This window comes from Quercus robur, chromosome 4, assembly GCF_932294415.1.
Source record: "Quercus robur chromosome 4, dhQueRobu3.1, whole genome shotgun sequence".
Lineage (NCBI taxonomy): Eukaryota > Viridiplantae > Streptophyta > Magnoliopsida > Fagales > Fagaceae > Quercus > Quercus robur.
Genome location: NC_065537.1, coordinates 69,914,089 through 70,034,760, shown reverse-complemented (window position 1 = coordinate 70,034,760; position 120,672 = coordinate 69,914,089). Strand labels below are relative to the sequence as shown.

The following is a 120,672-nucleotide window of genomic DNA, read 5'->3' as shown; positions in this document are numbered from 1 at the left end:
GCCAACCCTCAGTACTTGACACTGACAGATTTCAATGCCCTCCTGGAGCAAGAAAGGGAAAAACTCTCAGGGATCCCTAAGCAATTCTCTCGGGATCCCCCGTTCCCACCAGAACTTCTTGGCAAACCATACCCTAAGGGGTACGAACCCCCAAAGTTCCATCCTTTCGATGGGAAGAACGGAAGTGCCGTGGAACATGTGAGTAGGTTTGTCCACACTATGGGCCCCTATGCAGGAGACAGAGAATTATGTCTGAGGGAATTCGCCAAATCCTTAGTGGATAGGGCATACACTTGGTACACCACGCTGAGACCCGGGTCCATCAAAACCTGGGATGAGATGATGGAAAAATTCTGCGCCAAATATTACCCTGGTGAAGACAAAATCACTTTCCAGAATCTGCAAATGGTAAGGCAGAGACCGGGAGAAGATCCTGTTCAATTCATTAAAAGATTTGAAGATGTGTCCCTAGATTGCTATGGGGACCATGAAGAAAAGGAGCTCGTGGAAACCTGTATAGCCAACATGCTTTTTGATTATAGGCTCAACCTTGAAAATCTATGTATCACGTAGTTTGCTGACCTGTTACAGAGAACCAGAAGGACGGCGCAAACCATGAGGACAAAAAGGCTGCCCGCATCCCAAGCTATGACAGCATCAGTAGGAAAGAAAAGGAAGAGACCAGATGGGAAGGTGTTCGAGGAACCACCAGTGATCCCATGTACAGCTGAGGAGTTAAGCCATGTCCTAGACAAATGGATTGGAGATGGGGTTGTTAGGCCATTCATTGTGTCCAGGCCACCAACTGAAGAAGAAAGGAAGAACCCTTTATTTTGCAGAATCCATAATTATGTTAAGCACTCCACCAAGGATTGCTGGACCCTTCGCAGACTCTTCCACAAAAAGTTGAGAGAAGGAACCCTGGAGCTCACTCAGAAGGAGCCGGAAGTGCAGAGGAACCCCTTGCCTAACCACAAAGGAAAAGGGGTGGTAGCAGTAGTAATACATGGGAACCCGGCAGAAGCAGGAGAATCTGAAGGATCCTTCCACCCGAGCACAGTCAGGACCCTTCAGAAGAATCCTAAGTTCAGGTCACTATTCAATCAATTAGGATTCGGACCAGAAGCAAGAAGGGTGGCCACAGAGTCTCTCATGAGCATAACAGCAGATTCAGGGATGGAATGCTTTACAGCTGAGTCACATGCTAGTCGAGTTTTCCTGGAGACAACCAATGCAATAACCTTCACTGATGAAGACATGGAGATTGAGCACCCAGACCACCGTAGACCTCTTTATCTAATGGCCACCATAAACGGCGTTCAAGTCAGAAGAGCACTGGTGGATACGGGGGCATCACTCAATCTCATAGCCTTGAGTACCCTGGAAGCTGTTGGCTTAGTTGACAGAAGGATCCTGGGGGCTCCCATGGAAATAACAGGATTTGGAGGATTGATGGAAACAACAGAAGGATACGTGCAGCTAGCCTTAAGGGTGGGGCCAATAGTAGCTCTGACAAGGTTTCATGTGATTAATGCAGAAGTTTCTTATCACGTGTTGCTGGGACGCCTGTGGCTTCATAAACATCGCCTTATTCCATCCACGTTCCATCAATGCATTAAAGGGAGACTGAATGGAGGCCCATAAGGATACCTGCCAACCATAATCCTTTCAGCCAGGGAGAAGTGAACTTTGTAGAAACAATGTTTTATGATGAGTTGGAGCCAGATGATGAGAACCCCGCCCCGGGGACCCCAGGGGCACCTATCCTAGAAGAAGAAGAAGGAGGGAGGGGCACCCGTGACCTGAGGAACCTTCTAGAAAGAAAAAGACAAAAGAGGGAGCCCAGCTCTTCAGGATCCCGAGAATGTGTGGTGGTGCGGGAACCTGGGGGAAGGCTGATCTATCGTTTGTGAAGGTACGCGGGACCCGAATGCATTGTGCAGGAAGGTCCCGGACCACCAAGCTGCATGATGGCCCAAGAAGAAATCCCAGAAGAACCAGTTAAGGAGGCCCAGATTCAGCCTGAGGAAGAATTAAAGGAAATAGATTTGGGGACAGAACCAGGATCCCGAAAACCTGTCTTCATTAGCAGTCAATTGGTGGCTCAAGAAAGAGAACAACTGGTAACTTTGCTTCAAAAATACAGAGATATGTTTGCATGGACCTATGATGAGATGCCTGGTCTAGACCCAGGGTTGGTAGTCCATTCTCTTAATGTGGACCCAGGGATGAGACCAGTAGTCCAACCAGCTAGGGTCTTCCACACTGAGGTAGAAGCTCAAATAGTTCAAGAGGTCAAGAAATTGCTAACAGCTGATTTTATCAAACCCATCCAACACCCAAAATGGCTTTCCAACATTGTACCTGTGAAGAAGAAAAATGGTCAGATCCGTTGCTGTGTAGACTTTCGCAACTTGAACAAGGCATGTCGTAAAGATGAATTCCCCTTGCCCAATATCGACCTCCTTGTAGATTCAGATGCAGGAAACTCAATGTTCTCATTTATGGATGGGTACAGTGGATACAACCAAATCCGCATGGCAGCCAAAGATGCAGAGAAGACGACATTCAGAATTCCGATTGGGAACTTTTACTACACTGTAATGCCCTTTGGCCTCAAAAATGCGGGGGCTACATATCAGCGGACCATGACAGCCATTTTCCATGACATGATGCATGAGGAGATGGAAGATTATGTAGATGATATTGTGGTCAAGTCAAAAACCAGAACAGGACATTTCCAAGTACTTGAGCAAGTCTTTGAAAGATGCAGGAAGTACAAGTTACGTATGAACCCCATGAAGTGCGCCTTTGGAATGTCTGCTGGAAAGTTCCTTGAGTTCCTAGTATATCACAAAGGCATAAGTGTGGACCCAGCCAAGGCCACAGCTATCGCCACGATGAGAAGACCAACTATTGTTAGGGAACTCAAAAGCTTCCTGGGAAGGGTCTCCTATATTAGGAGATTTGTGCCTGGTTTAGCCTCAGCTACCGCAGGCCTATCCAAACTGTTGAAAAAGGGGAATGAATTTACCTGGGGGACAGAGCAGCATGAAGTTTTTCAAAGAATTCAGGGCATCATGAATCATCTGCCCACCCTCCAGGCACCAGTATGTGGGCGACCTCTGTTGCTATACTTAGCATCAAACTCTCAGGCAATAGGAGCTTTGCTGGCACAAGAAGATGACCAAGGAAATGAGCAGCCTGTATATTATGTAAGTAGAACACTCAAGGATACCGAGACCAAGTACCCCAGAATAGAGAAAGCCTGCCTAGTGATCATTTATGCATCCCAAAGGTTGAAGAGGTACTTCTCAGCTCACCAAATCCTCTTGGTAACCAAGTCCCACCCCATAAAAGCGCTCCTGCACCAGCCCCTTCTCACAGGAAGGATAGCACAATGGCTAGTGTTGCTCTCACAATATGATATAGGTATAAAAAACTCCCAAGGCTGTCAAGAGCCAGGCCATAGCAGATTTGCTAGCTCAATTCCCAGGAAAGGAGGAAGGCCCGCTAAGCGAAGAAATCCCTGGTGAGGTAGCAGTGATGGAGATCCCAGGGAAGAAATGGACCATGAGGTTTGACGGGTCGGCTACAGCAACTTCAAATGGGGTAGGAATTGTACTAAGCTGTGAAAATGGGGATATCATGCCCCTGTCTTTCAAGCTTGGTTTCTCATGCTCTAATAATGCAGCTGAATATGAGGCATACTTAACTGGGTTGAATATAGCACTCAGCATAGGAGTGAAACATATGAGAGTGTTGAGAGATTCCAATCTTGTAGTCTCCCAAGTGAAAGGTGACTTTGCATTACGGGAACAAAGCTTAGCAGTCTACAGGACTTGGGCACAAAGGCTGGAGATGGAATTTCAGACCTTCAACATAGAATACACTCAAAGAAGTGAAAACAGGTTTGCTGATGCGCTCGCCACCCTGGGATCCCAAATACCATTTAATGGGAGGGATACGCTGATAAAAATAGGAAGGTAGGAACATTCTATTGTAAGGATCCTCCAAGGGATGTACCCCGGAGAGTCTAAATAGTGGGACTGGAGGAACGAAGTCAAAGAAAAGATGAAAGAGGTAGGTCCTAGAGGGAACATCAAAGAACTAATGGATTACACTCAGATAGAAGGAGAATTGTATAGAAGGCTGCCAGGAGGAATACTGTCCAGATGTATCACCGAGAAGGAAGGAAAGTCGAAACTAGAAGAATTACACGCCCAAGCATGTGGAGTTGCAGAAAAGGTCAGCCTATACAGAAGGATGCAACGCATGGGGTATTACTGGCCAGATATGGACAAGGAAGCAGCAATCATACAGGGGAAATGCCAGGAATGTCGTTTGGCAATTGATAAAGAAGAAAACTACGCGGTGTTTATTGCAGAAGATTGGCGGGTTCCTTTTATAGGATACCTGGCTCAGGGGATTCTGCCAACCGACAGGAAACTGGCCCACAAGCTCAAAAAGCTAGCGTGCAGGTATTTCCTGCAGAATGACATTTTATTCAAAAAGGGATACCATGGGGATCCCCTCAGGTGCCTGGGACCAAAGGAAGCTAGAGAAGTAGTCAGAGAGGTACACTCTGGAGATTGTGGAAGTCACCCAGGGAAGAGAAGGCTGTACAAGCAGTTACTGTTGTTGGGATATTACTGGCCAACGATGAAAAGGGACTCTGAGGAGCTGGTCAAAACATGTCATGCTTGCCAAGTCCTGGGAGATGCAATTCACACTCATCCAAATGTCCTACAGGATATGACGACGCCTTAGCCTTTTCATACTTGGGGGCTTGATCTCATAAGGCCTATAAACCCTCAATCCAACGGTTATATATGGATCCTGGCAGCCACGGAGTACTTTACAAAATGGGTAGAGGTCATCCCTTTGAAAAAAGCTACTGGAGCAGCTGTAGCAAATTTCATTCGAGACCACATCATTACAAGGTTCGGGATCCCCAGAAGATTGATCAGTGACAATGGAACCCCATTCATAGACAAAGATATGAAGGGGTTAACTGAAGCATACCACATTAAGCATGAAAGATCTACTCCATACTACCCGCAAGGAAACGGCCAAGCTGAAGCTATTAATAGGTAATGTTGAAGATCCTTAAGAAAATGAAGCATGGGTATGGAGGGAAATGGAGTGACCATCTGGCAGATGTGCTTTGGGCATGTAGAAGCTCTGTAAAGACAGCCACAGGATTCTCCCCATTCTCCCTGGTCTATGGAACAGAAGCCATCAGCCCCGTGGAGTTAGTCATTCCTACACCAAGGGTAGTTCTGGAGGAAAATCAAGGAGAAAGTGAGGACGCAAACAATGAAAAGAGGCTAGCAGATCTGGAAGGGGTAGAAGAAGAAAGAGAGCTGGCCAAGAAAAGGAGCCAGAGATACCAGCAAAGAATGACCAGAGCATATGCATAAGCAGTACGCCCAAGAGTGTTCACTGAAGGGCAATTAGTACTAAGGATGGCGGAGCACGTGAGGAGGAACCTGCCAGGACCTTCCAAGTTCACCCCAAAATGGGAAGGACCCTACATCATCAATGCAGCTCATGAGAGTGGGTATTATTACCTTGCCAAAGAAGATGGGACAGTCCTGACAGAACCCATAAACGGGAAATGGCTGAAGCAATACTATGCATAAGGACAAGGGGATCCCGGTACCTCAGGGTCCTTTTACCAGCTTCACTATCTGCTAAGTTCTTTTTTATTTTTATCTTTTTTATTTTTCAGCCTTTATCATGAATTCTGATCTAAGATAATTTTGTTCAAGAACATGTGATAGATTGACACTTTGTGGTCAATACTGCACCAAATGATTTTTTCTTTGTTCCTTAAAAATGACCATGTTTTAATGAAGTTCCTGTTTCTTCAACATTTAAATCTTTCTTTAAATACTGCAAAGACCAAATTTGGATAGATTTAAGGAAGGATACCTGAGTAAAAAAAAAAAGAGAGTATGTAATACCCTTTTACATATGGCCCAGAATCCACCTCACAAATAATTTCAGATATCCCACAAACAGTTCCAAGTGCATAGGTCTAGGATCACAGAATAAAAGTAAAGTATCTAGGATACCTAGCCTAGCACTTAGCAAAAAGGGGAACCTGTCAAAGTTCATGAACTGGGACCGTATCTAAAAAAAAAATATACATAGGAAAGGATACCAGTGTACCCAGTTCAATACTTGCATAATAGATTACCGGGTACCTAGACCAGAACTTACAGTGAAGCCTGTGGAAACCATGGTCCAGGACTCAGGAAAGAAAAGAGTCATAGGAAAGAAAAGGCAATATATCAAAGAAAAAGGCAGATTCACATACTAAGAAATGAGAAGTAGTTTTGAAACACAAAAAAAAAAAAGAGAAAGCAAAGAGTAGAGCAATGTTAAAAAAAAAAAAAACTTATACAACCCCAAATTGTTTATGTAAATCTAAAATAAGCTAAGGAATGAGGCCGACCAACAGGGAGGTATCTGGAGAAATAACAGGCACAGTCAAAGTAGAAAGGATCCTCTGCCGCTTGACCTTCAAGTCTTGTAAAACCTTGTGAGCATGAGCCAAAACTTCCTCGGCAGCAGCTATCTCAGTGTCTATACTCTTGAATGATTGCCTCTGAAACAGCATATGAGCCAGCAGGCGCAAGTGATCCAGCAAAAAAGACAAATTGAACTTGGCCTCCAGAAGGTCTTGCACCACCCCTCTCCACTCCAGAAGCTTTTTTTCAGACAAAGAATCTACAGAGAAATTCCTCAGGGAAACCAGCACGGCACACAGCAACTCCATCAAAATATTGCCTAGAAAAACGCCTCCCCTGAAGCCACTGGTGAAATCCCCGTGACTCTTGAGCAGACTCTCTAGCAGCGACAGGCCTTCCACAGGAACAGAGAAGCGCAGGAAGCTGCCATAAGAAGACCCAAAAACATGGAAGTGGTTGGCAGGAAGACTGTTAAATTCCAAGAGATCAAAGCGAGCCAGGAAGGAGGAAAGCCTTGAATCAAGATTTGAGGTAGCCACTTTCGAGGCATCCCCCATCACTGTGTCACCACTTGCAGAGACAGGAGGACTTGCAGCCTTTCGTTCTGGATGAAGGTCAGCAACTTGAACAGGCCTCACAATTCCTTCAGGGATAACAGGCTCAGAACCTGCAAAGCCTGTATCAATATTCAAAAAAGAAAAGAAAAGGAAGAACAGATTTATTCTTAAAAAAAAAAGAAAAGGGGAAAAAGAAGGACAAACCAGTTCTGGCTTCTTGGGGCAGAGCCTCTTCTTCCTGATCCCCTGACTTCCCCGAGGATTCTGGGAAAGAACATAAGGCAAGTTGAAGAAAAGGTGAAGGACCAACGGCAAAATGGCTAAAGGAAGGAATAGATGCAGGGGGCTTCGCCATAAAAGAAAAGGAAAGAGAAGGGCGAAGGGAAGGAAAGAAAAGAAAAGGAAACACAATGGAAGCAGCTCGCACTCACCTTTTGAGCTTTCTGATTCTAAAGAAGAGGCAACACTGGGAGCGGATTTCTCACTGGTTTGACCTAAAAGGAAAAAGAAAAGGAGGAACTAAAAAAAAAAAAAAACTGGAAAAGAAAATAAAAATATAACGCTATTTCAAGGAAACAAGGCTTACCTGTTTGTTTGGATAAAGGTGTGTCTCCCAAAGCACCTTTATTTGACAAGGATTGAGGAAACACAGTCCTGATAGGACTAGGAGTGCGTTCAAGATGGGGACTTTGAGATGAAGGGATCCTAGAAGCTTTGGGATCCTGAGAATCCTGGGAACCTTGCATCGGTTGCCCGGTTTCCTCAGCTGGACCACCAGTAGGGGGCTCTTCCCCCATAGTAGGAAAAACAACAGAAAGAGCTGTAACAGTTTCCTCTCCCAGAGCCTTGCCAGTTATAGGAGGGGATACCTCCACCTAAAGGAAGAAGAAGAGGAAAAGGCAGTGCCAAGTAAAAAAAAAAAAAAACACAACAGCGGGAAATGCTAACAACACAATGTCAGAGCAAAAGGAAGAGAACCAAAAAAAGGGGGGGGGGGGGAACACACATACCACGTCGTCACCAGAAGATTGGCTTTTACCCTTCTTGTGATCAGACTTGCGCTTGGACTGCAAAGGAAATCACCACTTGTCAGCGAAATAGAAATAAGTGCAACAAGGTGAACAGGTAAAAAAAAAAAAAAGAGAGAAGAAGGAAAGAAGTCTTGCCCTTCTCTCTCTCTCTCTACAGATTCTCTAGAAGTCTTTTGCTTACTACAAGTACGCCCAGAGGGTCCTAAAGGAGGCTGGGATACCAAACCAGAGGATCTTAAAGAACCGTGGACTGAAGCAGTCATAGGAACCTGGGAAAAAGAAGACTCTACTTTGGTCTTTGTTGAGGTCTAAAAAATCACAGTAAAAATAAGCCCAAGAAAGAATAAGCTAAGCCCAAGAAAGAGTGAGTTAAGCCCAGAAAAAAGAAAACTCAGACCAAGTCCAAAGGGATTATACGAAAGGCCCTGAGGATCCCGAAGCCCAGAAAAGGAAAAGCAACCAAAGAAAAAAGAGAGAGAACATCACAGCAAAGTATAAGACGCAAGGATCCTCAGGCACCATCAATAAGCGCAAAGAAAAAGAAGACCAGGACAGATCGATAGAAAGAAGACAGAAAAAGAAAACAAGAAAAACAAAAGAACGCAAGCGACCCTTCATGGCACAGACAGAAAAGGCGTCGGGGAACCAAGACAAGGAAGAAGAATGATAACAAAACAATTTCAAAAGAACAGAACAGGATTCCGCCCAAATAGGAAAGAAACAGAAAGGTAAAAGACGCCAGAAGTGAGGATGCCGAGAAGGGCATACCTCAGCACATCCCAAAGAGGATGGCCAACCAGAAGCTTTCGAAGGAATCAGAACCAAGAGAAGGAAAGAATGAGAGAAAACGGAAAAGGGGACTTACCGAGATGATGAGGACAGAACATACTCTGTTTGCAAAAGACCAAAACAGGGGAGCCAACGGTTCCCCAAGACGCCCAGAAAAACTCCACTATAAAAGGAGAGGATGGGTTGTGAAGAAGGCAGCGAGAAAAAAAGAAAGGAACAATAGAAAGAAGAGATTCCCTAGAAAAAATTATCAGAAAGTCCAGACAGAAAGAGAATACTAAGGGAAAACAAATACTGCTTCCCGATATCCTGTAAAAGCAACTATGGCACATACTCGGATCCAACGAGAATCAAACTTCGCAAGTTTTGAAGGCTGAAATAGCCATTCAAGGCTGCAATTTTTGAGCTCGATTGGACCTTGTATCACGTCCTAGTAAGCTTGCTGTAATCAAACAGATAATGCTTTAATGAAATATTGTTCCCAGGATCCCCACAGTACTTTTTTTTTTATCGTCTTGCTAATCCTGCTTTTCTTTTCTTCCTGAGCTTACGTTGTTAATTTCTGGCACTCCTCGATATCCTTGTTTGTCATTTTTTGTATGTTGTCAGGAGTATTCTCTGCATTCACTTGATTCTTAAACAACCATTTAGCTGCGGTGAGTCAAGGCCCAGTCCACCAAATCCTTTCTTTTTCACTCAGGCTCGGGATCCTTGGGCCTGAGTATCTCGAAAAAAAAAGCACTCTCACATTTTGGCGACTCCGCTGGGGACTGGGCAAAGAAGAAGGAAGAAACAATCCCTTCACAGAGAATGCCTCCAAGACAAAGAAACAGCAAAGGAACCAATGTGCCACCTACGGCCTCTGAGCCTGTAGGAGAAAATGAGGAAGTCTCCAAGCAAGGAGGTGGGATACCCTTGGTGGAACAGGAGGTTGTGTCGGAACAAAGACACGCAAGACAGGAACCAGACCTAATGGCCAGGATGACAGCAATGTTAAAGGATTTGGAGCAAGAAGTTCGTCTTCTCAAAGAGGGCAGGACACAGGAAGTCAGAGACAACATTCCCCCTACTGGCCACCAAGATGGGACCCAGCCAGAAGGAGGGTCAGCAGTAGGAGGAAGAGCCAACCCTCAGTATTTGACACTAGCAGACGTCAATGCCCTCCTGGAGCAAGAAAGGGAAAAACTCTCAGGGATCCCCAAGCAATTCTCTCGGGATCCCCCGTTCCCTCCAGAACTCCTTGGCAAACCATATCCTAAGGGATACGAACCCCCAAAGTTCCATCCTTTCGATGGGAGGAATGGAAGTGCCGTGGAACATGTGAGCAGGTTTGTCCACACTATGGGCCCCTATGCAGGAGACAAAGAATTATGTCTAAGGGAATTTGCCAAATCTTTGGTAGATAGGGCATACACCTGGTACACCACGCTGAGACCCGGGTCCATCAAGACCTGGGATGAGATGATGGAGAAATTCTGCGCCAAATATTACCCTGGTGAAGACAAAATCACTTTCCAGAACCTGCAGATGGTGAGGCAGAGACCTGGAGAAGATCCTGTTCAGTTTATTAAAAGATTCGAAGATGTGTCTCTAGACTGCTATGGAGACCATGAAGAAAAGGAGCTCGTGGAAACCTGTATAGCCAACATGCTTTTTGATTACAGGCTCAACCTTGAAAATTTATGTATCACACAGTTTGCTGACCTGCTACAGAGAACCAGAAGGACAGCGCAAACTATGAGAACAAAAAGGCTGCCCGCGTCCCAAGCTATGACAGCATCAGCATGAGAGAAAAGGAAGAGACCAGATGGGAAGGTGTTTGAGGAACCACCAGTGATCCCATGCACAGCTGAGGAGCTAAGCCATGTCCTAGACAAATGGATTGGAGATGCGGTTGTCAGGCCATTCACTGTGTCCAGGCCACCAACCGAGGAAGAAAGGAAGAATCCTTTATTTTGCAGAATCCATAATTATGTGAAGCACTCCACTAAGGACTGCTGGACCCTTCGCAGGCTCTTCCACAAAAAGTTGAGGGAAGGAACCTTGGAACTCACTCAGAAGGAACCGGAAGTGCAGAGGAACCCCTTACCTAACCACAAAGGAAAAGGGGTGGTAGCAGTAGTAATACATGGGAACCCAGCAGAGGCAGGAGAATCTGAAGGATCCTTCCACCCGAGTATAGTTAAGACCCTCCAGAAGAATCCTAAGTTCAGGTCACTATTCAATCAACTAGGATTCGGACCAGAAGCAAGAAGAGTAGCCACAGAGTCTCTCATGAGTATAGCAGCAGATTCAGGGATGGAATGTTTTACAGCTGAGTCACATGCTAGTCGAGCTTTCCTGGAGACAACCAATGCAATAACTTTCACTGATGAGGACATGGAGATTGAGCACCCAGACCACCGTAGACCCCTTTATCTAATGGCCACCATAAACGGCGTTCAAGTCAGAAGAGCACTGGTGGATACAGGGGCATCACTCAACCTCATAGCCTTGAGTACCTTGGAAGCTGTTGGCTTAGCTGACAGAAGGATCCTGGGGACCCCCACGGAGATAACAGGATTTGGAGGATCGGTGGAAGCAACAGAAGGATACGTGCAGCTAGCCTTAAGGGTAGGGCCAATAGTAGTTTTGACAAGGTTTCATGTGATTAATGCAGAAGTTTCTTATCACGTGCTGCTGGGACGCCCGTGGCTTCATAAACATCGCCTTATTCCATCCACGTTCCATCAATGCATTAAAGGGAGACTGAATGGGAGGCCCATAAGGATCCCTGCCAATCATAATCCTTTCAGCCAGGGAGAAGTGAACTTTGCAGAAACGATGTTTTATGATGAGTTGGAGCCAGATGATGAGAACCCCACCCCGGGGACCCCGGGGGCACCTATCCTAGAAGAAGAAGAAGGAGGAAGGGGCACCCGTGACCTGAGAAACCTTTTAGAAAGAAAAAGACAAAAGAGGGAGCCCAGCTCTTCAGGATCCCGAGAATGTGTGGTGGTGCGGGAACTTAGGGGAAGGCTAATTTATCGTTTGTGAAGGTGCGCGGGACCCGAATGCATTGTGCAGGAAGGTCCCGGACCACCAAGCTGCATGATGGCCCAAGAAGAAATCCCAGAAGAACCAGTTAAGGAGGCCCAGATTCAGCCCGAGGAAGAACTGAAGGAAGTAGACCTGGGAACAGAACCAGGATCCCGGAAACCTGTTTTCATTAGCAGTCAATTGGTGGCTCAAGAAAGAGAACAACTGGTAACCTTACTTCAAAAATACAGAGATGTGTTTGCATGGACTTATGATGAGATGCCTGGTCTAGACCCGGAGTTGGTAGTCCATTCTCTTAATGTGGAACCAGGGTTGAGGCCAGTAGTCCAACCAGCCAGGGTCTTCCACACTGAGTTAGAAGCTCAAATAGTCCAAGAAGTCAAGAAATTACTAACAGCTGGTTTTATCAAACCCATCCAACACCCAAAATGGCTTTCCAACATTGTACCTGTGAAGAAGAAGAATGGTCAAATCCGCTGCTGTGTAGACTTTCGCAACTTGAACAAGGCATGTCCTAAAGATGAGTTCCCCTTGCCCAATATCGATCTCCTTGTAGATTCAGCTGCAGGAAACTCAATGTTCTCGTTTATGGATGGGTACAGTGGGTACAATCAAATTCGCATGGCAGCCAAAGATGCAGAGAAGACGACATTCATAACTCCGATTGGGAACTTTTACTATACTGTAATGCCCTTTGGCCTCAAAAATGCGGGGGCTACGTATCAACGGACCATGACAGCCATTTTCCATGACATGATGCATGAGGAGATGGAAGATTATCTAGACGATATTGTGGTCAAGTCAAAAACCAGAACAGGACATTTCCAAGTACTTGAGCAGGTCTTTGAAAGATGCAGGAAATACAAGTTACGTATGAACCCCATGAAGTGCGCCTTTGGAGTGTCTGCTGGAAAGTTCCTTGGGTTCCTGGTACATCACAAAGGCATAAGCGTGGATCCAGCCAAGGCCACAGCTATTGCCACGATGAGAAGACCAACTACTGTTAGAGAACTCAAAAGCTTCCTGGGAAGAGTCTCCTATATCAGGAGGTTTGTGCCTGGTTTAGCCTCAGCTACGGCAGGCTTATCAAAATTACTGAAAAAGGGAAATGAATTCACCTGGGGAACAGAGCAGCAGGAAGCTTTTCAAAGAATTCAAAGCATTATGAACCATCTGCCCACCCTCCAGGCACCAGTACGTGGGCGACCTCTGTTGCTATACTTAGCATCAAACTCTCAGGCAATAGGAGCTTTGCTGGCACAAGAAGATGACCAAGGAAATGAGCAGCCCATATATTATGTAAGCAGAACACTCAAGGATACCGAGACCAGGTACCCCAGAATAGAGAAAGCCTGCCTAGTAATCGTTTATGCCTCCCAAAGGTTGAAGAGGTACTTCTCAGCTCACCAAATCCTCTTGGTAACCAAGTCCCACCCCATAAAAGCACTCCTGCACCAGCCCCTCCTCACGGGAAGGATGGCACAATGGCTAGTATTGCTCTCACAATATGATATAGGCACAAGAACTCCCAAGGCTGTAAAGAGCCAGGCCATAGCAGATTTGCTAGCTCAATTCCCAGGGAAGGAAGAAGGCCCGCTGAGCGAAGAAATCCCTGGTGAGGTAGCAGTGATGGAGATCCCAGGGAAGAAATGGACTATGAGGTTTGACGGGTCAGCTACAGCAACTTCAAATGGGGTAGGAATTGTGCTAAGCTGCGAAAATGGGGATGTCATGCCCCTGTCTTTCAAGCTTGGTTTCTCATGCTCTAATAATGCAGCTGAGTATGAGGCATACTTGACTGGGTTGACTATAGCACTCAGCATAGGAGTGAAACACATGAGAGTGCTGGGAGATTCTAATCTTGTAGTTTCCCAAGTAAAAGGTGACTTTGCATTACGGGAACAAAACTTAGCAGCCTACAGGACTTGGGCTCAAAGACTGGAAATGGAGTTTCAAACCTTCAGCATAGAATACACTCAAAGAAGTGAAAACAGGTTCGCAGATGCTCTCGCCACCCTGGGATCCCAAATACCATTTGATGGGAGAGATACACTGATAAAAATAGGAAGGCAGGAACATTCTATTGTGAGGATCCTCCAAGGGATGTACCCAGGGGGATCCAAACAGTGGGATTGGAGGGACGAAGTCAAAGAAAGGATGAAAGAGGTAAACCCTAGAGGGAACATCAAAGAGCTAATGGATTACACTCAGATAGAAGGAGAATTGTACAGAAGACTGCCAGGAGGAATACTGTCCAGATGTATCGCCGAGAAGGAAGGAAAGTTGAAATTAGAAGAATTACACGCCCAAACATGTGGAGTTGCAGAAAAAGTCAGCCTATATAGGAGGATGCAACGCATGGGGTATTACTGGCCAGATATGGACAAGGAAGCAGCAGTCATACAGGGGAAATGTAAGGAATGTCGTTTGGCAATCGATAAAGAAGAAAGCTACGCTGTGTTTGTTACGGAAGATTGGCGGGTTCCTTTCATAGGATACCTGGCTCAGGGTATCCTGCCAACCGACAAGGAACTGGCCCATAAGCTCAAGAAACTACCGTGCAGGTATTTCTTGCAGAACGACATTTTGTTCAAAAAAGGATACCACGGGGATCCCCTCAGATGCCTGGGACCGAAGGAAGCTAGAGAAGTAGTCAGAGAGGTGCACTCTGGAGATTGCGGAAGTCACCCAGGGAAGAGAAGGCTGCACAAGCAGTTACTGTTGTTGGGGTATTACTGGCCAACGATGAAAAGAGACTCTGAGGAGCTGGTCAAAACATGTCATGCTTGCCAAGTCCTAGGAGATGCAATTCACACTCACCCAAATGTCCTATAGGATATGACGACGCCATGGCCTTTTCATACTTGGGGGCTCGATCTCATAGGGCCCATAAATCCTCCATCCAATGGTTATATATGGATCCTGGCAGCCACGGAGTACTTTACAAAATGGGTAGAGGCCATCCCTTTGAAAAAAGCTATTGGAGCAGCTGTAGCAAATTTCATTCGAGACCACATCATTACAAGATTCGGGATCCCCAGAAGATTGATCAGCGACAATGGAACCCCATTCATAAACAAAGATGTGAAGGGATTAATTGAAGCATACCACATCAAGCAGGGAAGATCTACCCCATACTACCCACAAGGAAACGGCCAAGCTGAAGCTACTAACAGGGTAATATTAAAAATCCTTAAGAAAATGAAGCATGAGTATGGAGGAAAATGGAGTGACCATCTGGCAGATGTGCTTTGGGCTTGTAGGAGCTCTGTAAAGACAGCCACAGGATTCTCCCCATTCTCCCTGGTTTATGGAACAGAGGCCATCAGCCATGTGGAGTTAATCATTCCTACACCAAGGGTAGTTCTTGAGGAAAATCAGGGAGAAAGTGAAGACGCAAGCAATGAAAAGAGATTAATAGATCTGGAAGGAGTAGAAGAAGAAAGGGAATTGGCCAAGAAAAGGAGCCAAAGATACCAGCAAAGAATGACCAGAGCATATGCACAAGCAGTACGCCCAAGAGTGTTCACCAAAGGGCAATTAGTGCTAAGGATGGCGGAGCACGTGAGGAGGAACCTGCCAGGGCCTTCCAAGTTCACCCCAAAATGGGAAGGACCCTACATCATCAATGCAGCTCATGAAAGTGGATATTATTACCTTGCCAAAGAAGATGGAACAGTCCTGACAGAACCCATAAACGGGAAATGACTGAAGCAATATTATGCATAAGGACAAGGGGACCCCCAGTACCTCAGGGTCCTTTCACCAGCTTCACTATCTGCTAAGTTCCTTTTTTATTTTTGTCTTTTTATTTTCAGCCTTTATCAAGAATTCTGGTCTAAGATAATTTTGTTCAGGAACATGTGATAGATTGACACTTTGTGGTCAATGCTGCACCAAAAGACTTTTTATTTGTTCCTAAAAAAAAAAATGATCATGTTTTAATGGAATTCCTGTTTCTGCAACATTTAAGTTTTTCTTTACTACAAAGACCAAATATGGATAAATTCAAGGAAGGATACCTGAGTCAAAAAAAAAAGGGGGAGAATGTGTAATACCCTTTTACATATGGCCCAGGATCCACCTCACAAATAATTTCAGATATCCCACAAACAGTCCCAAGTGCATAGGTCTAGGATCACAGAATAAAAGAAAATATCTAGGATACCTAGCCTAGCACTTGGCAAAGGGGGAACCTGTCAAAGTTCATGAACTGGGACCGTATCTCAAAAAAAAAAAAAAACATACATAGAGAAGGATACTAGTGTACCCAGTTCAGTACTTGCACAATAAATCACCAGGTACGTGGACCAGAACTTACAGTGAAGCCTATGGGAACCATGGTCCAGGACTCAAAAGAGAAAAGAGTCACGAGAAAGTAAAGACAATATATATATCCAAGGAAAAAGGCAGATTCACATACTAAGAAATAAGAAGCAGTTTTGAGAAAGCAAAGAGCAGAGCAATGTTAAAAAAAAAAACTTATACAACCCCAAATTGTTCATGTAAATGAAAAAAAAAAAAGCTAAGGAATGAGGCCGGCCAACAAAGAAGCATCTGGAGAAATAGCAGGAACAGCCAAAGTAGAAAGGATCCTCTGCCGCTTGACTTTCAAATCTTGTAAAACTTTGTGAGCATGAGCCAAAGCTTCCTCAGCAACAACTATCTCAGTGTCTATACTCTTAAATGATTGCCTTTGAAACAGCATACGAGCCAGCAGACGCAAGTGATCCAGCAGAAAAGACAAATTAAACTTGGCCTCCAGAAGGTCCTGCACCACCCCTCTCCATTCCAGAAGCTTTTCTTCAGACAACGAATCAACAGAGGAATTCCTTAGAGAAATCAACACAGCACACAGCAACTCCATCAAAATATTGCCTAGAAAAACGCCTCCCCTGAAGCCACTGGTAAAATCCCCGTGACTCTTGAGCAGGCTCTCTAGCAGCGGCAAGCCCTCCACAGGAACAGAGAAGCGCAGGAAGCTGCCATAAGAAGACCCAAAAAACATGAAAGTGGCTGGCAGGAAGACTGTTGAATTCCAAAAGATCGAAGCGAGCCAGGAAAGAGGAAAGCTTTGAATCAAGATCTGAGGCAGCCACCTTCGAGGCATCCCCCATCACCGCGTCACCACTTTCAGAAACCTGAGGACTTGCAGCCTTTTGCTCTGGATGAAGGTCAGCAACTTCAACAGGTCTCACAATTCCTTCAGGGATAACAGGCTTAGAACCTGCAAAGCCTGTATCAATATTCAAAAAGAAAAAAAAAAGAAGAAAAAGAAAAGGAAGAACAGATTTAGAAGAACAAACCGGTTCCAGTTTCTTGAGGCAGAACCTCTTCTTCCTGATCTCCTGACTTCCCCGAAGATTCTGGGAAGGAACATAAGGCAAGTTGAAGAAAAGGTGAAGGACCAATGGCAAATTGGCTAAAGGAAGGGATAGATGCAGGGAAATAATTTCTCTTCTACCACGAGATCCTCACCAGAAAGATCAATATCAAAGGGATTTTCTTCACCAAACACCGGGAGGAGGAAGTTATTAACCACATCCTCCAAGGTGATTGTCAATTCACCAGTAGAAAAGAAAAAAGTATGAAGGGAAGGACACCAACGACGTACCAGATGCCTGAGCCCTTTGGCGTCTCTGAAACCCTCAAGGTTTCTGGAAATAGCCACTGCCTTTAGGATGCCAGCGCGCTCCAAACGACCCACAAACTCAGCATCAGACAGTTCCTTGTCTACCCATATAGGCCAACCCTGAATCTTTCCCGGAACAAAATCAAAGAAAATAGGAACCGCCTCTCGGATTCCTTGTCTGATCTGGAGATCAAAAATCTCTCTAGGGTCAGGAACCTGGGCGGAACCAGCGAAACCCGCTTGGCCAGAAAATAGCCAAACGTGAGGGGATGGAGGAGCCTCACCATGAGATATATGAGGAAAAAATAAACTGAGAGAATACCAAGGATCCCGTAAAGGGAAGGCCGGACGTTCAGCAACCTCGCGAGAATCGCTCGGAGCAGAACCATAAGAACCTTCCCCCTCAGAAGGACTGGGAGTACGCTCTCTCCTCTTTCGAGAAGAAGAAGAAGCCATGGAAACAGCACACACTATGAGAAGAAAAGAGATTGAAAGTGCGAAAAAGGGAAGACCAGAGTAACAGAGAAGAAGAAAAACTCAGGGAATGAAAAAGGTTCAGAGAAGCAAAATGATAAGATGAAACGGCTACAATAAAGGCGCAAGTAGCAGTTGGGAAAAACAGTTTATGAAAAGACGCGCCAGTTGCAAAAAAAATTTAATTTGAAGAGGGGGTTAATTAGCAGTTATTAATGAGAAGCAATGGGAAACGAGATAAGTGGGTAGGAGAGTTTTATCTCAAATACTCAACTGCCACGTCCCGTGTAAAGAGGAAGCTGCGAAAAGTAATAATTATAAAAGAACACAACACGCAAAAAAGGAGGCGACCAAAAGAAGCAGAAGAGAGCTGGGATCCCACAAAAACCTAAGGAAACCTAAATCACTCACGCGTGGGTTTCAGGTAACCCACGAGCTCGGGGGGCTAAATGTTGAGGTCTAAAAAATCACAGTAAAAATAAGCCCAAGAAAGAATAAGCTAAGCCCAAGAAAGAGTGAGTTAAGCCCAGAAAAAAGAAAACTCAGACCAAGTCCAAAGGGATTATACGAAAGGCCCTGAGGACCCCGAAGCCCAGAAAAGGAAAAGCAACCAAAGAAAAAGAGAGAGAACATCACAGCAAAGTATAAGACGCAAGGATCCTCAGGCACCATCAATAAGCGCAAAGAAAAAGAAGACCAGGACAGATCGATAGAAAGAAGACAGAAAAAGAAAACAAGAAAAACAAAAGAACGCAAGCGACCCTTCATGGCACAGACAGAAAAGGCGTCGGGGAACCAAGACAAGGAAGAAGAATGATAACAAAACAATTTCAAAAGAGCAGAACAGGATTCCGCCCAAATAGGAAAGAAACAGAAAGGTAAAAGACGCCAGAAGTGAGGATGCCGAGAAGGGCATACCTCAGCACATCCCAAAGAGGATGGCCAACCAGAAGCTTTCGAAGGAATCAGAACCAAGAGAAGGAAAGAATGAGAGAAAACGGAAAAGGGGACTTACCGAGATGATGAGGACAGAACATACTCTGTTTGCAAAAGACCAAAACAGGGGAGCCAACGGTTCCCCAAGACGCCCAGAAAAACTCCACTATAAAAGGAGAGGATGGGTTGTGAAGAAGGCAGCGAGAAAAAAAGAAAGGAACAATAGAAAGAAGAGATTCCCTAGAAAAAATTATCAGAAAGTCCAGGCAGAAAGAGAATACTAAGGGAAAACAAATACTGCTTCCCGATATCCTGTAAAAGCAACTATGGCACATACTCGGATCCAACGAGAATCAAACTTCGCAAGTTTTGAAGGCTGAAATAGCCATTCAAGGCTGCAATTTTTGAGCTCGATTGGACCTTGTATCACGTCCTAGTAAGCTTGCTGTAATCAAACAGATAATGCTTTAATGAAATATTGTTCCCAGGATCCCCACAGTACTTTTTTTTTTATCGTCTTGCTAATCCTGCTTTTCTTTTCTTCCTGAGCTTACGTTGTTAATTTCTGGCACTCCTCGATATCCTTGTTTGTCATTTTTTGTATGTTATCAGGAGTATTCTCTGCATTCACTTGATTCTTAAACAGCCATTTAGCTGCGGTGAGTCAAGGCCCAGTCCACCAAATCCTTTCTTTTTCACTCAGGCTCGGGATCCTTGGGCCTGAGTATCCCGAAAAAAAAAGCACTCTCACAGTCTTCTTTCGGGTCCTTGAAACCAAAGGTTCCCTGACATCCTTGCTTTCCTGAGATGCCAAGTGTGCTTGAGATTTCCCCGTTTTTCTTCTTTTCGCCTCAGAACCTATCTCTACACCCCCTGTACTTTCATCAACATCAACAGCTTTCATTTTCTTCGGCCTGACATCCTTACCTTTACTCGGAGCAGTGGCAGCATTTATTGTCTCCATTGCACCTTTCTTGATGGGCACTCCAGAGGAAGCACCAATGATGAGACTATCACCCAGCCAAGTCTCAGGAAATTCCTGTCCATAAGTCACCCAACCTCCCCTGGAGGCATGCCACTCTATGAACCCAGTCTTGCTGCTTGCAGCAGCAGAAAAAATCCCAGCAGTAGGAAGGGATAAACGTCTATTGGATGTCGGAGCAGAAACAATGCTAGGATTCGGGGCTTCCCGAACTGTACCAGAGCCAACATAGTCAACGAAAGACTTTGTACTCTTCTCCAATAACTGGTATAGCCACTAGAAGCAAAGACTCCTCTCTGGGAGCTACGCACTGCAAATTGGGGGCTCCTCCGTGACCAATAAGAAAAGGTTTGCAGCCTCAGGAAAGGATCCAAAGAAGGAAGAGACAGCACCACGTCCTTAAAAACTAGAGGAATGTCCTGATCAAAACCAAACTGTCGGAGCACCCGGTGTGCTGAATAATGAGTATATTTTGGGCCACTTGAAGAAGGCACAAGAAGCCAAGAGGGGCTAATGCAGGCAAGATAAGCCAGACTGCCCTCATCACCATGGCGCAAATCAAAGGTATTACCCGTAGAAGATAAAAAAGAAGACAACACAGAATCACACGCAAAGCCAGGGCCAAACTCACGAGGGGATCTCTAATGTAAGCTCCCTGCTTGGTCAAATAACTCCACAAGATTAAGGCCACCACCTTTCAAGCTAATCCGACGAAAGATGATGGGAAAGGCATCGATAGAATTGCCACAAAGACCCTTCACTATGTCGGGGGATCCTTGGAACTTGTCCTTTACAAATTTCAAATTCCTGCACTTGGCCAAAGTAGTTGCAGAACGGTCCCACATGAAAATCTGAAGAATAGCACAGTGAAGAGATGAAGTGATCACATAACAAGAATCGCCCTCAGTCTCATCTCCATGAAGTTGGTCCAATTGAGAGTAAACATGACCTAAAAACAGAGGGGCCAAAGGATACTGGGTACCTCGAGCCAACTTGATTGCCAACGGAAAAAAGGAAGACTTAACTCCGTACCCAGGGAACTCACTAAACAAGAACTTACTAAGCCAGAAAGCCAGAAAACCGGCCCACTTCACTTCCTTATCTTTCTCACGAGAGAGGGTCATCACCCATCTCCCCATCCTAGTCGGCTTACCACCAGAAGAGGCAGCGCGACCACCAAAATGACCAAACAATTTATCTTCTACCACGAGATCCTCACCAGAAAGGTTAATATCAAAGGGGCTCTCTTCACCAAAAACCGGGAGGAGGAAATTATTAACCACATCTTCCAAGGTGATCGTCAATTCACCAGCAGAAAAGGAAAAAGTATGAAGGGAAGGGCACCAATGACGTACCAGATGCCTGAGCCCTTTGGCGTCTCTGAAACCCTCAAGGTTTCTGGAAATAGCCACTGCCTTTAGGATACCGGCGTGCTCCAAGCGACCCACAAACTCAGCATCGGACAGTTCCTTGTCTACCCATATAGGCCAGCACTGAATCTTTCCCGGAACAAAATCAAAGAAAATAGGAACCGCCTCTCGAATTCCTTGTCTAATCTGAAGATCGAAAATCTCTCTAGGGTCAGGAACCTGGGTGGAACCAGCGAAACCCGCTTGGCCAGAGAACATCCAAGCATGTGGGGATGGAGGAGCCTCACCATGAGATATATGAGGGAAAAATAAACTGGGAGAATACCAAGGATCCCATAAAGGGAAGGCCGGACGTTCGGTAACCTCGTGAGAATCACTCGGAGCAGAACCAGAAGAACCTTCACCCTCAGAAGGACTGGGAGTACGCTCTCTCCTCTTTCGAGAAGAAGAAGAAGCCATCGGAACAACACGTACTATGAGAAGAAAGGAGATTGAAAGTGCGAAAAGGGGGAAAACTAGAGTAACAGAGAAGAAGAGAAAAAGAAAGGGAAACTCAAAGAGTGAAAGACTCAGAGAAGCAAAGTGATAAGATGAAACGGCTACAATAAAGGCGCAAATAGCAGTTGGGGAAAACAGTTTATGGAAAGACGCGCCAGTTGCCAAAAAATTTAATTTGAAGAAGGGATTAATCAGCGGTTATTAATGAGAAGTAACGGAAAACGAGAAAAGTGGGTAGAGGAGTTTTACCTCAAATACTCAACTGCCACGTCCCGTGTAAAGAGGAAGCTGCAAAAAGTAATAATTATAAGGGAATGCGACACGCAAAAAGGAGGTGACCAAAAGCAGCAGAAAAGGGCCGGGATCCCAAGTAAAAAGGAAGGGGACCTAGTAGAAGTTGAGAAAAAGGGGATCCCACGAAAATCTTAGGAAACCTAAATCACTCACGCGTGGGATTCAGGCAGCCCACGAGCTTGGGGGGCTAAATGTTGAGGTCTAAAAAAGGGTCATAGTGAAATAAGCCCAAAAAAAAAGAACAAGTCAAGTCCAAAAGAAAAATTCAAGCTAAGCCCAAAGTAATAGATACGGGAGACCCATGAGGGAATAAAAGAAAGGCCCAGAGGATCCTGAAGCCCAGAAAAAAAAGAAGCATCCAAAAAAAAAGAGGACCACAGCAAAGTATAAGAAGCAAGGATCCTCAGGAACCATCAATAAGCACGGATCCCTTCAGGCACAAAGAAAAAGGAAGAATGAGACAGATCGATAGAAAGAAGACAGAAGAAGAAAACAAGAAATAAAAGCAAAACGCGAGCGACCTCTCATGGCACAGACAGAAAAGGCCTTGGGGAACCAGGACAGGAAAGAAGAATGATAACAAACGACTTTCAAAAATGGCAGAACAGGATTCCGCCCAAATAGGAAAAAAGGGGAAAAGTGGAAGACGCCAGAAATGGGGATGCCGAGAAGGGCATACCTCAGCACGTCCCAAAGAAGATGGCCAACCAGGAACTTTCAAAAGAATCAGAGCTGAAAGAAGGAAAGAATGAGAAAAAACGGAAAAGGGACTTACCGAGACGATGGGAACAGAACATGCTCTATTTGCAAAAGAGCAAAACAGGGGAACCAACGGTTCCCCGGGAAGACCAAAAAACTCCATTATAAAAGGAGGGGATGGTTTGTGAAGAAGGGGGCAGCGAAAAAAAGAAAAGAAAGAAACACAAGAAAGAAGAAATTCTCCAGGAAAAACTATCAGAAAATCTGTGCAGAAAGGAAAATATTAAGGGAAAAACAAGTATTGCTTCCCGGTATCCTGTAAAAGCCACTATTGCACATACTCGGATTCAACGAGAATCAAACTTTGCAAGTTTTGAAGGCTGAAATAGTCATTCAAGACTGCAATTTTTGAGCTTGATTGAACCTTGTATCACGTCCTAGTGAGCTTTCTGTAATCAAACAGATAATGTATTAATGAAACATTGCTTCATATTTCCCAGGATCCCCACAGCACTAATTTTTATCGCTTTGCTAATCCTGTTTCTTTCCTTCTGAATTTACCTTGTTAATTTTTGGCACTCTTCGATATCCTTGTTTGTCATTTTCTTTATATTGTCAGGAGTATTCTCTGCATCCACTTGATTCTTAAACAGCTCGTTAGCTGCGGTGAGTCAAGGCCCGGTCTACCAAATCCTCATTTTCATTTAGGCCCGGGATCCTTGGGCCTGAGTGTCACGAAAAAGGCACTCTCACAGTCTAATATCATATTATGAGAGAGTGAGATAATTAATTGGATCTCAAATAAGATCTCTTAATAAATTTATTCACTTAATAAAAATAGATAAAAAATAATCACATAGTACACCAAAATGATAATAATAAAAATAATCATAATAAAGTTGCAATACTTATTATAACAATTCTTTTTTTTTTTTTTTTTTAAAACAAACACACACCTAAGGGAGAGAGAAAGTGGTTATTATAACAATTCTTTTGGTTATATAAAAAGACCAAATTCTTTTCAAAAAATATGAATGCCTTAGAAAATTTTACTGGTGTTAATTATTATTAAAAGAGTCCTTTTTATTTTTATTTTTATTTTTTATGGGGTCAACTGCAAATGGGCGTAAAACCACAAGCCCTATACGGAGGAGACGAAGTCCATCATGGGCTGATAAATGGCTTAGGACGAAATGGGGGCCTTGCTAGATGGACAAAGTGAACTAACAGAAAAGGAAAACCAATTTCTCAAGCCCAGACTATATTCAAATAAATAAAAAAAAACACACACACACATATTACTTTGTAGAGTTTTTTGCGAGAAAGATCTTTAATTGATTTTTTTAATTAATTTTTTTAATAATATTTGACAAAAAACAGTGATATTATTTTTTTTTTGGAGGGAGAAAACATAGACCAATAGATTAAGATAAACTAGCTAAATTAGCCTGAAGTATAGAAATAAATTGTGGTGGAACATATTTTCCATGAATCCAAGTAATTTAAATAATGAAACTCTTCAAATAGAGGCAGATCTAAATTTCTTAGGCATCTAAAGCCTAAGCATTTTTATTGAAGCCACAGAGAGAAAATACATCAGTTCTTTGAGCCAAGCCAGAAATATGATTGCTGAATTAACGAAAATAGTACATTAAAGACATGATTGTTGAATTACACAAATTATTTGCTCCAATATAATATATCATAAACTTGACAAACTATACTGGCTACCTTCATAATAAGTCATCAGCCTTGTGCACCTGTGGTAAAGGAAGATAAATTTCAATGAATTAGAATAATAAAAAGCTTTGAATTTCTAAAAATGATGTTGTAGTGACTTGTGATTGAGCTGTTCCCCTACAATTTAAAAGATATTCATTAAGCCATTACCAACAAGGCTACAATTTAATTGGTAAATTAAGTATCAAATTTTTTGGTTTTTGTTTTACACCTTTAAGAAAATTTAAAATGCAAGAAATTTAATTTGTAGAATTATGAGATCCAAACTCATTTAATATTTACTAAATTACAGTCACCTTCCTTAAATTTGAAAAAGAATATATCTTTAAAATGAAATATTCTATTAGTGAAATCATAGTTTGGGAGGCATGAACTTAGTTGTTGCATTTATATAAATCTCAAGTGAGGAGTGTCGTTACGACAAATGTCAATGGAGAGTGGTGTAATTTACCCTTTAATATTTATGGAATTAGCAATCCATTTACTTATAAGATATCATACATATCTATCATAATAAATACCTAATGCTAAAATATATAGTTCTATATACAAACACAGTCTAGATTTTCTTACAAAAACTTAATATTAGTTCAAATGTAAATTTCAATGAATTTTTTTTTTTATACCACGTTCTTAAGAATTGTTTGTTAATATCTTTAGTCAAAAAATGTAAATGTGAAATAAATTTATTGTATCACAATAACAAAAATTGATTTAATGAATCAATCAAGAATGAACTATTTCCATACTCTTACCAAGTAACATCCTTGCAAGACATTTTGGAGAAATTAAACTTTACCCCCTAAATTATATCTCCTTTTACACATACACCTCTAAACTTTGAGAATAAACATTTACCCCCTTAAACTATATGAATGTATACTTTACCCCATAAACTATACCCTTTTTTTAGACTTAGTTTTTTTTTTTTTTTTTTTTTTTTTGAGAAAGTTTTTTAGACTTAGTTAAAAATGTTATATGCATCTAATTATGTTTAGTTTAAAATATTATACACACACACACATGAGATTACATACTAATTTGAAATTTTAAACAAGCAAGATTTCTCTAACAAATTAATTAGCTAAAATTTGTAGCATTTACATGTCTATCACAGCAATTTAGTACATGTGCCGATAATTTAAGCTTATGTCTTTTATAGGGATCTCTGTCTAGATTAATAGGGGGCGTAAGCCAATTTCTTGTGATGTCTCTTTAATAATGGAAATCACCCAAATCTCTCTCTTACACACACAAAAGAGAAGAAGAGGAAGAGTAATTGGACTCATTCCCAATCCTATGTATAGTAGAATGAACTAATAAAAGGAGATCACCCAAATCTCTATCTTTTTAGTTTTGCAAGATGGACAGTGGCTTTCTAATTGCTATATGATTCCCTTAAACATTTGGAATGGATTTATTAAGTTAATTAGATCTAATGGTGTGGGTGGATACATTACCAAATTCTATATATATATATATATATATATATATCAATGAAAAAACAAAATTTACCTGTAGCACGAACTCGTTGTCTTCGTATACTTGTTTTAAGAATGCTTTCTTGAATTTTATGAAGCTCAACTACAACAGTACTGATGTTCATCCTTTCTCTTGGAAATTCTGTGGAACAAGCAACTCCAATTCCAAGTATCGAAATCAAGCATTCTTGAATTTTGGAACTTCTATTTTGATCCTCATTTCGTGTGTTGTTTATCCTCCTCGTCTCTTCCTCTTGCCTTTCCCAAAGAAGATTAGGATCTATAATGTCAATTTTTCGTTCTGGCAAAGCTGCTTTGACAAAGTCATGAAGGTTTAAATTATCTTGAAAAATGCTATCAGTAGGTCTCTTTCCTGTGAACATCTCTAACAATAGTATGCCATAACTATAGATGTCACCATATAATGATACTTCATTTCCCATACCATACTCTGCAATTGCATGTAACATATGTTGTAAGATAGGCAAATATTTGTACTAGAAAAAGAAGGGAAAGAATAAAAATCTCACAAGTAATAAAGGTTGATTTTCAATGACATGTAATAAGAAAGAAAAAAAGAGAAGTGAAAATTTGTTATGACTTATGACACATTTTATATAGATTTTATATAGGGTCAGCTTTAAGCCTAGGCCTAAGGTTCTATATTCATAAAATTTCATAAAAGAGTCCGAAGGACCACATCCAAAAAAAAAAAAAAAAAAAAGCTCCAAAAGATTATTTTAAAAAAGAGGAAAAAGGTGGGTTTTGTATTTTTTTTTTCTCACACCTCCAAGAAGGCTGCAAAAATATAGGTAATAGAAATTCAATTCAATTGAAATCCTAAACTGTTTCGTAAAAATAAAATTTATATGAGAGTGTTGATTAAGTTAATTAATTATTATTAATTGTACAAGAGGCGTCACTATAACTAAATACAATAGTTGAATTAGTAATTTGCATCTCAAAAAAGCAAAAACTTTGATTTAAAAAAAAGTTAAAGAGATATTATTTGATTGATATTTAACTATTTTAAAAATATCACTTAAAATTATTGCCTCAGGTATTAAATTGTATTTCGTTGGTCCTAATTTTATCTTCTAGATACAATACATCTATATTGAATCTATTATTTCATGCTTGAATTAATTAATAGTAAAAAAAACTATGGGAAAAAGAAAGAAAATTAAATTTAAGAAATGTAAAATATATTTACCTGGAGGAGTATAACCAACTGTTCCTCTAACCCCAATGGAGCTTGATTGATTAGGAGAACAATCCTGGGTAGCATCATGAAGGAATTTTGCCAAGCCAAAGTCGCCTACATGTCCAACCATTTCATCATCGAGAAGAATATTGCTTGGCTTGAGGTCACAATGAACAATTGGCGATTGGCAATGATGATGAAGATAATCCAATGCACTAGCAACATCAATGGCGATATTCAATCTTTGGATAAGACTCAACTTCCTTGGTTCCTCAATAGCCTCATTTGTTCTTGGAGTTGGATGTAACCACTCATCTAGGTTGCCATTTCCTAAGAACTCATATACCAAAGCTTTAAAATCACGACCTTGATAATCAATACTGGAACATATTGTGAGCACCTTTACAAGATTTCGATGTCTGATGTTTCTTAGAGTTTCACACTCGGCCACGAAACTTTTGGAAGCTCCATGACGCGAAAGGTTAAGCACCTTGATGGCAACCGTATGTCTACCTTGATCAAGAATTCCTTTATAAACAGACCCAAAGCTACCCACACCAATTAAATTAGTAGAAGAGAATCCATTGGTTGCATTTAGGAGACTTTGGTAAGATACATTCAAATTTGAATCACTTGAGGTACTTCCATTCCTTTTCTTTAGTAAAGAATAAAGAAATAGAAGCAACAAAATCAAAGTTACTCCAAAAAGCCCAGAAGCTGTAGAGATTATTATCTTCAAGTTAAGGGCCATCTTCCTATTCTTGGAATTTAAGTATTTGCATTTAGGAAGTTGAAACTCAGGTATGCCTCCACAGAGTTTATCATTTGCCTTAAGCAAAGTTGCACTCATGTTTTTGAAAACTCCCTCTGTTGGTACCTCACCCTCAAATTGGTTGTAAGAGAGATTCAATATTTGCAAATCCCAAAACTCCAAAAATTTTGGAATATTCCCAGACAAATTATTGTTCGATAGATCTAGAACTTTAATACCTTTCAATGATTCCAAAGATGAAGGAATGACTCATTGGAAGAAGTTTCTTCTCATGGCTAGAAATTCTAGTGTCACACAACTTCCAAGAGTTGTTGGGATTGTACCAAACATCATGTTTTCAGAAATGTCTAATTGTTCTAAATTTTTTAAATTTCCTACTTCTATGGGAAGGACACCTGTCAATTGGTTGGCTTTCAAGTCTAGAATAATTAGGGAGACTGAGTGAGCAATAACTTCTGAGCCTATGGTACCACTAAGATTGTTATTATTAAGATACAATCTTAGCAAATTTTGGCACTGACCTAGACTTAAAGGGATGCTGCCTTGAAGGTTATTATTTCCTAAATTCAAAATTGTCAAAGCTGTTAAATTTCCAAGGGAGGATGGAATGTTTCCAGAAAATTTGTTTTGGGATAAATCTAAATATACTAACTTATGAAGAATTCCAATTTCAAAGGGAATATTACTTGATAATTTATTGTTCCCAGTCCGCAAGTCCTCCAAGTTGATCAGATTTCCTATCTCAGCAGGAATGTTTTCTGATATTTTATTATTATCTAGATAAAAATAAAAAAGAGTAGCTGAGAAGTTGCCAATGCATTTAGGCAACTTCCCCCCAAAGTTGTTGCCATTTATATGCAAAAAGGTGAGATAGGTGGTATTTGTTAAAGAACAGAGAAAACTCAAGTCATCTGGTTCCCCACTTCCAAGATGGTTGGAGGTAAGGATTAAAGATGCCAATCTATTTAGCTTCTCCAAAGAAGGAACTTTTCCACTTAGTTTATTATCTCCCATTTCAAATGTGTTTAGATTTGTGGCATTAGATATTGAAACAGGGATAGATCCAGTAAATTGGTTGGCAGCAAAGATAAATACTTCGATATTTGGTAGAGTGATACCAATGTCGAATGGAAGAGACCCCTGGATTTGATTTCCAGATACAGCAAAAGTCAATAAAGAAGAGAGATTGTACATTGAGCGAGGAATGGTTCCAGAAAACCTATTAGCCTGCACACTAATAGCTGAAAGTTTCATCAATTGACCAAAAGAATCAGGGATACTCCCACCCAAATTATTATAATATGCAGAAAATTTTTCTAAAAATGATAAGTTCCCGAAAAAAGGTGAGACAGTTCCTGTAAGATTATTCCTATTAATAGAAAAGAGTTGGAGTTTTGTCAAGGAGGTAAGCGTAGTAGGAATTTCTCCTACCAATTGGTTATAACCAACATAAAGGGCGACAAGGTTGTTGCAACCAGATAAATTGCTTGGAATTTCCCCCTGTATTGTGTTATTTTGCAGTTCTAAGACTTGCAATCTAGTCAAACGACCAATTTCTGGAGGGATTTCTTTATGAAGCGTGTTGTTTTTTAGGCTTAGATTCCTTAAAAAACTTAAATTCCCAACATATGGAGATATAGAGCCTACCAGTTCCAGAGATTGCAAGTTCAACACGGTGACCCTTTGGTGTCGACGGCTACATGTAACCCCTTGCCATTGACAAAATTGGATGCTATCATTCCAAGAGCTCATAACCCTAAGAGGATCATGGATTATCTTGGCTTTGAACTCAAGCAATGCCAAACGGTCCGTCTCATTATGCCCGCTGACCACTGAGGTGACAAATATGCCCAGGCACCAAAGAAGAATAAAAGCGTGCATGGAAAAAGATGAAGATGGAGCTGCACTCAGTTGCAAAAGCCCCATGCACTATGGTTGAAGGAACTTTGTTTAGCTAAACGTTCTGGTGATTATATTTTGAAGGAAAAAGATTAGTTTACAAACTAGCTAGCAACTGCGTATGTTGTCCAGAGAGAGGGCTGATTTGGCTGTGTAGCACCTTAAGAACAAGCAAATATATAGCACGGGAAAGGAGAAAATTGGTGCAAGAATTTCAGTGTTCGGACCCACTCCAAAATTGCAAGAATGACTTGAGGGTAATATTCAGGAAGCATATTGAAAAAAGTGTAAAGGACACTTTCCCCGGTTTTTTTTTTTGGGATGGTGGGAGAGTATGATTTCTTAGTTAGAAATATCACCAAATGCCATTTAAGTTATAAGGTTTTTGACTTTGCACAATTGTAAAATTTGCATTTAGATTCAAACGTAGCAATTTTTGTCTAACTTTTAGGGGTATACATTGGTAAAACCTAGCTTTTTATAATGAGAACTTTGTAGCCGATTCTTATTTTTATCAATTTAATGAAAATTTTGTTTTATTTTGTTTTTGTTTTATTTTTTTTTTTTTTTGAATTTGTATCTAGACTCACACTCACCATTTTGTTATATATATATATATATATATATGGAAGTGTTGTCCTGGCTTTAAATTAAACTATTTCAATCCATATTTATGAGACACCTTGAAAATTTCATGAACCTATGGTGTGGTGAAATAAATATGAGACTTTTAAGTTTACGTCACATCCCAACACAATAAGTCCATCAGTACTTTCTTTGTGTCATTTGTATTGGTTAAGGGCGGATATTGTAATTATTAATACTTAATAGTGACAAATTACAATACATCATTTTATTTTTTTGTTATTATTTTTTAGCTCTTATAATTGTGGTAAATTACAATAGACCATTATTATTATTATTTAAATTGTATATTTTACCATAAAACAGTATTCCAAAAAAAAAAAAAAATTGTTTGCCACAACACATTTCTACTAATTGCATTTTTTTTTTTTTTTTTTTACATAAATCAATATAAATAAGCTGCCAATATTATTTGCAATTTTTTTTAAAAAAAAAATTATAACATATCAGTCCAAAATATAATCTATGTCATCATTCCCCCAAACCTCAAGATAGGGGAATGTAAATATCCTAAATTGGAATCAAGTCGCTACTATTTGTTACAATAGTTATTACTATCATTTTCTAATGGAACCCAGTATGAAAGAATTAACGGTGTAAATGTTCTCATTTTATTAATTCAATTATATATATATTCTCATTTTTGCTGCAAACTGTTGGTCAAAGATAAATTAAATAATAAATATTATTTTTATACATCTTAACATATACTATATAATATAAAAAATAATAATAATAAGAAAAAATTATTCTTTTTTTTAATAGAAAACAAAGAACATGTTCCAAACTTTTAACCATAAAACTCATAACATCTTCTCTTTCTATATAGTGGAAAGAAAAAATATTATTGTATTCCTACACCCCAAAACTCTCTAAATTAATGCAAATGAAAATGAGATTGTTTTTGGAAGCCTTTATTAAGGAGATCTACTTATATTTGTAATCTATAATATATATATATATATATATATATATTCATGTCAACTTTGAACAGACTATTTTACTCATTACTCATGAAATATCATGAAAATCCCATAATCTCATAATATGGTGAATTGAATGTGGTAACACTGGGTATACATCAACTTATGACTTATGTGACAACGTCAATTGCTAATGCAAGTAATTTTCTTTATGAGAAGAGCTAATGCAGTAATTTGAAAGTAGTGCTGAAGTGTGTCAACTTTCAATGTTAGAAATTAGAATAATTGAAGCCTGGGCTCAAACGGGGGGAATCTAGCTAGTAGTGGAGGTTTTGGAAAATTGGTAAATATTAGTATTATTATGGAGCACTCACTTTGGTTGAAGTCCATTATAGTTATTGATTTGAGTAAATACTTTTTTGGGAAACAATTTTAAGTCAAGACTGATTATCGAAAAAATCAACTTTCACGGTTAATGATTGAAGCCTGGGCTCAGATGGGAAATCTAGTGGTGGAGGTTTAGAAAATTTGGTAAATATTAGTAGTATGGAGCACTAGCTTTGGAAAAAGTCCATTATGGTTATTGATTTGAGTAGACTTTTTTGGGCAACAATTTTAAGTCAAGTCTTACAACTTACGTTTATATATAAACGTAAGTTGTAAGTCTTATAGTTAGAATAATTGAAGCCTGGGCTCAGATGGGAATAATTGAAGCCTAGACTCAGTGTGTCAACTTTCAACTTTCAAATAATTGAAGCCTGGGCTCAGATGGGAAAGTTAGTGGTGGAGGTTTTGAAAAATTGGTAAATATTAGTAGTATGGAGCACTAACTTTGGTCAAAGTCTGTCATAGTTATTGATTTGGGTAAAGACTTTTTTGGGCAACAATTTTAAGTCAAGACTTAACGGCTTACGTTTATATTCCTATAATGAGTCTTATGAAGGGTATTTTTAAGGAATTTGTTAATGAACTATGTGATTTAGAAAATATTTTAGAAATTTTTGATGGGAAAGAAAAAAAAAATTATTTTGATAGTTTTTTATATATTTTTTTATGAAAATGATATCAAAATTTTTCTATTGACTATTAAAAAATTCACTAAATGCACATATTAACGAGACTCTAATAATAATTTTAAGGAGTCTAATGCTAAGAATCTTAAAGTTTAGTTGGTTAATGTTAAAAGGCTTATTTCATTATGTATATTAAGTGTTCTAATTCGTTAACCCTCGACTAACGAATTGTCATAAAAAAATTTGCTTAAAAATAACAACCTTGTTTTATTTATGTTTTTTTTTTGTTAAAATTATATTATGAGTATCGTTTCAGATCTTATTTTGGTTTATCCATTGGAATGAAACTATATTATGAATACCATTTCAGATCCTATTTCAATTTATCCTAAAAGGGTCATGAGTTAACTTGGCTTTGAACTGATCAAGCAATGCCAACTGGTTTGTCACATAATTCCCGCTAGTTACAGAGGTGAGAAACAGGCAAAAGCACCAAAGAAAAATAAAAGCATGCACGTAAAAAGATGAGGGTGGTGAAAGTCCCACGGAATATGGTTCAAGGAACTTTGTTTAGCTAAAATGTTGGTAATTGGCTATGTGTTGAAACGGTACATCTGTGTGTTGTCCAGAGAGGAAGAGGGCTAATATGGCTATTTAGCACTTCAAGAAGCAAATTTATGGCAAGAGAAAGGAAGAAAATCAGTGCAATGTGATGTACGGACTCACTCCAAAATTGCAAGAATTATCTGGGGGTAAAATTCAAGAGCAACTAACGTTCACATTGATGCCACAATTTTGGTTCACACAAAAGACATTTTGTGGGACCTAACTGGGTTCTATGGAGATCTTGACACGGCACAACCACCATTCTCTTGGAAATAGCAGATTTTAGATCATGGTTCTAGAGATTGATTCTTGCCTTATCATGAGGCTGTTTGTTTAAGCTGTTGTACGTGAAAACCTTCAAAATGGGCATTTGTAAAAAAAGTTAGACTCTTCTGTGTGTTTGAAATGACATTTTAAACGTCTTTAAAAATGTAAATTGATTTTAAAACGTGGGTTTAGGTTGCACAGATGCCTAAACAAACAAACCCATATAGTTGATTGAGATTAAAATCATGGACACCTTGAGGGATGGAGCCAGTACTTAGGGGGCAGCTTTGCTATTGGTTGTGTGCCATAGCTCTAGACTTCGGCTCTGTTGCTTAACAGCTAGTAGTTATTTATTTATTTATTTGTGTTTTTTATGTGTGCATCTAGGTATGGATAAAATTCTTTTGTTTAAATTTTTTTAAAATGCCGAGTTGTTTGTTTGGGTAAATTGTTTTTAACTTTACTATTGGTAATTTTTGTTGTTGGATAATTTTTTTGGGCTTGTTTATTTTGTTTTAAATTTTAAATTTGACTTTAAAAGGAGGTAAATGCTAAAATTACAAACTTTTCTTAACAAATTGCTAATGTGGCGAGTGATTATTACTAAGTAAAAATATAATGTAAGTGATGGATCCATATGCAAATTAATAAAAATTTACTACCTTAACAGTTTATAAAAATATTGTAGAAAAGTTTGTGGTTATTGTAGTAATCTTAAAAGAATCAATGATATTGTTAAGATGGACAAAATGTAATTTTATAGAACAAAATTGCTAAAATTGATACCTATCTATATATTAATATATATTTTTTAAAATAAATTAAGGGGGCCATTGCCCCCCTTGTCCAAGTCTCCCACCGTCCCTGGACACGTTGTCCCCCTTAGGTGAAACATGGTCTCTCATGCATACATAAGTCCTCTGGCTTCTTCCTCTAAATTTAAAGACTTTGGTGTAACAAGGACAGGTCTTCTTGGTCATATGCAATAAGTCCTTTGGACTCATATTTCCATGGGGAATCTTAACCATTCCGTGATTAAATTTAAAGACTTTGGTGTAACAAGGACAAGTCTTCTTGGTCATACGCAATAAGTCCTCTGGACTCATATTTCCGTGGGGAATCTTAACCATTCCGTGATTAAATTTAAAGACTTTGGTGTAACAAGGACAGGTCTTCTTGGTCATACGCAATAAGTCCTCTGGACTCATATTTCCGTGGGGAATCTTAACCATTCCGTGATTAAATTTAAAGACTTTGGTGTAACAAGGACAAGTCTTCTTGGTCATACGCAATAAGTCCTCTGGACTCATATTTCCATGGGGAATCTTAACCATTCCATGATTCCAACCCTGATAATACTCTAACATCAAGACACCATTTATATTTTGGTTGTGAATGAAAATTCCATAGGTAAAATTTTCCTGAGTGGTTAATTTGGTACTTCAATTTATTCTCTCATGTTTACAAATGTGATATGTTGGTGAGATAAACACTTTAGGGAAATTCCTTGAATGATTAACATAACATATAGAGACACACTTTAATCCAAAAAGCCTAAACTCAATGGGTACATAATCAATTATGTTATATTAACAACTCATTTTACTCATCTTTATTCAATATGGGACTTCACTCATACGTGTATACTCAACATGATCAATACAACCCTTCTGTTAACTACTGCCACTATTAAGTACATATTAGAGAGGTTCTATCTCTCTCCCATGCCTTTGATTCATATTGACGTTGGATATAATTTTATTATTTTAAATACTTTGATACACCTTAAGTAGGGATGGGGGGAGGGAGATTCAAATGTTACCAGTCACGATTATGATGGACTATATAAATTGGATATTTTTGCATTTTGGTAAGAAAATGTGCCTTTTGGATTTTGAAGATCATTATTATGTTAGGCTATTTTCAAGTTTTATTTTGAATCATAATTATAAAGTTGTTTGAATTTAATTAAAATTGGATTTAAGAGTGTTATTATAAACTAATACTTTGTTAATGTTAGTTGAGAAATATTAAACACAAGCTTTATCCTAGAACTGGAAAAATTGGGCTCGAACCCATTATCTTGCCTAACTCGAACCCATTATCTATTTCGGCCTTTTTAACATCACCCTTTCTCTCACTAGAAAACAGATTCTTTTCTTTACTTCTCAATGTTTCTCTTTCAATAATCCATTCTCACACAACCGGAGTTTGGTAAGGGTCCTCATATTTTCATCTTTCCTATGCAACCCATCTTCTCTTCTCAAAACTTTGTTCTAGCTTAGTAGTTGAAGGAAACAACGTATACTCTAGTCTTGCTTGGCAAAGAGCACCACTTACGATTTCTTGTTGCATTTAACTATTAATGGTGGTAGTTTTCTCACCGAAACCCTGAAATTATTAAGGCAAAATTGGTTACTACATTTTCAGGATTTAGGTTGACGGGAATGACGACTCTACATCCCACTGACGAAGATAACGTTACTGACGGGAGAATCATCCATGACGAAGTGATCAGAAACAACGAAGGAAGCCATCATCACCGACGAGGCAGAGAGTTATTCAATGCGATCAATCAATGATCCGAGCAGTTACCAAATCAACCAAGAAGACCGTTGGAAGGCCTATTAAAAGTCTCATTACTGGCCAGGTGCGTTACAGAGGAAAGCATTAACAGCCTCAACGGCTAGCCCTTATGGGCTCAGGTATAAAACTCTCACACAACCAACAGAGGAGGATATATGCAAAAATACTCTGAGACTATCTATTATTTCTTTATTGTGTTAAACTGTGATCCTAACTTTGGCATCGGAGACTTTGTGGCAGGCGCCACACCGGTGTCTCTCGACGAGCAAACCTTCACGCCTCACGGGTGATTCCATCTGCACATTCACTGACGGATTTGTGTTCCATCAGTTTGGCGCCGTCTGTGGGAATCGAGTTTTCAGATTTACATTCGAAAACGTAGTTTCCATCAATTCACCATATCCAGATGGAATCCAACCCAGATTCAACGGCCTTGGCTCAGCAAGTTCAAGCCCTGGCAGCCACCATTGAGGAACTCACTAGGCAGAACCAGGAAATGAAGCTGCGGCTCCAGCAGGTTCAACAAGCTCAACAGGAAGAAAACCGGTCCAAGGGTAACACGGAGGGAGAGGGGGATAGCCAACAGAGGGAAACCCCCCGGAGACCAACTACCCCGGACGAACAGAACTCAGATCTTCTTCGGGAAATGAGGAAAGAGATGGACGAGTTAAGGAGCGCTATCAAGGAAAAGACAGACCGGAGTGTAGACAAGATGGTAAGGGCTACAGATTCGCCCTTCACTGCAGCGGTACTTGATTGCCCTGTGCCGTCAAAATTTCGCCTGCCTCAATTAGAACCATTCGACGGACTCAAGGACCCTCAGGATCATCTTAATACCTTTAAGACGACTCTGGGCCTTCAGCAACCACCTGACGAGATATTATGCCGCTCCTTCCCTACGACTCTCAAAGGAGCTGCAAGAGAGTGGTTTACTAAGTTGCCAAACTCGTCCATAGACAACTTCGATCAGCTAAGTAGTGCTTTCCTGCGTCACTTCATAGGGGGACAACGCCCAAGGAGACCAGTAGATTACTTACTCACCATAAGACAGGGAGAGAAGGAGACTTTGAGGTCATATGTCAAGCGATTCACCCGGGAAACTCTGGAGGTGGACGAGGCTGATGACAAGGTGCAACTGACGACCTTCAAGGCAGGGTTGAAATCCAGAGACCTTGTAGCCTCTCTTGCCAAAAACCCCCCGAAGACAATGGCTGAGATGCTCCTGAAGGCCCAAAAATACATGAACGCGGAAGACGCTCTAGCTGCCATAAAAGATACCGAGAGGCTAGGAGACAAGTCCAAGAGGGAAGACGACCGCAGAGGGCAAAAGAGAGACAGACCAGAACGTTGGAACAGTGACGGGAATAGAAGGAGAGATGACAAAAATCCTCGTCAGGTAAAATTTACTCCTTTGGTTATGCCTGTTGACAAGATTTTCACGCAGATCAAGGACGAGCATTATCTCAAATGGCCCAGGCCATTACACTCGTCCCCCAACGTACGTGACAAGAACAAGTATTGCCGGTTCCACAGAGACCACGGCCACAACACCGAAGATTGCAGAGACCTGAAGGAACAAATAGAGGAGTTAATACGGAAAGGAAAGTTGCAGAAATTTGTAAAGAAAGGAGAATATAGCAAGTTCAGAGACGACAACAGGACTCAAAAGGAATCCTTCAATCGGGATGACGACCATACATCCCAACCTCCACGCAAAGTGATCGGGGAGATAAACACGATCACGGGAGGACCATTCTCAGGAGGGTCATTCAGATCGCTTAGAAAAGCATGCTACAGACAGGTAAACAGCGTTCACGCCATTCCTCCGTCCAAGTACCAACGAACATACCAAGATGTGTCCTTTAATGAAGGAGACGCCAGGGGAGTGAAGCAGCCTCACAACGATCCCCTGGTCATAGTGCTGAATATAGAAGGGTTCAATACCAGAAGGATCCTTGTTGATAACGGAAGCTCAGCGGATATCATCTATCTCCCGGCCTTCCAGCAGTTGAAGTTAGATCCAAAAAGGCTCCGTCCCTTTGACTCTCCGCTGGTCAGTTTCAGTGGAGACAGGGTCTACCCTAGGGGTATAGTGACTCTGACGGTGACAGCAGGGACCTACCCGTTGCAGTTGACCAAACAAGTAGATTTCCTGGTTGTAGATTGCCCCTCGTCCTACAATGTCATCATTGGGAGGCCTACCCTAAACAAGTGGAAGGCAGCAACGTCCACATACTGTTTGAAGGTGAAATTCCCAACAGACGATGGTATAGGCGAAGTGAAGGGTGATCAGGTCCTGGCAAGGGAGTGCTACCAGGCCGTACTGGCAAGAAAGGAGAACCACACGTGGACGATAGAAGAAAAAGAGGAAGACGGAGTGGAGACCCTGGAAGCAGTGGAGTTGGTAGAAGGAAATGCGGATAGGACAACCAGGATAGGGACGACGCTAAGCCCTGAGATGAGAACAAGACTCATAAAGTTCCTTAAAGGGAACCTTGATGTCTTTGCATGGAGTCACGAGGACATGCCAGGCATATCTCCAGAGATCATCCAGCATAGACTGAATGTGGACGCCAACAGGAAGCCCGTTCAGCAACGACGAAGAACTTTCGCTCCAGAGCGGGATCAGGCAGTAGCAGAAGAGGTAACCAAACTCTTGACGGCTGGATTCATCCGGGAGGTATACTACCCAGAATGGCTCGCCAACGTCGTCCTGGTGAAGAAACCCAATGGAAAGTGGAGAATGTGTGTAGACTTCACTGACTTGAATAAAGCATGCCCAAAGGACAGCTTCCCTCTACCAAGGATAGACCAACTCGTGGACTCTACCGCTGGACACAAGTTGTTGACGTTCATGGACGCCTTCTCAGGGTACAACCAGATAAAGATGGCAGAAGAAGACCAAGAGAAGACCGCCTTCATCACCAGCCAGGGACTCTATTGTTATAAGGTGATGCCTTTTGGGTTGAAAAATGCTGGAGCTACATATCAGAGGTTGGTAAACAAAATGTTCAACCAACAAATTGGCAGAAACATGGAGGTATATGTAGATGATATGCTCGTCAAAAGTAAGGAAGAGCTCGCTCATCTGGACGATCTGGAGGAGACTTTTGCAACCCTGAGAAAACACCGGATGAAGCTGAATCCTAGCAAATGTGTTTTTGGGGTAGCCTCGGGAAAATTCCTGGGATTCATGGTGTCCCAGAGAGGAATAGAAGCCAATCCAGAAAAAGTACAAGCTATCATTGACATGGCTCCACCCAAGACCGTCAAGGATGTACAAAAACTTACGGGAAGGATAGCAGCTCTAAACAGGTTCGTCTCTAGGGCCACAGACAAATGCTTGCCCTTTTTCAAGACTCTCAAGCAGGCCTTTGCTTGGACCGACGAGTGCGAAGCAGCGTTCCAAGAGTTGAAGCGATATCTGAGCAGTCCACCTCTCCTGAGCCCGTCCAAAGGAGGGGAGAACCTATATTTGTACCTGGCAGTATCAGCTTCGGCAGTCAGCGCAGCCTTGATTAGAGAAGAAGGCAAGAAGCAACTCCCGGTGTACTACGTCAGCCAGGCCTTTCAAGGAGCTGAGTTCAGGTACCCAAGAATTGAAAAGATTGCGTTCGCGCTTATAGTAGCCTCGCGCAAGCTCAGACCGTATTTCCAGTCAAATCCTATCCTTGTAATGACGGACCAGCCAATCAAGAAATCAATGAACAAACCGGAAGCAGCAGGGAGAATGGTCCAATGGGCAATCGAACTCAGCCAATTTGACATCGAGTACCATCCAAGAGTAGCCATCAAGGCACAAGCTCTGGCTGACTTCATCGCCGAATTCACCCTTCCAGACGAAGAAGGAACTACTGACGAAGTTGATAAATGGAAATTACAGACAGATGGTTCGTCGGCCCAAAAGAGGGGGGGAGTAGGGGTCGTCATAACTACCCCCGACGGAGAAGTGATGAAGTATGGAGTTCAACTGGAATTCCCAGCCACCAATAATGAAGCCGAATATGAAGGAATATTGACGGCCTTGAGGCTTGGAAAAGCTCTTGGTGCCAAAAATTTGCTGGTCCAGAGTGATTCAAAGCTGGTGATCGGGCAGATCAGTGGAGAGTACGAGGCAAAGGAGGAAAGGATGCAGAAATACCTTAAACTGACGAGGATTTTAACTCAGGAGTTCGACACAGTGGATTTCATCCAGATACCAAGAAACCAGAATGTTGAAGCTGACGAAGTGTCGAAACTAGCGTCGTCAGAAGCAGGAATGACAAGCGCAGACGTGGCAATAGAAATTCAGAAATGCCCAAGTATTGAGGAGGTGGCAGTGCTCACCACCCAGAGCACAAACACCTGGATGACGCCCTTGATATCCTTCCTCCGAGACGGACACTTACCTCAGAATACTGACGAAGCCAGAAAGGTCAGAAAGAGAGCGGCTAGGTTCACGATCCTAAATGACGTCTTGTACAAGAGGGGCTTCTCTATGCCCTACCTGAAGTGCGTCAACGAGGACGAGGCCAAATACATCCTAGAAGAGGTACACGGAGGAGTCTGTGGCGACCATGCCGGCCCCAGATCCCTAGTAAACAAGGTGACAAGAGTGGGGTACTTTTGGCCAACCATGTAGGGGGATGCTGCTAACCTCGTCAGAAGATGCAACAGATGTCAGCGGTACGGGAATGTACAACGGCTTCCAGCAGAGAAGATGACGACCATATCCTCCCCATGGCCATTCGCGCAATGGGGAATCGACATCGTCGGTCCTCTGCCCCAAGGTAAAGGTCAGGTAAAGTTCCTTCTAGTTGCTATTGACTATTTCACAAAATGGGTTGAAGCAGAGGCTCTAGCAACCATCACTGAGGCTCGGATCCGGAGCTTCGTGTGGAAAAACATTATCTGCAGGTTCGGGATCCCTTTGACGATCATATCCGATAATGGGAAGCAGTTCGATAGCCAAGGCTTCAGAGAGTTCTGCTCGAACCTTGGGATCAAGAATCAATTCTCATCCCCGGGACACCCCCAGGCAAATGGACAGACGGAAGTAACAAACAGGACGTTGCTCAAGATAATCAAAACCAAGCTGGACGAAGCAAAAGGTGCCTGGCCCGAAGAACTGCCTAATGTCTTGTGGGCATACAGGACTACAGCCAGAACCCCGACAGGAGAGACACCCTTCAGGCTTACTTACGGCTCAGAAGCAGTGATCCCAGTAGAAGTTGGAGTAACAAGCATCAGGCGAGGAGCTTTCAGAGAGGGACTCAATGACGAGGGGCTGCGGTTCAACCTGGATTGCTTGGATGAAATAAGAGACAACGCGTCCAGTCGAATGACAAAGTATCAAAAGAAAATGGCCGAGTATTACAATAAGAGGGTCAAACTCAGGCGTCTGGCCATAGGGGACCTCGTCCTTCGCAAAGTCACTATAGCTACTAAAGACCAGACTCAAGGGAAGCTAGGCCCCACATGGGAAGGGCCATATCGCGTCGTTCATTACTCTAGGCAAGGGAGTTACCATCTGGAAACTATGGATGGACGAAAACTCCCTCGTCCTTGGAACATTGAGCATTTAAAGAAATACCATGAGTAAATGTAAAACACGAATGCACTCGTTATTGAAGTTAATAAAAGTATTATTCATTCAATGTTTTTGCGCAGGCAGTACAGGTCAACCATGAGGCCTATAAATCATTAAGTAACAAGATTCCGCCTTGACGGATGTAAGTTACCGACGACCATAATACTATGGTTAAAAGACAGTAATAAGATTCCGCCTTGACGGATGTAAATTACTGACGACCATAATACTATGGTTAAAAGTCTAAGTAATAAGATTCCGCCTTGACGGATGTAAATTACTGACGACCATAATACTATGGTTAAAAGACAGTAATAAGATTCCGCCTTGACGGATGTGAATTACTGACGACCATAATACTATGGTTAAAAGTCTAAGTAATAAGATTCCGCCTTGACGGATGTAAATTACTGACGACCATAATACTATGGTTAAAAGTCTAAGTAATAAGATTCCGCCTTGACGGATGTAAATTACTGACGACCATAATACTATGGTTAAAAGACAGTAATAAGATTCCGCCTTGACGGATGTAAATTACTGACGACCATAATACTATGGTTAAAAGTCTAAGTAATAAGATTCCGCCTTGACGGATGTAAATTACTGACGTCCATAATACTATGGTTAAAAGACTAAGTAATAAGATTCCGCCTTGACGGATGTAAATTACTGACGACCATAATACTATGGTTAAGATACTAAGTAATAAAATTCCGCCTTGACGGATGTAAATTACTGACGTTAAAGGAACAAGGGACAAGAGTCCGCCTAGACGGACGTAAGTCGAATGGCAGGAGTCAGTTCACAGAAGAACACAGTGCATTAAATCAACAACTAATTAACAAAGCACAAAAAGTATGGACGGATGTAAACCAACCAGAAGAAAAGTAAGTATGCTTCATTCCAGCCCATAAACACTGGGTCGATATCATTGTTTTCAAAATAAAATTAATTGTTTCGAAATTAGATTTACAAAAAAGAAAAGCCCAAAACAAGACGGGCACCCACAATAAGATTTTTTCTAAGTAAGTAGAGTCAAGCATCAGCTGTGCCTTCACTAGCCGGCACGTCAGCAACGGGTTCAGGAACATCATCACCGGGGGCAGAAGATGAAGCCGCCTCCTCCAGGGCCATTTCCTTGTCCACCTCCTCCAAATCCAGGCTCTCCAAGTTGACTCCGGAAGGATGCTTGATCATGTACCTTCGGAGAAGCTCAAATCCCTTAAAATACCAGCTGAAGAGCACGGTATTGTACTCATCAGTGGTCTGGAAAGCCTCCACGGATCGAGCGGCGATGTTCACTAATTTCTCCTTGGCTGCCATAAGTTGCTCGTCCTTCTCCTGAGTCAACCCGCGCTCAACTCTGAGGTCGTCCTCCAGCACCTTGACCTTCTCCTTCAGTGTCGTGGCCTCGTCCATAGAAGTAATCAGGTTCGTCCTCAGGTCAGAGTTCTCCTTCTCCTGAGCCTCCATCCGGGTCGCCAGAGACGCCACCTTGGCCCCTTGAGTGAGGTACTCAGCGGTGATATGGATACTCTCTCCCAACACCTGGAGGAAATTATGAAGTCGTCTATAAAAATAAAAATTAAAAAAAAAAAAAAAAAAAAAGATGAAATGATGAAGAGGGAAGAACCCGCACCTGGACCAGCTTGTGGACGTGACGAGAAGCCACATCGTTTAAGGACAAGTCAGATAGAGCCTTCAAGTCCGCTGAAGTAACGACCTCGTGAGCTCTTTCCACAGCCAATGACTCGTCATCCCATATGGTGGACGAACGAGTATCAGTCTTCTCCTTTCCTTTGCCAACCACGCGCGGCCTTTTAGAGCCAGGAGTAGGAATCTCTTCTATTGAAACGGTCGGGGAGGCAGTCCTCGTCGTTTCAGAGGCTATGGAAGGAACAATGCCGAGCGGGATGGAGGCAGAACCCTTCCCGGTAACTCGCACGGCCTTCTTCCCCAAATTGGACAGGGGTTCGTCCTTCTTTGACCTCATCTTTGCATACATGTCCTTGTTAAACTTGGTCGTCATCTCTGCAAGAAGAAAGTGTGTCAAAGAAATGCTTAAGGGTACATAAGAGGAATCAGCATTGACGAAGTTAAAACTTACTCTTTTTTCCTTCAATGCCAAGCTGACGAAGAACGAAAGGAGATGGGTCAGGACCAAGGTTGTAAAACGCAAGAGATCGAGGGTCAACCAGCTCGTCCCAGCTCTCAATCGTCTCAGCGTACCCGATGGCGGTCTCTATACGTTCCTTATATCGTCTCTTCAGCCCAGGCCGTCTCTTAACTATACCAAACAAAGAAACAAAGAAGTCAGCAAGATCAGAACTTGAAAATTGGCAAGATTGAAACAACGGGGAGAAATACTGACGCACCTAAGGTCGGGGTTCCCCACCGACGGAGCAACCTCGGGATATCACCCCAATCACTGCTAGATTGGGTCTCGAAGTCGTCCCCAGACACAAAGAAAAAGCGCGACTTCCAATACCTGAATGACGAAGGCAATCCTTTGACGATCCTAATCTTTCTCTCCCAAGGGACTAATTCGTAATATCCCCACTCTTTAGACTCTTTCAAACGATATAGGTAGGTGAGCTCACCTATCCTGATCATATCCCCGTTGGAGGCCAACCATATTTGCATACAGTTAATGACGATCCTCCACGAGTTTGGCATGAGCTGTCCAGGGGCTATACCAAAATGATCTAAAAGTTCCATCAGGAACGGGTGGACGGGGAACCTAAGCCCACAGGTGAAGGCTGACTCATAAAAACATATTTCGCCTGGAAAGAAGTGACAAGCCCTATCTTCTTCCCTGGGACGACGAACACGAACCCTAGACGGAAATTGAAACCTATCCTTAAATCTATTCACGGTCTCGTCATCCAGACCACAAATCTCCCTAAGGGCATAAAAAGCCCTAACCTCTCGAGAACCAGAGACGGCGGTATCTCCTTCAGCCGGGCCACCACTGGACGATAGCCCAGTCTCGAGGTCACTAGACCTAACCTCAGACATTAATCTTCTCCCTCCTAAACCCTCAAACCAATTTAGTGATTGACGGAGCAACGGCAACAACTCACTCAAAACGACGCTCAGACTATTGCCTTCGTACACAAAATTTTCTAAAAAAGGGTAAGTACCCAAAGACCCCCCTAGACGCGCAAAAAGGAAGGAGATCGACGGGCAAGCTATCCTAACCTCTAAGCTATCAACCATGGAAAATACAGAAATCAAAAGGAAAACAAGGTACGAAACTGAAACCCCAAAAACAAAAGCCAACACCAGAATAGAAGCGAAAAGGGAATAGCAAATCAGAAATTATACAGTAAAAGAAGAAAAAAGAAGAAAGAAAAAGGAAAGAAGAACATACCTCCAATGGCGGAACGGCAGAAGCAGCGCAAGGCAAATCGGAGAAGAAGGAAGCCACGAAATATTCAGAATATCTCTAAAAAACTGATTTGCTTTTGCTCTCTGAGAAGTAAACGAAAAGTTGAAAAGGAGAAGTTTTAAATGTGGGCCAAAAACGATTGAAAAACCAGCGGGAAACCCAAGGGTCATGCCATTAATTCCACAGACCATCAAGCGCCACGTGGCCATGATTGCGTGTAACGCCGCCACCAAGCATTAAAGGCGGAACAGAACCCCAAGAGTCACAAGAAAAACTTTTCAGCTTCCGTGATCGTCATGACAAGTCACCAACGACCCCAGAACCTGGGGGGCAACTGACGGGAATGACGACTCTACATCCCACTGACGAAGATAACGTTACTGACGGGAGAATCATCCATGACGAAGTGATCAGAAACAACGAAGGAAGCCATCATCACTGACGAGGCAGAGAGTTATTCAATGCGATCAATCAATGATCCGAGCAGTTACCAAATCAACCAAGAAGACCGTTGGAAGGCCTATTAAAAGTCTCATTACTGGCCAGGTGCGTTACAGAGGAAAGCATTAACAGCCTCAACGGCTAGCCCTTATGGGCTCAGGTATAAAACTCTCACACAACCAACAGAGGAGGATATATGCAAAAATACTCTGAGACTATCTATTATTTCTTTATTGTGTTAAACTGTGATCCTAACTTTGGCATCGGAGACTTTGTGGCAGGCGCCACACCGGTGTCTCTCGACGAGCAAACCTTCACGCCTCACGGGTGATTCCATCTGCACATTCACTGACGGATTTGTGTTCCATCATAGGTTAAGAACAATCTGGTGATAATATTTTTGGTGTGAAAGATTTAAAAGTATATGCAATGTGTGATGCTTCTTTTAATCGGCATCTCCAACGAATTTGGCAAGTACTTCCAATAGTGTTTATATATATATATATATATATATAATTTCATAACAAACTAATTATTGAAGCTATGTTATAATATGTTTGGATTTTAACTCCTTTAATAATAATTTATGGGTGTTCTACACACGTTAAATCTTATAAACATACCATTTTTTTTTTCCTGGTGTAGTATGTAAAGGAGATAACTTAATGAGAGTATGAGACTCATAAATCATAATATTTGCTTGGTGCCCTAATCTTTTTATTATTTTTATTTTTATTTTTGATGAAATTGTTTGTAAGTATGTAGGTGAACAGGCTAAAATCGTTTCCTATTGGATTTTACTTTACTTGATTATCACATATATAATTCTTTAGGATTTGACAAATAGCATCATTATGCTCTGCCGAGGTGGATCCACTTTTGACAAAAAAATCAAGCTCCGGAGCAAGGCCGACATTGACTCTAGAGGTTTAATTTAATTGCAATTCAAAGATCAGAATAGTTTTTTTTTTTTTTTGGACCTTCAGTTTCAATGGACCGGTGGGTGTGTTAGCTAAGATTAATTAATCAATCAACTTAAAACCTATCCATTTTGAAAAAAAAAAAAAAAATCAAAGATAAAGAATCTTCCAGATCGTGAATGCAATTATATAATATTGACTATATTAGTTGGCATACTGGACACGATGGAATTGCTGAATGTGACTTTTTATTTTTATTTTTTTGATAACCGCCTTGCTGAATGTGACTTGAGTGACACGTCCATGTCTAAGAGGTTTTGACATCACGGTGGTCGGGGAGACAAAACCACGACCAGGGGCTGAGCCAGGGGGGGTGGGGGCATATGCCCCCTGACTCCTCTCAAAATATCCCTTAGGTACTTCTGTTCTTAAGTAATTTGCCTACCTAAGAGCATTCACATCAGTTCGTGTAAATTTATCATCTATTTTACACCAAAAAAGCTACCTTTTCTATTTTACACATCTATTTTTACAAAACACCCACATCAGTTCATCTATTATACACTATATTTTATATAAATAATATTTTTATATTCTTTTTTTAATATTATTTTACCTACCGTTTCTTTTTCCAATACAGCCTTTTCTTTCTTCTTTCTTTCTTTTTCTTTTATCTCTGCCGTTTCCTCTTTCTTTTCTTCCTCATCTTTCTTCTTCTTTCTCTCACGGTCAAAACCTAGAGGCACCAGAGCTTTTCTTTCTTCTTTCTTTCTTTTTCTTTTATCTCTGCCGTTTCCACTTTCTTTTCTTCCTCTTCTTTCTTCTTCTTTCTTTCACGGTCAAAACCCAGAGGCAGCAGAGCAAGGACTCCATCAACACCACAGCCATCACAAGCACCACAACACCTCTCCAATCCATCGATCTCCGTCAACCCAGAAGCACCATCACAAGCACTCCATCAACACCGATCTCCAATAAAACCGATCTCCATCAACACCGATCTCACCGATCTCCGTCAACCCATCACCGATCTCCATCAACACCGATCTCTGTCAACCCATCACCGATCTCCATCAACACCGATTCACATCACCAATTCAAATCGCCTCTCCAATCCACGATCCACAATCACCGATCACCGATCAAACGATTTTGTTCTAGTGGTTGATTTTGTTGTTGATTTTGTGGTTGATTTTTGATGTTTGTAGTTGATTTTTGATTTTGTGTCTGTGGGAGTGTGTATCAGAGGAAGAAAGAACATGATGAAGGATGGTTAGTTGTGCAGATGGAGAAGAGAGAGAAAAAAACGAGCAAACCAGAAATTATTAAAATATTGTATACACGAGCTATAGTAACCGTGTATATATTCATGGTTACTGTAGCTCGTGGATAAATATACATGATTATACAAGACTTTGGAAGCACTGATGTAGAGCAATTTTGCTTCAAAATGTGTAAAAATAGTAGTTTTTTCTATTATACAAGAGTTTCCACACACTGATGTGGATGCTCTAATATGGTGAAAACAAAAATACTCTCTCTAGGGAAATAGACCCTGACAGCAACCTGACAAAGGAAAAACAATCTCCCTCACGTATCAAAGGATTCAAAGCATGTGGCTTTTCACCTACTTCACTATTTTTTTAAAGTAGCGTATATCTTGTGACAAGATTCTTGTCTCATGTTTTCACCCATTTTACTGGTGTATTTTTTTTTTTTTTTCATTTTTAAATTCACCGTACATATAACTTTTCTTGTTAAGTAATGCTATAAATATTAACAAATTTTACTACATTAATCATAAAAGATGATGTATTACCATCACAAAAATCAATTATATTTATTTATTATTTTGTTGAGTGGTACTAATCACCTTCTTACCAAATCAATTTGTTAGCTTTTTGTAATAAAACTTGTAGCAACTTTTGTATTTTTTTTTTGTCTCAATTTTTTAAAATTTCTATTCTATATCTTGACTTTTTCAATGTTTTAAACTCTGTTTTTATTATAAATCCAAATTTGTTCACAATTGTTTAGTTATTTTTTATTATAATCAATTAATATTTTTTAAATTAATTTTATTTTTGCTATCAATTTTTAATTTTGCCCTCCTAGATTGAAGTCCTGGCTCCACCATTGTTCACGGCCGATAATTGGTCCTATCACCAAGCCACCATGGCCAATGATGGTTTAGGCTTTAAATATAACAAAACACAGTGACACAGAGTTAAAAGCAAACGACAAAGCCTACTTGTTAAGAACCAAAAAAATCTTAAGTAATTGGAATCTAATATCATTACTGCCAATTAGCAACAAAACAAATCCTGAAATTTAATAATAAGTAAGAAAGTTCTTCTATAAACCAACTAGGTATTGGTACTGAAAAATAAAAATGAAGAAAAACAATTAAAGCCATCACCCACTATTCTTCTAATCTCTTATTTACATTTCTCTTTCAAAGTAGTGGTAAATTTCAAATCTATCTTCTGAAACTTAGACTGCATATTAGAACTTTAGTAGTAGTATTTTTGTGTTGTAGAGCTTAACTGAAAATGACTTTAGAGTTTTAAGTATTTGGCGAATTGTATTAAGTGGTGCTATAAAAAAACAGAAAATGAAAACAGAATATACCATGTTCTGTAACCTATAGGTCTTTATTGTAGAAGAGACCTTGGCTACAAATGTTAATCAATAGTACGTTAAACACATAAGTTAATTTATGAAGAAAAATTACTCACTTGATACAAGAGGGGAAAAAAAAAAAACTTAGTGCTGCAGCTGAATTAACCAACTAGGGAGCTACAAATTATTTGCACCAATGTTGCATAACATAAACCTTGCAAACTATGATGGCAACCTTCATGATAAGTCATCAGCCTACCTGCGGTGAAAGAAGATAAATTTCAATATAATAAGCATTGGATGAGGTCATTGAGGTGAGTGAGGTCTTTCCAACAATAACAAAAATTTAAAAGATAAATATTAACTCTTTACGTACAACTTAATTTGAAAATTAAGTATCATTTTTTTATTTTACCTTTAAGAAGATTCATGGTGCAAGAAAGCAAATTGGTGGAATCATCATATCTCTACTCATTTAATATTTATGGAATTGGCAATTCAATTACTTAGAAGATTTAGTATTATAGACAAGCAAGATGTCCAACAAATTAGTTTATTTATCTATTTATTTTTGTTATTTTTAAGAAAAAGATGATTGTCCAACAAATTAGTTAACTCTGTATCCTTTACAAGTTTACATCTCTATGTCACAAATTCAGTACATTTGGCAATAATTTAAGCTTAAGTCATTGATAGAGATTTCTGTCTAGACTAATAGGATATTAGCCAATTTCTTGTGATCTCAGTCGTTCCAATAGTGGAAATCACCCAAATGAAAAACTTTTTAGGCCTCTTTATTTATATATATATATAAATTTTCTTAAAAAAAAAAAATTGAACAAGCTATATATTTAACGGATAAAAGACACATTTAGGTATTAATTAATTAATTGGGGCCAATCTAATCCTATGTTGCATAACAGCAAAATGAGCATATATATCAATTTTTAATCGACTCCATTCTTCTCAGTTTTGCTAGGGAACACAATGTTTATGTTGTATGATTTTCATGTTAAATGGTGGGTGAAACTCCGTTTTTTTTTTTTTTTTTTTTTTTTTTACCAAGTTAGGTGAATAGTGGGAGAGGGGTTGATGGAGGAGGTAAGTGAATGGATATTCTATTTTACACCACTTTTTGGGGGTTTGTTTAGAAATTGTGTGATGTTACTTCAAGCTATGATTTACGTAACTTGGGAATAAAATGTCATGTTCAAGCTTAATTGGGTATTGTCATTAGGATTGCTCCTGTAAATTAATAGCTTCGAAGCTCACAAATTCCACCCCTTAGCTTTGATTGACTGTTTTTCTTAAATGACCACCTGCAAGTCATATGACTATTAAAAATTGAATTCTTTATTTTGCCCTTACAAATTTCTTAATATACTGAATATTTATGATCATGTGACCTACACGTGATCAGTAATTTTAACCATCAACTAGGCTATATGTATAGACATGAAAAGAGTTTCTTGGAGTGGCACAGGATTCTAGCTCATAACTATTACATATCTAAGTTTCCTCCGAATTTGGTCAAGATATATGATCAATGGGCTCACATTTTATTTCACGCTCTAACTAACACTAATGGTCCTTTTGGATTGAAAAGATGAGAGGGAAAGTAGAGTAGAGTTGGCTTGAAACTAATCTAATTTATGACCAACTCTGCTCTACTTCAATTCCCTTTGCTCCCCTTCTCTCCCTCAATCCAAACAGGCATTTAATTGTCTTGGGAGTTCAAAATTCATCCTATTCCTGACTTTTAAATTTGCTCAATCCTCCTCCACTTCACACACTGATGCCAGAATCTCATCATCTTTAAGGATATACATTAAGCACGCCATTCTTGCAGGAGAGCTCCAACTTTGGGTAGGCGTGGAGTTGTGAAAAATATTCTCCTAACATTAGTCATCGACTCATCAATATTGCTTCCACTTTGGTTAATAATAATAATAATAATAATAAAAATAATCTATGCCTTACAAAGATTAAGATTTTCTTAAGCAAAAAATCTAGGACCCACACACTTTGACATAATTTTGATACATGACAATTGAAAAATAGATTTTTTTTTTCTATACTAAATTTTAATTGTGGGTTTGTGTATAAGTGATATGATCCAATCACACATTTACAAATATGTAAATCCTTAAAGTGTGAACAAATGCGTGTCAATAGAAGAGGCGTTTTCTTAAGATATTCTGAGAAAAAAGGAGAAATACTTTTACTTTGGATTCAATATTTTTTGTTTAAACCTCAAATTTCAAGGCCACGCCTAACTATGTTGAATTTATGGTGGGAGTTGGGAGGAATTTTGCTTTCATTAGAAAGAATTATTTATAGAGGCGAGATAAAAGTCACAGATTGAGATATGTATTGAAGCTAGTGCAATTGTTTACTTACCCTTCACAAAATCTTTTACATTTTAACTTTGTCTAACTTTATTTTATTCAATAGTGAAGATTGAAAGTTTCTTTTTTCAACTCTTAATCTTAGCCACTAAGAGCTATTGCACCAGGTGCAATACTTATCTCAATTCAAAAATCACAAGCATATATATATGTTTCAAATAGTGGTGATAATTATAGGAATAAAGTCATTTCCAAAATCTTTGGAACTATAATTAACGGGGACCTTTTTTTTTTTTGGTTGATAATTCAACAGTTATAAGGGGTAGGTGGAATTTGAAGATCTTTAGAGTCGATTAATTTATGCTTTTAAAATTATTTTTTTCTTATCATATTTCAATTTTATATTGCAGATAGTGTCTTTTAATTTGTAAATATTTATTTTTAATAATATCTACTAGAAAATATCTATCTATCTATCTTGAGAGAGAGAGAGAGAGAGAGTCTTAAGTTGGATCTAATAAATTTTTTATTACAATAATTGTTTTTATAATGGCAAATTTTGATGAAAATATCACAAATATACAAAACATTAATTAAAAAATAGTTAGAAGATTGTAATATAATACAACAAAAAGATAATAATGAAAATAATCATAATAATGTAGAAATAGCTAATACATTAATTTTTTTTGAGGAAATAATACATTAATTATCTTGATTTTGTAAAAATACTAGATTCTTTTTAAAAACCATAAGAATTTTGCCGATAATAATTGTTGATCAATACTTTTTTTTTATATTTTTTTCCCCATCTGCAAATGGGCTTGAAACCTCAAGTCCAAAATGGACTTAGGCAAATTGTTAAATTATGTAAATATTGTCTTGTGTAATTGTTTTTTTTATTGCATATTTTTTCTCCATTTTTTCATCTCACAAATCTAGAAATTCGTGTATATTTCCTTTACGTACGTCCATTAGACACTTGTAGTTAGTGTCTATTTACAAAATGAACCATGGAGCAATGGAGTACTCTCTAGGAGTGCATTTCTGCGAAAGGTCCCGCATATAATTACAAGAAACAAAAGATGGACATTGTGTATATATTCTAAGTTGGCTGCTTTACTCCTTTAATCCCTTTCACTTGTAGTTATCATGATTGCCTCGCGGTAGGTATGATGTTGACGGACAGGTCGTCTTTGTCATGCCATAACTACTATGCCTACTTCCTTGCGATTCCTCGCTATGACATTTTCCAACCCTAATAATACGCTAACACTAGAACACCATCTTTTGTGTGTAGTGTGAAAGAACCGACAGCACTGTGATTAAGCAATAATTGGACGGTCTAATAATTATACGTCATGGTGCCAAGTAGTGGATAGACGTGATAAATATCATAAATTAATAAAAAAAAAAGGCAAGATATAAACAGGGATAAGGTAAAAAATAAATAGTGAAAAAAAAAATGGCCAAATAAAAAAACCAATGAAGAAAATTATGTGGAGTTGATTATTTTATTTTGGGCTGATGTGGAAACTGGGAGCTTCAACATTATATGAGGCTTTACCAATTTGCTGTAGAATGAACCCAATTCGAAGTAAACAATTTTCTATTGTTTGGTACTAATGTTATTGATGTGATGTTTACTCAAGATCTGCAATTGAGAAGGAGGGAGGGTCTCCTTTTGGGATATTCTATTTTACACCAATTTTGGGGTTTGTTTAGAAACTGTGTGATGTTTAAGCTTTGGCTTACTCTACTTTGGAATAAAATGTCACGTTTTAGCTTAATTGGGTGTTGTCATTAGGATTGCTCATGTAAATTAATAGCTTCAAAGGTCACAAATTCAACCCCTGGTTTGATTGACTGACTGTTTTTATTGATCACCTCATATGACCATAAAAACTGAATTCTATTTTGTCCTTATAATCAGTTAATGTTCTAAATGTTTATGACCAAGTGACTTGCATGTGACCGTTAATTTTAACCATCAATTAGGCTACGAGGTACATACACGGAAAAAAATTTCTAGGACTGGCATTGGAAGTCAAGCTTGCAACTGTTGCTTATCAAATTTTTTTACTTTGTACAGTGAATTTGTTCAAGAAATATCAAGGGGCTTGCCATCCATTACACGACTCTGACTAATAGTACTTGAATATCAAGGGGTTAGAAACATCACTATTCTTGCACTAATTCTCTTCTTTCCCTAGCTATAAATATGCTTCTTCTTGAGCTGCAAAGCAACCAAACACACAGTTGTATGATTTCGAAGTCCTAGTTAACCAACATTTTAGTTAAGCTAAAGCCTTTTCAACCACAATATTGCATGGGGCCTTGTTCACATCTGATTTTAGCTCCACCATCATCATCTTTTTCCATGCACACGTTAATCCTTCTCTGCTGCTTTGGCTTTTTTTTCACCTCTGTGCTTGGTAAGAATAATGAGACAGACCGGTTGGCATTGCTCGACTTCAAAGCCAAGATTAGTAAAGATCCTCTCGGGGTGATGAGCTCTTGGAATGATAGCATCCACTTCTGCCAATGGAAAGGTGTTTCTTGTGGTCGCCGACATCAAAGGGTCACTGCGTTGGACCTGCACTCTCAAAAACTGGTAGGCTCTATATCCCCGAATGTTGGAAATTTAAGTTTTTTGTGGAAGCTAAACCTTGAAAACAATAGCTTTTATAATGAAATTCCTCTAGAAATTGGCCGTTTGCACAGACTAGAAGTCTTGCAATTGAACAATAACATAATAGGTGGAACAATTCCTAGCAATTTATCCAGTTGTGCCAAACTCAGAGTGTTTCATGCGGCTGTTAATAATCTGGTTGGAGAAATCCCCACAGAGCTTGGTACCTTGTCAAAGCTCCAAATCTTTGCTATTCATAAAAATGTTTTGATGGGAATTATCCCACCTTCTTTTGGAAACTTATCATCTCTAGAAGGTTTTTCTGTAGCTTATAATAACCTGGGTGGGAGTATCCCTGGTTCTTTTGGCCTATTGACCAAACTTAAAATCTTCGCTGTGGGTTCAAATAGGTTGTCTGGTACAATTCCTCCCTTATTCTTCAATATCTCTTCAATAACAAAGATTGATGTAGCAGTTAACCAAATCCAAGGGCATCTTCCCTCGGACATAGGTATCACTCTACCAAATTTAGAAACATTTACCATCAGTAACAACCAGTTTTTTGGATCTATCCCTCTTTCAATATCTAGTGCCTCGAATTTGCATATACTAAATTTGGCTGAGAATAAACTAACTGGAAAAGTTCCTTCTTTAGAGAAGCTAAATAGAGTGAGGTTGATTTCCATTGCTGAAAACCAGCTTGGAAATGGAGGAGCAAATGACTTGAGTTTTCTCTGTTCTTTGTCAAATGCTACCAACCTAAGAGATTTGGAGATAAATACCAACAACTTTGGGGGGGAGTTGCCTACATGTATTGGCAACATCTCAACTAGTCTTACATTTTTCTATTTGAATAATAATAAAATATCTGGAAATATTCCTAGTGTTATAGGGAATCTGATCAACCTGGAGGATATAGAAATGTGGAACAATAAATTTTCAGGTAACATCCCCTCTATACTTGGAAACCTTCAGAAATTACAATTTTTGGATTTATCTCAAAACAATTTCATTGGGAGCATTCCATCCTCTCTTGGAAATTTAACAAATTTGTTGGAGTTGTATTTAGGAGACAATAATCTTCAGGGAGGCATCCCTTCAAGTTTCTCATTTTCACTAAATAACCTTGACTTGTCTGGCAACCAATTCACTGGTGTCCTTCCCATGGAAATAGGAAATTTGAAAAATTTAGAACATTTGGATATTTCTGAAAATATGTTGTTTGGTAAAATACCGACAAGTCTTGCAAGTTGTGTAAAGCTAGAATCTCTAGCCATGGGAAGAAACTTTTTCCAAGGGGTTGTTCCTTCATCTTGGGAATCATTAAGAGGTCTTGAACATTTAGACCTTTCTAACAATAATTTTTCTGGCATGATTCCAAAATTTTTGGAGAGTTTTGATTTCTTAAAATTGTTGAATCTCTCGTACAACCATTTTGAGGGTGAGGTACCAACAAATGGAGTTTTCAAGAATGCAAGTGCAACTTCGATTAAGGGAAATGGTAAGCTTTGTGGGGGCACACCAAAGTTTCAACTTCCTAATTGCAACAACAAAAAATCCATGAAGAGAATGTTGACTCTTACATTGATGTTAATACTTTTCGGGCTTATTGGAGCAAATTTGGTCCTATCATTTCGATTTCTTTGTTCTTTAAGAAAAAAAAGGAAAGAAAATACCTCAAGTGATTCTATAAATTTGCTTATGAATGTGTCTTACCAAAGTCTCTTTAATGCTACTGATGGGTTCTCTTCTGCTAATTTAATTGGTGTGGGTAGTTTCGGGTCAGTTTACAAAGGTATACTTGATCAGTATAAACATACTGTTGCTATCAAGGTGCTGAACTTAGGGTGCCATGGAGCTTCCAAAAGTTTCAAAGCTGAGTGTGAGGCTCTAAGAAACATTAGACACCGAAATCTTGTAAAGGTGCTCACAGTATGTTCAGGTTTTGACTATCAAGGTCATGATTTTAAGGCATTGGCATACAAGTTCATGGGAAATGGCAATCTTGATGAGTGGTTACATCCAACTCCAAGAAAAATTAATGAGGTACTTGAGAAACAAAGGAAGTTAAGTCTTCTTCAAAGATTGAATATTGCCATTGATGTTGCTAGTGCATTGGATTATCTTCATCATCATTGTGAAACACCAATTGTTCATTGTGACCTCAAGCCTAGCAATGTTCTTCTTGATGATGAAATGATTGGACATGTAAGTGACTTTGGGTTGGCAAGAATCCTTCATGATATCGTCCACGATTCTTCTACTAATCAATCAAGCTCCATTGGGGTTAAAGGAACGATTGGTTATACTCCTCCAGGTAAATATATTTTACATTTCGTAAATTTAACTCCTTTTCCTTTTCCCATATTTCCTACTATTGAAGATAGAATGCTTATAACAAAATTTTCTAAATATCTTTTTCCCCTTTAATTTTTATTTTATCCCATTGAAAAACATGCTTTGAAACTCTTGATTATTTTTTTATTTCCCTTCTTTTTATGCTATGAAAGTATGTTTACTACAATATATGTTACATGCAATTGCAGAGTATGGTATGGGAAACAAGGTGTCAATATACGGTGATGTTTATAGTTATGGCATATTATTATTAGAGATGTTTACAGGAAAAAAGCCTATCGATAACAGTTTCCACGATAGCTTAAATCTTCATGACTTTGTCAAAGCAAATTTGCCAGAACGAATATTTGATATTATAGATCCTATTCTTCTCCCAAAAAGACAAGAGGGAGGGAGAAGGATGAATGACACTTGCAATGAGTATCAAAATGGGTGTCTAAAAATTCAAGAATGCTTGATTTTGATACTTGGAATTGGAATTGCTTGCTCCAAAGAATATCCAAGAGAAAGGATGAACATCAGTGCTGTTGTAGTCGACTTGCATTCAATTCGGCAAAACCTTCTTAGAACCTGTATACGACAGGTAATTTTTTATTTATAAAATCTTTGGAAGATATAATTTGCTAATGTCTTTACCACAGCACGTGATCAAACTTAAAAAGGCCACTCCAAATGTTTTAGGGAAGAGGGAATCATATTGTGATTTGAAATATGTCTTCATGCTAATATTTCTTTTTATTGTATTAAATTGATTTCCACTACCGGAGTGATCAAGATCACAAGGACTTGGCTTAGATCCTATTTCTCTAGACAGAGAGGTCTCTCAAATAAGCTTAAATTATAGCCACATGTATTGAATTTCTGACATATAGACATTTAAAGACTACAAAGTTAAATAATTTGTTGTAGAAATCTTGAATTTCAAATTTGTTGTAAAAACATTGCTTTTTAAATATTCTAGTTTATCTTTCAAGTAAATGGATTGCCAATTCCATACTAATTGAATGAGATGGCAAAAAAAATTAACTTTCCTGCATTGTGAATTTTCTCAAAGGTATAAAAAAATTTGATACTTAAATAATTAGGTTGTAGGTAATGAGTTAAAGAACGTCTTTTAAATTCTTTTTACAGTAGAAAAAACCTCACTCCTTGCATAGTTTAAAAAGAATTTTGAAGCTTATTATTCTAATTAAAAATTTATCTTTCCTCACCATAGGTGCACAATACCGATGATTAATTATGAGGGCCAACACCTGCCGTTTATTCTTAAAAAAAGATTATGGAGGCCAACGCTGCCTGAGAATTCAGGCACATTTGGTGCCTATTGGCGCATTTGGAGGTAACTTGGGAAAATATACACTTTGTTCGTTCGTTTGGGTAAGCTAACTTGAGTTTGGCACCATCTTCAATTGTATTTGTCGCTTTTTGGTATATTTGGAGGTAGATTGGGCTAATATGCATTTGGCTTTTTGTTTTTTACTTTTTTGGTTGTGCTGTAATTTTTATCTAACACTTGAGGCTTGAGAGAAGTCTCGTCAAGGAATCTCTATATATATATATATATAATTTGTGAGTTATTGTGTCTCTTATTCGTTCAACTTTTATTCATTCCATATTCATTCCTGTTATTTATTTATTTTTTTAAACTTTTATTTGTTCCTATTATTTTTTCGTGAGTTCCTACTCATAGTTGTAATAATTTTCAGAACAAATTTTATGTGGGAGAACTTCTAGATGTCCTTTTGCACAACAAACTAATGTCAAAATTTTTGCTACCACAACACTTTATCTCTATGCTATTTAAAAATTAAGAAGATGATGCATGTTGGGGAGAGGACACCTTGGAAAGACTCCTTTGTTGAGAGATTAATACAATATATAAAGATTCCACTTAACCCTAGTGTTAAAACTTATGAATTTGGGTCCAACTATGTTATTTTAACCATTACCTCTTTATATATGGGCCATGAATAAGTCCCACTAGCTTCTTCTCCTTATGAGCTTTCTTCCACTAGTTCATCATCCGTGGGAACCATGTGTCAACCCCAAACGCTCATCCATGGACCTTGCCCACATGTTTATATCCATCAAAACCTTACGCCACACTTGTGCGATGCTCACTTGTGTGTGTTCCAGGTATATGCACCTTTGTCCCCAACTATAAAAGGGGCCTTGTCCCCAACTATAAAAGGGGCCCTTGTTAACCTTGTCACCTTGCTGTGCATTGCCCTCAGCTCTAACACCACTTGCTAAAGAGAGAACATCACGGGGAGACTCCCTTGTTGAGAGGTTAATGATATATAGGAACATCACTTAACTTAAAAGCTTAAATTTAAGAATTTGGATTCAAATATATTATTTTAACCATTCATTCTTATCATCATTGTTTCCTTCTTAGATCTATAATAATTATCTTATGTGAGAGAACTTCTAGACGTCCTTTTGCACAACAAACTAATAGCAAAACTTCTACTACCACAACACTATCTTTGTGCTATCTAAAAATTAAGATAATGATGCATGTTGGGGAGAAAACATCTTGAGAAGACTCTTTTGTTGAGAGATTAATATAATATATAAGGATTCCACCTAACTTTAGAGCTAAAACTTATGAATTTGGGCTTAATTATTTTATTTTAACCATTGTCTCTTTAGGTATGGGTCATGAACAAGTCTTACTAACTCCTCCTTTTTATGAGATTTTCTTTCACTAGCTCATTATCCATGGAAATTAACCACATGTCAATCCCGAACGCTCATCCATGGAATTGGCCCACATGTCTATTTCCATTGAAACCTTATGCCACGCTTGTGTGATGCTCACTTGTGTGTATTCCTAGTATGCGCACCTTGTCCCCAACTATGAAAGGGGCCCCTATTAACTTGTCACCTTGCTGCACACTACCCTCAGGCCTCAGATCTAACACCACTTGCTAGAGACAAAGCATCTTGAGAAGACTCTTTTGTTGAGAGATTAATATAATATATAAGGATTCCACCTAACTTTAGAGCTAAAACTTATGAATTTGGGCTTAATTATTTTATTTTAACCATTGTCTCTTTTGGTATGGGTCATGAACAAGTCTTACTAGCTCCTCCTTTTTATGAGATTTTCTTTCACTAGCTCATTATCCATGGAAATTAACCACATGTCAATCCCGAACGCTCATCCATGGAATTGGCCCACATGTCTATTTCCATTGAAACCTTATGCCACACTTGTGTGATGCTCACTTGTGTGTATTCCTAGTATGCGCACCTTGTCCCCAGCTATGAAAGGGGCCCCTATTAACCTTGTCACCTTGCTGCGCACTATCCTCAGGCCTCAGATCTAACACCACTTGCTAGAGACAAAGCATCTTGGGGAGACTCCTTTGTTGAGTGGTTCCCAAAAATGATTCTTAGGCATAAAATTAAGGTTTCTCTGGAAGCATCGTCATGTTTGAGTTGTCTTTGTTAAGGAATTTTCCTGCCACAAAGGACTGGTTTTCCATAATGATCGAAGACTAGAAATTCTAAACCTTCTTGACCCTTAATGGCTCAATTATGCAGCTTGCATGAACCAATCCTATGATGATGGGGAGTCAGGATTGGTTGACTTGGACCTCTAAGTTGTAAGCGTGCATGATTAATAGCTCCTAGAAAGCTAGAGTTGGTGAAAGTCACTGGTGTGGTGTGTCATGCAAATGCAATCAAGACATTTCTTGTAAATCTGTGACGAACAAAGAAAGACTTGGTGTAACAGGGACAGGTCTTCTTGGTCAAGCAATAAGTGCTCTGGCTTCTTCCTCTAGGTTCACTATCACACCCTTGTGAAGCATTAGAGATATTTCCACGGAAAATCTTAGCCATTCCATCATTCCAACCCTGATGATATGCTAACTACAAGAAATTTGACCATTTTCAACGGTTGAAACCGTTGAAAAAAGTATTTTCGACAATTGGAGTGACCGTAGAAAACCGTTATTAAAAACCGTGACGAGAATATTTTTCTACAGCCTATGGAACCGTTGAAAAAAGTTTTACACCTTTAACAACATGCACTCAACAGTTGATAAAGGGTATCTTAAGATAAGTTTCAATGGTTTGTAACCGTTGAAATAAGTATTTTTCATTCAAATAAAAAAAAAAAAAAAATTGGATATTCTCCTTCACATTGATCAAAATTTTATATCCACATTCAAAATATAAACATTAATAATAACCAATTTCAAATACTACTATAATAAAATTTACAAAATAAAAAATATCCTGAACATATTGCCTCAAATTTACACAATTTGCATGTGTTTTAGCCAAAGCAAATGTAGCAGTATGATCAAAAACAACTTAAGTTTGTCCCACATTTTCCAGCTGCTCCTCACCACCTCCAGGTACCTATAATAGAAAATTGCATACAAGAATAACTTTGATTTTGTATACAAAACCACTATAATTATAGAAAAAAGAAAAGAAAAAAGAAACAGAATAATAACTAATTAATAAGACCTTTATTTTAGAGAAACTTTAATGACTTATTATGAAGCAAGAGCATGTGATTTAACATATGGGTAAGCCTAATCTGTGGACCTATTAACTAAACTATGGACCATTTATTTTAACAAGCCCGTCACCTAAATAACTAGCCCAAAGAAAGTACAACCCAACAATGAGCCCATAGACTAGAGCGTTAGTGCTTAAATCTCTTATGGCAATGTTTACTATGTTCACTCCACAACCTCAACGTAACACGTCTCTCTTAGGGGTGTCAATGTTTGATTCAACCTGCGAACACGACATGAACCCGACACAGGTTTTTGTGGGTTAGGGTTGGGTCTTAATGGGTTTGGGTTATAAACAGGTCGACCCGAAAGCGACATGATAAGAAACGTGTCATAGACGGGTCAATCCGCGTAACCCACAATAGACACATTTGACACGCTAATTTATTTGTGTCAACTCGAAATGACCTACTTAACACAACCCGTTTAGCTCGTATAACAAATAAATATTTATTTTATTTTAGATTTGTCAAATACCTTTTATATCCAACATATTTTTTAAATTTAAAAAAAAAAGTGAGTAATTACAAAAACATACAAGGGATATAATTGAAAATTGAAACTTTAAAAATCCTAGATCTCTAAACCCTTCAAACCCTAAATCTATAAACCATCTTATAATATCATTATTTTTATTTATTTTTTTTTTTCAGTCGTAATACTCGCTCTACTATTTTATAGTCTCATGCCCAATTCTCTAAACCATTTTATAGCCATAAACCATCTCTCTCTCACATGTGTTTAGTGAGTTTTAGAATTAAAGAAAACCATTTTCTTGGTGTTTCAAAATTCCGCAGTAATTTTTTCTACATAATGTTTTTGTTCTATAAACTTTAGTCTACTGTTTGCTCCAATTCTTTTAATATTGACACTTAGCATTTGGTGAGTTCCAAGGATATTATATTTTTGTTAAACTATGTTATTTTATTTTTGTTAAATTATGTTATTTTGAATTTAGGTTGAAGTGTAAAAAACTTATTTCTAGATGAATGTTATATTTTTGTTGAATGTGAGTTGAAGACTTGAAGTGTATGCATTGCTTTTGGGATGCAAAAAAAATTATTTTTAGATAGATATTATATTTATAATTATGCAAGTTGAAATGGGTTATGTTACATTCGTGTCAACCCAACACGACTCGTTTATTAAGCGTATCAAATGGGTTGGGTCAGGTCAACCTGTCTTATTAATAGGTCGGGTTAGGGTTGAAGGATCATGACACGATTATTAAATGGACTGGGTTAGGGTTGAGCCATTTTGTCGAATACCCCTACCTCGACATAACACGAACTCGACATGCTAACCCGAATTGACACCCCTAGTCTCTCTTTTCTTTCTTTTTATTTTACTGAAATCAGTTCCTTTAATTATTTCCTTTTATCAATATTCAATATCTGTCCTAGCTTACAAGCATTCAGAAGCCAAAATTCATACAAAAAAAGCAAGCATAGTTAATAAATTATTTAAAATGTAAGTTACCAAAAAATAATTATACATTTAAAATACAACATGACCAAAAAGAACAATACACCATGGCTATTGATCATACCTTGCTAGTGGCTATAAGCATTTCAAATGCTTCTGTTCCATGTTCTTCAATATAATTTTCTATTGCGGCTAGAACATCAGCTAGCTTTCTAAAGAGCCTTTGCTTCTCTTTGTTCCATGTTCTTCAATATAATTTTCTGCAGCTGCTAGAACGTCACCTGGCTTTCTAAAGAGCCTTTGCTTCTCTTTGTTTACCACTGCTCTATGTACAATACTCTTTAGCCTCCCATTAGTCCACGCCTACAAAGTAGGTAGTAACTATAAGTGTGTGTTAATGGAAATAAATACACCAAAAAAGTTATTATTTGTTAACCTTAGTAAGATTATTAGTCTTAACAAACAATTCAATTTTTCTAACATTCAAATCTTATTTGTTGCCAATACGAACAAGTGGTAGAACTTAAATCCTAGATCAAATAGAATTAAGCAGAACATCCAACATACAAGTGAGAGTGAGTTTCTGTCATTCTCTGCAGTTTCTGAATGGGTTGGGGGTAAATGGGGATGGAGTTGTCAAATTTTAGGTGAAGTAGAGATGGGGAAGAAGGTTTGTCCAAACACAAGTACAGAACAGTATTGGAAGGGATCTGACATGGGTGGCACAGGAATGGGAGAGGAGAAATTGGCCCCACCCCATTGTATTCCCTTTTAACCATGGTACTTAACCTAATCTTAATAAAATAATATAGAAATTTCTTAAATTTCAAAACTATTTCCTAGAGTACCATTTGTTTACCTCAAATTTCATGTGTGTGTAAACAAGCACGCATGTATATTTGGGATTTTCTTTAAGTAAAAAAACATGTCCCTATAATATTTGGAGCAATTACAAATTAGTCAAGAAACAGTGTACAAAGACAACAAGTCTGTCCTACATTAATGTGCTATGTACAAGAATTAAGAAATTACCAAAATTCAATGCATTTCTTATTACCTCATGGGAAAGGTTGCCAACATAGATAGTAGCGTATGCTGGATTGTTTTCAGGAGCCTCGTCATTGATCTACAAAACAAATAAAACATAAGAAACGAACTGTCAAAATCTAGATATTCCAAACCAATTCTAGTCTAGCATACTTTAAATTAGAGCACATGCTTTGGGATACAACAGGAAATAATTCAAATTTAATTAAGCCACAAAATATATGAGCTTAGCTCTTCTAACACAACCTGATATCAGTTATGATAATCCTAAAGTTCTCGTGATCGAGCCTATTGAGCTAAGAAATTTCCTAAGACATATCATGGGCATGAAGAAAAGGCAACTTCTTACTCCAAAGCCCTTTATTTTACATTAGAAAACCATTCTATATATAAAGTTTGGCGAAAAGGATTTTATGTGGGAAGTGAACATCAGGAGCCCAAAGTTTATAGAAATCCATAACTTGGTGACCTCTGCAATGATTGTCGATAAATATGATGGCTTCTACAATTTGGAAATTATAGAAAGCCATGTAGTGGCTAATCTTAAATACAGCTATACTCTTCACAATGAAATATTTAATGCACTATACATATGATTTTTGCACTTTAAAAAATAAGTTATAGCTATTAGAGGTTTCAACTAGCAGTAAGTTTTAGGCGAGTAACAGAATTTCAATATGGCAGTAAGTTTTAGTCCTTTGCATAACCCCCTGTAATTGAAACCTATCCAGACTACTATTCTCAAGACCCTTCTTTTAAGGTACTAGCACTAGATCTGGATGAATTTTCATAAGTCAACTTCTCTGTGTTTATCAACTCAATCAAATCCCATGGACACTGTAAATTGGAAGATACATTAATGCTGACACTTGACAGCCAAATAGATAAAAAAAAAAAAAAAAAAAAAAATCAAATTAAGATCCACACAAAGTTGAGACCCCTTTTTGCAAGTGCCTTTGGCAATAAAGATCCACCCTCCAAGAAATGCAGTACACTATTAGAAGAAACAATTGAGTATCAAGCATCTTATCAAGCCTATAAAATTAAAACGGCAATGATGAACAAAAATTGAACACATCATAGCATAATAACAAAGACAAGCAGCAATTTTATTGGCACGGTTTCTAGTCCACCCTTATTGGTGATAGAAGCTATTATCAAAATATCTATGAATCTATCTAATACAAAGTTGAAACCCACCTTTTAGAAAAACTCATCTCTCTCTCTCTCTCTCTCTCAGGCTTTGCCATTTTTCTATCTTGTATTGCTCTTTGTGCTCATGGAAGTCAACAAAGCGGTTGCACCAGCAAGCTCACCTGGGCTTAGTACTGCAAACAACCACACGCAAAAGCACCATCACTTACATTCCCAAATCCATAGCCACAACCACCGCCATGGCATTTTCCCCACCACTTCCATTTTTATACTCATCAAATCCATCATCTTTAGTATCCTCCTTTTCGCCATAATTCTAATCATTGTTCTACCCATAAGACTCAAATCTGCTAAAACAATGGCGTACTTTTGCCTATTATATTACCAGTATAAAAAAACGTTAAAATAGTGATTTCACCAAGTTTATCTTAGTCTCAACAAGTCTAATTACCTCATCACCATAACCATGGATCAATTATGTGTAAACCCTAATTTTCAAAACCCTCCAAATACAGGGATTCTAAAATTGAAATAAAAAAATCAATAGCACCAAGATCCAATAATCAATCAAATAGATGAGAAAGCAAGATTACAAGTCCAAGAATCAATCAAATAGATGAGAAAGCAAGAAAATCGCATGGAATTCAGAGATCTAACTAGAAATAGAATTGCAAAACTAAAACAGATATAGAAAATCACTTATCGAAGCCTTGAAATTGAAATTTTCCAATTCGAGCAGACAAAACCAAAAGAAATCGATCTACAAAGAAAATAGGCTTAGGTTTTTCTGAGAGAGAGATGAGAGCGTTAGAGAGAGAGAGAGGGAGAACAAATGCTACTGAGAAAAAAAAAAGGGGAATTCAAAGACGGAGAACAAGTTTGTGAGAATCAGAGTAAAAACATAATTTCATAGAGGGAAGCGCGTTCCTGATTTTCTACGTTTACAATTAGCAATATCTTTTTTGGTAATAGGCGATTTCATTAAAACAAAACTAAGGAAGTACAAGAGAAACAGGACATAGCCTGGACAGGTAAAAACCCTTACAATCATCCTCATAAGCCTTAAGAGTGCTCACAGGCGGGCTCTCATAGAAAGCAATTTCAGCTTCTTGACTAATACTCAACCTAGCTAAACTGTCTGCACACCGGTTCGATTCCCGGTAGCAGTGCTTGAAAAGAATCCGGTGGAAACGAGAGATCAAGCACCTGCAGTCGTCCAAAACAGGGGAAATTACATTGTTTACATATTGATCATTACTAATAGCATCCACAATAGCCCTTGCATCCAGTTCAACGATGACAGCGTCTATGTTGAGATTACAGCATAATATAAGGCCCTCCCTTAGACCCCAAAGCTCAGCTATAAAGCTGTTTGTGACTCCTATACGTCTGGAGAAGCCCCTAATCCAAAGCCCACGATCATTCCTTATCACTCCCCCACATCCAGCCACACTCGGATTGCCACACACCGAGCCGTCCGTATTAAGCTTCATCCACCCAACCGGAGGCTTTTCCCATCGAATTCTCTGAACAGCTCTTTGGACCGGTACTCTAGGAGAGGCAATGCAGTGCAAGAACTCAATGACTTGGTTAATAATGAGCGAATCCAATTGAGGGTTCAGCCTCTTCCTTTGAAACACAAAATTATTTCTGGTTTTCCAGATTTTCCAAACAGCAAAAGGGAATCTAATTTTCCACGGCCACTTCATGGATACACTTGTAGCAACCCCCGTGTCCATCTGATTACCATTCCAATGCAGCCAGTCCAGCAGCCCACTATCCCAAAAAACCCGATTAGCTTCAGTAATACCCAGCTTTGCCCACACCAGCTTAACCCAAGCACAGTCACGAAGGGCATGCAGAACTGATTTCGGAGCTTCTTGACAAATGGGGCACAACTCTTCTACACAAACCCCTCTCTTCATAAGACAACTCCTAACCCCAATACTATTATGGGCACACATCCACAAAAAAGTTTTAATTATAGGAAGGGTATTTACTTTCCAAACCCAACCAGCACTAAAATCTTCACACTCCCCCTGCCCCATTGCAATACTATAGGCACTTTTCAAGCTAAAATTACCTTGAGGAGACTCAGCCCACGCAAGTTTATCCCTTCCCCTGCTTGTCATCGCATAAGGAGTGGCTTGAATCAACATCTTAACATCTGTTGGCAGCTCAAAAGATAGCCTATTCCAATCCCAACCCGTATCTCGTAAGAAATCTTTAACTACCAGCTGGTTTACTTCCCGAGGAAGTGGCCCCTGAATATAACTTTGGAGAGTACCCTTGCTCAACCAATTGCTATGCCACACATTCAAATTACTATCTCTACCTACCAACCATCTACTCCCCTTATTGAAAATATCCATCCCCTTTTTCATTGCTGCCCAAATAGAAGAACAAGGAAGCTTAAGGGGATTAGCAGCACGCAATCTTCTACCAGAACAGTATTTCCTTCGTAACACTTGAGCCCGCAAAGCTTCACCTTCAGTATGAAATCTCCAATTAAGTTTTGCAAGGAGAGCAAGATTTCTTCCTTTAGCAGCTTGCAACCCAAGACCCCCTTCCTCCTTTGGTTTGGTAACCTTATGCCAACCAATCCAATGCATTTTCTTTTTCTCCTCCGAAGACCCCCAACGAAAGTTTCGGTTGACCCTATCTATCCCCTCCAAAATTTTTCCAGGCAAGGAAGAACACTGCATAACATACGAAGGGATAGCAGCTGATGAGGCTTGGATGAGGACTGTTCGACCAGCCAAAGACAACATGCTCGCTTTCCAACCAGCCAGCTTTTGCTTAACTCTGTCAAGAATAAAATTATAATCCTGAGTTGACCTACCAGCATGCTTCAAAGGAAACCCCAAATATTTACCAAGAGAAGGAGTGGAAGTGAATCCAAGAATATCACTCAACGACTCCCTAGTGTCTCTGTCAACATTTGGAGAGAAATAAACTCTTGACTTAACTTCACTAAGAGATTGCCCGGAGAGATTACAAAATTCATCAAGCACGTCCCTAATCGCAGAGCAATTAATGTGATCTGCTTTGGCAAACAATAAGATATCATCAGCAAAGAGAAGATGGGAGAAGGAAGGGCCACTTTGGGATGCCTTAACTGGCTGCCAGAGGTTTGCATGACATTTTTCTTCAATCAACTGCCCAAGATAGTCCATGCACAGAATAAATAAATACGGGGACAAAGGATCCCCTTGCCTTATCCCTCTAGAAGGGTAAATCGGATCAAGAGCCTCTCCATTAAATAAGATTGAAGTTGAGACCGAGGAGACACAACTCATGATAATGTCCCGAAGATCCATTGGGAGATTGACTCTCATGAGCATGTCCCTAATGAAACTCCATTCGATCTTATCATACGCCTTCTCCAGATCTATTTTTAGAACCATATACCCAACTCCCCCTTTCTTTTTACTGACGGAATGAATAATCTCTTGAGCTGTGATCACATTATCAGAACCTCTCCTGCCTGGAACAAACGCCGCTTGAAAAGGGGAAATTAATTTCCCCAAGTGAGGTCTTAGCCGAGCCACAATGATCTTGGTCAACACCTTATACACCGAATTGCACAAACTGATGGGCCTATAATTTCCCAACGTCTCCGGGCCTAGGACTTTAGGAATTAAGGCAATGTGGGTCTTGTTTAAATACTCCGGAACTCTTTTTTCCACAAACACCCTCTTAACTTCCTCCATCACTGATTTCCCCACCACAAGCCAAAATCTTTGGAAAAACCCTGCATGCAGCCCATCCGGGCCAGGGGCTTTAAAAGGTTTTAAAGACCACATAGCTGTCTTAATCTCCTCTTCTGATACCATCCCACTCACACTTTGTTTTTCTTCCTCCGAAAGCCTTGGTTGCCACTGAAAATTTGAGCTGGATGAGGCCGAGGCAGAAACAAGGGATGTCGTATAAATGTCAGCATAGCCTCTCCAAAAGAACTCTTTCACAGCACTCTCCTCAGACAACCACTCCCCACTGTTATTTTTGATAGCCAGGATTTTGTTCCTTTTCCTTCTAACCAAGGTCGACACATGATAGAAAGTGGTGTTCCTATCTCCCTGGATCATCCAATTCACTCGGGATTTTAAAGCCCATAACTCCTCTTCTTGAGCCAGCACACTATCCAACTCCTTTAATAACTCATTTTCAAGATTTAATAGGAAAGAGGAAGGCTTCACAGAGATAGACCGCTGAATCCCATTAAGTCTGGCCATAATATTCTTTTTCCGGACAAAAATATTTCCAAATTGAGTTCTATTCCAGATCTTGGCTTCCTTTGTAAACTTTTCAATTGCCTCACCAAGCCTGGGAACATGACTCCAAGCCTGAGAGACAACCTTAGGAAAGGTGACATTCGACAACCAACCCGTTTGGAACATAAACGGCCTTTCCCTTCTACGAGCTTCCCTCGGAATCATCTCCAATAACACGGGACAGTGATCCGAGTGGCATCTTGTGAGATGAACCACTTTGGCATCAGGATACATAACACACCAGCTAGGATTAACAAAAAATCTGTCAATCCTTTCCTGTATCAGAGCCTGGACTTCCCTTCTATTTGACCAAGTGAACCGAGGACCCGAGAACCCAATATCAATCATATTACAATAATCAAGACATTCTTTAAACAACAAGGACCGACTAACATTCACGGCTCTCCCCCCAAACTTATCATCCCCTATAAGAGGTTCATTAAAATCCCCTGCTATCACCCAAGGCATGTTATGGAGGTCTGCGACTTTAATGAGGTTATTCCATAATATGTGCCTTTCAGCACTCCTAGGGCTGGCATATACAGCAGTAAATAACCAAGTAAAATTTGAGGGACGTACCTTCACCGTTATGTGAATCTCCTGCTCTGTGCTAGCTAAGGAAGAGACCTCTACCTTCTCTGACTTCCAAAGAACCCACAATCCACCAGAGTATCCGATAGTGTCTGAGTGAACCGCTCCATCAAAAGGGAGATTTTCAGTAATCGCCCTTGCTCTCTCCCCTCCAACCCGAGTCTCCATCACCACTAGAATTGCAGGGTCATGATTTTGCTCCAATTCTCTAACATGATTTTGAAAGGAGGGCTTCAAAGCACCCCTACAGTTCCAAACTATAATATTCATAAAAACAAGGATTTGGAGAGGAGCATACATCATCCGGAGACATCAGCTTCGCCTCCATCCTCCGAGTCCATCCGATCCCCAGACTCATCTCCTTTATCTGCTCTTTCCCAATTACAACTACCAGTTTGAGCTGAAAAACCCCCATTTTCATTCCCTGTGGAGCCATTAACAGCTTGAAGATCATGACCAGATGAAAATCTCAAATCATCAACACCTCCACCTCCATCACAATCGGCACCTCTACTAAGAGAATTCACCTCCGCACCTTTCCTTCCCTCCAAACTTCCCTTACCCTCACTTTCAATTTGGGGATGGGACACCCCATGGTGTTTTTCAGATTTGCTCACGTCTCGGCTTGCGCTCAACCCAGGCAGACCGCCCCTACAATCACCCAAATTGTAACCCACCTCTGACCCAAACTGAAAATCATACATACTATTCGAATCTGGAACACCACTGCACGGACTTGCCTGTTAATTTGGACGAGATGAAGAACTTACTATTTGAAGATTAGTGGAATTCTTGGCTTGATATTTGTCAACAGCGTTCTTTATCAGCGCCTTAGGCTCTCTAGCACGGGCAATAGCTTTTTTGCCCTTCACTGAAGTGCTTCGGATCTTCCCTTGGCCTTTATTCAGATTGGGCCACTTTTCCACCTGGCCCGTGTTCTGCAGGCTTATGCTTTGGCTTAAAGGGGGCTGGGCCCGTCCCACGGGCTCTTTGGAAATATTCTGGATAACATTTATCACCTGAGCCTTATCAATAGACCTTAAAGGAGATAACTTTCTCTTTGTCTCTCTAGACGGCCCACCACTATCTTTAAAAGCCCACTCATTCTTAACGTTCCCACAAACTACTTGTGCATTGAACAGATTCACATGGTTCCCTCCACTCCTGCGAGCTCTTGTCTCATTCTTTCTGCGGCCAACCACTACCCAAGGGCCATACGTGTCACCATGCACTTCCTGCGGACAGTCCTTTTGCACAATCTCCTGAGGCACAGTGTCTGGCCCCACCTCTGCACTAGTCTGTTCCTGCTCATGCATATTGCATTCTTGGTCATTCCTTTTGTCTTCTACCTCTACCTCCGTTCCTCTCGTCGGCGAGTTTTGCCGGACAACATACGGGCAAGCTTCACGCCTATGCCCCAGTCTCCCACACTCAAAACAAAGATTTTGTATTCCCTCATAGGACACTGGTTGTTCACGTTTACCAATAAGAATGGCAGTGACCAGCGGCTTATGTACATCAATTTGAATACACAGTCTAGCAAATCTGCCCCTGCTTTCCGACGCTGTGAATGAGTCCACCCTTAACACATTTCCAATAGCATTACCTATCTGCTTAAGTGCCTCTGCATTGTAGTACTCAATCGGCAATTCATTGAGCCTAACCCAGACTGCAACTGAAGAAATGTTTGCCGACAACAATCTAAAATCCGACTCCCATGGTCTAAGAGACAAGAAGTGCCCTCCAATGAACCATGGACCCTTTTTTAGAACATTTTCAAAATCTTCCTTCAAGGAGAGCCTCGTGAGAGCAAAGCCATTACCTAAGTTAACACAATCCAATCTGCCCGCTGGTTTCCACAGAGCCAGAAGCTTGCTTTGAAGGAAGTTAAAACCCACAGATTTCCCGTACACCTTAACGATGAGAGCTCGAGCCCAAGGACCTCGTATATGCTGCTTGAAATTACTGGAAAACTTCACAGCTACTAATCCCTGTCTAAGATTTTCTACTTCCTCATCCGAGTCAGCATCATCTTCCATTGCCTCCCCAAAGTTGAAAGCTTGAATGTAGGCACCTGGAATCTCGCCTACAAGCTTGTCCTTGAAGGACATACTCTGATTCCATGAACCAACCCCACGGTTTGGGGACGAAGGGCCTGACTCCTGCCCATCACAGAACCCTGCATACCGGATATCTTTTACTTTTTTCTTGCTCCGAGATAACTCCTCTTGTTCTTCTTTGGAGAGCGAGAGAGCCATTTTAATGTTCGCTTATGTTACAGTGTTACACGCGACAATATCAACATTTATCCACCCGTGGATATAATTTTCTCAATTAATATTTTTTATCTACTTTTTTTTTTTCACTTTATTTTTAACGTTTATCTCAACAGTTATCACAATTGTTGAAATAAGTATACTCATTTCCTTTATTTAGCTCCACAGTAGCATTATATAACTTTAGAAAATTAATGCTTCTATCAACATTTTCAGTAAACATATATAAAAATATGTTGAGAAAGCTCAAGTTATTTGTAGTGTAACATCAAGACACCACACCATTTTTTTTGGTTGTGAACGAAAATTCCATAGGTCTCAATCTATTTCTAATTCAGCTGAAGTAATTAATTAATGTCCCACATTTTTTTTTGGGTTAAAATACTATTTTGTCCTTCAAAATTTTCCTGAGTGGTTAATTTAATTTCGTATTTAAAATTTTAATATTATCAATTTGTTCCCCATGCTTACAAATGTGATCAGTACAATCCTTCTGTTAACTACTGCCACCATTAAGTACATATGTGACACCATTTCTTGTGTAAATTTTACTAACAATTTTATTTATTTATTCATTTATTGATGATCATGGACTCATGTGCAAGTTGGAAGCCTTCTACCAAAACAATGTCACGTACAACACCAAAAACTATTGGCCAAAACCCACATATATCCAACATTAAATATGAGAAATGTATTAAGAGTTAAAACTAACAGAAGGCAAAGGAAAGTAAATAAAGCACAGCATGCATATTATTAATACTGACGTGCGCATGCAAAAATATTGGCTTCTGTGTTATGAATCTTAGTTTTTTTATGTAAGCTTCTACGTGTTTAATCTTTTCAAAATAAGTTTACACGCTGCTTGTTTGCCCAATTGCTTGGTATCGATGCCTTCGTTCTCCTTAGTTCTGTCTCTCCCATGCCTTTGATTCGTTTTGAGAAGTACCCCTTTTTCTCTTCATTTCCCTTGTCTTGGGTGTTCAAAAATACAACCTTCTTGAGTTCTAATTTTGCTCTCTCCTTCCACTTTGCACAACAATGCCAGAATCTTGCAATCTTTAAGGATAGTAAGCATACAGTTCTGGCAACTTTGGTGAGTCGTGGATGCATGGGATGACCCCAAGTGATGTAACAACATTCTTTCCTGTAAAAGAGTGTAGTTGGGCCTTTATTTCCTTGACAGAGAGAGAGCTCTATTTTGCTTTCATTGGGCCTAATCTTACAAATGGTTATAAACAAGCCCAATAGTGTTGGTTTGCAGAGATGAGGGGCTAAGGGCTCATTTCAACCATGAGAGAGAGAGAGAGAGAGAGAGAGAGATATTTAGGGTCCGTTTGGATACAGCTTATTTTACTGAAAACTGAAATTGAAAATACTGTAGCAAAATATTTTTAAATATGTAAATAGTATCGTGGAACCCATTTTTAATATATCCTAAAAGCTGAAACGCGTGCATATAAAAAAAAAAAAAAAAAAAAAAAAAAAAAAAACGCAAAACGCAGGAAAATAATTCCTATCCAAACGTATACTTAAAGTTCAAATTTTCATTTCCTAAAAATGGGATTATAAAAAAAAAAAAAAAATATATATATATATATATATATAGGAGATTTCTATTTTTTGGTGTTAATGTTGCGAAACACAATGCTTAAGTTGTAAGATTTTTATATTAAACAGCGAAACTCTTTATTTATTTACTTAAAAAAAAAATTAAGTTAGGGGAATAGGAGAGGAGGTTGATGAAGAAGCACAACCATTGACGTAAGAGAAGGGATATTCTATTTTACACCACTTTTTGGAGTTTTTTTTAGAAATTGTGTGATGTTACTTCAAGCTATGATTTACGTAACTTGGGAATAAAATGTCATGTTCAAGCTTAATTGGGTGTTGTCATTAGGATTGCTTCGAAGGTCACAAATTCCACCCCTTAGCCAAAAGCCAGCACCTTTTTACATTACAGTGAGTCAAATCTGTATAACTTTCTTGACATATATCAACCAATGTCACCCGATACGCACCCACTCAGTCACTCAGATGAGGAATAATCTTTCAACATCCACACACTAAAATCTTCACCATGCACACACAAATAATGGAGATATCCTTCTGAACATCCAAGATTAAGTGACCTTGAAGCTTCACCAGGTAACTTAATCACCTTAGAAAGCTCTCTTTCGACGTCAAAACTCAAAATATGGTGGTTCTGAGTTAGCCAATTGAACATCTTGCCAACGAAAACTTTATTGTTTTTGTAAATTTGATATCTGCAATGGCAAACCTCTTTAGAAGTTGTCCAACTACCTGTCTGTGAGGAGTACACTGCAAATGAATACAAATGTGGATCCACTTTTGATTGTTGAATGCTTACCAACTTGTAAAAAGGGCAAGTGTTTAATGAATAACCAAATGGATAGAAAGCTAACCCAATGCTATCACCAACAACACACCCTTCTGGCTTCAATGCAATCCATTCTTTAGTCATTGGGTTGCAAATGTATATCACCAGTTCCTTTGCCTCCCGATTTTTCGCTCTTCTATAAATGTCATCAATAGGATGGATGCAACTCCGGCAACAGAGAAGCCCATTACACGAAGACATGATAACAACTTCCTCTGGAAGAAAATTCAATATGTTATTTTGGATGAATGATTTGTTCTTGTGAATAGGAATGTATTTGATAGGTCTAGAAACACAATCCACATTATCCTTGAACATTTGAAAGAAAAGCCCAGAAGGTCCTTCTCGTTCTAACCGTTTAGAAAGTATATGCAAGAATGAAGGACTACTAATAAACGAATTCCATCCTTTAGAGACACACTTGCTTGAAGAAAGATCCTTCACAGACAATCGTGACAAAACTTCAGATGCAATATCAACATGAAAGAAAGGGATGTTTGCTTCTTCCATTGCTAGCAATTCTTTAATCACTAAAACTTAGATCATTCTAAATTTTGTTCTATAGTTTAGTTTGATGATAAAGACCTGTCAATAGGATTCAGAGGAATGAGTCACTCAAGAATGGCCCTTGTAGGCATTAAATTGACAAAACCTGTTTAAATCTACAACTCAATATACACACCAAAAAAAGAAAAAATTGTTCAAAGGGATACCATTTTTCACACAAATAAAGTTGGAAGTCACAAAAAGTCACATGCACTAATGAGGCTATTTAAATAAATAAAAAATAGTGTTGAGTATTGTACTACATTGTAGGAATTAAGACTAGATTGGAATTCCTGATTGTAAATTATGAAGAACTAAGAATATAAATGAAGGAGTTGGTAAGATTGATTACCAATTGATACCCAACAGAAACTATCTTAGTCATGTGTGTACATTTAAAGGTTAAGGTGGAAAGGTTGAAACACAAATTGCCGTAGAATCAGAATGGCAAGATAAAAAGTGGTAAACTGTGTTCAAAACAAAAAACAAAATGCATACTTCATGACACAGAATGCTCGGGAAAGACTATTAGAGATAGTGTTGCAGGAACAGAATCAAATGCATTCATTATAAGAAAAACACAGCTCCAAGAGAAGAGAGCCCAGATGATATGGTATTGACATGTTCATCAAGCCTGAGCCTATAATAAAATGAGAAGAAACTTTATTCCTTTCTTTTTTGGCCAATAAAGTTGCAAACTTCTCACTACAATTTTCAAAGCAAAAACAAAAACTTTACAAATTAACCATATCATCATCAATGTATATCGTGCAATGAAGGCAAAAAGACAAAAAAATCAATTGAGATCTAGGAAGCACAGACACGGACACCTTAAAGGTACGAATACGACATGGGTATCATAAGTAATTTTTGAAAAATTATATCATAACATAATAGATACGTCACGGGTATAGCATGAGCATTAGTACTGAGTCTAGTACCAGAAAAGAAATCAAAGTTAAGAATCCAATATTACCTCAGCAATATTGAGAATTGAGCAGTAGATAGTCGCAGGTCTTGAGAGAGAGAATTATGCTGTTGCGGATTTCGGCTTCGGCTTTTGTATTTATACTTTTTGATGGGTTTTGGATTCGGCTTGGTCTTCTTTATCCATTCGGATTCGGAGTTGGTTCTAGGATTGGTTTTTTTTTTTTTTTTTTTTAATTTATTTAATTTTTTGTGTGCTGAATTTCTAATTGGATTTTGGGCCAGGCCAGATAAGAGTAGGTTTGCAAAATGGGGCCTATTGGCTGATTTGATCCATTAATTAGTGAGAGTGGTAGGGAAAAAAAAAAAAATTCAAAACTCTTAACTTTCACCGTTTTTCATTTCAATCCTCTAATTTTCATTTTTATTAATTCAGTCCTCTAAATTTCAAGTTTTTGTCAATTCAAGGCTCTGTTATTGCTGCCGTCAGAACCACTAAAACGATGTCGTTTTGCTTGTGGTTTTTATTTTTTTATTTTTATAATTTATAATTTATAATTTTTTTAATTCAGAATTAAAATAAGAAAAATCTGAAAAAAAAAAAAAAAAAAAAGAAGAAGAAGAAAACATTAAGACGACATCGTTCCCCTTCCCCTGAAATCAAAAGAAAGATATACTACGAACCTCATCTTCATCATCAAGCTTAACTTCTATGGCAAAAAAAAGTAACAAAATCAACATTGGCAAATGCTTTGTATAAATTATTTGTCAGAAACTAAAAATCAAACAGGAATTGAGCGTGAAATTGTACCGGGACTGTATCCAAAGTCCTTGAGGTGAAGTTTGAGTTCGGTGAGATCGGACTGGTTCTTCTTGTAGACCTCATTGCAGTGACCTAAGAGCTCTTCGAAAGAGACAGTGCCCAAAGTCATGGAATCGAGGAGGTTGAGATCGTTGGTTGCGATTGATACGCGTCGTGCTGGATTGCTTTAGAGCGTCACAACTGGACTCGACATGGTTGCAGAATGAACTTAAGCTTCCATAAAAGCTTCGGATCGACTCCTCCATTCTCTCTCTCCCTTTCTCTCTCGCCAAATCTTTGGGTGATTTTTAGTTCTCAGTGATTTCTTTCTTTTGATTTCAGGGGAAGGGGAACGATGACTTAAATTTTTTTTTTTTTTTAATTCCGAATTAAAAAAAAAAAAACCACAAGCAAAACGGCGTTGTTTTAGTGGTTCTGACAGCAGCAGTAACTGAGTAGTAGAGCCTTGAACTGACAAAAAATTGAAAGTTAAAGGACTGAATTGACAAAAATGAAAGTTAAAGGACTGAAATGAAAAACGGTGAAAGTTAGAGGGTCAATTTTGCATTTTTACAAAAAAAAAAAAAAAAAACACATAATGCCACCATTTTTGTGTAAAATTTACTACATAAAACACACAAAATAATACAATCGTTCAATTAACTAGTGCGGCCCTTAAGTACGTATTTTTGTGTAAAATTTACCAACAATTTTATTTATTTATTTTTATTGATAGTCATTTGCAAGTCTTTTTTAGAGATAGTTTCAACTAGGGATGAAGCCAGAACTTGGAGTTAGGGGGCGGCTTTGTGGCTTGTTGGTGCGGCGGCTTTGGCCTCTTACTCTATAGCTTAACCACTAAGATTTTTTTTTTTTTTTTTGGGTGTCTTTGCTGTATGTGTGCAGCTGGATAAGGAAAAAATTATTTTGTTTACAACTTTTTAGAGGGCCAGGTTGTTTATTTTGGGTAAAATTGGTTGATTGGGCTTAAAAGTTTTTATTTTATTTTATTTTAAAAACTTTACTATTGATAATTTTTGTTGTTGACCTAGTTTTTTAGGACTTACATATTTTATTTTAAATTTAATTTATTAATTTTTTATGGCCTTTAAAAGGTGGAAAATGCTAAAACTACAAAAATTTTACAAATTAGTAATGTGGTGAGTGATTATTGGTAAATAAAAATTGATGTAAGTGTGTGAACCAATAAGAATTTGTTACTTTAATAGTTTGTAAAAATGTTGTAAAAAAGTTTATGGTTATAACATTACTCTTAAAAGAATCGATGACACTTTAAGGGGTCAAAGTGTAATTTTATTGAACAAAATTGCTAAAACTAGTATCTATTAATATACTAACATTTTTATAAAAAAATATTTGGGGGGAGGGGGGGGGGGGGGGGGGCGCCATTGCCCCCCAAGTCCATATCTAGCTTCATCCATAATTTCAACCTATGTCGTCCACTTCTAATGACCATGCATTATCATTAAATTAAGACACCAATTAGTTTTTAGTGTAAGTGATAATCGAATCCTAGATATCTTGTTTGAGAACAAAATTTTTTAGTAATTGAGCTAATTGGAACCCAATTCTAACCAGTTATGTGCAAGTTAGATGCACTACAAAACATACGGGTCTATAGCCGTGTATGCAAAAATGCGGCTATAGGTTAAGTTTATAGCCACGTTAATAAGTGGTTTTAGCCGCGTTTTTAAAACGTGGCTATAAGTTCTATAGCCATGTTCATAAATGTGGTTATAGGTCCAGCCAAATATATATATATATATATATATATATTAAAGGAGGACCTATAGGTGTTTAAAAAACGCTGTTATGGCTAACCTATAGCTGTGTTTTTTAAATGCGGCTATAGGTTAAGTCTATAGCCGCGTTCATAAATGTGACTATAGGTCTAGCCAAATATGTATATATTTTTTAAAGGAGGACCTATAGGTGTCTAAAAAACACTGCTATGGCTAACCTATAGCCGCGTTTTTTAAATGCGGCTATAGGTTAAGTCTATAGACACGTTTATAAATGTGGCTATAGGTCTAGCCAAATATGTATATATTTTTTAAAGGAGGACCTATAGCCGTGTTTAAAAAACACGGTTATAGGCTAAGTTTATAAAATATAAAATATTTATGTATAAAATCATATTATATATAATAAAAGTTGGGTTTAGGCGTCGTGGTTGCATCAAGTGGCAGCACCAAATTGCAGAAATTTTCTTAGATTTTTAGATTTTAAGAAAAAATATATATAAGTTTTCTTCAACTATAATTTCTAAGTGAGTAAAAATCTTAATTTGATTAAAGTTGAATTACACTTGCTGTATTTCTAAGTGGATAAAAATACAACAACGTAGTGTTTAATTTGTTCTTTTCTTTAGTTTATTTTGTCTAAGGTTGCAATGTAGTGTTTAGAATTTTTGTTTAAAAAATTCTATTCAATTAATATTAGCTTTAAACTTTTTGTTCATATAAAATTCTTCAATGTGGATATATAAGTATTTCTAAATGGATAAAAATACAGCAACATTGTGTTTTATTTGTTCTTTTCTTTAGTTTATTTTGTCTAAGGTTGCAACGTGGAGTGTGTGTGTGTATATATATAGAAAATAATTCATAATTAATACTTATCATATGGTTCTTTTGTGCTATTCTTCTCTATTTTTACCTACAACATCTATTATTCTCTTCTTCTACCTACAACCTTACAAGTATGTATTTGTTTACTCTTCTTTTTTTCCCATCAAATTGAATATATTTTGTGTATTCTTTTAAGTTGATTTCCTTAAATCTAATCCAATTTAGAGAATTGATACGGATTGTCAATTGATTTTTTTATTTTTTTATTTATTTTTATAATGTTAGTTTGATTGTTTAGAAATTATATAAGATATATAGTTTCTAACTTGAATTATAGCTGCGTTTTAAAAATGCGGCTATAGCTGTCCCTATAGCCCCGTTTGAAAAATGCAACCATTGGTCCTGGCCTATAGTTAGGGGTTTTAGGCCACGACTGAAAATGTGGCTTAAAAAAATGCGGCTATAGGCAGAATTGTCCTATAGCCACATTTTTAGGAGCTATAGCCGCGTTTTAAAAACGCGGCTACAAGACATTTTTTTTTTGGTAGTGATGCCTTTTACCAAACCATGTCAAAACACCAAAAGCTATTGGCGGAAACCCACATGAAACATTAAACATGAGATTCCCTGAAAAAAAAAAATCATTAATTACAGTACATAGATGAGGACTCTTGCATTCAACCATCAGTGAGCAAATGATTCAAAGGGTGGACTAGTTGAGGTTATTGGATAATTCTATTGTTGATTGAAGTTGCGATAGTGCGTTTGGTAAATTAAATTCTATATCTCTGGAACTTTAAATTTATTTTAATCTTATCATATTATGAGAGAGAGATGATTAATTGGATCTCAAATAAGATCTCTTATTAAATTTATTCACTTAACCAGCCAAAAACACTTTTCTCTTATTTTATCCTTTAAATCTCTCAACTAGCAAATAGCAATTATCCTTTTCCGCCCCTCGATCAAATTATAATAACACATTCTAATGAAAATCTCACAAATGAACAAGGGATTAATAAAAGTAGATAAAAAATAATCACATAATACACCAAAAATGATAATAATAAAAATAATCATAATAAAGTTGAAATACTTATTATAACAATTCTCTTTCTTTTTTTTTTTTTTTTTTTTTCTTTTTTTTTAGAAACAAACACACGTAAGGGGGAGGGAAAGTGGTTATTATAACAATTATTTTGGTTATATAAAAATACCAAATTCTTTTCAAAATATATGAATGCCTTAGAAAAATTTTACTGGCATTAATTATTATTAAAAGAGTCTTTTTTTTGGGGGGGGGGGGGTGGGGGTGGGGGGGCAGTGCAAATGGGCTTAAAACCACAAGCCCTATACGGAGGATACGAAGTCCATTTGGGCTGATAAAAGGCTTAGGACGAAATGGGTTCACACTTCACACTAATTCACAATCCTTCACAAGGAAAGAATGGGCCTTGCTAGATGGACAAAGTGAAATAATGGAAAAGGAAAACCAATTTCTGAAGCCCAGACTATATTCAAATAAAAAAAATAAAACACACACACGCTTACTTTGTAGAGTTTTTAGCGACAAAGATCTTTAATTGATTATTTTTAATTAAATTTTTATCAATAATTATTGACAAATAACAGTGATATATTTTTATATATATATATATATATATATATTTTTTTTTTTTTTTTGAGGAAAAAAACATAGACCAATAGATTAAGAAAAACCGACTAAATCAATCTGAAGTACAGAAACAAATTGTGGTAGAACATATTTTCGATAAATCCAATTAATTCATAAAATGAAAATCTTCAAATAGAGGCAAATCTAAATTTCTTAGGCGTCTAAAGACTAAGCATTTTTATTGAAACCACAGAGAGAAAATACATCAGATCTTTGAGCCAAGCCAGAAATATGATTGCTAAATTAACGAAAAATAGTACATTAAAAGACATGATTGCTAGCTGAATTACACAAATTATTTGCTCCAATATAATATATCATAAACTTGACAAACTATGCAGGCTACCTTCATAATAAGTCATCAACCTTGTGCACCTGTGGTAAAGGAAGATAAATTTCAATGAATTAGAATAATAAAAAGCTTTGAATTTCTAAAAATGACGTTGTAGTGACTTGTGACTGAGCTGTTCCCCTACAATTTAAAAGATATTCATTAAGCTATTACCAACAAGGCTGCAATTTAATTGGTAAATTAAGTATCGAATTTTTATTTTATTTTTATTGTTTTACACCTTTAAGAAAATTTAAAATGCAAGAAATTTAATTTGTAGAATTATGAAATCCAAACTCATTTAATATTTACTAAATTACAGCCACCTTCCTTTTTTTTTTTTTTGAGAAAGTACAGCCACCTTCCTTAAATTTTATGAAATGACACTCCCCTTCTTAAGTTTTATGAAATGACAGTATGACACTCATTCCTTGTGGTTTATATAAATGTAATAGCTAATACATATCTCAAGGGAGGGGAGTGTCATTTTTTCCAAGTTTGAATAAGAATATATTTTTAAAATGAAATATTCTATTAGTGAAATCATAGTTTGGGAGGCACGGACTTAGTTGTTGCATTTATATAAATCTCAAGTGAGGAGTGTTGTTACGATAAACGTCAATGGATGGTAGTGTAATTTACCCTTTAATATTTATTGAATTAGCAATCCATTTACTTAGAAGATATCATACATATCTATCATAATAAATACCTAATATTTTTTTTTATTTTTTTATTATTATTTTTTTATACAAGATAGAATTTCTACTCTAACCTAATCTAAGTGTATATGTGTGTGAAGCTCCCTTCTGGAGACTTGAACTCCGACCCTTGCCCCTCTACACCCTAGAAGCATTTATACTTGTGGAGTGACCACCGCACCAAGGGTGCGCGGTGGTAATAAATACCTAATACTAAAATATATAGTTCTATATACAAATACAATCTAGATTTTCTTACAAAAACTGAATATTAGTTCAAATGTAAATTTCAGTGAAATTTTTTTTACCATGTTCTTAATTTTTTTTTTAATATCTTTAATCGAAAAATGTAAATGTGAAATAAATTTATTGCATCACAATAACAAAAATTAATTTAATGAATCAATCAAGAATTAACTATTTGCATATTCTTACCAAGTAACATCCTTGCAAGACATTTTGGAGAAATTACACTTTACCCACTAAATTATATCTCCTTTTACACTTACACCTCTAAACTATGAGAATAAACATTTACCTCCTTAAACTATGTGAATGCACACTTTACCCCATAAACTATATGTTTATTTGAGAAAGTTTTTTAGACTTAGTTAAGAATGTTATATGCATCTAATTATGTTTATTTTAAAGTATCATATATATATATATATATATATATATATATGAGAGATTACATACTAATTTGGAATTTTAAACAAGCAAGACTTCTCCAATAAATTAATTAGTTAAAATTTGTAGCATTTACTTGTTTATCACAGCCATTTAGTACATGCATGTGCCGATAATTTAAGCTGATGTCTTTTACAGGGATCTCTGTCTAGATTAATAGGGGACGTAAGCCAATTTCTTGTGATGTCTCTTTAATAATGGAAATCACCCAAATATCTCTCTCACACACACTCACAAAAGAGAAGAAGAGGAAGAGTAATTGGATTCATTCCCAATCCTATGTATAGTAGAATGAACTAATAAAATTTCAAGTGGCTCCAATCTTTTTAGTTTTGCAAGATGGACAGTGGCTTTCTAATTGCTATATGATTCCCTTAAACATTTGGAATGGCTTTATTAAGTTAGTTAGATCAAGTGGTGTGGGTGGATACATTACCAAATTCTATATATATAAATATATATATATATATATATATATTTATATATCAATGAAAAAACAAAATTTACCTGTAGCACGAACTCCTTGTCTTTGTATACTAGTTTTAAGAATGCTTTCTCGAATTTTATGAAGCTCAACTACAACAGTACTGATGTTCATCCTTTCTCTTGGAAATTCTGTGGAACAAGCAACTCCAATTCCAAGTATCAAAATCAAGCATTCCTGAATTTTGGAACTTCCATTTTGATCCTCATTTTGAGTGTTGTTTATCCTCCTCATCTCTTCCTCTTGCCTTTCCCAAAGAAGATTAGGATCTATAATGTCAATTTTTCGTTCTGACAAAGCTGCTTTGACAAAGTCATGAAGGTTTGAATTATCTTGAAAAATGCTATCAGTAGGTCTCTTTCCTGTGAACATCTCTAACAATAGTATGCCGTAACTATAGGTGTCACCATATAGTGACACTTCATTTCCCATACCATACTCTGCAATTGCATGTAACATATGTTGTAAGATAGGCAAATATTTGTACTAAAAAAAAGAAGGGAAAGAAAAAAAAAATCTCACAAGTAATAAAGGTTTATTTTCAATGGCATGTAATAAGAAAAAAATAAAATAAAGAGAAGTGAAAATTTGTTATGACACATTTTATCTAGGGTCAGCTTTAAGCCTAGGCCTAAGGTTCTGTATGCATAAAATTTCATAAAAGAGTCCCAAGGACCACATAAAAAAAAAAAGCTCCAAAAGATTATTTTTAAAAAAGGAAAATGGTGGGTTTTGTATTTTTTTTTCTCACACCTCCAAGAAGGCCGCTAAAATATAGGTAATAGAAATCCAATTCAATTGAAACGCTTAACAGTTTTGCAAAAATAAAATTTATATGAGAGTGTTGATTAAGTTAATTAATTAATATTAGTTGTACAAGAGAAAATTTATATGAGAGTGTTGATTAAGTTAATTAATTAATATTAGTTGTACAAGAGACGTAGCTGAATTAGTAATTTGCATCTCAAAAAAGCAAAAACTTTGATCTAAAAAAAAAGTGAAATAGATATTATTTGATCGATATTTAAATATTTTAAAAATCTCACTTAAAAATTATTGCCTCAGGCATCAAATTGTATTTCGTTGGCCCTAATTTTATCTCTAGATACAATACATCCATATTGAATCTATCATTTCATGCTTGAATTAATAGTAAGAAACGTTGGGAAAAAGAAAGAAAATTAAATTTAAGAAATGTAAAATATATTTACCTGGAGGAGTATAACCAACTGTTTCTCTAACCCCAATGGAGCTTGATTGATTAGTAGAACAATCTTGGGAAACATCATGAAGGAATCTTGCTAAGCCGAAGTCGCCTACATGTCCAATCAGGTCATCATCGAGAAGAACATTACTGGGCTTGAGGTCACAATGAACAATTGGTGTTTCACAACGATGATGAAGATAATCCAATGCACTAGCAACATCAATGGCGATATTCAATCTTTGAAGAATACTTAACTTCCTTGGCTCCTCAATAGCCTCATTTGTTCTTGGAGTTGGATGCAACCACTCATCTAGATTGCCGTTTCTCAAGAACTCATATACCAAAGTTTTAAAATCATGACCTTGATAGTCAATACCTGAACATGCTGTGAGTACCTTTACAAGATTTCGATGTCTGATGTTTCTTAGAGCCTCACACTCGGCCATGAAACTTTTGGAAGCTCCTCGATGTGAGAGGTTAAGCACCTTAACAGCAACCATATGTCTGCCTTGATCAAGAATTCCTTTATACACGGACCCAAAGCTACCCTTACCAATTAAATTAGCAGAAGAGAATCCATTGGTAGCATTTAGGAGACTTTGGTAAGATACATTCAAAAGGAAATTTATTGAATCAATTGAGGCGAGCTTGTAGAGAAGCTCTTCCTACAAAATCCAGTCTCTGCAGGAGGAAAATCATCACCGAAGCAACTTGCGAGAGTTGCAAGGTGATGGATGAAGACTGCTCACATGCTCTGTTTTTTTGTTCTGAATTGCAGGTTGCTTGGACGGCGGATCCTCAGTGGAGCTGGCTGGCAACGATGAATGGGAAGGCAGCAATGGAGATTTTCGAAAGTGCTTTCAATGGAAACAGAGATCCATCACTACTAGCCTTCATGACTTGGTCTATATGGAACAGACGGAATAAGCTCCGACTGAGCGAAGAAGCATATCCAGTACATCGCATCGACCAGCTGGCAAAAGAGAGAAAAGCTGAGTTCAAAAATCTCCATCCTATCAGTATGAGACAGCAAGAGGCGATGCACACGAAGTGGAAACCGCCAGACCTGGGAGTTTGTAAGGTGAACTACGACGGTGCAACATTCGTTGGAATTGGGAAAGCTGGTATTGGAGTGGTTATCCGCAACTCTGAAGGAGCGGTTTTGGCCTCTTTGTCGCAACAAATCCATCAACTGACTACTGTGGCTCAGGCGGAAGCTCTTGCAGCAAGACGAGCAGTTGAATTTGCCTTAGAGATTGGAATTACCTCAGCCGTTTTCGAAGGGGATTCAGACACAATCACAAAGGAACTTAACAACCCTGAACAATCTTTAGCACTCCATGGACATTTGATTGAAGATGTTAAAGTCTTAACTTCTTTTTTCAATAGTTTCAGTTTTAATCATGTACGCCGACAAGGCAATAGGGTTGCTCATGCATTGGCTAGGTGGGCTATTAACTCGCCCTCATTAACTGTCTGGATGGAAGAAGTACCACCAGATATTTCATATGTAGTTCAGGCTGATTTAGCCACAAATATCCAATAAAATTTCAGTGGGATTCTCAAAAAAAAAAAAAAAAAAGATTGAGGTATTTTTCTTCCTTTTTTTTCTTAAAGAGCAAAGAAGTAGAAGAGATAGAATCAAAGTTACTCCAAAAAGCCCAGAAAGTATAGAGATTATTAATTTCACAGTAGGAGTCAACTTCTTCTTTTTTGATTTGTTGTATTTGCACTTAGGAAGCTGAAACTTAGGTATGCCGCCGCAGAGCTCACCATTTCCATTAAGTGAAGTTGCACTCGTATTCTTGAAAATTCCCTTTGTTGGTACCTCACCCTCAAAATGGTTGTTAGATAGATTTAGTAATTGCAAGTCAAAAAGCTCTAAGAATTTCGGAATCTCACCTGAAAAATTATTACTGGAAAGATCAAGTTGTTTAAGACCTCTTAACGATTCAAAAGATGAAGGGATGGTCCCTTGGAAGAAGTTTCTTCTCATGGCTAGAAATTCTAGCTTTACACAGCTTCCAAGACTCATTGGAATTTTACCGGACAACATGTTTTCAGAAATATCCAAATATCCTAGATTTTTTAAATTTCCTACTTCCATTGGAAGAGTACCGGTAAATTGGTTGGCAGAAATGTCTAAACTAATTGGTGAGAATGAGAGACCAATGACTTGTGGAGATATGGAACCACTGAGATTGTTATGATCTAGAAACAAATAAATCAGATTTTGACATTGACCAAGAATTGAAGGGATATTTCCCTGAAGATTATTCTCTTGTAAATATAATTCTATCAAATTTGTGAAATTTCCAAGGGAGGATGGAATGTTCCCAGAGAAATTGTTTTGAGATAAATCCAAAAATTGTAGCTTATGAGGCTTTCCAATTTCAAAAGGGATATTGCTAGATAATTTATTGTTCCACATTTCAAGTCTCTCCAAATTGATCAAATTTCCTATCCCAGCAGGAATGTATCCAAATATTTGGTTATTATCTAGGTACAAATCAGTAAGATCAGTTGAGAAGTTGCTAATGCATTCAGGCAACTTGCCCCCGAAATTGTTGCCATTTATAGCCAACTTCCATAGATTGGTTGCATTTGTCAAGGAACAGAGAAAACTCAAGTCATTTGCTTCCTCATTTCCAAGAAAATTGAGGGTAATGAGAAAACGCCTCATTTTATATAGCTTCTCCAAAGAAGGAACTTTTCCGGTTAGTTGATTTATACCCAAAAAAATTGTATTTAGATTTGAGGCATTGGATATTGAAACAGGGATAAATCCTGTAAATTGGTTTCGGCTAATGGAAAAAAATTCGATTTTTGGTAGAGTGATGCCTATGTTTGATGGAAGACGTCCTTGGATTTGGTTGTCTCCTATATCAAACTGTGTTAATGAAGAGAGATTGTAGATTGAGGGAGGAATTGTACCAAACAACCTATTTGAGCCTACAGCAAAAAGTGTAAGTTTGGTTAATTGGCCAAAAGAATGAGGGATAATCCCACCCAAGTGATTATAAGTTGCAGAAAACCCTTTCAGAAATGATAGGTTTCCAAAAGAAGATGGAATACTTCCTGTAAGATTATTCTTGTGAATGGAAATGATTTGGAGCTTTGACAAGGTACCAAGCTTTGCGGGTATTTCTCCTACCAAAAGGTTATAACCAACAAAAAATGCAATGAGGTTGGTGCAACTGGATAAATTGTTAGGAATTATGCCACTGATAGTGTTGTTTTCCAATCGCAAGACTTGCAGTTTTCGCAAATGGCCAATTTCTGGAGGGATTTCGCTATGAAAACTGTTATTTTGAAGGGTTAGATTCCTCAGAAAACTTAAATTTCCAACAAATGGTGATATAGGGCCTACCAGTTTTTGTGATTGCAGGTTCAGTACGGTGACTCTTTGATGTCGGCGACCACACGTAACCCCTTGCCATTGACAAAAGTGGATGCTATCATTCCAAGAGCTCATAATCCCAAAAGGGTCATGAGTTATCTTGGCTTTGAACTCAAGCAATGCCAATTGGTCTGTCACATTATTCCCGCTAGTTACAGAGGTGAGAAACAGGCAAAACCACCAAAGAAGAATAAAAGCATGCATGTGAAAAGATGAGGGTGGTGAAAGTCCCATGGAATATGGTTCAAGGAACTTTGTTTATCTAAAATGTTGGTAATTGGCTATGTGTTGAAACGGTACATCTGTGTGTTGTCCAGAGAGGAAGAGGGCTGATATGGCTATTTAGCACTTCAAGAAGCAAATTTATAGCAAGAGAAAGGAGAAAATCAGTGCAATGTGATGTTCGGACCCACTCCAAAATTGCAAGAATTATTTGGGGGTAAAATTCAAGAGTTACTAATGTTCACATTGATGCCATAATTTTGGTTAACACAAAAGTCATTTTGTGGGACCTAATGGTTCTATGGGGGTCTTGACACGGCACAACCACCATTCTCTTGGGAACTTCTACCTCTGGCTCCTACACAATATTTTAATGAAATAGCAGATTTTAGATCATGGTTCTAGAGATTGATTCTAGCCTAATCATATCCTTGATTGAGACTAAAATCAAGGACACCTTGTCCCCCTTTGGTCAAATACTCAGGCTTGAAAATATTCGGGTTCTAATGTACATTCAGTTTATCACTAATTATTCTTAAAAAGTCCAGTCTAATTGAATCAGAAATGGTTGAAGTTTTCCGTGTTTAAAGACTTGGGAACAACATTAACATGGTCCAGCTCTTGCTGGTCTTCTCTTTTTTTCCCTGTTTAGTGTTTAGTCATTACCATTAAGCGTTTTCCCATTATATATTGAACGTAAGACCCTTAATGGCCCTACATGTAGCTGGAATGAAACAATCTTACGATGCTGAGGATTGGTTTACTCGGACCAAAAAGTTGTAAGCGTATAATTGCCGCCCCTAGGCTTAGGCCAATTAGGCCATTGCCTAGGCCCCATACTAGAGAAGGCCCCAAATTTGGGGGCAAATTTATTTATTTATTTTTTATATATAAATATTTTTGGAAGATATTAAAACATTTTAGTTTACATCTTTTTCACTATTAAGAAGGCTCAAAGAATTAAGTAATACTAGAGATAGAGATAAGAGAAATTTAAATAAATAAGTCTTACAAATATACATGTTACTAATCACAAGTAATTCAAATAGGAAAATGTTAAAAATACTATAAATTTTACTACATAACTTTTATTTATTTAATTATTTTTATACAAGATAAAAATTATATTTTAATATAATCTAAGTGTATATGTGTGCGAAACTCTCTTCTAGAGACTTAAATTTCGGTCATCGCCCTTCACACCCTAAAAGAACTTATACTTGTGGAGTGATCATTGCATTATTAAATGTATTTTTGATTGGTGATATACATTTGTAATTCTTATGTTGTAAATTTTATAATATTTCTTAGTATTTTTGTAAGCCTCATGTCATTGATTACATTCATTACAATACTAGTTTGTAGTAAAATTTGTTATAACTTTAGCATTTAAAAAAAAAATCATATCAAAGAGTAAAAAGAATAAATTTTTTAAAAATTATTATATAAAATACTAGTTAAATATTATTTAAGTAATAACATATCTTAAACGTCCGAAACGGCCCGTGTATAATTTAGGCATGAAATATACCAAACACACTGGGTATACGTCAACTAATGACGTATGCGGCAACGTCAATTTCTAACGCAGTAATTTGAAAGTGCTGTAGTGTGTCGACTTTCAACGTTAGAATAGTTGAAGCGCTCAATGGGGGAATCTAGTAGTGGAGGTTTTGGAAAATTGGAAAATATTAGTATTATTATCAAAAAAATCAACTTTCAAGGTTAGAATAATTGAAGCCTGGGCTCAGATGGAGGAATCTAGTAGTGGAGGTTTTGGAAAAATTGGTAAACATTATGGAGCACTAACTTTGGTCTAAGTCCATTATATTTATTGATTTGGGCAACAATTTTAAGTCAAGACTTACAACTTACGTTCGTTTATATTACCATAATGAGTCTTATTAACGGTATTTTTAAGGCATTGTTAATGAACTATTTGATTTAGAAAATATTTTAGAAATTTTTTATGGGAAAGAATGAAGTAATTAATTCTTCTGATAGTTTTTTATTTTTTTATTTTTTTTTATTTTAAATATTTCTTATAAAAGTGGTATTAATATTTTTCTAAAATTGACTATTAAAAAATTCTAGTTGTGGAGGTTTTGAAAATTTGGTAAATATTAGTAGTATGGAGCACCAGCTTTGGTAAAAGTCCATTATAGTTATTAATTTGAGTAGACTTTTTTGGGCAACAATTTTAAGTCAAGACTTACGACTTACGTTTATATTACTATAATGAGTCTTATTAATGAGTATTTTTTAAGGTATTTGCTAATGAATTATTTAATTTTAAAAATATTTTAAAAACTTTTTATGGGAAAGAAAAAAAGTACTTGATTTTTTTTGATAGTCTTTTATATTTCTTATGAAAGTAATATCAAAATTTTCCTAAAATAACTATTAATAAATTTATTGAATACACCCGTTATCAGGACTCTTATAATAATTTTAAGGGGTCTAATACCAAGAGTCTTGAAGTTTAGTTGGTTAATATTAAAATGTTTATTTTGTTATATATATTTCATATGTAGTTCAGGCTGATTTAGCCACAAATATCCAATAAATTTTCAGTGGGATTCTCAAAAAAAAAAAGGGTTCTAATTCTTTAAGTCCTCTGGCTTCTTCCTCTAGGTTCGTACAATCACACCCTTGTGAAGCATTAGAGATATTTCCATGGAGAATCATAACCATTCCATGATTCCAACCCTGATAATACGCTAACATCAAGAGACCACATCTTTTTTTTTTTTTTTGTTGTGAATGAAAATTCCACAGGTCTCTATTTCTAATTCATCTTAAGTAATTAATTAATGTCCCTCATTTTTTTTTTTGTTAAAATACAATTTAGTCCTTCACTAGCTCATCATCAATAGGAACCTTGTGTCTACCCCAAACGCTCATCCATGGAATTGGTCCACACATCGATGTCCATTGAAACCTTACGCCACAGTTGTGCGATGCTCACTTGGGTGTGTTTCAAGTATCCGCACCTTGTCCCCAACTATTAAAGGGGCCTTTCGTTAACCTTGTCACCTTGCTACACATTGCCCGCAGCTCTAACACCTAGTGAGAACATATTGGGAGACTCCTTTGTTGAGAGGTTAATAGTGTAATATATAGGGACATTACTTAACCCAAAATCTTAAACTTACGGGGTTTGAATCAACTGTATTATTTTAACTACTCATTTTTATAAGTATTTAATGTGAGATTTCACTTACATATGTATACTTAATAATAATGCCATTTAAGACAATAGTAGAGCAGTGCTAACCAGCCCCAAAGATGGTTCTTAGACATAAAATTAAGAAGCATTGTCCTGTTTGAATTCTATTGGCAACCCCTAACTTGGTTTTTCTTCTTTAAGGATTTGTCCGGCCACAAGGACGGGTCTTCTTGGTCCTCGGTCCTTTCATTGTTCCCTGTGGGTCATTTACTCAAAAACGTTATTCCATAATACGCGAAGATTAGAAATTCTAAACCCTCTTGACCCTTAATGGCTTAATTATGTAGTTTGCATGAACCAACCTTACGATGATGGGAGAGTCAGGATTGGTTGTCTTGAACCAGTAAGTTGTAATATTCGTGCAATTTGGGCATGGGAAACATAGTACCATTCATGAATGACGGATCATAAGTAGGACTTTCATTGATTTAAACTGAGGTTCGTTACTTAAAGAAAAAAAAAAGTTGATAATTGGTGAAACTCGGCCTCCAGGAATTAAATGAGTAATTTTGAGTTTTACCTTGAAGTTCAACATGTTCATTACTAGTTGTTATTTATTACTTGTTTTACAGAATTAAGCTAAGCATGATATTAAATAGGGACGGAACCAAGATTTGAGCTTAAGGGGGCCGAAGTATAAATAATTTTTTTTTGAGGACTCTTTAAATTTTATCATCTTAATACATTACAATCCAATATTTGTAGATGCAACTAAAGACCATGTTGCAATAAACTAATACCAATTTCATTGGTGGTGATTTTTTTGAAATTGTTTGAAGATTTTAAAATTTTAGGACATCAACACTAGAGATTGGCAAGTCTACATCATCAATATTGACTTTTGAATTATTTGTTTTTTTTTTTTTAGTTGAAAAAATCAAAAGAAAATATTTTAGTTTCTTACTTCTTGTTATTCTTGGTCTATGGAGTTTGTTTAGACTGGATTTATGTTCTATTTTGTTTTTAACTTTGGTTTCTAGACGTTATTCTTATTATTCTTGGGACAATTGGCTTTATTTTGACTAGGGGATTTTTTTTGGTTATTCATGGGGCAATCAGATAATTTTTATTTTTGGGTCTAATGGGTCAATTTTTAAATATTTTTGAAGGAGGGAGGGGGGGGGGGGGTCAAAGGTATATATTTTGGGGTACATTTTAAATTTTTTGGGTATACATATATACTAAACATAATTTTTGAAAAATCTGGGAGGGGGCGCCATGGGCCTTAAATTAATTAACGATCGGGATTAAAGGGAAGTAATATGAAAGGTTAAGATTGGAGTGGGTACCGTACCCCCCCAAAAAAAGAGGGGGTACAGTAGAATGACCATTTTCTGTAATAAAAATATAATCAAATTATTGAATAGCTAAACCATAAGAATAGTTATTATATTATAGTGTTTATTATAGTCTACCAAACATGTCCTAACACCACAAACTATTGGTAGAAACCCACATCTAACATTAAACAGGAGAAATGCACTAGGGCCACTTACTAGTTGAAAAAGACGATATATACTCCAATCCCGCTTTTCCAAGAATGCCACTAACGATCTCTTGTTGCATTCAACCATCAGTGACCATGGCTACTATTAGTATTTGGAATGACGCATGGCTACCATCACTGGAGCATCCACGGATCTTGTCTGATATTGTACCAGGTTTTGAAGATGGTAAAGTTTCTGACCTCATCAATCTGATTACAAGACAATGGGATCTAAACTTAGTGCATGGCTTGTTGTCACCTAAAGAAGCTGCACTAGTCATCAGCATCCCATTGAGCCGTACCCCTGTGGAAGACAAAATAATTTGGCCATTCACCCCCTCAGGTAACTATTCTGTTAAATCGGGTTCCAAGTTTTTAGCCAAACTAACTCCTATGCAAGCTCCTGCAGGTAATCCTCAGCAGCAAAATGAGGTTTGGAAGCTGATTTGGGGGCTTAACGTTCCTAACAAGGTGTGGAACTTCATGTGGCGGGTGTGCAAAGAGGCCATACCAGCAAAACATAACTTATTGAGGAGAAAGATCCTAATGGAGGATAGATGTGAGCAGTGTGGAGTTGAGGCCGAAATAGCAACCCATGCACTATGGGAGTGTACTACACTGGATGAAATTTGGGAAGCTATTCCAGGCTTTGAAGACCGGAGACAGCTCAGCGCAACAAACATCAGAGACCTGATCAACTTGGTTCATGAGAAAAGGAACAATCTAGACCTCATGGCCATGGTGATGTGGATGATATGGCATCGTCGAAACCAACTCCGAGTAAGCACAAGTGCTTTTCCTAAAGCACAGGTTATCCAACAAGCTTCACAGGCCCTTGCTACTTTCCAACAGAGCCAACATTCCCTCATTAATCACTCAGCGGTCACTAAACCTCAACCCCGTAGTCAGTGGCTTCCTCCTTCGATAAATTGTCTCAAATTGAACTTTGATGGGGCCATTTTCCCTGAGTTGGGCAAGGCGGGTCTGGGTGTGGTTGTTCATGATAGCCAAGGAAATGCCGTAGCCTCACTGTTAGAACAAGCTCCTCTACCTTTCTCATCAAACATTGTGGAAGCCATGGTTGCTGCGAGAGCGATGACCTTCACATAGGAACTTGGTATTGCTAAGTTTATACTTGAAGGAGATTCGGAAATAGTGATAAACACTCTACGAAGTATGGAAGTCTCTCTATCCCCTTTTGGCCATCTTCTTGAGTCAGCTAAATCCACTTTAGTTACCAGTAAATGTATTGTCGTTTCCCATGTACGTAGGACTGGTAATAGAGTAGCTCATAATCTAACTAAACATGCTAGACATGTTAGAGGTTTGTCGGTGTGGGTGGAGGATATTCCACCACACCTTCATGATGTACTTTTTTCTGATCCCACCTGATATTTTATAAAAGTAGTAGTCTTCATTCTCAACAAAAAAAAAAAAAAAAAAAAAAAAAAAAAACCATCAGTGACCAAAGCTCAATAAATCACAGTAAATACATGATGACTTGCATTTCAACCATCAGAGAGCAAATGATTCATGGGTGGACTGGCTGAGATTATTGGATATTTCTATTGTTATTTGAAGTTGCAATAGTGCATTTGGATTTGGTAACTTAAATTCTATTGATCTACAAGGTTTAAATTTAATTTAATCTTATCATCACTATATTTTAGATATTTTAAATAGGGTTTCTTTTATTTGTGAATATTTATTAATGAGTAATGTTATAGACACAAATTATTTTATAACATTTTTACAAAATGTTGATGTGACCAATTTTTTATTAGTTTTCATCTAGAACCATCATTAATATTATTTTTTCATTTACCAATAATCACTTAGTACATCAGTAGTTTGTAAGTTTTTTTATAAAATAGTTTGTGTATCTAGTTTTTTTTTTTTTTTTTTTTTTTTTAATTTATAAAATTCCACTGAAAAATATGTGAGAGAGCGAGATGATTAATTGAATCTCAAATAATTAAGATCTCTTGATAAATTTATTCCTATCATTACCCGATGACGGGAAAGTGTACATGACAAAGAAGCAAGACTCGTGGTTTACTGTTGGTTTCATTCAACCCCCCAAGCCGATCTTAACTATTGAAAAGCACTTCTCTTTAAGCTTATTGTTTGAATCTCTCAAATAACACTTATCTTTTCTCATCACTTGATCAAATTATAATAAAATATTTAGATGAAAGTCTCAAAAATGAACAAGAGATTTATCAAAAATAGTTGAAAGATAACGACATAATACACCAAAATGATAATAATAAAAATAATTATAATTGTGTCAGCGAATAAATGTCACAGTGGCCCAAGGTTTGGGGCCAAGACCTAGGAAGCAAGTCCACAACAATTAATTTTTAGAGATGGGATTAGTGGACCAACTCGTGGATTCCTTAGCAAAAGGGGCTGAAGCAAAAAAAAAAAAAAAAAAGATTTAGACAAAAAATAATGTAGAACGAGACATAAACAAAGTGCGAAGATTGTATTAAGTGCCTCCTTGGTTGACTGAGGAAGAGTGGTTTGCTTTAAAGAGTTACAAGTTCAATAATTTGCTCTTAATAAACAGAATTCGATCCTTGTTCAATGGGGTTCCCCCTCCTTTTATAGTTGATATCTGTTCATCCTGTCCCTCCACATGGAGGAGGGTTGATCTCCCCTAGATACTTATCTCATCTCACCTTTGGGGGAAGTGCTGGATGAGCTATATGCTGTCCTGGTACTATTTAGGTGTCATTTTAGCTATAAATGTGGCTGACCTAATTGGTGTAGGGCATTTAATGCGGAGGTGATGGGCGCTTTTTCAACATGTTTTCCCTCTATCGTTCATCCTCCACCTACTTTGACGACCTGCCTCAGTCCAAATCCCTGAGTGGTGCTAATATCCTTCTCTTCTTCCTCGGGTTGTAAGAGGCCCTCGTCCTATCCTTTTTTCCCTAACAAGCCTAGCATCTTTCCTCGGTCACTTGCCTATTGAAAGAGGTGAGTAAGTGATTATAGATAAATAATTTTTTTTTTTTTTTTTTTTTTAAATTGGTAATGTGGTGAGTGATTATTGGTAAATAAAAATTGATGTAAGTGTACGAACCAATAAGACTTTGCCACCTCAATAGTTTGTAAAAATGTTGTAGAAAAGTTTGTGGCTATAACATTACTCTTAAAAGAATCGATGACAGTGTTAAGGGGGGGCAAAGTGTAATTTTATTGAACAAAATTGCTAAAATTAGTATCTATTAATATACTAATATTTTTATAAAAAACAATTTGGGGGGGGGGGGGGGGCATTGCACCCCCCCAGTTCAAATCTAGCTTTGTCCATGGTTCAACCTATGTCATCCGCTCATCTATATCGATATATTGCTAAAAGCTGAAGCATAGAATTTAATGTTGCTACGCTCCAGTTGAGCCACCTCATACTTAAAAAAAAAAAAAAAAAAAATCCTTTTTTCCTTTATGATTTCTCTCTCTCTATTTTTTATAAAAAAAGAATTAAATATAGATCATGAGCAAACATATTGATGCACTCTATTAAGATGACTATTCATTTGCTACTAAGCTACTACATATACTAAATCATCTCAATTGTTATCCATACAACATGAGTTATTATCTTCAGTTACGACTATTCACATCCTTCCATCCAAAATTGGAATTTGGAAGCAAAACGGTTTCTTTGTAACGTAAATGCAGAGTTAGAGTCTTCTATCCAAATCACCCTTCCACTTTCAATAGTTTATCCAAATCTTATATATTTTGCTTGTAAGTTCTCTCTCTCCATCTCCACTTTATTCCCCCCCCCCCCCCCAAATTTTTGTACTTAGCCAATGCCTAGTGAATATGCAAGACAAAGGTGTGCAAACTATCAAGAATTCAATTTCACTATTGATTATTGCTTACAATCCCAAAAGAATTCAACGATTCTTTATTGAAATTTTGGGTAATCAATTTATTTTACATATCACTCTTGATTTTTGTTTAGGTGTGTTTCACAATGTTGAATTATCACTATATTTGTATCGCAACTTCTGATGACTTTTTGAATGGTTAGTATTTTTTATTTAACGTTAAGACTAAATGCTAATTTGCTCACAATGTGCATGATGTTATATTTCTAGAAGGTAGTCAACCAATCAATGTAACTCATTTTTTTTTAATAATAATAATTTTGTGTTTATTTATTTATTTATTTAGTCACAATACAAATTGTTTTTTTACCAACCATTGGCATTGGCACCCCTATCTATGTGTTTAGCAATATTCATGAACTCTTCTCTTGGCTATGTATTTTGACTTATTTTCTTTACATATACGAATTTTGGTCTGTAAAAAATGCGTGCCTTTATTATTTTTGAGGTCTCTCTCTCTCTCTCATTTTTCTTATGTGTATCATGTTTGTATTTATCTATCTAACTTTATATATATATATATATATATATGTAATCTTTTGATGCCTTTTTTTTTTTTTTTCCTCCTTCTGCCCTTATGGTTGGCCCTTACACCCAATAGATTTCATACTAAACAAAAACTCAATTATGTTGTCATCATTTTTGTTTTTTGTTTTTTTGTTTTTTTTTTTGTTTTTGTTTTTTTTAAGGGATATTGAAGGAGAATAAAAGTGACTTTTGAGTAGCTTGGAGTTCCAATCTTTCTAGGTTGACATAAAAGTTTGAACTATTTTATACAAAAATTATTGTGTATAAATGTGCATTTTTCTTAACATAAAACTTATCTGCTTGGCATATTTTGTCTATGGAAGCTAAATAGAATCACTTGACAATTCTTCAATGGCAGAATTGTCTCCCTCTAAAGACTCATATCTTAATGAATTTGATAGCTCTACTTAGTAAGCTTTTATTCTCTTTCTTTCTTACTCTATTCTCGCAATTCAATATTTTATTACAATAACCAGATAAAAAAAATATCGAGATTGTTATTTTGATTGTTTGGTCTCTTTGTGTTAATGGATTCTCATAATTTTGATCATATTTTATACATAAGGTAATCGATTAGGGTTTGGAATTATTTTATGTAATGGGATTGTAATTATGGGTTACTTGGATTAAAATAATTCCTTTTGGAATTTTTTCTAGCAATGTGTCTCCAAGCAACTTGATACACGGTTCTCATGCCCAATAAAGATTAAAGTGTTTTTATAGTTGTTTAGAATGAAAAAATATCAATATATTTTGTGGGAGATATTTTTGTAACATTAGATTGACTTGATTCTTTTAACATTCATTTAGTGATAAACAAACTATAAATTGTTATATTTTTTTAGTTCTCAAAAGTTTTATACAAAACTTTTTTTTTTTTGAGAAACATTTTATGCTTAACTTATTGTATAGAAAATGATATTTGGATTTTTTTTTCTTTAAGTAGTGAAATTGAAGTAAACGTGTTCAATAGACTTTGATTGTTGTTTGAGGACTTAGAATGTGGTGGAGTTGGGACATATTCCAACTCTATAAACGTGTAATAATTATTTCTTTGATTTATACAAATTTCTATAATTTTGATAATATATATTTTTCACCTCTATGTTTTTTTTTTTTTTTTTTTGTTACATTCGTTTGTGTGATTATGGTAGGTAATAATTTCTACGCAATATATAGTCTTATTAATTGAATTTTCACTTTAACATTGTCCTATGTTAGTCATTATCCTTTGTAAGTGAGCTATGTTTGGATGATAAGGTGCTAAGGTGCTATGTGTCATATTTGGATTGACATATGACAAATTTCAACAATTAATTTCTCAATAATTGTTGAAATTTGAAAAATATTCTTTACAATTCAGAATAATTGTAAGTAAATAAGAACCAAATGATTATTTTTGGAAACTGCTCATGTTAATATCTTTTAAAAAATATACTTAACTTTTCATCTAATTATTTGAAATTTGTTAAATGAATCTTAAATTTCTAGAAATTGCATTTGACAATGCAAAAATTCACCAAGGTAAAATCTTTAACTAATGAAGGATTAAAATATATTTAAGTTTCAAGACTTGCATTTCTTAATTTTAGATTGAATGTTTAAGGATTGTGTTCTTTGAAAAGATATGGATAAAAGGTGGGCTTATTAAACTAAATATCTAATAATAAATATTCAAATTACAAATGTTACTATATATTAGATACAAATGTTTGACTATTCAACCACCCAAATTGATTTTAACTTTTCATTTTATTCTTTCTAATTTCAAGTAATTATTAAAATTGAATAGTTCATTATCTTTTTAGTGGATACAATTAAAATTTCAAGCATAATCTATAGCCCAAAGATGAGTTTTGTGTCTCTTCGTTTATCTACAGTACAGTTACAATGTTTACTCTTCCAAATTTTTAGTTTTTCACAATCGTATTTCTCTCTCACTCACACATTAATCATTTTTTATTTAAGCTATACAATATATCTACCAATGTACATTCTAGATATGATCACCCCATCATTTACAAAAAAAAAAAAAAAAAGTTCAATACTATTTTTTCTCCACATTTTTCAATTCACCATTTTGAGAAGACATCGATTTTTTTTTGTCAAAGATTTTCAAAGTTAAGTCGGCAATAGGATGACCATTGAGGTGAACAAAATGCACAACTAGAAATAAACTTTTTTTTTTCCCTTTCTTTTTGATATTCTTACATTTAGTCTATGTGAAGTGATTTTGCATTTTTCCTTCCAAATTTTTTCATGATATTGACTTTTGTTACTCTTAATTGACTTAGAATTGGCAACACAATTTTAGTTAATCTGAGTTTTTTTGGTAAGTTTTTAGTTTGCTTAGTTGATCATCTTTAAGGAAAATATCAAAAAAAAGAATAAAACAAAATATAATTTACTCTAGAGCATCATTATGCTATTAATGTTTTTATGTATAGATACTTGAGGAACTTGTGATTAATTCTTTTTTGTAATTCCAATTATTATTTTTTCTAGCCTTCTAGATTAATTTTTAGGGTTGCAAATGATAGCCTAGAGGTAAATACATTCTTTGTGGTGTCCCATATTTATGGTTCAAACCCCACCATCCCCCCTCCACCACTATCTACCTATGAAAAAAAGAAAAGAAGTTTAGTGTTTGTCATAGTTTGAATAACATTTTATGTCCCATTATTTGCTTAAATCTTTCATATATGTAATGCTTAATTCATATAACATTTTTTAATTAATCTTTTGTTTTTCCCGACCTTTTGGTCTCTTTGTGATTTTGAAATTGCACAAATTCTGTTACATAGAACCATATTAAGCTTATGTTGTAGTAATAACATAAACAATGCTTAAGGTGCCCCCACTTTTGACAAATTAAGCATTACACCACATAAACTTCTCAATAGGGTTGATTTCTATGATGAAGTCATTGGTATTTGGAATGCAAGCCTTAATGGAGATTGAACTTATAAAGTCCAAAATTATGTACAACAAATGGAACAAGAAAATGAATTTATTTGTACAAAGGTTTGAATAATAGTTTTTGAATAGCTTTGTATAACCACTTTATAATTGTCATAGTTTAAATTTGTGAATGTCACCTTCATTAGGAAGAGAAACCTTGAAAAACAAACAGCAAACTAACATAGTTGATAGTGATTAAAAATTCTTTGATTAATTCCTCTTGGTTGAATGTACGTACACTCCTTATAAAAAACATCTTAATATCACTAAGCTGAAGGTAGTATACTATTTAATCATTTAGCCAAATTTTTGTATTAAAGTTATAGATTCTATCTTCTAATAGATGTTTTTGTTAGATGATTTATATATCTATAATCGGTTATTCAAATTAAGATTTCTTCGTCATATGTTACTTTCTAAAGATCTTATTAGCTATGTAGAAGTTTTGGATTAATGAGACAAGATCAACAAAACATGACTTTCATATAATTATGATGGATAGGTTGGTCTTATTTTACTATGTAATCTAAGTAATCATATGGTTTATGAATTTGAAGAGTTATATATTGCGGGATTTATTCAAATGTTCACATGATGAAAAAAATTTTGTTTTTTTTTTTTTTTTTAATTTCATTTTATTTTATATTTTTACTTTATGATATATGATTTATTGATTATGAGAAAGAATGAAATGTTGATCTATGTTTAGGAGAAAAATATACCTATAAAAGTTGATTCGCATGTATCTGTATAATAATTACCAAAGTATATATGGTTACAACTTGATCTAGAGGTTCTCACACTATAAAATAAGAGATAACTTTTTTTATTGCATTGTGGTTCATATTTTTTCGTGCATTGCGTGGGTTTGCGACTAGTTATCATTAAACCAAGACACTAATTAGTTTTTGGTGTAAGCTAGAATCGAATTACAGATCTCTTATTCGAGAACAAAATTTTTAATAATTGAGCTAATTGAAACCCAATGGTAACTTGTTATGTGCAAGTTAGATGCCTTTTACCAAAACATGTCACAATACCAAAAGCTATTGGCGGAAAAGCACATGAAACATTAAACATGAGAGTCACTTAAAAAGAAAAAACATTAAACATGAGAAATGCATTAGGGCCACTTACGCTGGTCTAGCTCAGTAGTGGAAGACTTGAAGGAGAATTTATATAAAACTTTAGTCTCACTTTGCCAAGAGTACCACTTACGATCTCTTGTTGCACTTAACTATCAGTGACCAAAGCTCCATTCATCGCAGTACATAGATGAGGACTTGCATTCAACCATCAGTGAGCAAATGATTCAAGGGTGGACTAGTTGAGGTTATTGGATAATTCTACTGTTGATTGAAGTTGCAATATTGCATTTGGTAAATTAAATTCTATATCTCTGGAACTTTAAATTTATTTTAATCTTATCATATTATGAGAGAGAGAGATGATTAATTGGATCTCAAATAAGATCTCTTAATAAATTTATTCACTTGACTAGCCCAAAACATTTTTCTATGAATTTATCCTCTAAGGTTACGATTTATTATTTAACTTATTTTTGCTACTAATCATGGGTCTCATTATTATTTTAGCTAGCTTTTAGCTTTATTTATAGTACTTTCTGCAAAAAGTTTTCGGTTTCAGTTAAATAAACTATTCCCCAACGACCTGATGAGCATGCTTCATGAGAAAAAGAAAAACCTGGAGTTAATGACCATGGTGATGTGGACGATTTGGCACCGACGTAACCAGCTACGTGTTAGCTCTAATGATTTTCCACGTTCACAGGTCATCCAACAAGCTACTCAGGCACTGTCTACCTTCCAACAAAGCCAGCAGTCCCTCAGTCAACCTTCAGCAACGCAGCGAACCCAACCTCGCACACAGTGGTGCCCGCCTCCACCGAATTGCTTTAAACTAAACTTTGATGGAGCCTCTTTCCCGGAGATGGGTAAGGCTGGGCTGGGTGTGGTCGTGCATGATAGTCAAGGAAGTATGATTGCCTCGCTGTCTGAACAAGCTCCTTTGCCATTCTCATCAGATATCGTGGAAGCCATGGCAGCGGCAAGGGCATTGATCTTTGCACAAGAACTGGGGATAACTGAATTTGTTTTGGAAGGAGATTCAGAGGTAGTGGTTAACTCTCTACGTAGCAAAGAAACCTCCTTTTCTTCATTTGGCCACCTATTGGAGTCAGCAAAATCTTTACTCAGTCCAATCACTAGTATCAGCTTCTCCCATGTACGTAGATGTGGTAATAGAATAGCCCATAACCTAGCTAGACATGCAAGAAATGTCAGAGGTTTGTCGGTGTGGGTGGAGGATGTCCCACCACACTTAGTTGATGTATTTTTTGCCGAACCTGGCTGATTTTTATAATAGCAGTAGTCTTCTTTCTCAAAAAAAAACTATTCCCCAACGGACACTTAAATAAGCTGTTCCCAAACGGACACTTAAATAAGCTGTTCCCAAACGGACACTAAGGGTTCGTTTGGGATCCGCTAATTTTACTGAAACTGAAAACTTTTTGCTAAAAGTACTGTAAATAAATGTAAAAATTAGCTGAAATAGTACAGTAAAACTCATGTGTTAGGACATATATGATTTGATATTAGGAACATATGTCAAACTAGTATTGACAAATCCTTTGACAAAATGCACTTTACTTGTAATTGGATAAATCTAGGATCTGTTTAATATTTTAAGGAACAAGGTTTTAAGTTCAAGTGTTAAAACCATGCAAGTTTGTCCAAGAAACAAGTGAGAAAGTGTTGGATTTTAAAGCTCGACAGCTAGCATCTATCGAGGTTTAAAAAGCTGTTGAAGTTCAAAGCTCGAAGCTTGACAGCTAGCTCGATAGATACCCTATCTGTCGAGGTTTATAAAATTCAGTTTTTCAGAGCTGATTTCACTCCAATTCGTGATTATGTGTTTAGGCTTTCTTTTCTCACAACCCTAAACATATATAAGGATTATTTTAAGGGTCGTAAAAGGTTGCGCGAGTGTGAAGCAAAGTTTTGTTCATGAAAATTGTGATCGAAGACAGAATTTGCCCTAGTTTATCTCTCTTTTAAAGAAGCTGCTGTGTCTGTACACCTTAGGGTTTTGTGACCAAGGAGTTTCATGATCTTCATCGTGTGATGAACTGAAGAACTTTATAGCCAACATCTTTCTCAAGTTGGTGATTAAGTCGTGTACTGGGATTCATGCATCTATTGGTTAGTCACGTACGAGAAGCCGTGCATTGAAAATGAAAGATTGTCACTATAGAATAAGTCCAATTGGGTATTGGGGTAGGGGTTCAACTGTAGGTTGGTATAAGGTACTGAGATTCCTTTACTTGTAACCGCTTGTTTTGATAATAGTGGATTCTTGGGAGTAGTGACCTTAAAATCACCTCATGGGGTTTTTGCCGTGTAGGTTTTGCCCATTCGTAAACAAATCACCATGTCAATTTAATTTTCGTTGCACTTTAGTTAATTGGTGATTTTTTTGTGCTACCACACGCTTTGCATGTTAATTAACTTAATTAATTCACTTGGCTAAATTAGTTGGTTAATTTATCACAATGGGTCAATACATTCTTGGCCTATCACCATGAATAATATCAAAAAGTGTAGTGAGAGCCATGAATAGTTATAAAAATAAGCTAAATAGTAAAATAAGTTGGCAAAAATAATCTTTGCCTATTGGACACTAAATCTCTCAACTAGCAAATAGCAATTATCCTTTTTCGTCCCTCGATCAAATTATAATAACACATTTAAATGAAAATTTCACAAATGAACAAGGGATTAATAAAAATAAATAAAAAATAATCACATAATACACCAAAATGATAAAAAAAAAAAAATAATCATAATAAAGTTGAAATACTTATTGTGGCGGGTTCGAGGACTGAAGAGGATTAGACCACAAAGTAGCTTGCATAAACCAGCCCGAAAGAAGTAAATAGGCTTTGAGAATTTCGCTGATCCGAGGATGGAAGTAGATGTAGGGCAGTTAGTATCTTATAAAGGCCCAGGGAGAGGGGAAAGAACCATAATGGGAGTAAAGAATGTGAGGGGAAGTTTCTTAAAAGATATATCTCTCACCTTCGCATTGAATACCCTACACCAACCATATCAGTTGCATTAATGTGGAAATTGTTAGGATATGTGCCCTTTAAATCCTATTATATGATGCTATGTATGACATTATGTTGTGATTAATAAAGTTATTTTATTATTATCTAAAATAATGATAACATGAATATTTGGACATTATCATAAAATCCATGAGATGCATAGAAGATATAAGTCACAAGTTCTTTATAAACTTAGAATTTTAGTTCATAGTCGCTGATGAAATTAGGCATTTCATTTGCGAAGACTATAACATATCAACTAAGATGATTTGTCTTGATCATAGAAGTGGAGACTTCTAGTTGATATGTTTTAAGTGTTGAGACATATTGAACTGGATCGCTGTGAAATTTATTATTCTACTAATGACTGTCAAATGAATAACAAATCTCACGACTTCTATTTACATCAACTCTTAATCCTGAGAGAATAATGAACCTGATCATGAAGTGTAGGTTGCTTTGATATATCAGGAGTAAGATCTAAAGTCACGAACAAAATCTCAGTATGTTAGGCAGTCACATTTAGTGTTGAAGGAACATATATTCTCAAGATGGAATTCATAATCTCTTAATGGAGATATAAAATATTCTATTGAAATAAGTTTAATGGGTTTAGTTATTCAGAATGTTAGGCCTAACTGTCTAACTACTTTAGTAAGAAGTTACTAAAGTATATATTTATGAAATTGGATTTCATAAATATATGATGAATAACTTAAAGGATTAAATCGGGTACTCAAGGATTAAGATGTAGTAATCTTCAAAGTGATAGTCAACATTCATGATTTTGTATTACTACAAATTTTTTAATGAAGGGGTTGAATGTATAATAAAGTTTTGGGATAGAATTTATTAATAAGACCTAGAGTGCAATTATATTTATATAGTAGTATTAAATATAATTAAGCTTTAGTATGTGGCTTGGAGTGGGACCAAAAGGGAACAAATAAGACATTAGTTCCAATGGGTTTTGGGCTTGTCAAGAGTTGATAGAAAAGCCCAAAACCCATTGGAGCTGGTGTCTTTTGTGTTCCCTTTTGGTTCCACTCTAAGCCACATACTAAAGCCTAATTGAAATGGCTCAAAAGGCTAGCCCAATTAGATAATCAGTTATAAGGAGAGAAACATATAGAATTTTGTAAGAGAATGGAATTGTGCATATGTAAGTGTAAGCCACTCTCTTATTCTCCCTTGAACATATACATATAAACTGATTGAGAGAACACACTTCTTAGGCACAAATGGAATTGGAGTGAAGATTAAGAGTATTCCCAAGTACTTCTAATCTTTGGTTTTGAATTTCATCGCACTAAGGTATGCTCTCTTGTTCTTATATTCTGAAATTTATATAGTACATGTTATCAATTGCAAATGAAGTAGATTCGTTAATTTTCCGTTGTGCATGTTTTGTATGAGATATAAACCATGTTTTCCCAACAGAAATGACACCTGAGTAGTAACTTTATAGCTAGCAGCCCCTTCTCACCTTCAACAGAGTCTTGATGGGATAAGTATCCTGAGAAATACCTTGAGGCATACAGGTGGAGGGATAGGTTGCAAGGAAGGAGGATATAAAAGGAAGGGAACTTCCCAGAAACAAGAAATGAACATTTTTCTCTAAGAAACAGAAAAAACAAGGAAGTGAACAATGTATTACTTGGTGTAAAACTTGTATCAATCATATATAAGAAACTAAACCTTGGACCTACCCAAGGAGAGCATTATTCTCAATCATTACTTGAATTTCACTTCTCTATCACTTTGGTCTCTTCGGCCATACACCAGAACTTAGTTTAGAATTGCACTTGAAGTATTTTCTCACTCTCTAAAGAAAATTCTATTGTTTGGGCTTGGTTTGGAGGATAAGGTATTACTGTTCTTAGTGGGCTTGTGCTTTTATTTTTTGAGTACTTACACTTATTATAACAATTATCTCTTTTTCTTTTTATTAGAAACAAACACACACATTAAGGAGAGGGAAATTAGTTATTATAACAATTCTTTTGGTTATATGAATGCCTTAAAAAAATTTATTGGTATTATTTTTTTTTTTGAGAATATTAAGTATTTTTAACACACATATGGGGGGAGATGAGAAAAGGGCAAGACTTAGGTATGGTACTTAAGCGTTGTTCCTTAGGTTCCCCTCTTAAGATTTTGCCATGTGGATTTTTCTTCATAGATAGAAGTGTATTTTTTTGTTAAGTAGGCACATGGCTCAATTTTAAGTGGGGAACTTAAGGAACAGTACCTAAAGTACTAAACCTAAGTTTTTTCTGAGGAAAGAAAGTCTTAATGAAAATTTTAGTGGTATTAATTATTATTAAAAAAGTGTTTTTTTTTGGGGGGCCAACTTCAAATGGGCTTAAAACCACAAGCCCCATACGGAGGAGACGAAGTCCATTTGGGCTGATAAATGGCTTAGGACGAAATGTGTTCACACTTCAGACCAATTCACAATGCTTCACAAGGAAAGAAACGGCCTTGCTAGATGGACAAAGTGAACTAATGGAAAAGGAAAACCAATTTCTCAAGCCCAGACTATATTCAAATAAATAAATAAAACACACACACACTTTACGTTGTAGAGTTTTTTGCGACAAAGATCTTTAACTGATTTTTTTTAAATAAATTTTTTTATAATATTTGACAAATAACAGTGATATATATATATATATATATATTTTTTTTTTTTTTGTGGGGGAAAACATAGACCAATAGATTGAAGAAAATGACTAAATTAGCCTGAAGTACAGAAACAAATTGTGGTGGAACATATTTTCGATGAATTAAATTAATTCAAATAATGAAAATCTTCAAATAGTGGCAGTGAAAGTTCAAATATGTGTATAAAACACCCTTGAACGTTTAGACCCCAAAAACAAAAATATCAATTCAAGCTTAATGTCAAACAATAAATGTGCAGAACATGAACATAAGCTAATAATTGAATCGATAAACATTCTAAACCAAAAATAATCACAATCACAGCAGTAATCAAATGGTAAAGATAAAGGGAAGAGATATGAAAACACAAGGACAACACTCGATGTGTTATCGAAGAGGAAACCAAAACCCTCGGCGTAAAACCTCTCCGCCGCCCTCCAAGCGGTCAATAATCCACTAGAAAATGTAGTTGGGATACATGAACAACAATAGACCCTCCAAGGCTAATCTACCCGATGTACTTAAGTCATCCAAGCTTCTTGCTCCAACGAGATTGCGCCGAACCTTTTTCTTTTCTAGCTTACCGGATTCCGCTATAGTCCATAGCATCAACTAATATGAATTGGTCTCTTCTTAACTGCTTCCCAAAGCACAAAATAAACCTTCTCACAGATATGGGTATGGTGAGAAAAGGATTTGGCCAAGAACCTCTCAAGGATGTATCAATGGAGAGGAAGAGAGTAGAGAAATTTGAAGAGTCTCTTAGGTGAAGATTGTGGATGAATCAATCTTGTTTTTCTCTAGGGTTTCTCTCTCAAAATTCTCTCTGGAGGCTCTCTTTCTTTTGTGGGTATAAGGGTATTTATACTAGGGTGAGAATGGAATGTGAAGAGTCAGGTTTTTCAAAACAGGGCTGGCTCACGGCTTGGCTCGCGGCTTGATTGAGTCTTGAGATCTAGCCGCGTGATAACAGAACGGCCAGTTGTCCTATTTTGGCATGACGCTTCAACTTCTGGCATGCTTGGCACGTGTGCTGCTTCTAGTGGCTTGCAACCGCGAGTCACCTGCGAGATCCAGCCGCGAGACTCTGTTTTCTTGCACACTCTTGAGCATTCAACACTCTATCTCACTCATTACCCTTACAACAAACCCACCTAAATACAGGGTTACTAATTGCTGAAATACAAGCAAATTTGGCACGGAATAAAGCCAACAAGATGGTTGAATAAATTCAACCTTACAGGCAGATCTAAATTTCTTAGGCATCTAAAGACTAAGCATTTTTATTGAAACCACAAAGAGAAAATACATCAGATCTTTGAGCCAAGCCAGAAATATGATTGTTGAATTAACGAAAATAGTACATTAAAAGACATGATTGCTGAATTACACAAATTATTTGCTCCAATATAATATATCATAAACTTGACAAGCTATTCTGGCTACCTTCATAATAAGTCATCAACCTTGTGCACCTGTGGTAAAGGAAGATAAATTTCAATGAACAAAAATAATAAAAAGCTTTGAATTTCTAAAAATGACGTTGTAGTGACTTGTGACTGAGCTGTTCCCCTACAATTTAAAAGATATTCATTAAGCTATTACCAACAAGGCTACAATTTAATTGGTAAATTAAGTATCAAATTTTTTAAGAAAATTTAAAATGCAAGAAATTTAATTTGTAGAATTATGAAATCCAAACTCATTTAATATTTACTAAATTACAGCCACCTTCCTTAGATTTTATGAAATGACACTCCCCTTCTCAAGTTTTATGAAATGATAGTATGACACTCATTCCTTGAGATTTATATAAATGTAATAGCTATCTCAAGGGAGGGGAGTGTCATCATTTTTTCCAAGTTTGAATAAGGATATATTTTTAAAATGAAATATTCTATTAGTGAAATCAAATTTTGGGAGGCATGGACTTAGTTGTTGCATTTATATAAATCTCAAGTGAGGAGTGTTGTTACAATAAACGTTAATGGATGGTAGTGTAATTTATCCTTTAATATTTATTGAATTAGCAATCCATTTAGTTAGAAAACATCATACATATCTATCATAATAAATACCTAATACTAAAATATATAGTTCTATATACAAATACAATCTAGATTTTCTTACAAAAACTGAATATTAGTTCAAATGTAAATTTCAATGAAATTTTTTTTACCATGTTCTTAAATTTTTTTTTTTTTTTAAATATCTTTGTTGATGATCATTTTTGGGAGCCCAATAGAAAGAAGAAGCCGAGCAACATGGGCAGAAAAGAGAAAAACCATTAAGCTCAAGTGGCAGGAATAATGGATTGTAGGCCCATGAAATAAACAAATGAGCCTTTGAGCCTGGAAAGAGAGAAGAAGCAAATCCGTGGGCAATATGTGATGTAGAAAAGTGAGAATAGGCCACAACGCTCAAAGTAATGAAAGTAAGGGGTTGATGGAAAGTCCATGAGCCCTAAGGATGAAGGGATAAAGTAATTGGGCCAGGGAAGCTGAAAGAAGTTAGTAAAAGCCCATGAGAATGCAAAGCTAGGAAAAAGGGTCAAAAGGGCCTAAGGAAAGTAAATGGGCCAAGGATGCCCAACAGGAAAATGGGACACAGGAGTCTGCAAGCAATGTAACCAAAAAAACCCCAAATGACTATACTGAGTCATTGAGGGAAGAGTAAGCAACAAGCTCAAAGAGGCCCAACAGGCTTGGGTCAAATAATGCCACAGCAAGAATGGCAGAGCAGTACGGCAGGACACGCAAAGACTACATAAAAAAGCAAGGGAGTGGGCTGAAGAAGAAAAAGCCCATGGCCAAGCAAAAGCCTAGCCCCAAAAGGAGCAGGCTTTAAAGAATAAGAAGCCAGAAAATGGTTCACGCCATAATAAGCCAAGGATGGGCAGCAGGATGTGCAGATAAGCCTCCAGACCACGGCAGACGCGTGAGCAGAAGGTATACATGGAAGTGAAGCACGCGTAAGGCCCAGACATCACCAGCCTGTACCCAGCCAATACAGTGGGTGGTGAGGTCATGGATTAGAGGTAAGAAGGCATAGTCTAGCGGTGGGGAGAGGGGAAAACCTATTTTGGGGTTCCTGCTCAAGCTCTTTTGGGGGAAATGTCCTGCTGGATGACATACTACCCAAAGGAAGTAAGGATGAGCCGGGACTACTAGGTGCATGCCATGAGAGATAGGAAGAGAGAGAAAGCACTCACACTATAGCACGGTGGGTAAACAAACGAAATAGCCTTCTTTGTCTGGTGTCACGGCCAGCATAGGTAAGTGGTGGTGGCTGAACGACTGGCAAACCAGTAAGTGGTCGACAAGGACACCCAGATCAGACAAAGGTTAAGGGCCAAAATAGTAAAATCTAGTCACGGCGGGCACTATAAAAAGGGGCCTTGCCGTGCATAGGAGGGGGATCACGATCACAATCACGAACACAGTGAAAAAGCAACTTCTAGGAGAGAATTGCAAGAAATAAGTAAAAATTGAGAAAGAAAAGGAAAAGAAAAGAAAGAAATGAAAAATTAGGAAGGATAGAGAATAGAGAATAGAGAACGGTAGGCATGCACCAATAGATTATTCTCCTCTCTCCCTCTAAGGCCCTGTTCTCTACCGAAAAAGATAGAGGATCCTCATTAAACATAAACCATTCAGACCCATTCCCTCAAAGCAATTAGTTTCTTTCCTTTGGGAGATTAGTCGCATTGAGGAAGTGATTTACCTTCTTGGTTTTAGCTCTGCAACATTACTTGGCACGACAGACTGACCTTTTCCTCTTTGATTCAATAACTCCGTTATTATTATTCCCCATTTATTTCTATACTTTTTGGCCTACGGGGTGCCTCTTGTCTCCCCCTTTTATTCATTTTGGCTACTATTTCTTGTGTTATATTTATTATATCTGCTTGCCATGACTTACTCGCAGCAATTTTGTTTGCCATGGGCCTGTGATCAAAGCCTGGCAAACGGGGCACAATTTGTGCACAAGCCGGACTAAAGTGAGTTGCAGTTGGACCGGTCCTAACTTTCTTACTCAGAACACTTAAGCCTAGTATCGCAAGAGGTAGCCCAGCCCAATTTCGTAAAAATGGCCCACTACAATCTTTAATTGAAAAATGAAAATGTGAAATAAATTTATTGCATCACAATAACAAAAATTAATTTAATGAATCAATCAAGACATTTTGGAGAAATTACACTTTACCCAGTAAATTATATCTCCTTTTACACTTTCACCTCTAAACTATGAGAATAAACATTTACCTCCTTAAACTATGTGAATGCACACCTTACCCCTTAAACTATATGTTTATTTGAGAAAGTTTTTTAGACTTAGTTAAGCATGTTATATGCATCTAATTATGTTTATTTTAAAATATTATATATATATATATATATATATGAGAGATTACATACTAATTTGGAATTTTAAACAAGCAAGATTTCTCCAATAAATTTGTAGCATTTACGTGTCTATGACAGCAATTTAGTAAATGTGCCGATAATTTAAGCTTATGTCTTTTATAGGGATCTCTGTCTAGATTAATAGGGGACGTAAGCCAATTTCTTGTGACGTCTCTTTAATAATGGAAATCACCCAAATCTATCTCTCACACACACTCACAAAAGAGAAGAAGAGGAAGAGTAATTGGACTCATTCCCAATCCTATGTATAGTAGAATGAACTAATAAAATTTCAAGTGGCTCCAATCATTTTAGTTTTGCAAGATGGACAGTAGCTTTCTAATTGCTATATGATTCCCTTAAACATTTGGAATGGCTATATTAAGTTAGTTAGATTAAGTGGTGTGGGTGGATACATTACCAAATTCTATATATATATATATATATATATATATATATACACACACATATATCATTGAAAAAACAAAATTTAGCTGTAGCGCGAACTTGTTGTCTTTGTATACTTGTTTTAAGAATGCTTTCTCGAATTTTATGAAGCTCAACTACAACAGTACTGATGTTCATCCTATCTCTTGGAAGTTCTGCGAAACAAGCAACTCCAATTCCAAGTATCAAAATCAAGCATTCTTGAATTTTGGAACTTCCATTTTGATCCTTACTTCGAGTGCTGTTTATCCTCCTCGTCTCTTCCTCTTGCCTTTCCCAAAGAAGGTTAGGATCTATAATGTCAATTTTTCATTCTGACAAAACTGCTTTGACAAAGTCATGAAGGTTTAAATTATCTTGAAAAATGCTATCAGTAGGTCTTTTTCCTGTGAACATCTCTAACAATAGTATGCTGTAACTATAGATGTCATCATATAGTGATACTTCATTTCCCATACCATACTCTGCAATTGCATGTAACATATGTTGTAAGATAGGCAAATATATGTACAAGAAAAAGAAGGGAAAGAATAAAAATCTCACAAGTAATAAAGGTTTATTTTCAATGACATGTAATAAGGAAAAAAAAAAAAAAAAAAAAAGAGAAGTGAAAATTTGTTATGACTTATGACACATTTTATATAGGGTCAGCTTTAAGCCTAGGCCTAAGGTTCTGTATTCATAAAATTTCATAAAAGAGTCCCAAGGACCACATAAAAAAAAAAAAAAAAAAAGGCTCCAAAAGATTATTTTAAGAAAGAGGAAAAAGGTGGATTTTGTATTTTTTTTTTCTCGCACCTCCAAGAAGGCTGCTAAAATATAGGTAATAGAAATCCAATTCAAATGAAACCCTAAATTGTTTTACAAAAATAAAATTTATACGAGAGTGTTAATTAAGTTAATTAATTATTATTAATTGTACAAGAGACGTCACTAAAACCTAAATACAATAGTTGAATTAGTAATTTGCATCTCAAAAAAAAAAAAAAACAAAAACAATGATTTTAAAAAAAGTTAAAGAGATATTATTTGATTGATATTTAACTATTTTAAAAATCTCACTTAAAATTATTGCCTTAGACATCAAATTGTATTTCGTCAGCCCTAATTTTATCTTCTAGATACAATACATCCCTATTGAATCTATCATTTCATGCTTGAATTAATTAATAGTAAAAAAAACTATGGGAAAAATAAAGAAAATTAAATTTAAGAAATATAAAATATATTTACTTGGAGGAGTATAACCAACTGTTCCTCTAATCCCAATGAAGCTTGATTGATTAGCAATACAATCTTGGGAAACATCATGAAGGAATCTTGCATGTAGAAAGATGAGGGTGGTGAAAGTCCCATGGAATATGGTTCAAGGAACTTTGTTTATCTAAAATGTTGGTAATTGGCTATGTGTTGAAACGGTACATCTGTGTGTTGTCCAGAGAGCAGGGACGGAGCCATTCTTTGGCTTTGGGGAGCAGTGGCCCCCCTAAAATTTGGAAAAAAAATTATTAGTATATAAGCCCAAGAAAACCCAAGAAAATAAGCCCCCTAACAAAATCAACAATAAGGAAGTTACAAAATTTAGCCTAATTTACCAATTTTACCAAAATAAAAAAATCCTAGCCCTTAAAAATTTCTTAAACAAAACTATTTTGTGAATTTAAATTTTTGATACTTCCATCAGATTCCCAAAAAGAAGAAAAAAAAAAAAAAAAACCTTAAATGAGAGAGACACTGAACTGCAGTACAACTTGGCAGCAGATTAAGCACACTTCTAGCACAACACATATGACAAAGCTGCACTTCAGCCTCTAAATCTGGTATTTCTATCTCTCTCTCATTTGAGCAGTAGATCTCTATCTTTTCACTTTCTCAATTCCCTTATACTATCTAAAATAGAGAAGAGAGGGGCAGAGAGCTTAATGCCTCTATCTTTCTCTCTTTATCTGTTTCAATAATGACTCATGTGTTGTGCAGTGAGTTAGTACATTGAAAGATATTATCTCTACAATAAAAATAAAAAACTAGTGGATCAAATGGGTCCAAAATTACAGTTTGGATATAAAATTTCACCTACGTTCCTGCAACTATTTAAGTATAGCAATAAAGACATGAGGCAGGACCCAATTATGTTAGAGGGTGATTATTATTATTATAATATGTTTATATAAATTGAATTTGTTTTAGCCACAAATGATACAAAATAGATAAATGGTATAGTTAATAGTTGTGTTTTTGTCTTTGTTGACGGTTTGTTAATACTAATTGAAATTTCATAACTTTCTCATTTTTTTTTTTCTCGAAATTTCATAATAATCTTCTTTTTATATTACAGCCCCCTAATTCAGGATCCTAGCTCTGTCCCTGCCAGAGAGGAAGAGGGCTGATATGGCTATTTAGCACTTCATGAAGCAAATTTATAGCAAGAGAAAGGAGAGAATCAGTGCAATGTGATGTACGGACCCACTCCAAAATTGCAAGAATTATTTGGGGGTAAAATTCAAGAGTTACTAATGTTCACATTGATGCCACAATTTTGGTTAACACAGAAGTCATTTTGTGGGACCTAAAGGTTCTATGGGGGTCTTGACACGGCACAACCACCATTCTCTTGGGAACTTCTACATCTGGCTCCTACAAAAGATTTTAATAAAATAGCAGATTTTAGATCATGGTTCTAGAGATTGATTCTAGCCTAATCATATCCTTGATTGAGACTAAAATCAAGGACACCTTGTCCCCCTTTGATCAATTACTTAGGCTTGAAAATATTCGGGTTCTAATGTACATTCAGTTTATCACTAATTATTCCTAAAAAGTCCAGTCTAATTGAATCAGAAATGGTTGAAGTTTTCCGTGTTTAAAGACTTGGGAGTTGGGAACAACATTAACATGGTCCAGGTCTTGGCGGTCTTGGTGGAATGAAACAATCTTACGATGCTGATGATTGGTTTACTCGGACCAAAAAGTTGTAAGCGTATAATTTAAGCATTAAAAATACCAAACACACTGGGTATACGTCAACTAATGACGTATGCCGCAACGTCAATTGCTAACGCAGTAATTTGAAAGTGCTGGAGTGTGTCAACTTTCAAGGTTAGAATAATTGAAGCCTGGGCTCAGATGGGAGAATCTAGTAGTGGAGGTTTTGGAAAAAATTGGTAAACATTATGGAGCACTAACTTTGGTCTAAGTCCATTTTAGTTATTGATTTGGGCAACAATTTTAAGTCATGACTTACAACTTACGTTCGTATATATTACTATAATGAGTCTTATTAACGGTATTTTTAAGGTATTGTTAATGAACTATTTGATTTAGAAAATATTTTAAAAACATTTTATGGGGAGAAAAAATAATTGATTTTTTTGATAGTTTTTTTATATTTCTTATAAAAGTGGTATTAACATTTTTCTAAAATTGACTATTAAAAAATTCATTAAATGCACCACTTAACGAGACTTTTATAATAATTTTAAAGGGTCAAATGTCAAGAGCCTTGAAGTTTAGTTTAAAAGGTTTATTTCGTTATGTACATCAAGGGTTCTAATTCTTTAAGTCCTCTGGCTTCTTCCTCTCGGTTCGTACTATCACACTCTTGTGAAGCATTAGAGATATTTCCCAGGAGAATCTTAACCATTCCATGATTCCAACCCTGATAATACACTAACATCAAGAGACCACATCTTTTTTTTTTTCTTTTTTGGTTGTGAATGAAAATTCCACAAGTCTCTATTTCTAATTCATCTGAAGTAATTAATTAATGTCCCACATTTTTTTTTGTTAAAATACAATTTAGTCCTTCACTAGCTCATCATCCATAGGAACCACATGTCAACCCCAAATGCTCATCTATGGAATTGGTCCACACATCTATGTCCATCGAAACCTTACGCCACAGTTGTGCAATGCTCACTAGGTTGTGTTTCAAGTATATGCACCTTGTCCTCAACTATGAAAGGGGCCTTTAATTTGTTACCCTCGTCACCTTGCTATGCATTGCCCGCAGCTCTAACACCTAGTGAGAGAACATATTGGGAGACTCCTTGTTGAGAGGTTAATAATGTAATACATAGGGACATTACTTAACCCAAAATCTTAAACTTAAGGGTTTGGAATCAACCGTACTATTTTAACTACTCATTCTTATAAGTATTTAATGTAAGATTTCACTCACACATGTATATTTAATAATAATACCATTTAAGACAATATTAGAGCAGTGATAACCAGCCCCAAAGATGGTCCTTTGGCATAAAATTAAGAAGCATCGTCATGTTTGAATTCTATTGGCAACCCCTAACTTGGTTCCCTGTGGGTCATTTACTCAAAAACGTTATTCCATAATAAGCGAAGATTAGAAATTCTAAACCCTCTTGACCCTTAATGGCTTAATTATGTAGTTTGCATGAACCAACCTTACGATGATGGGAGAGTTAGGATTGGTTGACTTGTACCAGTAAGTTGTAATCGTGCAATTTTGCATGGGAAAAGAAAAAAAAAAGTTGATGATTGGTGAAACTCCGCCTCCAGGAATTAAATGAGTAATTTTGAGTTTTACCTTGAAGTTCAACATGTTCATTACTAGTTGTTATTTATTAATTGTTTTACAGAATTAATCTAAGAATGATATTCAACAGGGAAAGAACCAGGATTTGAGCTTAAGGGGGCCGAAGTATAAACAAAATTTTTTTTTTTTTGAGGGCTCTTTAAATTTTATCATCTTAATACATTACAATCCAATATTTGTAGATGCAACTAGAGCTCATGTTGCAATAAACTAATACTAATTCTATTGGTGGTAATTGTTTTGAAATTTTGTTTGAGGATTTTAAAATTTTAGGACATCAACACTAGAGATTAGCAAGTCTACACCCTCAATATTGGCTTTTGAATTATTATTATTTTTTTGGTTGAAAAAATCAAAAGAAAATATTTTAGTTTCTTGTTATTCTTGGGCTATGGGTTTGTTTAAACAGGATTTATGTTCTATTTTGTTTTTAACTTTGGTTTATCTAGACGTTATTCTTATTATTCTTGGGACAATCGGGTTTGTTTTGACTAGAGAGTTTTTTTTGTTATTCATGGGGCAATTAGACAAGGGATGAACTGGAAGATAATTTTTATTTTTGGGTCTAATGGGTCAATTTTTAAATATTTTTGAAGGAGGGGGTCAAAGGTATAAATTTTGGGGTACATTTTTAATTTTTTGGGTATACATATATACTAAACATAATTTTTGAAAAATCTGGGGTTCGGGATGTAAATTTCTGTGGCTTCTTCCTCTTGGTTTGATCACTTTCACGCGCTTATAAGCATTAGAGATGTTTCCATGGAAAATCTTAACCATTCCAAACATCAAGACACCCCATTTTTTTTGAATGAAAATTCCACAATTATTGTCCGTTTCTCATATAGCAAACGTAATTAATGTCCCATAATTTTTTTTGGTTATTTATTATTACTATGTTTAGTACTAATATTATTGTACAAGATGGAATCAACTCGGCCAAACATAATAGCGAAGACGTAAAAGGTTTCTGCATGCAACAAACGTTTCCAGCATCCCAAGTTTGGTATATCTAGCTTTTTTGTTTTTTGAGAAACAAGTTTGATATATCTAGCTATTTATTCTCTATGGTTTAAAGATCCTTGATTTGGAAGAGTAATAAAAAAACTATTAAAGAAATACTAATACTTAAATGAAATGTAGTGTAAAATAGATAATTTAATGGAGATTTAAAAAAAAAAATGGTTATGTAAAATAGAAAAAGTAGATTTTCAAAAGGATGATAATTTTCAAAACCTGCCTTTAAGCAAAGGACATGTTAGTTTGCAACATTTTTTACATCAATTAAATAGAGTTTGATCAAATATATGTAAAGGAGAAAATGTTTTTTTTTTTTTTTTTAAAGGATGATAATTTTCAAAACCTGCCCTTAAGCAAAGGACGTGTTAGTTTGCAACATTTTTAATATCAATTTAATAGAGTTTGATCAAATATATGTAAAGGGAGAAAATGTTTTTTTTAAAAAAAAAAAAAAAAAATCTTATGGGAGGGAAATGCATATATCATGTAACTTTGAACAAACTATTTTACTCATTACTCATGAAATAACATGAAAATCCCATAATCTCATAAAATGGTGGATTGAATGTGATAACACTGGGTATACATCAACTTATGACTTATGCGGCAACGTCAATTGCTAATGCAAGTTTTTATTTATTTATTATTATTTTTTTTTATGGGAAGAGCTAATGCAGTAATTTAGCACTAACTTTGGTAAAAGTCCATTATAGTTATTGATTTGAGTAAATACTTTTTGGGGCAACAATTTTAAGTCAAGACTGATTATAAAAAAAATCAACTTTCAAGGTTAGAATAATTGAAGCCTGGGCTCAGATGGGAAATCTAGCGGTGGAGGTTTTGAAAATTTGGTAAATATTAGAAGTATGGAGCACTGGCTTTGGTAAAAGTCCATTATAGTCATTGATTTGAGTGGCAGACTTTTTTGGGCAACAATTTTAAGTCAAGACTTACAACTTACGTTTATATTACTATAATGAGTTTTATTAACAGGTATTTTTAAGGTACTCGTTAATGAACTATTTGATTTATAAAATATTTTAGAAACTTTTTATGGGAAAGAAAAAAGTAATTGATTCTTTTGATAGTTTTTTATATTTTCTATGAAAGTGATATCAAAATTTTCCTAAAATTGACTATTAAAAAATTCACTAAATGCACCCGTTTACGGGACTCTTATAATAATTTTAAGGGATCTAATGCCAAGAGTCTTAAAGTTTAGTTGGTTAATGTTTAAAGGTTTAGTTCGTTATGTACATCAACGGTTCTAATTCTTTAACCCTTGACTAGCAAATTGTCATAAAAAAAATTGCTTAAAAATAACGACCTTGTTTTATTTATGTTTTTGGTCAAAATTATATTATGAGTACCGCTTCATATCTTATTTCGGTTTATCCATAAGAATGAAAAATTTCAATACCAATAAATATCAGTACACTGTTTTGGGGTTTCCGTTATTTTCAACTATTTGACTCATTAAAATCCTATAATCTCATAATGTGGTGGATTGAATGTGGTAACACTGGGTATACACTATCTTATGTCGTATGCGGCAACGTCAATTGCTAATGCAGTAATTTGAGAGTGCTGAAGTGTGTCAACTTTCAACGTTAGAATAATTGAAGCCTGGGCTCAGATGGGAAAGTACTTTCCCATCTGAAAAATTGGTAAATATTAGTAGTATGGAGCACTAACTTTGGTCAAAGTCCATTATAGTTCTTGATTTGGGTAAAGACTTTTTTGGGCAACAATTTTAAGTCAAGACTTAAGACTTACGTTTATATTACTATAATGGGTCTTAATAAGAGTATTTTTAAAGAATTTGTTAATGAACCATGTGATTTAGAAAATATTTTAGAAATTTTTTATGGGAAAGAAAAAAGTAATTAATTATTTTGATAGTTTTTTTATATTTCTTATGAAAATGATATCAAAATTTTTCTAAAATTGACTATTAAAAAATTCACTAAATGCACTTGTTAACGAGACTCTAATAATAATTTTAAGGGGTCTAATGCCAAGAGTCTTAAAGTTTAATTGGTTAATGTTAAAAGGTTTATTTTGTTATGTACATTAAGGGTTCTAATTCTTTAACCCTTGACTAGCAAATTGTCATAAAAAAATTTGCTTAAAAATAACAGCCTCGTTTTATTTATGTTTTTTTTTTTTTTTTTTGTTAAAATTATATTATGAGTATCGTTTCAGATCCTATTTTGGTTTATCCATTGGATGAAACTATATTATGAATACAGTTTCAGATCCTATTTCAGTTTATCTCAAAAGGGTCATGAGTTATCTTGGCTTTGAACTCAAGCAATGCCAACTGGTTTGTCACGTAATTCCCGCTAGTTACAGAGGTGAGAAACAGGCAAAAGCACCAAAGAAGAATAAAAGCATGCACGTAAAAAGATGAGGGTGGTGAAAGTCCCATGGAATATGGTTCAACTTTGTTTAGCTAAAGTGTTGGTAATTGGCAATGTAAGGTTGAATTTATTTGACTTTTTTTTTTTTTTTGGGGGGGGGGGGGGGTGGGTGGTGGCTTCAGCCATTTTTAATTTGACTTTTGTAATGTATCTTGATTCTCTTAAATTTCTCCATAAACCTCAATTTTAAGTTCTTGATTATAAATTTCCTAAGTTTTTGCTCACCCGCATTCTTAAACACACTTCAAGACTTGCCAAACTTTTAGAAATAGGGAAATAATAGTTACTTTCTTTAGACTTACTATTTTTATGGGTTTCTTTCTCCAGTACCCTGTACCCCTTTCTAAAACTTCTTTAGGGTATTCAAGTTTTCTAGCATGATCATTAAGACAGACAGCAGAGATTTTATGGAATGACATTGGAAAAGGTTGGCAAAGTTATCTTTAAGTTAAAAATGTGAACTTGTAAAATCTTCTCTTAGCTTTGTTCTAGACCTCTTTGATCAAATTATGCCTTTACACAAGCTGCTTTGGGTGGGTGGGGGGGTGGGGTGGGTATGTTGTTCATGCTCTGCAGGGTTCAAAACAATTCTAAGACATTTAACAACTTTTATAGAATGACATAAAAGAGGTTGGAAAGTTTTCCTTGACTTTGATTGCTAATTTAATTGGTATAGTTTTTGGACTTTGTATCAGCATCCTTGGATCAAAACTCTCTTTTGTCCAGGCCGGGTGGTTTATGTGTATTGGAAGGACTACCCCTGTTATGTAGCCCAGTTTTTGGGCCCAAAAAATATTTCTTTTAAGTAGATTCCATAAACTTCTCTCGCTATTCTTTATGAAAAAATTGATTTTGGCACTATGGACCATGGGTTTGTATATTCTGGAACCAACTGTAATTCCTAGATTAAGGGTAAACCTTGCTAACTTTTTGGCTCTAAACTTCTAATTGTAAATATCGACTATATTGCCTGAATCTACTTATATGTTGCACTAATCCCTACATAATTTTGTTTAGTTATATATCTTGCTTGAGTATTTTATATTAAATGCATTTCTTTTTTTGTTTACTTCAGACCTTTGACTTGGCAACAATGAATCACGATGACGTGGATTTCACTGCAAGCGCTGAGCTGGAACCATATTCTGGTGGTTCTACAGGCATGTCGAATGATTTGGAATGTCAAACAAGATTGTGTTATGGGGTTGTCTTGTGGTTTGAGACTGGTTTTACCAGCAGGTTCTGCAAAGAAATGCCAGTTGTGTTGTCCACATCCCCATACACTCCGAAAACACATTGGTCGCAAACAATTCTTACCTTCCGTGAGCCAATTGCCATGGCATCAGGAAAGCCAAGTGGTGATAGATTGGCCGCAATTGGCACTGAGGCCTGTCCTGCCACAAAGATTCAAT

General features: G+C 37.0%; 3 protein-coding genes and 1 pseudogene across 3 annotated transcripts; 1 reads left to right on the top strand and 3 right to left on the bottom strand.

Moving 5' to 3' along the window:
- Positions 1-24,304: 24,304 nt before the first annotated feature.
- LOC126723517 (probable LRR receptor-like serine/threonine-protein kinase At3g47570) lies at positions 24,305-29,995 on the bottom strand (annotated as a pseudogene).
- LOC126723518 (probable LRR receptor-like serine/threonine-protein kinase At3g47570) lies at positions 24,305-87,547 on the bottom strand. Its single transcript, XM_050427040.1, has 5 exons — positions 85,454-87,547; positions 83,869-84,506; positions 82,681-83,097; positions 80,798-80,826; positions 24,305-24,511 (listed from the first exon to the last, which is right to left on the bottom strand). Exons 1-4 carry the CDS (start codon positions 87,496-87,498, stop codon positions 80,813-80,815), a joined length of 3,114 nt encoding a protein of 1,037 aa, XP_050282997.1. The 5' UTR covers positions 87,499-87,547; the 3' UTR covers positions 24,305-24,511; positions 80,798-80,812.
- On the top strand, positions 53,351-57,734 carry LOC126723521 (probable LRR receptor-like serine/threonine-protein kinase At3g47570). The gene is made up of 3 exons (XM_050427042.1): positions 53,351-56,159; positions 56,389-56,783; positions 57,417-57,734. Exons 1-3 carry the CDS (start codon positions 53,540-53,542, stop codon positions 57,435-57,437), a joined length of 3,036 nt encoding a protein of 1,011 aa, XP_050282999.1. The 5' UTR covers positions 53,351-53,539; the 3' UTR covers positions 57,438-57,734.
- On the bottom strand, positions 73,539-74,420 carry LOC126722499 (putative F-box protein At3g16210). The gene has a single exon (XM_050425657.1). The coding sequence runs from the start codon at positions 74,418-74,420 to the stop codon at positions 73,539-73,541; it is 882 nt and encodes a 293-aa protein (XP_050281614.1).
- Positions 87,548-120,672: the final 33,125 nt, after the last annotated feature.

Coding starts and splice junctions, on each gene's coding strand:
- LOC126722499 (XM_050425657.1), bottom strand. CDS start 74,420: ATGGAAGAAGCAAACATCCCTTTCTTTCATGTTGATATTGCATCTGAA.
- LOC126723521 (XM_050427042.1), top strand. CDS start 53,540: ATGGGGCCTTGTTCACATCTGATTTTAGCTCCACCATCATCATCTTTT. Junction 56,160..56,388: donor GATTGGTTATACTCCTCCAG/GTAAATATATTT, acceptor ATGCAATTGCAG/AGTATGGTATGGGAAACAAG. Junction 56,784..57,416: donor TTAGAACCTGTATACGACAG/GTAATTTTTTAT, acceptor TCCTCACCATAG/GTGCACAATACCGATGATTA.
- LOC126723518 (XM_050427040.1), bottom strand. CDS start 87,498: ATGGGACTTTCACCACCCTCATCTTTTCACATGCATGCTTTTATTCTT. Junction 84,507..85,453: donor AAAAAAAGGAAGAAAAATAC/CTCAATCTTTTT, acceptor CTACAAGCTCGC/CTCAATTGATTCAATAAATT. Junction 83,098..83,868: donor AGTTGGTTATACTCCTCCAG/GTAAATATATTT, acceptor ATGCAATTGCAG/AGTATGGTATGGGAAATGAA.